General features: G+C 56.3%; 5 protein-coding genes across 13 annotated transcripts in view; 2 read left to right on the top strand and 3 right to left on the bottom strand.

Moving 5' to 3' along the window:
- SORCS2 (sortilin related VPS10 domain containing receptor 2) overlaps window positions 1–7498 on the bottom strand; it is a 293979-nt gene extending 286481 nt beyond the window's left edge. For both annotated transcript variants that reach the window (XM_080660810.1, XM_080660811.1), the window contains exon 1: window positions 6949–7498. In XM_080660810.1, the coding sequence (XP_080516936.1) occupies window positions 6949–7428 (480 nt within the window). In that variant the 5' untranslated portion in view covers window positions 7429–7498. The remainder of the gene's footprint in view (window positions 1–6948) is intronic.
- Window positions 7499–25533: 18035 nt separating this feature from the next.
- Window positions 25534–30976, top strand: GRPEL1 (GrpE like 1, mitochondrial). The gene is made up of 4 exons (XM_080660840.1): window positions 25534–25812; window positions 27943–28105; window positions 29152–29233; window positions 30316–30976. The coding sequence occupies exons 1-4, from the start codon at window positions 25712–25714 to the stop codon at window positions 30660–30662; spliced, it is 693 nt and encodes a 230-aa protein (XP_080516966.1). The 5' UTR covers window positions 25534–25711; the 3' UTR covers window positions 30663–30976.
- An 824-nt stretch (window positions 30977–31800) lies between these two features.
- TADA2B (transcriptional adaptor 2B) lies at window positions 31801–48129 on the bottom strand. The gene is made up of 2 exons (XM_080660835.1): window positions 47654–48129; window positions 31801–36173 (listed from the first exon to the last, which is right to left on the bottom strand). Exons 1-2 carry the CDS (start codon window positions 47921–47923, stop codon window positions 35181–35183), a joined length of 1263 nt encoding a protein of 420 aa, XP_080516961.1. The 5' UTR covers window positions 47924–48129; the 3' UTR covers window positions 31801–35180.
- A 403-nt stretch (window positions 48130–48532) lies between these two features.
- Window positions 48533–50556, top strand: CFAP184 (cilia and flagella associated protein 184; the record flags this gene model as incomplete). The annotated part of the gene is made up of 1 exon (XM_080660826.1): window positions 48533–50556. One exon carries the CDS (start codon window positions 48533–48535, stop codon window positions 50183–50185), a length of 1653 nt encoding a protein of 550 aa, XP_080516952.1. The 3' UTR covers window positions 50186–50556.
- Window positions 50557–54719: 4163 nt separating this feature from the next.
- TBC1D14 (TBC1 domain family member 14) lies at window positions 54720–134574 on the bottom strand. Of its 8 annotated transcripts, XR_013959448.1 has the most exons (15): window positions 134090–134250; window positions 124543–125278; window positions 99726–99846; window positions 76256–76374; window positions 74710–74792; window positions 73119–73236; window positions 71511–71617; window positions 70345–70425; window positions 69220–69314; window positions 66690–66761; window positions 65940–66068; window positions 63172–63281; window positions 60290–60548; window positions 56811–58007; window positions 54720–56707 (listed from the first exon to the last, which is right to left on the bottom strand). XR_013959448.1 is itself a non-coding variant. In XM_080648385.1 (14 exons), exons 2-14 carry the CDS (start codon window positions 125259–125261, stop codon window positions 57942–57944), a joined length of 2079 nt encoding a protein of 692 aa, XP_080504511.1. In that variant the 5' UTR covers window positions 125262–125278; window positions 134547–134574; the 3' UTR covers window positions 54720–57941. The 8 variants fall into 8 exon arrangements, 7 of the variants coding, with proteins under 7 accessions (XP_080504511.1, XP_080504512.1, XP_080504513.1 ...); XM_080648385.1 differs by lacking the exon at window positions 134090–134250 and adding an exon at window positions 134547–134574 and having other exon boundaries at window positions 54720–58007; XM_080648386.1 differs by having other exon boundaries at window positions 54720–58007.
- Window positions 134575–140106: the final 5532 nt, after the last annotated feature.

The following is a 140106-nucleotide window of genomic DNA, read 5'->3' as shown; positions in this document are numbered from 1 at the left end:
GCCCGGCAGTCACAGGCCCGGCAGTCACAGGCCCGGCAGTCACAGGGGCAGTCACAGGCCCGGCAGTCACAGCCCAGCCATCACAGGCCCAGCAGTCACAGGCCCGGCCGTCTGCTCCGGTAAACAGCCCACAGAAGGGAACGCAGAGACCCGACAGGTGTTTGGGCATCGAGGCTCACGCAGCATCGCTCACAACAGCCGAGGGGCGGGGGCAGCCACGTGTCCGCGGATGGGGGGATGGATGAACAACAAATACCTGGTCCCCGGGAAGGACATCTGGCACACGCCTCAACTGGAACGGCCCTGAGGACATTCTGCTCGGTGAGATAAGCCGGCACGGCGGGACTGGCCCTGGAGGATGCCACTGGCGTGCGGGCCCTAGAGTCACCTTCGTAAAGACAGAAAGTGGACGGTGGGTGCGGGGGGCTGGCGGAGGGGATGAGAGTGAGTGTGAGATGGGGACAGGGTGTCAGTTTGGGATGATGGAAAGTTCTGGAGATGGTGGTGGTGACGGCTGCGCGACGGTGTGAATGTGGCTAATGCCCCTGACCGGGGCACTTAACTGTGGACACCTATGCTATTTGTGTTTTCCCACAATTAATAACAATAAAGAAAAAAGGCAGAAAGCCCGGCCGGCATGGCTCAGGGGTTGAGCGTCCACCTATGAACCAGGAGGTCCTGGTTCGAGTCCCCGTCAGGGCACAGGTCCCGGTTGCAGGCTCGATCCCCAGTGTGGGGCGTGCAGGAGGCAGCCGATCCATGATTCTCTCTCATCACTGATGTTTCTCCCTCTCCCTTCCTCTCTGAAATCAATAAAAATATATTCTAAAAAAAACCCCTACGCTACAAAAAAACCCGCGCTGGGCTCAGAGTGCAGGATCCCGCACCCGACGCGGAGCCTCGGCCGGCGGCTCTGGGGGCCCGGGGCGCGGGAACGGGCTCCCCCCGTCTGGGAAGACAGGAGCGCCTCTGCTTTGCAGGGCTGTTTCCAGAACCGACTGCGGTCACGCGTGACGTGCTTGATCAGCGGCGGGCGCGGGAATGGCCCTGTGGCTACGGCCGGGGTCAGGGGCTCCACACGTGGAAATGCCGAGAACCGTTATTGCGAGAGGAGGCGGCGTCAGAGGCAGGAGCCCCAGGGGTCCCTGACAAATGCCACCTCGGCTGAGGCCTGGGAGACGGTATCGCTGCGACCGACACTTCAGAAACACACAGGTGCCGCGCCCCATCAACACCCTCTGAATTGGCCGGACCGAGCCGGGCCGCCCCGCCGGCCTCCTCCTCGCTTCCACTTGAACTCAGCTTACGTCTGAGCTGCCACGGGAGCGGGGCCCTGCGGGAGCCCGGCAAGCGCCGCGCTGCGAGAAATTCTCTGCTTTTGCAGGAAAATGACAGGAGCAGAGTGCTGTTATTCTGAGCTCTTCAAGCTGGTGTGAGAAGAAACTAATTAAATGATTGTCACTCTCTGTGCAAACACAGCAGCTGACTGCCACGGAAATGCACAATAGAGGGAGCTTCTCTAACCTCAAAAGAACATCGCGGCTCCCATTTCCCCAGCTCGCCGCTGAGAGCTCCCGTGCAAGGGCCCCATGAAATGTTGAGACGGCAAACGGGGCTCAGTCGGGGCACGGATGGCGAGCACGCCCTGTGTTCTGGGAGGCGCCCCGATCGTGGCTTAACCAGAGACGCTCCTGCTGCCCTGGGCCGGCTACCTGCTGGCCACAGCCACCAGGCGGCCCGGAGCATGTGTGAGTCTGTGGTTTACAAGCCCAGCCGTCCGGCAGGTCAGGCGCTGCCTGTGGGAACCTGCCATGGGGAGGCGCCGCCCCACCGGCCACCCCTGGCCGTCTCGGCATCCACGGGTCCTGGCTGTCTCAGCATGCAGGGTTAGGGCTAGGGTTGGGGTTGGGGTTGGGGTTAGGCAGTCTCATGTGGGGGAGACGGGAGGAGACATGCCTGCCCTGGGGCAGTTCACGTTCACGCCGGAAGCCAAGTTCACACCCATGAGGAGGCTTTCAAAGGGCTCCCGCAGCCAAAGCAGGCCGGGGAGACCCCCACCCGGGCCCTCACCTCCCGAATGTGCGGACGGAGGCCCTGCTGTCCGCAGGGCAGAGCCAGGGTGCCCTGCTCCCCGTGCTTCCAGACCCTCCGCACTCCATGAAGCTCCGGTGCGGCCCGGGGACTGGGAGGGGGAGGGCGAAGCGGGCGCTTGTCGGATCTATAAATAACCGGCTCTCCGGAGGCTGAGAAAGGAGACAGCTATGCTGGAGCAGGCACAGGGATGCTCGGCCCTGCCCAGCTCACTCCCCAGTCGCTCCCCCTCTTCACGCCCTGACGTCAGCCTCGGGAGGCGCAGCTGCCTCTGACAAATTATAATAAAGTAAAATTTAAATAACGGCCGAGCTTTCAAAGGCCTGCACGCCGGCTGCACTCCACCCCGAAGGGGCGCACGGGAGAACGGTGCTAATTCATGGCCTCTTTAAAACACTCCCAGGAGCCCTCACGCAGCCACAAATTAAACAGGCGCTTTATTAAAGTAAAAGGAGATTTGTGCAATGGGGGAGGAACTTTATTAACGGGGCTGTCTGCACGTCTCCGAGCCAGGCTTCCTGATGGATGGCCGTGTCCTTCCTCCGCCCAGAGTGCTGCAGCTTCTCCCTCTCCCTCAGCCTTCATCCTCTCACCACCCCACCTCCTGCTCAGCCGACTCTGCTTGTCCTTCAGAGCCATGGCTGGTCACCTCCTCCATGCAGTCCTCCCTGACTTCCCTGGTGCAGATTCACAGGGCGCCCAGCGTCTCACCAGGACAGGGACTTTGCTCCCACTGTATCCCCAGCACCTAACGCCCTCGAGAAAGCAGCTGGTTCGAGGGCGAGCTGGAGGCCTCTTCTCACCTGTCCCGTCCTCACTGCAGACTCGGGGCCCTCTCTCCTCTCCCTCCGCAACCCCTGGGCCCGGCCCGGGCATCACACCCCCTCTCTGAGCATCCACAGGTCTCGCTCCACGCCCCGCCCTTGCCAGCCGGGGTCCTGGGCAGATGCCTCCTCACCTCTCTGGGCCTCGGCGCCCACACCCAGGCCAGCAGCCCTGGAGCTTCATTAAGCGCCAATCACCACCACCCGCGCCTCCACCCTCACTCCCAGCCGCGGGTTTCGGCCCAGGAGGAGCTGCCTTCAACTCGAGGGTCCTGGCTGTCCGTGGCCACCCTGCTCCCCACCGGGCCCCTCGGAGCTCCGCGTGTTAAGCTCAGGGGATGCAAAGGTACCTGTGCCGCCTCCCCTGCTCCCCCGCTGCTATGGGCGCACTGTGTCTCCCATGATAACCACATGCTCAAGCCCGGACCCCCAGGCCTCAGAATGGGGCTGTTGAGAGAGAGAACTGAGGCAAAATGAGGTCATAGCAACGGGCCCTGATCCAGCAGGACCGGCGTCCTTATAAGTAAAGGCGATTAGGACACAGACACACACACAGGGACGACCCTGTGGGGACACAGGGAGGAGACGGCCGTCTGCACGCCAAGCAGAGGCCTCGGAGGAGCCGCCCTGCCACACCTGGTCCTGGATCCCAGCCTCTGGGACGGGGCGGGGGGGGGAGGGGTGGACTTCTGTTGTAAAGCCCGCGGTCTATGGTCACCCGGCAGGCGTCATGGCCCCTGCTCACCTTCAGGGGCTCCGTGCTTCCTCGGCACGCTGGCTGTCTGGGCTCCCCAGACCCCGGAGAAGAGACCTCGGATAATCAGCTCGGAATGGCCCCTGCTCACAACGCCCTGTGGACGCAGCGCATGCGGGCCGTGGGCGGGAGAGGGGGGAGGCTGATCTCCTGATGAGCAGCCATAAAGCCCCGCCACTGGGCCTGGCTGCGGGCTGCAAGCTCACGTTCAAGTCCATCGAAGTCCACGTGCCCTCAGGGGGTGCGCGCAGGGGAGCTGTCATTTAAAACAAGAATAGCCCGGGCCGGTGTGGCTCAGTGGATAGAGAGAGTGTCGGCCAGCAGACTGAAGGGTCCCGGGTTCCTTTCCTGGTCAGGGCACGCGCATGGGTTGTGGGCTCAACCCCCAGTGGGGAGCGTGCAGGAGGCAGCCGATCAGTGACTCTCCCTCCCTCTCCCTTCCTCTCTGACGTCCATGAAAAGTGTGTAAAAGTAAATAAGTAAATAAATAAGTAAATAAACAGTAAAGCTAGCATAGTAAGCTCGTGATTTCCCAGGCACAGTTACATTGGGGCGGGCCCAGCACCGTCTCCCCGGGGTAGCTTGAGGCCACGGCCCCAGCGGCAGAGACCAGCGCTCTGTCCACCTCCCAGTCACCTCTCTGCCCGAGGGCAGCTCAGGACCCAGCCCCGGAGCCTCTGCGCCAGCCCCTCGGCATCCACCAAAGGCCACGCTGGTGGCGTCCATGAAACATCCGCTTCACACGTGACACCCTGTTCCTACAGGTAAACGTGGGCACAAAGGCAGCGTCCGCTTCCCAGCGAGTCCCCTTCCACGCCTCCCGGAGGGGGCGCCGCCTTGGAGGGAAACGCACCGGTGTTCGCACTGCAGCCAGCCACGCCGGCCTTCCTGGGGTCCCCTTTCCGGCCTTTCTGGGGTCCCCTTCCCAGGTGCTCCAAATACCATCTTAGAAAGTCTATCCCTCGCACCAAATGCTTTTTTAACATTTTGAAAAAGGCCGGATGTGCTAAAGCAAACCTTCCTGGCTCCCGGGAGCCGTCTGCGGAGCGAGCTTCCCCGGCACAGGACCGGGGCCAGAGGGGGAATAACGTTTAGAAGATCCTGCGGCAAACGGGCCTCGAGTTCGTTTCCTGCGGGTTGTAGCTTTGGGAGCCGGTGCTGTCAAGCGGGGTGACACCAAGCGCGGGGCCCAGGTCTTGGGCCGGAGGCCGCAGCTGAGAGGGGGCGGAGGGCACCCGGGGCCGGGGAAGCAGCGCGGAGAACAGTGAGGGAATGGCTGCACCCGCTGGTCCAGCTCGTTTCCCCGCTGAGACTCAGCATCACTTCTCCCCGAGCCACAGATGGCCTGCTCTTCAGGGGAACTCCTGGGTCCCCTGGACGCCCCTTCCCGGTACCCCTGTACCCCAGCCCCCCTGTACCCCAGCCCCCCTGGGCGCAGCGCCCCCCTCACTCTCTCCAAGGAAGCCACCCGGTCCTCAGGCTCCCTGCTCAGAATGGGCGGGGCGGGGGGCGCTAGGTGCCAGGGAGTCCTGAGGCCCTGGGCCCACCTCGGCGTTGCGTCTGCACCCCTTGGTGTGGTGTCCCTCTCCCCCCTCTTTCACCCCCCTTCCCTCCATGAAGCTCAAGTGGCGAAGGGACTGCAGGCCCACACCCTGGGGGCGGGGGAGGGGGGGGGGCTTGGCTGGGCTGTCTGGCCCCACAGCACAGCCTCCAGTTTATTTGTCCTTTTGAGTCCTGGTCTGGTTACCGCTCACTCGGGACATTGCAGCCCGGCATGCACGCGGCTTGTCCTCCAGCCCTGGGGGAGCGGAGGGCTGGGCCCCGCTGCACGGCCAGCCCGGTGACCCCGCTCAAGATGCAGGTGGGGAGGGGGTGCCTGCTCCCCTCCGTGAAGCACCCCCTCAGCACCCGGCTGCCCCTGCTGCCCAGTGGACCCGGGAAGTCAGCTCCCCCCCCTCCCCAGGGGTTCTAGTCTGGCTGGAAATGTCAGAATGGCCAAACAGCAGAGACTGGGAGTCCGCGCAGGCAGCCCCCGCAGGCGGCGGGGGGGGGGGGGGGGGGGAGGGCAGGAGGGGGGAGACAGCAGAGCCCGGCCCTCAAGCAGTCAGCCCATCCGGTGCCCCCAGCAGAGCCCTCACCAAGGGGGAGCCCAGCGGGCGGGCCGGGGTTGGGGGGTGAAGGGCCACCTAGCTGGGGGTATAGCCCTTTCCTGGAGAAGGAAGCACCCAGGCGGGTGCCCCCCCACCCCCTCCCAAAGCACACAGGGTCCCACCCTGGGCAGCCTCCTCAGAACTTCGGGGAGCAGTGGTCAAGGATGAGAGCTGGGAGTCAGCCACTGGGGAGACCCCGTGAACAGCAGCGAGCAGAGATTGCCACGTCCCCTTCCCATACAACCAGCCATGCACACACACACACATGCACGCACGCACACGCACATGCACACACACACACAGCTGCCACCTCCCGGCACCACCCTCCTCTCCAAACTGTACTGACCCCCAGGGCTGCCTGGAGGGGACTCCAGAGTGACCATCAGGGGGGAGGGAAGGCAGCCCCCAGGGAAGAATACAAGGGTATCCCCAAGTCCTGAGACGCAACTCCAAACAGGATGGGGCAGGACCGGAGGCGTAGGAACCTCGGGCTGGTGGAAGGAACACGGGGACCCCCACAGGAGTGGCCTTGGGAAAGGGGTGCAGGCGTGTCTGCTGAACTTCCAGTGCAGAAGGCCAACGTGGCAGGGCCCACAGCGGGGGCGGGTGGAGGGGAGTTTGCCGACGCAGGTACAGAGCAAGGGGCGCCACCAACTCAGTGGGTCCCCAGGTCCCTGGGCATCCAAGTGCGTCCCATGGCAGGACCCAAGGTAGGTAATCGGGCAGAGGGGTGGCCCCAGAATCGGATACCAAGCTGCCCAGGTGAGTCCTGGAGCCCGCAGGGGTGCCATGAGCAGGTCCCAGGCTGACCAGGGTGGAGAAGGTCCTGGAGCCAAAATCCCAGAACGCACCGCTTAGCGGAAAGGTGGAGGCTGACGGCGATGGAGACGCAGCACCGAGTTGGGGGATAACCCTACGGGGCCTGGGGACGCCCCGAGGTGGCCCAGGATCCCAGAAATCTGCGGAAATGTGCCCCCCTCCCCAAGTAACCGGTGGCCAGAGGCCAGTAGAGGAGCCTATGATCGCGTCCCCAAGTAGCTGCGAACACCCAGGTGACCGCCGTGCGGCCCGGAAGTGGGGGGCTCCAAGGTGTCGGCGCGGGGACCCCGGGCGCGCAGAGGTCACTTACGCTGCTGTTCTCGCCCGTCCAGTGCACCATCGCCTGGTTGTGCGTCGCGTCTCCCTTGAGCACGAACGACGAGCTGGTGAGCGAGACTTGCGCCCGCGAAGTCGCTCCGGTTCCCGGCGCCGCCCGCACCCAGCGCCCCTGGCCCGCGGCGGGGGCTCCGTCCTCGCCGGGACCTGGAGCGGGACGCGGGTCGCCGGGCTCCGCGCCGCGCTCCTGCCCGTCCTCGCCGCCACCGGGCAGCGCTCGCCCCGCGAGAGGGCTCGGCGGGGACCGGGTCAGCTGGACGGGGGGACCCCGGCGCCCGGGCTCGGGGGAGCGCCCCGCCGCCCCGCAGGCGGCCGGCAGCAGCAGCAGCAGCAGCAGCAGCAGGAGCGGCCGTGAGCGCGGGGAGCGCGGCAGAGGCGGCGGCGCCTCGGGTCTTGGAGCTCGGGCGGCCGGGCCGGGGCCCCTCGGGGTGCGCGGGGGCCCCCGGGGCGCCATGGTCGCAGAGGGGTGGCGGCTGGGCGGCTCGGACGAGGGAGACGGCTGCCGCGAGAGCCGAGGGCGCGGGGGAGCGCGAGCGAGAAAGCAGAGAAAGGAGCGGCGAGGGGAGGGAGCGGGAGGAGGGACTCGCCGCTCCCCGCCGCCTGCGCGCAGCCGAGGGCGCACCGCCACCTGCCGGCCGGCCCCGCGCCCGCGGAGCGAACGCCTGAAGCTCAGGCCGCCCGAGGTCCCGGCGCCGCCCCCAGCCGCAAGGCCACCGAGCCCGGCCTCCTCCCCTCCGGCCCTCCCCTTCCTCCCCCCTCTCCTCCCGCAGGTACCGGGCGCCCGCGGGGCCAGCTGAGGGCCAGGCGCTGGGTACAGGCGGGAAGCCAGCCATTGCCAGACCCCGGAGCTGACAGATGAGGGAGACAGACCACACCCAGATGGACAGGTTTATGGATAAAGTAACCTCCGAGGCCCGGCCTAGGGCAGAGTGTGGGGCGGTGGAGGGGGGTTCTGCGGCCTCGGGAGCTGAGGGTGGAGACAGAACTTGGCGCAGGGGAGGTCCGGGAGGAGCCTTCCGGGCGGTGGGAGGGCGCGCCTGTGGCTCGGGCTTCGGGACTGGCAGTGGCTTTAAGTCCCAACTCCAGGGGCCAAGGGGCAGCCCCTGGGCATAAGGACAGACACTGGGTAGAGGGAGTGTCCAGAGGGAGAGGGTGGGGAGCGGGGTCTCACCCAGGGCAGAGCGCCCCCCCCCCCCATGGTCACTCGGCCTTTAGACAGAGTCCGGTGTGATCTCCCAGTCTCCCAGGCACCCACCCTGGGCCCCTGTTGGCCTCAGAGGAAAATACAGGAGCCAGAGCTCAGCGTCCTCTGCCTGGCCAGGGGCCCCCCTGCCCCCCATCCCCCACCCCCAGCCTTCGAGCTTTAAGAACCCTCAGGGTCAGCGTCCCTGTCACACCAGCCTCGGAGCTGGGTCCCTGCTCCAGAGAGAGCGAGAGCCTAAAGGGGGGGGGGGGGGGGGCGCGGAGAGCTTAGCCTGGAACATTGGGAAAGAGAGTGGGGTTCCCTCAGGCCCGCCAACACCTGAAGACCCGGGCCCTCTCTCCTGTTTGTTTGCCCCCCAACCCCCCTCTGCAGAAGTCACATCCAAGAACAGTGGCCAGGGCTCCCCCTGCACCCAGTGCTGTGGGCGGGCGGGGCTGGGCCAGGTGTCTGAGGGCGGCCTCCTTTGCAATGCACCCTCCACAGTGTCCGGTGTAAGTTCCCGGCCCACAGGTTCTTTTTTTTTTTTTTTTTAAATATATTTTATTGAGTTTTTACAGAGAGGAAGGGAGAGGGATAGAGAGTTAGAAACATCGATGAGAGAGAAACATCGATCAGCTGCCTCCTGCACGCCCCCCACTGGGGATGTGCCCGCAACCAAGGTACATGCCCTTGACCGGAATAGAACCTGGGACCCTTCATTCCACAGGCTGATGCTCTATCCACTGAGCCAAACCGGTTTCGGCCCGCAGGTTCTAAATCTGCGGCTCAGGAGAGGGCAGGAGCGGCAGCTGTGGGGACACCTGGCCCGCCGGGAGCAGAGGTCAGAAAGGGGTCAGTGCAGGGCTGAGGGAGCGGGGCAGGCAGGGAGGGGAGCTAGAGAGGGGCTCCCTGCAGACAAGCAGACATCGGGCTGGGCCGGCAGCTGGGCTGGGGGGACAGACTGTCCCAGTGCAGACAAATCCGCCACAGGCCGCGCCCTCTCCCCAGCTGTGAAGCCACTAAGGCAGGGGTGGGCAAACTTTTTGACTCGAGGGCCACCATGGGTTCTTAAACTGGACCGGAGGGCCGGAACAAAAGCATGGATGGAGTGTTTGTGTGAACTAATATAAATTCAAAGTAAAGGAGCGGAGGGGAGAGCAAGAGAACCGGATAGAACAGCCGGATCCGGCCCGCGGGCCATAGTTTGCCCACGGCTCTCCTCCGGCCATTGTGATGAAGGGAAGCTTGGAAGTACCGTTCTCAGGAAAACTTGACAGTGACAAGTTATTAAGCACCTACTATGCACTGGGCACGTCCCTAGGGGCTGGGTGCGTCCTGGAAAAGAAGACGGGCCTCTGCTCTTGAGGGGCTGAGGGTACAGGTTGTCTAGTTAATTCCCACCCCAGGCTGCGGGGTAGGTGCGACTGTCCCCATTTTACAGACGAGGAAACGGATTCAGGCAGGTGAGTGCCCAAAGTCATCTGCCAGGCATGTCCCCGGCCAGATTCCAGCCCTTTTTTCTGGCCCCCAGGTGGCACTCTCTCCTCCCACCTCCCCCTACCCCGCTCCCCCGCACACCCCACCCCCCAGTGCTTGTCATCTGAGGGTAAGGCCAGCCCTGCAGGACACGCACATCACCACCGCCCCAGGCTCAGACTGAGGCCACAGCATCCGTAACCGGGTTGAGGTCCCTGACAAACGGGGGGAGGGGGGGGGGCCAGACCTGGGGTGCAGGTGGTTACACCTCACAGGTGCTCTCTCCTAACGAGGGTGCCAGGCTCTCAGGGGGCGGGACTGCTTGTCCTTCTCTGAAGGACAGGCTCAGAGACCTGTGACCCCCCAGACCACTCAGCTCACACGCCGCCGGGCACGGGACAGAGTGACGAAGGAGACGGACGGGTTCCCTGCGCGGTGGACGGCAGCTCCTGACACTCACTCACCTCACAGGGCGGTGAGTCCCCGGGAGAAGCCCAGCCCGGGGCCTGCGGGCAGAACTGGGAGAACAAGGACTGGCGCTAAGGGGGCTCCCAGCCTGTGGCTGGTCACGGGTTTAGACCCGACTTCCCTCCCTGGGGTCCCATCCAGGCCTCAGCCGCATTTCAGCGCCAGGCCCCGGAAAGCAGCAAACCCGACGAGTGACCACAGCTGCCTCTGCATCGACTAATGACCCCCTGCCCTGGCGCCGCCCATCAGTGGAGACCCGGCCCTGAAAGAGCACCTGGAGGGCTGATGGGAGTCTACTGAGACCCTCCCCTGGGACCTCCCCTCAGATTCCCACCTGCAACAGAGCAATGAACACCCTCAGCACAGAGGACCCAGCTTCCCAGCCTCGCCCTTCCCTTCCCCCTCCTTCCCCACAGGCACGCCCCTCCTAAACTCCAAGGGACCCCCGAGACCTGCGGCCAGGGGAGCACTGGGCAGTGCTGAGGCCCCAGGCTGAGCTGTGAGTCCCACAGATGCTGGGTGGGGTGAGGTGGCCCTGCCGGGAGGTGCCCCCCAGCACGTCACCCACCCCAGCAAGCACACTGCATTCCCACAGTCCTGCGTTTCCAGCGCTGTCACCTGGCCGCTCGCCTGCTGTGTACTCAGGCGTCAGTTTCCCGTCTGTAAAACGAGCAGGAGTCCCTGGGGCTCCCTCCGGAAAGGTGTCATGTGGAAGCACCACCGAGGCTGCCGTCCTTTCCCAGGGACCGTGGGAGTTGCATGTCAAGGACTGCGAAGTTCTGCAGTTTAAAAGCCAGGTTGCCTTTCGTTCATTCCATGTCCCCAGCTGTCTGACCCAGTGGTTCCTCCTGCTGCTAACAGCGGTAACGCCTGGTGGGCACGGCGATTGTGGAGAGGTGCTGAGTGGGTGGCAGAGACCGTTCCGCCCATGCTGGCAGCAGCGGCAGAGACTCACACAGGGAGGTGGCAGGGAGTGGCAAATGGCCAGGACATGCAGGATGGTCAGTGGCTCTGAGGCCCACAGGCTACAGGTGTGTCCCTTCTGAGGTCGGGTTTCCAAGAAAAGGAGCAATGTGGTCAGAGTGGAGTTTCAGAAAGTGGATCTAGCAGCATCTGTTTGGGTTTGCGACTATGTATTAGATCAGCGGTCGACACCTGCTGGTCCGAGGACCACTGGTGGTCCGTGAGTTCCGAAAGGCTGGTGACCACTGTATTAGATGGATCCTCTCAGTCTCTAGTGCAGGACAGTGTTAAAGGCTGTTTCTGACTAATTGGATCAGGCAAAGACTCAAAGCCTCCAGAGACCGCCTCTGCCTACAGACTGATAGGATTCCAACTTGAATTACCCCCCAGGCAATCGTCCTCAGGTGTGGCGAGAGTTTTTTCAACAGGGTGGGGCAGTTGCTTCTGCCTGGAGGCTAATTGTTACTTTTAACCTCTTAAGTGGTCTCAGGGCAAGGTGTTTTCCAATAGGGTGTGTCCACTGTCTTCCCCCAGGCAAGGCAGATGTCTCTGTGGGAAAGATGTCCTCCACTGTGTGAGTGAATGACTCAGCCCAGGAAACTTGGGGTGTCTGCCTTCTGAGCTCTATCCCCCGAGTCCCCAGTCCTGCATTCTGCTCTCACAGCTCCAGTCCACTTCACCCTCGATCTGCCAGGGCACCAGGTGGGTGGCTCCACAGGGAATTTTTGTGTGTTGGCCCTTTAAGAGGGTGCCCCAACTTTCAGCTGCCACTCCGTGGCAGACAGCACCCCACTGCTTTTCACAGCCAGATGTTATGTGGGTACCCTCTTCAGTTTGGTGCTCTCTGCTGGGGAGCCCAGCTTGAGGATTAGATCCCAGAGTTCTCAGTGGCACCCCCACACCTGAGATAGCTCTCCGGGACTTCAGTTGCCGTCTGTGGGCGCCCGGCCAGACCTTTCGCGCCCGGCTCCTCCTACCAGTCTCTATGCGGTCTCCACCTTCGGTCCTTGGGTACCAGGGCTCTCTCCTGTGAGTTTTCCGTTGGTTGTTGAGGAAGCCTTTCCGCATTTCAGTTTAATTCCGGCTCGTTCCTGGGAGCATGCCCGTGCAGCACCCTCCTAGTCTGCGGCCATTTTTAATCTCTCTCCAGCAGCGTCTGAAATCCGGGTTTGGGAGAGAGACAAGGAGACCAGCAAGCGGGGGAGGGGGCCGTGTCCACGTGAGCGATGCCAGGCCTGGACAACACCAGTGGGGAGGGGTGCGGAGGAGGAGCACAGGGAGGGTCCCCAGTCTGACTGGGCAGGGGAGAGAGGGATGGAATTATCTGGGGACAATGAGGCCCACCCTGGGAGGGGATGCCTGGGACAGAGCAGGTGTTCAGCTCAGGTGTTGCCTGCAGGTGTCAGGGCCTCCTGGACGCAGTACCAGGCTAGGCTGGGCACCCCAACCTGGGAATCCTGTGTCCACGCAGCCACGGAGTCGTTGCGTCGCAGCAGGTCAGGTGCCCTCTCTGCTGGCAGCTCTGCGTGGGGCAGGCATGGCCTCCAAGGTCACATGGCAGGAGAGAGGGAGAACCACACAGAATGTGCTGCAGGGGTCGGGCCCGGGGTCACTCCACTGCCCACATCCCATTGGCCAGAGCCCCAGTCACGGCCTCCACCTCCCTGCACAGGAGGCTGGCAAGTGCAGGGCACAAGGACACGTGGCCAGCCCGCCCGTCACCGGCACGTGGGCAGGGAGGCTCCTCGGCCTTTGGGACTGGTGAGCGGGAGAGTGCCAGGGCCTGGGACGGAGACTGTGAGTGTGATCACGCAGGGGGAATGCAGAGGAAGAGAGAAAACGGTAACACCGCACATTCCTCTGAGGAGGTGTTTCGGAATTCCCGGAGGATGGCTCGAGATTGAGTCCAAATCTCTTGTTTTCAAATATCCGATTACTTGTTGTCATGCAGACAAGGCAGGCAGACTCTTTCCTGATTTCTCGGCTTCCATATGGCTCCTCGAGTGGCACAGGCAGCCAAAAGCAGTTGGCAAGGGCTTGGGACCGCTGCCCCGCCCGCGGGCGCTCTGCAAGGCCAGGCCTCTCGATGAGATGATGGAGCTGTCGGCGAGGCACAAAGCCTTCCATTCTAATAAACACTTTAAAAGAGAACTCACAGGCTGCTTGCCTCTAAGATTCATCTCAGAAACCACATTGTTTTGGCTACCAAACTACTGAATCTGAAAAGGATTTTTTTAATGTAAATGCTCTGCACACTTACTTTTTTCCACAAATAAAAACTGGGTGGAAAATCACGGCTTTAGGGATTTCAGCTCGGAGGGTAATTAAAGCTTACTGCTTTCCCCCGGAAGGGCCACGCTAACAGAGAGCTCAGGATGGGTCCGCAAGGCCCTTTCCTGAGGCGCGTGTCCCCTGAGACTACAAGGGTCATGACTCTGGGGCTAGGTCCCTTTTTGTCCTCCACTTATTCCCAGGGCCCAGCACAGTTCTGGGCACATAGTGGGCACTTAACAAGTATTGGGGGGGGGGTTGGATGGATGGATGGGTGGGTGGATGGATGGATGGATGGATGGGTGGATGGATGGGTGGGTGGATGGATGGGTTGGATGGATGGATGGGTGGGTGGATGAATAGATATATACATGGATGAATGATGATAAATGAAGGGATGGGTAGATAGATGAATGAGTGATGGATGGGTAAGAGGGTAGATGGATGGTGGATGGATGGGTGTGTGGGTGGATGGATCGATGGTGGATAAATGGGTAAATGGATGGATGGATGAATTGATGGATGATGGATGGATGGGTGGGTGGATGGGTGGAAGGGTGGGTGGGTGGATGGGTGGAAGGGTGTGTGGGTGGATGGGTGGAAGGGTGTGTGGGTGGATGGGTGGGTGGATAGGTGGGTGGATGGATGGATGGATGGATGGGTGGATGGATGGGTGGGTGGATGGATGGGTGGGTGGGTGGGTGAGTGGATGGATGGGTGGGTGGATGGATGGATGGGTGGATGGATGGGTGGATGGGTGGATGGATGGGTGGGTGGAAGGGTGGATGGGTGGATGGATGGATGGGTGGGTGGATGGGTGGGTGGATGGATGGATGGGTGGGTGGGTGGGTGGATGGGTGGATGGATGGGTGGGTGGGTGGGTGAGTGGATGTATGGGTGGGTGGGTGGGTGGATGGGTGGATGGATGGGTGGGTGGGTGGGTGAGTGGATGTATGGGTGGGTGGATGGGTGGATGGATGGGTGGGTGGAAGGGTGGATGGGTGGATGGATGGGTGGGTGGGTGGATGGGTGGGTGGGTGGGTGGATGGGTGGGTGGATGGGTGGTGGATGGATGGGTGGGTGGATGGGTGGATGGATGGGTGGGTGGCTGGGTGGGTGGCTGGGCGGGTGCGTGGGCGGGTGGGTGGATGGATGGGTGGGTGGATGGATGGGTGGGTGGGTGGGTAGGTGGGTAGAAGGGTGGATGGGTGGGTGGGTGGATGAGTGGATGGATGGGTGGGTGGGTGGGTGGATGGGTGGGTGAATGGATGGGTGGGTGAGTGGATGGATGGGTGGGTGGGCGGGTGAGTGGATGGATGGGTGGATGAGTGGATGGATGGGTGGGTGGGTGAGTGGATGGGTGGGTGGATGGATGGGTGGGTGAGTGGATGGATGGGTGGGTGGGTGGATGAGTGGATGGATGGGTGGGTGGGTGAGTGGATGGATGGGTGGGTGGGTGGGTGGGTGAGTGGATGGATGGGTGGGTGGGTGAGTGGATGGATGGGTGGGTGGGCGGGTGGGTGGGCGGGTGAGTGGATGGATGGGTGGATGAGTGGATGGATGGGTGGGTGGGTGAGTGGATGGGTGGGTGGATGGATGGGTGGGTGAGTGGATGGATGGGTGGGTGGGCGGGTGAGTGGATGGATGGGTGGGTGAGTGGATGGATGGGTGGATGGGTGGGTGGGTGAGTGGATGGATGGGTGGGTGAGTGGATGGGTGGGTGGCTGGATGGGTGGCTGGGCGGGTGGCTGGGCGGGTGGCTGGATGGGTGGCTGGGCGGGTGGCTGGGTGGGTGGCTGGGCGGGTGGGTGGAAATCTAGAAATCAGAGTGCCAAATGATAACTGCCGAAGTGCAGAGCAACTCAGAGGCAGGGGAAGCGCACTTGACTGAGCGGGAGAGCCTGGTTGGCGTCCACGCTCCCCTGACAGAGCCTGGAGAACCTGGGGAAATCCCCTCCCACGGGAGCTGCTGTGCTCCCCCCCCCCCCCGCGGGGGTCTCTGCCCCAACCGTCACAGCTTCACATCCACGTCCCGCTCCGTCCTCCCGAGGAGCCCGAACTCGCCCGCAGCAGTGCCAGGTGCCGTGCACGAGGCCGACTTGCAGGACAGCCGGTGAGAGGCTGGCGAACCTTCTCTCCAAAACCAACCAGGAACCGGCACAAATGGGCAAACACCACCACTTCCACAAGCGGAAACCGCGCACGCGCACGCAGCAACCTGAGAGGGGTCTATGCTTGAACCCCGCTGAGCTGCCGCAGCTCCCGTGGGCGCCCCGCATCCAGCCGGCAGCCCACCCCGTGCCGCGGGGCGCCTGGGGCCTGGACCCGCCGTGAGGACCGCAGCTGCACTGCCCCGCGAAGGGCGATCACAATCAGGAGGGGGGGCCGCGCCTCGCAGCACTGTCGGTGGAAATGGTCGCCCTGGGGGCCGTGTGGCAGGGCCGTGTGCGTCCGGGGATGCCAGAGCCGCAGGCGCCCCGCTGCCCCCAAGGCCACGTGCGTGCACGCGGGACAGGGACGGCCAGGCAGACCTGAAAATGCCCGGTGCTGGCGTGCCCCCCCCACCTCGCAGGCTTCGCCCCGGGACGGTCGGACGGAGGGACGGCTTGCTGGCCGGGGAGTGAAGAGCGGCCGAGGGGCTGACCTGGGTGGGGGGGCGCACACACCTGTGAACGGGCCGAAGAGCGTTAAAACGGGGGTGGGGGGTCAGTTGTGCCTCAAAGCTGGTTTTCAGCGGGAAAGCGGTGGCCTCTGGCTCCCCGTCAGCCCTGCAGCCCCTGCGTGTGCCTGCGCGGCCCCTGCTGGCCGTGTGCGCAGCTGGCGGTGAGATGAGCGGAAGGTCGCCCTGTCCCCCTGTGAGGTGGGTGGGCACCTCCAGGCGCCCCGTTACAGCTGGGAGAGGCTCGGGCGGGCGTGCATTCAGGGGGCGGGGTGGCTGGTGGAGGGGTGGCTGGTGGAGGGGTGGCTGGTGGAGCCGGCAGCGCCTCCGCCCCGCAGAGCAGCCTGGATGCCTCCCGGGGTGCCCCTCCCGCCCCACAGGGCACACCTTCGCCCCTTGGCCTGATTCCCGGGTGCCGTGGCCCCCACCCCACCGGACCCTGAGGCCGGTCTAGGGGGCTGAGGGCGATAGTGAGTGGGCCTGTGTCCCCCAGAAAGATGTCCAAGCCCCGGCCCGGAGCCTGTGAACAGGACCTCCTTTGGAAACAGCGTCCCCAAAAGGCAAGTGTCGTGTGGGTCCCCTGGCGTGAGGTCCCAGAGTCGCTGAAACTCAGAGGCGGAAACTGCAGGGGCGGGGAGGGGGGGTGCCAGGGGCGGGGCGGGAGAACGGGGTGTTTAAGGGGACGGGTCTCCTTTGCCAGAGGAGGAGTTCTGGCGCAGACCCGCACACGTCGGTGTGGATTGGTGACCTGTGGCCCCTTAATGCTCGTGAACCGGGCTCTTCAACACGCTTCCGGCCCACCACAGCGTGAGTCCCAGTCCCACGCAGGGTGGGGTCAGCCACGGAACCTCCGGCACCCGGTGGGACAGACCCCCGGCACCCGGTGGGACAGACCCCCGGCACCCGGTGGGACAGACCCCCGGCACCCGGTGGGACAGACCCCCGGCACCCGGTGGGACAGACCCCCGGCACCCGGTGGGACAGACCCCCGGCACCCGGTGGGACAGACCCGCGGGACAGACCCCCGGCACCCGGTGGGACAGACCCCCGGCACCCGGTGGGACAGACCCGCGGGACAGACCCCCAGAACCCGCGGGGACAGACGCCCGGCACCCGGAGGGACAGACCCGCGGGACAGACCCCCGGCCCGCAGGACGGCTGCTCCCCCGCGCCACCCGCTCAAGTCCCCGCAGGTCAGAGAGAAGCGGTGGCGGGGCGGGTCCGTCTCGGCCGTGGCGCTGCGCTGCCTGGGTCAGCTGCTGAGTGACACGCCCTGGAAACGCGGGCCCCCATCTGCACCCAGAGCCACCCGTCCCGAAGGGGAAGGCTTCAGCTCAGGCGGCAGCCGGCCACCTCCCCGAGGAGCTCGCGCTCCCCCTGTAACAGCGCGAAGGGGGGAAGGGGGCGCACTGCGCGCTCTGTCGTCGCCAACGCCGCCCCCGGGGAGCTGAGAGCGGGGGGCGGGGGGCGAGGGCAAATCGCACACGTGAGACGCAGGAGGAAGCCAGGTCTCCCCTCCCCGTGGACGAGGTCCCCCGGATTCACACACGGAAGCCCGCGCGGGCAGTGGGGTGGCATTTGGGGCGGGGCCTTGGGGAGCACCAGGGCCCTGAGGGGCGGGGAGCAGCCCCGCCGATGTGCCCTGCGCAGCGCGGAAGGCGGTGGAAGGCGGTGGAAGGCGGTGGAAGGCGCCGCCTCCAAGGCCGGGAAGAGGCTCCCGGACCGAGTCCGCCGCCCGGCCCTGGGCTCGGCGCCCGGAACTGAGAGCAGCGCAGCCGGTGGGGGAGCGGCCCACGCGAAGACCCCCTTTTCCCTGCAGGTCGAGCTTGGCCCTCGTTCGGCCTGGCGCGGCTTCCGGTCTGCAGCCGGGACGACCTGGGGGCCTCGGGACACCCCCGGAATGAAGCGCTTTCCCAGCAGCCCGTGCGGCAGAGGCGGCGCCTCCTGCAGGCTCAGTGCCGGGGAGCCCGGGCCCCCCAGGCCTCCGCGGGCTCTCGCCTCTCCCCGCCGGGAGCCGGTCTGGGGACTCCTCCGTGCGCCCGGCACCCGCACCCGCTGCCTCCCCTGCGGGACGGGGCACATCCCGAGGCAGGAGACAGCGGGGCCCCAGCGCCTCCCCCTCCCTCGCTGGCCCGTGGGGAGGATGCACACCCGCGTTCAGCCCAAATCCCCCAGCTCAGGGGGCTGGGCCAGTGGTCATACCTCGCACATGCATTCACTCACCTGACCCTCAAACATCCCTGTGAGGCGGGTGTTCTTATCCCCATGTACAGAGGAGGAAACTGAGGCAGAGAGAGCTAAGAAGCTTGCCCAAGGCCACTGGTCCAGACCTTGGACCCGGTGGGGAGGCCGCCCCGCAGCTGCACTGCTCTGTGGGGGCCGCAGCGAGGGGACGCCAGGGAAGCTCTGGGCAGGGGCGGTGGTGAGCAGCCTGCAGAAACCGGGGACAGTGATGGGGAAGCACAGCTGCTCCCTGCGAAGGCCAGGCTCTCGGGGGGTAGCTGTTGCTCGATTCTCTGTCACCCCCTAAGTAAGCACTGCCCTCGCCCCCCGAGTGAGGCCTGGAGTGCGGGGGGGACTTGCTCAGGCCCTCACAGCTGGCGGGGCCTGGACTTGAGTCCTGGGCTGTGTAAGTCCAATCCACTGCCTTCCCCTCACCAAGTGAGAACGGAGAGCAGGGAACGGCTGACTGACCAGGAAGGCTTCATGGAGGCGGCGGCATCTTCACTGAGCACTGAAGGGGGTTTTCCAGAAAGAGGAGAGAACATGCTAACAGCAGAGTGAGGAGCCAGAGGGCAAAGCCTCAGGGCAAATGGGGTCCCTTCAAGCCTGGACAGACCCATGGACGGACGTGAAGAGATCAGCCGAGGAAAAGCTGCAAACAGCATAACTTGGAAACATTCCCAACTGTGTACGTGCCAAAGAAGTACATTCTGCAAACAGATGTGCTCCCTCTTGCCTGCAAACAGGAGGGGTGGGTTTGGCCACAAGGGAATGACCTTTAAAGCTGTTCTTTAAAGGTATGGGTCCCCTACCCACACAGTTTTCCCAGGCTTGTTTGGACGGCGGTTATCAGTAGAATGAGAGCAACCTTTCAGAGCTTACCAAGAAGTCTGTAACTATTTACTGAGATTTGCTGTGCTGAGAATTTGTCCTTCTGCTCTGTCTCTCCCTTAGAGATTAAGAGGAACAAAGAATACATCCCTCTTGACAGACCTCCTATGCAGTGTTTTGTGTATAAAAGGCATTACGCAGTTAATAAACTTGCTGCAGTCTTCACCGAGCTCGGCGTCTGTCTTGTCTGTGTGTATGTTGTCTGTCATTTCGTCATCCCTCATTTTATTGAAACAGGTTGCAACACGGACGGACGGACGGACTGACGAGTCTCCTGACTCCTCTCCAAAGGGCAGCAGGAGAGGAGCTGCGGGGAGGAAGGGCTGGCATCAGGCTCCTCGGCAAAGCCCTTCGGCCAGGACTGAAGACGCTCTTTCCTCTTGAAAACCGTTCGGTTCCAGCCTGCCTTTGGGACGCACTCGCTCTGGAAGGCAGGCCGGCGGCTCTGCGGTTCCCGTCTCACGCTCCGGTGTTTCCCTGGCAGCGGCTCCGGCGGCAGTGGGTCTCCACCTGCACCCATGCCTCGCCTGTTAAGGGGGTGAGCTGTGCGCAGTGAGAACCACCCCAGTAAAGCCGCGCGTGTTTAAGAGGTCACGGTCCTGCTTTTCCCAGAGAGAAGGCAGAAGCCACGAGTGGTCCAGCCTCCTGCCGCCTTCGCTCTCACCGCCTGTCCTCCCTGGAGTCCTCCCCCCACCGTGGCCCAGGCCCCCCCTCCTGGGCTGGGCTCTGAGGCGCCCACCCACAGCCTCGGGCCCCCCTCCCCCCCCTGCACACCCCTGCAGCTCCTAGAACCACCCAACCTGCTCACACTCAGAGCCTTTGTGGCATCCTCCCCGCCCCCACCGTCTCTCCCCCCTCCCCCGCCCCCACCGTCTCTCCCCACCTCCCCCGTCCCCACCATCTCTTCCCCCCTCCCCCGCCCCCACCGTCTCTCCCCACCTCTCCCGTCCCCACCATCTCTTCCCCCCTCCCCCGCCCCCACCGTCTCTCCCCGCCTCCCCCATCCCCACCATCTCTTCTCCCCGCACCCACCATCTCCCCCCCTCCCGCATCCCCACCGTCCCAGCCCCTGGGGCAGGGCAGGGGGACCTGGGCGGAGCTTGAACCTGTTTGGGAAAGGAAGAAGACGGGGGGTTGGGGGAACAGAAGTGAGGTTCCTGCACCCCCAAAGCAGCAGGGCCGTGGCTGGGAATGTGTGGCGGCCCAGGATGAACGGAGGGCTTGGCCTGTGCGGGTCCGACATGGGCTCTGTCCCCTCCCCGGCACCTGTCTCAGCAAAGGGCCCCCACCCACCAGGCTGTGCCTCATGCCCCACCGACCCATCGCAGCCTCCCCGCCCACTGCCCCATCGCTGAGCCGCTGAGCGCCAAGCGGGCCGGCGTGTGCGGGAGCCCAAGGCTCCTTGAAGTGGGAGCTGGCTCCACGTTCAGAGGTCTCAGCCAGCCTGGCGGTGCGCGGACCGCCCCGGGCTCAGCGGGCCCCTCGGAGAGCGGGCAGGGGTGCTGGTGGGATTGGGGTCCCTGTCCAGCTAGAAGGCAACGACTGTGGCCAGCCTGGGCTCCAAGCCCACCCGCAGCGGCGCCCCGGGCCCCATCAGGTACTGAGCTGGAAAGGAAATGGGGCTGCTATGGGCGAAATGTCTGTCCCCCCAAATTCACACGTGGAAGCCCCAACCCCGGGGGGGGGGCATGTGGAGGAGGGGCCTCTGGGGGTGATTAGGCCTGGATGAGGGCACGAGGGTGGGGCCCCATGCTGCCATGAGCGTCCTTATAAGAAAGGAGGAGACCCCACAGCAAAACGGCGCCCTCCTCACCCCAGGAGAGAACCCCACCAGCACCCGGCCAGGCCGGCCCCCTCAGCTGGGACCCCCGCCCCCTGAACTGCCAGGAGGTGCCCTGTGCTGTCCGGGCCCCACTCCGGGGTGTCTGGTCACGGCGGCCAAGCTGACAGACAGTCATGCCTGGCCCGGGAGGCGGGGGGTGGGGGGCCCTCCGGTCCCTGCTCCCCTTCTCATTGGGAGGTGCACAACCCTGCCAGCCCTGCCCGTTCACAGATGAGAAACGGGGGCTCGGGAAAGGTGGCTGCCCGGTGACTGAGGGGAGAGACACCCCGAGGAGATTTCAGTCACACAACAGGAGAGGCGTTCAAATCCCATTATCGCCCTCCAACCGTGTCGCCCCGGGAAACTTAGCCATAAGGGGGGGGGGGGTACCACAAAGAGCTGCTCCAACAGGAAGTGCTGCTGTGAGCCGCCAGCGGGTCCCCCAGGAGCAAGGCTTTCCTGTCGGCACCGCCCTCTGCACCGAAGGGCCCCTGGCCCCTCCAAAGCCCCCTCCACCCCCTCAGGGAGGGCCATGGCACCCCGGGCGCAGAGCTCAGACCTGCCAGCGGGCGGGCGGGTGACAGCACCCGCGGGCTCTGTGCAAAGTGACTTCAGGTGGCGTCCGCGGCCCCTCGGTGGCGTCCTCTTCCCAAGCGCACCCTCCTCGCCCGGAGCCCTGCCTGGGAGGCGGGGCCTGACGCTGCTGCTGGCTGCCAGGTCCCTCTTCCAGGGAGGCCCCCCCTCCCCGCCCCGCACCTCGGTTTCCTGCGGGGTGGGGGGGTCCCCTGTACCCAGAAACAAAGTGGGCCAAGAATGAGACGCGGTGACGGGAATGGACACCAGGGAGCGCTAACCCTTCTGGGTCTGAGATCCACAGGGGCGCCGCCCTCACTGGGATCACAGGGCCGAGGCGCTCCGGGCGGGGGTCTTACCTGGGGCTCCTGGGTGCTGGTGGAGTCCTGGTTTCCCTGCTGGGGGCCGCTCTGCTCCTAGCGGGGCCCCCCCGGGCCCCTCCACCTGCCCCCGGCCGTCACAGCCGAGTCCTCCTCGTGCTCGCAGCGCCGACTTCACCTGCGGGAGGAAAGGCGCTGCTTTCAGCTCCCGGTCAGCCCACCCGGTGACCCCCACCAAGGTCAAGCGGCAAGGGACCCTCCCTGCATCTGCAAGGCCCTCGCAGCCGCACCCAGCTTCGTGTTGGAGAGGGTGGGCCTCGGGGCCGGCTTAGGGTTCTGTCTACCACGCCCATCGTTTCAATTTGCTTGTTTTGGAGTTTGAGGAAGGATGAAAATGATGCCCCACTGAGGGCCGGTGATGATGATGATGGTGCAGCCTGCAGCCGTGGGTGGACACGGATTCTAGCTTCGGCCCCGACAGTCACCTGGGAGCTAAGATTAGCCGGGGAAACCACACAAAAGCTCTCCCTTTCTCCACCTGCATGACCTCGAGCAAGTGGCCTGACCTGGTGACTGACCAGCCAGCCGCTCTGCGGGCCGGTGGCGGGAGGGCATCGAGCCTGGTCCCCGCGGCTCGGCTGGGGTGAGCCTCACAGCCACGGCCCACGTGCTGTCGAGCCATCTGCACGGCCTTCTCCTGAGCACGCTCTGCCGCCTAAACGCTGCCCGTCCTTGTTGGGGCACCGCATGCCGTCTAGCTTGGTCTCCACGGGCCCCCTCGGCCAGGCCTCCCGCCCCCTTTGCTGGAAGGGCGTTCCGCTGGCTGGCCCACGTAAGGAGCCAGGTATGGGTCCATGTAGGGGACACTCCCAGACCAGCAGCTTCACTTCCACGTGGACACGACCTGCACTGAGGGGATCACGTTCTAGACCTCGGGACTCCCTGGGCAGCTCCCAAAAGCAGTGGCAAAATGACACCTCTTCAGCCCGCCCCCGCGCCCTTTGGAGCAGTTCCCAGTGTGGCCACGAGATGGCAGCACAGGCAGGCCTCTGGGGCAGGGTGCCCAGTGCTGGTCTGTCTGGGGACACAGAGGCTGTCAATTCCCCACCTTCCACCTGGAGCTACTTAGGGCAGGATGCCCATCGGATTTCCTCCGAGCCCCAAGAGGAGTTGGGAAACGAATATTTGTATCTCTTTGCAACCTCACAATAAGGAAAACGATCCCCGTCTTACAGGTCGGCATAGTAAGGCTAAGAGCAAGTAAGTGACTTGCCCAAGGTCACAGCCAATGAAAATCATGACATATTGCTTTAAATTTTAATACAGAAAATTTCACATATACAAACCTCCACAGTATCCATCATCCAGCTGAGCCACTATCAACATTATCCCACGTGTGTTTCTCCGATACTCATTTCTGTTTTTTACTAGAATATTTAAACTCCAGACACTGTGGAAATTCACTGTAAATACTTTCAATTTTACCTCTAAACGATTAGGACATTTTTTCCTAATAGCTATCTCTTCCTAACAAAAGTAGCAATAACTCGTTACTGTCTAATACTGTTTATATTCACATTTCCCCACGGGCTCACAAATATCTTTAGTTGGTCATGATCCAAATAAGGTCCACACATCCCATTCGATTATGTCTTTAAGCTCTTTTATCCCCAAACAGTCCTAATTCCTCTTTTATCTCCATCCCTTAATTAACAACCAGGTGTTTTCCCATAGAACATCCTAAATTCTGGATTTGGCTGTTTGCCTTCTCCTACAGGTGGCACAGGGCCTGTCTGGCACACAGTAGGTGTTCATTGTGAATACTTAGGGGGAGCAAAGTGAAGGAACAGAGGTCTGGTCCTCAAAAATGTGACAAGCAGCAGCACTCTACTTGGGAGGAACCACAGGCTCCAGCCCTGGGACCTTGGAGGAGACCATAGGCTCCAGCCCCCGGATCTTGGGGAGACCACAGGCTCCAGCCCCCGGATCTTGGGGAGACCATGGCTCCAGCCCTCGGATCTTGGGGAGACCACAGGCTCCAGCCCCCGGATCTTGGGGAGACCACGGCTCCAGCCCTCGGATCTTGGGGAGACCACAGGCTCCAGCCCTCGGATCTTGGGGAGACCACAGGCTCCAGCCCTCGGATCTTGGGGAGACCACGGCTCCAGCCCTCGGATCTTGGGGAGACCACGGCTCCAGCCCTCGGATCTTGGGGAGACCACGGCTCCAGCCCTCGGATCTCGCAGAGAGGACTGCAGGCCAGGCAGTACTGAAGCAGGAGCCAGGCAAGAGCTCCTGGGGCCTCCCTGGAGGGGCACCTTCTCTTCCAGCACTCCGGATTCTTCGAGGCACGTGGACGGGGGCACTGACCTTGGTCACCTTGATGACAGCTTGGATTGTGAGTTTTAGCTGTGTCTCCAGTTTTCCTAGGTGCTGTTCTTATTTCATTCTGTTTTGTTTTATTCCGAGAAAATTGAAGGTGATAGAAAAGTGCAAAGAAAACCAACATATACCCATCACCCAACATCCACACTGCTCACGTTCTGTCACATTTGCTTCCTGGGTTTCTGTTATTTGTTGTTGATTTTTTGTTGTTGTTGCGGTAATTTTTAATTGTGGACGAAAGGAGCCACATGCTGACCTGACAAGCTCAGGGGAGGCCTGCGTGGCAGTCTTGCAAACTCAGAGACCTAAAGTCACCACAAAGGATGGACTGAAAATTAAATATTTAACTACAAACGGGTTATAGTGGGTAGTCATGTCCTAGGCCGATATTTTCCCTAAGATCAACTTAGATCTTTACTGAGCCATTTGCCTTTTTGCCTCTGAGATAACATATCTGTGAGATGTCTGGGTAACTTGTAACTTCCTTTTTACCCCGGACCCCTCAGGGCACAATAAATGGCACCGGGACATTCCCTCATTGTGATTGTTATCAAGTTAATTGTCAACTGCTAATTACGTTACAGTATCCTGTATCCATCTCTGTACAAGAAGCACCTGTCCATCATTTCACTTTTCACCTATCCCAGAGGTTTCCCCGCTTTGCTTTCTCCCACCTCCCTAATCTACCACCAATGGATTTCATGTAACTCCCCTACGTCCCTTTCCTTTGATGGCAATGTATAAATACAGATGTAACCCTCCATTCTCCGGAGCATTGTCTCAATTCATTGAGGTGCTGCTTCCCGGCATATGTCGACAGTTTGACTCAAATAAACTCACAAAAATTCTTTACAGGTTTCAATGGTTTTTGTTTTTTTTTCGTTAACATAATAAAACACAGATGGCGGTGGCGTGCTCTAACCACGACTCGCTCCTTCTCCTTCACCACCACAGAGCAACAGCGTAGGGGGGTGGAACCTCCTAAACCGCTCTTTCTAACGTACCTGCAGGTGCATTTGGGGCGCTTTTGCCCGCCCCCCCGCCCCGTCACACACACACATTCCCGGCACCGCGTCAGGACCTGGGCTGTAGGAAAAGAGGCCAAATGCCCGCCCCGCCCCCAAACTGTCTCCAAGAGCAAAGACCGAAATGGGGTGTTAGAAAGGAAAACGGGCCCAAGACTCGCGAGCGCCCAAACGTGCGCACTTCCGGCGCCCCTTTCCCGCCCCCCTCCCCAAGCCTCCTCCTCATTGGCGTTTCCCTTGACCACGCCCCGCCCACGGAGGGTCTCCTCCCACTGTTTCCTTCAACTTTCCCCTCCTCTTGTCCTGGGGCTTGGGAAGACCTCCGACCCCGCCCACCCACCGTGACCCACGACTATTGGTGACTCTTGTCCGTTCATCAGAAGAAATACGGTCGCGAATTGGCTGAAAGAAAGTAGCAGGCACAGAGTCTGCGCGAGTTGCTTGGCCCCAGAGGGGGGCGGGTCAGCGGCCCCCGCGCATGCCCGGTGCGTGCGCAGTGCCGGCGCGGGTGGCAGTCATGGCGGCTCGGTGCGTGAGGTTGGTGCGGCGCAGCCTCCCGGCTTTGGCGTTATCTCTTAGGTAAGGGGCGCCCGGCTGCCCTGGGCTGAAGGGCGCGGCCTTCAGTGCCGTCCTGCCCGAGTCTGGTCCGGGAACGGGCCGTCGTGGGCTGCGGACGCCCGCGCGGGCCTCGAGTGTGGAAGGGACGGTGCGCCCCGTGTGCCCGAGGCCCGCGCTGACCCCCGCACGCGTCTCCGGGCCAGTGTACAGCCCCCACGTGCGCGCGCTCGGGCACAGGCAGCCTCAGCCTCGGAACCGCGGGCCGGGCCGCCAGCAGAACCGGGCGCGTGCGCCCTGGCAGCGCAGGGCTGGGTCCCCGTGGGCGGAAAGTTTTATGGAACCAGGGTTCGGGTCAGCGGTTCACGGGCATTTTCCACGCGGCCCGTGTTCCTGCTCCACCTCCGCCTTTCCGGAATCTGAGGTCAGAAGTGCAACGGAGCCCGACCCGCCGTGACGAGAGTTTAGACAGCCGTGACTTCACAGTGCGGGTCCCCAGAGCTGGGCCCGCAAACCTGGCCCCTTGCCTCGCGGAGCTCACGCCCCTGCACGGGGACCCCGGCGAGGATTACGTATGATAAAGGGGTTCAAGGCGTGATTGCTACCCCGACAAATTATATAAACAAAATACGGGAACAAAAGAGCAGTGACCCACCTGGAGCACCCGAGTGGAAGGTTTTTTGCTCAAGTTGTTTGTGGCTTTGTTTCTGGAATTAGTTGCCCGGAAAGGCATGACCAGTCGGCATTAATTTCTGTGAAGAGAGGCTCAAACCGGGGAGTCAGGAGAGCTGAATTGCACTCAGATCTCTTGGGGCAGCTGAACTCTCAGAGACTCAGTTTCCCTCTCAGCATCTCCTGCTACCCAGCCCCCTGCTGGCAGCACCACGGGGCAGGGAAGCAGAGGGCTGTGACCCTCACGCCCAGAGGGCAGAACAACTAGAAATAAAACAGGTTTCACAACAGCACACTCCATTTTAGGACTATTGTGTTTTTTTTAAGTCACAGAAATAAACACACAATAAGGTATTGCTCTCCACCCCGGAGCAGACTAATGGCCCTTCATTTCTCCGCCTAGGACCACACAGGGTTTCGAGTCTGGTGTTGCACAAGTCGGTTGTTTGGGCGGCATTTCTTGCACTATTGCAGACTGGAAGCAGCTGCACATCCCTGTACACGCTGTACTGATAGCTTTCCTGTTCATAGAGGCAGTTTCCTTTGTTCTGGGAAGAAAATGGAATGTAGCTCCTTCTCACATGGGACCCTCGGGTCCTGGTGAAGGAATCTGGGTTTTAAGACTGTTCTGTCATTTAGTCATGGCTTTGTGACCTTGGGCTTAATTGCTTAACCTTTGGACGTGGGGACCAGACTGGATCATGTTAAGTCACTTCTACCTCCAGGATTCGTCTGAGAGTTGTTTTTCCCCTGTGCATCCCCCATGTCTTGGCCAAGCAGTTCCCTCTTCCTGAAGTGGGTCTGCGGTCCACTCCTACACTACGTGTAACTTTTAATTTAATTTTAGAGAGGCAGGGAGAGAGAGAGAGAGAAACATCAATTGGTTGCCTCCCATATGTGCCCCACCAGGCTGGGAATCTGGGGATCAAACCTGCCACCTCTCCGTGTATGGAACGATGCTCCAACCAACTGAGCCACCGGCCAGGGCCTTACCTGTAACTCTTACCTGTCCTTCAAAGCCCCTCTGCATGAAGCCTTTCATTTTTCCGTTCTCCAAAGCTAAGAAATATTCTATGCTCACCTTCCAGAGCCTCCCCTTTATCACTTTTAAGCCCAAAGTTACAGTTCTTTGCGTATAGATACCTGTTTTGCATGACATGAAGTGCCCTGTGGCAGGATCTCTGCCCCGTTCACCTTTGTGGTCAGCATCAGCTCTGGGCCTCACGTCTGCTGATAGCTGCTCACCAGTACTCGGTGGGGCCTGGAGGACATAGCTCAGGAGGGACAGGAGAGGAGGCTGGCAGGTAGCCTGGGGACACGTTCGTACTAGTTGCAGAGGGTTGTTTACAAATAGTTTCTATACATCATGTGCAAGGTAAATCCTTTCTCCCCCAGCAAGTCAATAGCAAATAGTCTTAAGTTACCTCAGATTGAAAGGTCATACCTCTGCGTCATACCTCTGCCTTGCATGCACTTCCCCAGGCCCACTCCTCGGCTGCTGTGCACAGCTGCAAAGCAGAAGAACAGTGGCCAGAACTTGGAAGAGGACGTGGGTCAGACTGACCAGAAGACGGACACTCCCTGTGCAGAGAAGACGCTCATGGAGGAGAAGGCCAAGTTAGAGGAGCAGCTGAAGGACACTATGGTAAGGCCGCAGGCTCTTGGGGAAGATGGTCGGTTGAGCGCCAGGCGAGTTTGTAGTTTGTCCCAGGACTACGGCTGGGGCCTGCAGCATGCTCCTGCTAAACCCAAGTCCTGCACGGCTCTGGCTCTGCCATGAGATTCATCGTTACGGGCTACGTAGATTGCACTGAGCTGAGATTTCAATTGGTCTTTACGTACAAGGAATACCAGCATGGCTGTTTAAGCGGGGTCTGCGGGGAGGCAGCGGTTTATGAACTCGGCAGTAAGGTGGATGCATAGTCAGTTCCTTCAGGATTTCAGAATGGCAATACCAGACACGTAGGTGCTGACACTGTTCCAGCGCCTTTATGTATATTGACCCTCACAGGCCCCGGTAAGTTCATTGCTAATATCCCTGTTTATAGACGAGGAAACGGAGGCACAGGAAAGTTAGGTAAACTTCCTAAGGTCGCCTAGCTGCTGAGTGCAGACCAGGGTTCGAGCCTTGGAGACCTTGCTCTTGACTATTGCACTGGAATTGCCTGAATAAAGACTGGAAATGGGGGTTTCCCCAGAGTCATCTAGTCCACTTTAAAAATTGAATTGATCGGGGCAAAATGTGAGATTAGTCAAGTGGTGAGACATGAGGACGATCCCATAATTCAGATGCTTACACCGTAAGTGTCCGCCAGGCTTATGGGAACCAGTGGGTCAGCCCCTCGTGAGGCTGCTGGGCTCCCCTTAAGTTGGAAACTTGGTTAAGGAAGTGAATGGGCCTTCCTTGGGTGATGAGGCCGTCAGGGCCCCGAGAAAGTCGTTTTTCTTTCTCTTCGCACAGCTGTCCACTGAGTAAGAATGGCCGTGGGGCCACATAAGTATCTGTCACCTTGACATTGGACTCCCGCTCGCTGGAAGGTGACACGGGTGTAACTCATTTCTAAGTTAAGCTGCACTGTCTGTAGTCCAAAGTCTAAGACATGATGATAGATGTCATTTGTATTTTAGATTTGCTTTCCTATGGATTTGTTCTATGTTTTATTCATGTAAGTTTCCGTTTTCATGTTTTAGGAAAAATATAAGCGAGCTTTGGCAGATACTGAGAACTTGCGGCAGAGGACCCAAAAGTTGGTGGAGGAGGCAAAATTATATGGTAACTTTTGTCATCGTATGATACTGATCTGGAAAAACGGGAACGGGGGGCAGGGTGGGTGCATACGTATGCATCACACAGCAAGGCCAGCCAGGGTGGGAGCCTGCTGGTTGTCATCGCCCCCTGCCCCCTTTTAAGGAGAAATTTGGAGTTGTGACTGGCACTTCGAGCCGTAAGCCGGAGGCTTCCTCACTCCACATGGAGCCTCGGTGTGGACCTGCGGGTAATCCTGGCAGGTCAGCCTCTCTGGTGTCGTTTCCTTGGCATCACCAGCAGCCACGTTGGTACCACTTAAGATCTCCTCAGATGCTGACTGTTGTCACCTTTGAGTATCTGTCCCTGTCCTTCCCACTTTACACTTGAGATCATTGAGGCTTCGTGACCTGCCACTCAACACAAAGCTAGTGGTGGCCCCTGCGCTCCCACTCGGAGGCGGCCGTTGGTTCCTGCGGGGTGGGGCCTTGGTGGAAGCCGGCGCCAGTTTGGGTGCTCTCGCCATGCCTTCCAGTCGGCATCTGAACCTTTTCTTTGAAACCACAAAAATTATGTAATACACTGACTTGAATTTTGAGTGACCTTTCTAACGTTCCGTCTTCTGTTAGATGAAGGCGAAGTCTTGGTAACTCTTACCCCACAGTGCCCAATAGTGCTAACATTGAATACACGTAGTGTCCCAGGCACTCGAAGCATACATGACTCTGTCGGTCCTCCTACCGTCACTGGAGGCACGATCATCCCGCTTTACAACTAAAGGGGCTGAGACCCAGCCAGGCTGACCAGGACCACACAGATGTGCTAAGTCGCTGCCAGATGTGCCCCAGGCCTAGTGTCTGCTGCTGGGTGGGGGCGGGGTGCCTTGCGGGAGCAGGCTGTTTCTCCGGGCTGGGCTGGAGCAGGGCTGAGGGCGGTGGTTCTGCACATTTTCAGCTGCCAGTCTTCACACCTAATTAGCTCTTGTCCAAACCCAGAAAAGGCTTTGGGGGTTTGTATTTCTTTGTCAGTCAAGCCATTGAAGTTAGTTTCGAGTTGCCCACTCAGTTGACATGGGTGGAATGCAAATGTTCTTCTTGGACTTTGTTCAGGCATCCAGGGCTTCTGCAAGGACTTGGTAGAGGTCGCAGACATCCTGGAGAAGGCCACACAGAGTGTTCCCAAAGAGGAGGTTACAGAGGACAACCCGCACCTGAAGCACCTCTACGAGGGGCTGGTAATGACCGAGGTCCAGATCCAGAAGGTGTTCACGAAGCACGGCTTGCTCAGGCTGGACCCCGTGGGTGCCAAGTTCGACCCCTACGAGCACGAGGCCTTGTTCCATACGCCGGTGGAGGGGAAGGAGCCGGGCACGGTGGCGCTGGTGAACAAAGTGGGCTACAAGCTGCACGGGCGCACCCTGCGGCCCGCCCTGGTGGGGGTGGTGAAGGAGGCGTAGCTTCTCTCGGGCGCAGTGGGTTGTGGGTAATCACTGGCTGTAACTCTTAAAGGGCTGGTTCGTCTGTGAATACTCCAAACCTTGTTGGAAAGCTTTAGTAACCAGCGGCTAAACAGGAAATTGGCCCATTGCTCAGCTGTCACTGGACTCTAATTTGGGAGCCTGTTTATTGATTTTCAATACACGTTTAATAGTTCACATGCTTACCGAGCAGGACACCACTGGGCCCTCGGGTATCGTGAATAATGCTACATCTGCTCAAAGTCTGATGGATGACACCAAAGTATTTAAAATGAATAAAAGGTCTCCGGGAATCGTGTTGTTTGGCTAGCGGGCCACGCTACCTGCCCTGTGCGCCTTCTGCTTCTCCCTGTCCGTGTGAGCTCGGCAGTCCTCAGCCCTCTGCACCTCATTCGGGGGAGGAAAGGCAGTTTAACTTGGTTCTTGCTCAGAAAACTTGTATGTGCTTGGTGGAGGACATAGTGAGTCCACCTGTAATCACATCTAGCTGCTAAGTGACCGACTTGTGGCTTTTCTTTGGAGGTACCTTAACAGTTCTCCCCACCTAGAATAAGACGGATTTGACGAAATCAGTTACTGTCCTGTTTTGTTCAAGTACGTGTAGAAATGTTTATCTCTTATATTCCGCTAGGTACTAGTGACCTGAAGGTATGTCCCTAGTAAGATGGTCTTTCTCAAAACCCGAGGGCTGCATGCTTGGTAAATTTTAAATGTTGTTTAGTTTTTAAATTTTATTTGAGGATTAAAGCCCCAATGTTTATTTTCTTACTTTCTGGTAAGTCTTTTGTGTACCTTGGTGGCGATCCTTACTAAGGAGAGCGTGACGTGGCTGTGTACCTGACATATACACGCAGGCACGTGTTTGCTTCCACCAGTGCCCTGCAGGCTGGCGTGGGACTGGCCTGCTCCGGGCGGACGTGTCTGCCTGAGGACCATGACGGGCCCACACACTCAGACCCACAGCAGGACAGTCTGCGGAAGCTGGCCTGGGACTCGCCACAGGACCAGCCGTATCGGTTAGGAACAAAAAACAGCCGCCACTGCCTTGGCCTAAGGGGTGCGGAGAAAATATGGGGCAATTTTACTTGGCTGGTAATTTTGAAGATGTACTATTCCCATAATTAAAATTTCAATATATACAATTTCAAACACCTTTCTCCTTCAATTGTAAGACACATCCCAGAACTAAAGGCCGCCCGCCTCATGCTGATGAACCGGGACGGAGCCGCAGCTCCGCCTGTACTCGAGCTGTGAGCGCCTCCCTCCCCCCTGCACTCGCTGGGAAAGGGGCTGCGCAGGAGTCACTTCAGATCACTCCTGTGAGTGTGCAGCCCGCCCGCCCGCCCTCCCGGTACAGAGCTACGACTGCTCACGAGCCCCAGCCATCGGTTCCCATTCACGGGAGGACGCCGCCACCCACTCCGCACAGCGCGTCCTCAGTGAGTCCGGGTTCTGAGACCTGGGGGGAACCACATACAATGAAGCCAATTTTACCTTAGGCCAGTGGTCGGCAAACAGCGCGAGCCGTTTGCCGCTCCGTTGACTAATGAGTTTGCCGACCGCTGTCATATACCACCCTTTACCTCTTTGCACACAATTGCCTAATCCTCACAGCTTCCAACTACACGGTAACATTTAGTCCAGTCCTGTGGTCGGCAAACACATTAGTCAACAGAGCGGCAAACCGCGGCTCGTGAGCTGCTGCGGTTTGCCAACCACTGCCTTAGGCCAATGGGTACAAATGAGTGTGAGAGGTAAAATGTACAGCGTCTCAACATTGTAACAAAACATCTGAGGACCTGCCATCCGATTTACACTAGAAATTAGCGTGGTTGGCCACCCACACATCCGGGTTTGGCCTAAGTGCAGGCTGGGGACACGTCCAGTGTAGACAATCCAGGCAGCGCTCCGTCTGACAGCCCTTCGCAACCCGGCCTGCTCCGTGGACACACCTTTCCTGGTGCCTTTCAGGGAGCGAGGGCTGGCATGAGGGTTTCCTGCTTAACAGAAGCAAGTCTGAGTCTGAAGAAGCTGGTTTCACAGAAGAGCCAGCTAATGCGTGTCCGTGCTGTCCCCCCACCCTGCGTCTGAAAGCTGGCTGCCCCGAAAGGCTGCCTCAGGCTTTGGAGCAGGTGCTAAGAAGCAGTCAGGCACACGCTTTTGTTCTCAACTCGTTTAATGGTCACGTCGGCTTTAACACATTCTTGGAACGCTGCATCCGGAGAGGATTCCGAATAGCCGAGTTACAGAACTGGACTCAGAGGTTGGAGTTTAAATTTTGAAGACCTAATTCTTGGGACTGTGGTAACTAACTTATGAAAATTAAATACGGAAGTGTAAAGGCTCTGCGCTAACAGCAGGGGTGGACGGGATAAAGGCAACCAATCCGAAATCACTTTCCCCTTGTAACCAAGGTAACACTTTAACATAAATTATACATTCATTATGGTGTTTTAAAACAGCTACGCCTAAGTAAGTTCTTCACGCCATCAAAAGATAAACACCCCCAAACCTCCAGCACCACGTGTTCACTTGGCAGCTCTCGACTGGCCACAGCTACTGGGGCGCCTGCTTCTCCAGCTTAATGAAGCCTGGCCACCCCCGTATAGAAAAATAGGACTACGTTTAGAAAAAACCTCACCACACGAGGCATCTGACATAGGAAGCCCAGGAATGATGACACCAGGTCAGCTAAAGCCAGCGGTTCTCGGAGGTTAGCTTGCACCCAGGCCGCCTGGAGGCTGGTACAAAGGCCTCCGGGGGCCCCAGGACTGGGGGCTGATGCTGCTGGGTCCCGGAACCCTGGGTGAGGGCGTCCGGCTCAGAAGCTGTAAGGCAGCACTGCCTCCCTCGTTGCCAGTGGTGGCAACACCAGCTCCACGGAGGGCAGTTACCAGCAGGGGCAGGGGGGGTGGCCCTCACCCGGAACACCACCGCTCACACGTGTCAGCGAGAAGTCGGCAAGGAGCGCCTCTGCCCGCAGGCCTTGCACTTGACTACAGCCATACACAACAAAGAGATGTTTCAGTTAATGCTGAGAAACTTTACCCTAGGGCAGTGGTCGGCAAACTCACTAGTCAACAGAGCCAAATATCAACAGGACAACGATTGAAATTTCTTTGGAAAGCCAAATTTTTTAAACTTAAACTTCTTCTAACGCCACTTCTTCAATATAGACTCGCCCAGGCCGTGGTATTTTGTGGAAGAGCCACACTCAAGGGGCCAAAGAGCCGCGTGTGGCTTGCGAGCCGCGGTTTGCCGACCACTGCCCTCGGGGACAGAAAGATGTAAAAAGAAAGGAAAAGGCACCATAATTAGGTCATCCTTGGAAACGATAAGGGACTTCTTCTCTTTCAAACTTCACTTTAATGTAACGTCAAGCCCAAACATTCTGAGAGGTCACGTCTCCATAACTGTGCGGGCCAGAAGCAGGCCAGGTGCCGGAAGGCGGCTGGGTCTGCGGTCACCACTGACCCTAAGGGGGGCCTCGGACGTGAGAACCCTGAGCAGCCTGGAAGACAAATGGCCACCCAAGTGCCAAAGGAAGGTACCGTGTAAGAGGCCCCTGAAAAAACCTCTAAAGCGGGCTGGGCAGGGCCATGTTGAGTCTGGTTCAAGACAGTGACTCAGCAGCAACACAAGGGCCTGGCTCGTCTCCAGGGTGCAAGGCCACCTGAAGGTCAGATGCTTAGCCAGGCGAGTCTGGTCAGGGTTTCAGTGAAAAAGGTACTCGCAACTGTGACGAAAACCTTTGAGGACACTAACACCAGAACACAACTTAGCCATGAACTTTCTAAAACAAGGTTTTGCAAGTAAAATGCACACAAGTCCAAAGAGCAGCCAGCAGTTGCCCCCGGGGAAGGGGCTCGGTTCTGGCCATTGCACTGGTCTTGGCTGCCATGCTGCCACAGCCACCCCCTACACTAGGGGGCGCTGCCCAGAGTGCGCAAAAGGGGCAGTTTCGGGGCCTGGGAACTGCCAAGCCAAACTGCCAGTAGCTCAGGGGAAGCTCATTGGGCCTCTGTTCACTACCAGCCTCTCCCTCACGTCCAAGGAAGCCTGACCCTGCCTTCTGGCCTCACTGCCCACCTGCCCGGCGCCATCTAAAGTGCCCGTGCCGCAGCCGGTGTCACCAGGCAAGGCTGGCAGCTGGCGGCCAGCACAGGTGTGCCCCCAGGGAAGGGGCTCACGGGGAAGGCTCCCATCTCATCACATTCTCCACACCGAACACAAAGGCGCATCGCCATCTTAACGCCCTGCTTTTAGGACCAAGGTACACTCTACCTGCATCGGTTTCCCTCACGACCTGGTCTAAGATGGTTGCTATTGCTTCCTTCAGAGGACCATGAGAGAACTTACATCCTAAAAAAGGAACTCAATTTGCTGAAAAAACAACAACAACGGGGAAAAAAGCGGTTGCTGTCCCCCTCCCCCCTCACCCCAGTCATTTTGGCTCACAAGCGACTTCAGCTTCATTCCAGCTTCAGCGGATCCGCTTCAGGAGGCATCCCTGGATATCCAGCCGCTCTCCGTGAGGAAGTTTAAAATCCTTTTCTTCAGGACTTTGTCCAGGTAGCTGGGCAGGCGGCTTTTGGAGGGGATGCCCTGGCGCTTCTGCAGGTGGTCCTTGATGATGATGGTCTTGGCAGTCACGTAGCGCGCGGGGCTCAGGTTCAGGGAGCTGCAGAGCGCCTTCTCGCGGTCGGACAGGAGCTCGAAGCCGGGCAGGTTCTCGATGGCGGCGAACTCGCCGTCCTTGGCGTCCTCCCGCCCGCGCTTGGCGCCCGCCGAGTTCCGGTTCTCCTTCCGCTTCTCCCGCTTGTGCCGCGCCGCCTCGTACTCGGCCGACTCCTCCATCTTGGTGATCCCGTTGCGCCGGTACCGCTGCAGCTCCCGGATCTTGGCGCGCAGCATCTTCTCCTTGTGCATGTTCTCGAACAGGTCGTCGAACTCCTTGCAGGACATGAACTGGTAGAGCGGCCGCAGCTTCAGCCGCAGCTCCCGCTCCTCCTTGGTGATCTTGCGCTTGGCCGCCTTCTCGCGCTCCTTCTTGTCCTTCCCCAGGAAGGCCGGCACCAGGTTGTAGTCGCGGGCGATGTTCTTGCGCCGCTGCCTCTCCCTGAGCTTCCGCACGTACATGTCCACGTGCGCGCGCTTGAGCTCGATTTCCACGTCGTCGTCGTCGTAGTTGACCGAGAGCCCGCTGATGAGCGTCTCGGCGTCCTGGTCGTACTCGATCTCGTAGTCGTCGCGCAGCGGCATGTAGCCCAGCTGCTGCTGCTCGGCCACCGAGATGTCTAGGGGAGGCAAGGGGGTGGTGAGGCTGGGAGAGAGGGGGCCTCCACTGGGGCAGGTGTGGTCGGTCACCCGGTTGGGGATGGTGTCAGGGATGCAGGCCTTCCCCAGGTTGCCGTGGATGTACATGCTTACGTAATGCTCCATCACTTCCTGGGGAGTCCGGGAAGCTCCTACGTGAGCAGCCATGTCTTCCTACAATGACAAAGGTCAGAGTCATTTCCAAAGCCAGAGGGTCAGACTCAGGGTTCCCACAAATCCCCTCGGCATTTTCCCAAAGGCGACCTGGACGACTCCTATCCCATCACCACCCCTCCCAAAACAGTCCACCGCCTTCTCCTGGACAGTGAATCCAGAGATGCGGGCACTCGCCAGGGCTCAGCGGGAAGCGGCGGCAGAGCTGAGACCTGAGCCCTCCTCTGAGATCCAAACGGGCCTCCTGCTTCCTGAAAGAGGACTAGCAGGGCCCCCCTGGTGCTGGCATTTTGCCCCGTTAACCCTGCATCTGGGGGTGGGAGGCTGTCTGTCTGTGAATGAACACAGGCGGGCAAGGCCACAGAGCACCTGGGTGACCTGCCTCCCAGTCTAACCTCTTCATTCCCAGACTAGAGAACAGAGTGGTCCAGAGTTCATGGGCCAGGTCCCCTGACTACAAGAGGGACCCCATTCTATCGTGCTATCTGTCTCTGGGCACAGAAAGGGCCCAGCCTCTGTGGCTGACACGCCCCTGGCTGGGAAGGGCCACCCTGTCCCTTCCTAGGTAGTGGGGTAGGTGACTAGGTAAGCGCCTCCTAAAGGGGCGGGGTTTCAGTGAGGGCAGCTCCATACTTAGTAGCTCTCGGAAAGTCTGCCGGGGCTGCAGGCACTCTGCGAGGTAACCATGCACATCAGGGTTATTAATGGGAGGAAATTGTACAACTCCCTCAATCTTTTCCTTCTGCCAAGAGACCTCTTCCTTAAACTCAACCGCTAAAGCCACTTCAGAAAGCAACTGCCCAACATGCGCACTCATCCCCCAGCAGCCACTCAGCGCCCGCCGCAGCCTCCACTCACCCTCCACCTGCTCTTGTGACACACGCTGCCTTCCGCCCAGCACACTCACCCCCGCAGCATCAGGGTGGTTTCTGTACCCCCAAAGGCCAAACTGGAACCCAAGAAACCAGCCAGTCCATGTGGCTGGGCCGATGACAAGGTGGGCATGGCCAAGAGGGAAGTGTTTGTGGTGCGGGGACCAGACCCTACATCTGAGGCCCAAGGCAGGGCCACCAACACTGCAGGCTCTCCTCCCCTCCCACCGGCGCTGTGGGGCTGAGGGCGGGGCTCACCACAGGAACAAAGCAGGCAATGCTGGGACCTACCGGGAGAAAGGGAACATCAGAGCTAGAACTCGGTCCTGGTCTTACGGGGATGAGTAGTTTGCAAGCTTTCTTCTTTAAGAAGTCACCGTGAGCCTCAAATCTGTTCGTTATATTTTCCCAGGAAGCATTTGGTCCAAAAAGAAAAACCAAAACCAACCACAAGCGGGATATCCCCAGCACCTACCACCACTCTGGGACCCAGGCTGGCCACGTCCCACCTCTGACTGCCCAGCATGGGCGGTGGCTACAGGCATGGTCCAGCCTAGCCCATCAGCTTCTCCTAGGCCGCAGCCACTACAGATTAAGGATATAGTTTCCAGGGGCCTCCCGGGCCAGGAAGCTGGGTGCCCGCGTATGGGAAGCTCGGAGGGGCTAGGCTGCGAACCCACATCGCATGTCAGGAGTTCAGGCCTGGGCCTCGCCCCCTCACAGGTCCAGTGAGACCTGCAATGCAGCGCCAAGCTGACCCCCCAACGAGTCTGCTGCTCACCCTGAACTTCAGCATCAGTAATCTGCCTCCGAGAGTTGTCAGCAGCTCAGAGCACCACATTTGGGTAAAACTTAAATCCGGAAAGAACAAAAGGCTTCTGACTAATCAAGGGGTACCTGACCAAACTGAGATCATCTGTTCGTGTTTTCCTTTATTTCCTCAACTTCAACACTCTGGGAGCAGAGCGCAGGCAGCAAGGCAGCCTCTGGGCAGGGGATGTGGGCTGCGCGGGGCACCCCGTCCCCTCCAAGTGCTCACCAGTGCGTCTCCCGGGCCGGGCAGGCAGGGGGGCCAGCCGTGGGCACTGCGCTGACTCTCGGCTGTCTTTAGGTTACAGAGGGGACCTTGCTCTCGGGGGCTCCATATGAAGCCACAAATCAGAGGGACAGGAGCCAGGCGCTCCCATCAGTACAGCCTCAGCCACTGCCCAGGACAGGAGCCAGGGCTCAGCGACTTCTGAATGACAAACAACCCTCCAGCACCACGCCACTGAGCAACCAGTCGGGAAAACACACAAGACCCTAACCTTCAAGACCTGTGACCTGGAGAGTGAGGGTCCTAACGGGCCAGTCCAACAGCTCAGCCCCGGTCCTAAGGAGCGCCCAGGGCAGTGAAGCTCCTCCTGAGGAAGGGCGGTGTCTAACATGACTAAGTGAGCACCGGCTTCCGCACGCCACCGCGAGCTGGCATCTGCGGCGCAGTCCCAATGCTTCCCCATCTTCTCCGCGTGTCAGTGGTCACACGGCACTGCCTGCCTCCTGCGAGTGAGGGACGCGTCCTGTCACCACGTTACGGCAACACTCAGGACAGCAGCAGACCCCTGGGGGGCGGTTCTCTCCCTCACGTGTGCCAAGGCCAAAGTGTTTGTCTGATCTGGATGGATGGACGGACGGATGGATGGACGGACGGACGGACGGACGGATGGGGAGGCAGGAGCAACAGAACTCTACTTGGGGAAATGAGATTTGGTGAGAAAGTTCAACTCAAGTACAACTGAAACAGGGACACACTGTCCTGAAGTGGGGTCCCCCCCGCACATGCAGTGACAGTGGTATACAGCCCACAGCCTATGGAAACGGGGTTCCAGGTGTGTGTCCTTCCTGTTCTCTTAAAAGAAAAAGACTCCCACCTCCGGAAAGAGAGACAGGTGTGCTACGGCTTTCAGGCCCTTTGAGAAAGGGTGAGGTGTCTCTAAGACACGCGAGGCCCAAGTCTCCTGTCCAAGATCCCTGGACTCTGGCCAGGACGCTGCCTCCAGGAGAGGAAGTGAGAAGTGCTCCGGGGCCCGGCCTCCTCATGGCTCCCTCATGCTGGCCCCCAGCACCTGACCAGGAGAAGGATGAGAACAGTCCAGAGAAATCGTCGTCAATGTGGTCGGCGGCTCCTACCAGTGGGGCGGCTCAAAGTTCCTTCCCTCCTCCGGGTTCCGGCCAGGGCCATCGCCACCGCCACCGTTCTGACCTGGACACTCCCACATAGGGACTCAACAGGCCAAACCTCTGAGGCTCCATCAGCAACCATGGCCTCTCACACGGGGCTGGCGAAATGTAAAAACACAGGGAAGGCTGACGCAGACTTTCCTGAAAGCTAAACTTTGCCATTTAAAGGATGGCCCCTCCTCCTTACTATCTGGGGTGTATTTAAGATCATTCTTCTTCTTGTGAAATGGTGATAGTTGGCCTTTAAATTTTTTTAATATCCTTACTTGGCGAACCTAACATCAGCAGTTTTCTTTCAATATGAATGGTCCACACGCTCCTCCTGCCGTCCAGGGGCCTTGCAGACCCGGCTCCGACCCTCCCCTGCTGAAATGCCTTCTCTGGGTGCAAAGGCTCTGGGGCCAGCCTTTGGGGTTCCAGTCCTGGCCCCACCCCTCAGGAGCTGACAACTGAACACAGTACCTAACCTCTGTGTGCCTCAGCCTCCTCCTCTGAATTACGAAGGCAGTGCACGACCTCCTTCACAGGACAGTGAGGAGGTTAAATGTGGTCATGCCTGTGCAGCTGGCCAGTGCCCGCGAGCGTCTGTGTTCCCTCCATGGTGGCGCCTGTCAGCTTCCTCCACAGTTCACAGTCACCTCCTCCAGGAAGCCGTCAACGGGCCGAGCTGGGTTCGGATCTGGCTCAGTGACGTACTGGCTGAGAGCCGCCTCCTGTCAGCTTCCCCCACAGTTCACAGTCACCTCCTCCAGGAAGCCGTCAGCGGGCCCAGAGCTGGGTTCGGATCTGGCTCGGTGACGTACTGGCTGAGCCGCCTCCTGTCAGCTCCTGCTCCTCCATGGGTAAGCCCTCCTCTCAAAGGGCTGTCCGACAGAATAAAAGCCACATGACAGGAACAGTTCCCGTGGGAGTGCGTGCCAATGTCACCTCACCTCATCCTCCTAGCACTTCCCACCGGCAGGAGCAGCACAGCCACACGCTTTGTAGGACAGGAGACTAAATTTAGGCTGAGCGGCCCCGAGGGCACCAGGCCGGTAGCTGCTGCCCCGTCCTCATGCAGGCAGCCGCTCAGAGCACGCCCGTCCCCCATCAGTGCTGCAATGCTGATGACACAAGAGGAGGTCTGACCAAATGCGTCCTGGTGCTTGAAACCAGCAGAGCGAGGCCGACGGGCTGCTTCTGCCCAGACCAACGCGCCCACGCCTCTCCACTCCAGGCTCAGTCCGGTGAGGGCACTGTGGCACCTACTTCTGCCCTGGACAGGGGATGCAGTTCAGTGTCCGCAAACGCAAAGCGGCTGCTATCTTCAGCTCCACAGCCGTCCTGCCTGTGCAGGCGGCGGTTCTGCCCGGAGCACTCTGAATGCGCAGCAACGCCCCCCCCCCCCCCCCGCACAATCCTTCTCCCAGCGGGTCTGGACTGGGAAGCACAGGTGGCTTTACCCCTCCTCCACCCCTGCTCTGCAGCCAGGCCTGGGGGGGCAGGGGGAGCAGCAGGGGTTTCCTTTAAGTGGAGATGCATCCACGGGTGGAAGCAACCACAGGCCCACCGCATGGAGCTGTGGCTCCCGGGGCCCAGGGCACCAGCACTGAGGTGCGGAGGGGGAGCGGAGGCCTGCACAGGGCCAGGAGCGAACAGTCTCCAAGGGATGTGGCGTGTCCTAAAGGCTGGGGAGGGACCAGTCCAGCTCCAAGGGCGGAGTGAGGCAGGCACTACCGCTCAGGACGTCCATGGTCCTGGGTAGCTGCGAGGCCATCGGACTGGGAGCCCTGGCGGGGGCACTGCCAAGATGACCCTCACCCCTTGGCTCATGTCCAGAGTGCTTGGGCATGTGTCTGCTCTCTCACAAGCTGGCGACACAGGCCAGTGGGGCTCAGTCTTGTCTGACCTGTCACTGGCCCTGACACCTCGCAGGCCCGCTGTGTGAGCAGGAGACCCGGAGGGCCCTTCCAGGGCGGTGCTGTGACAGACGCCACATCTCTGTCACGCCTCCACTGTCTCCTTTCCAGCTGACCGAGTATGGGCCAGGACACGGTGCCTGCCCTGTGAGGGAGCTCTGAAAGGGGGCACACCTCGCTGTGCAAAACAGCACATGGTCCTCGACAAACCCAACAGAACTGCCACAGGACCCGCAACCCCTCCAGGTGTTCCCCCAAAAGAACTGAAAGCAGGACTCGACAGATAACTGTCCGCCAGGGGTGGGGAACCTTTCTCCTGCCAAGGGCCGTTTGGATATTTATGACATCATTCGCAGGGCCTACACAATTATCAACTTAAAAATTAGCCTGCTGTATTTGGTCAAACATTTAATTAACTCACCCCTAATGCCTTGGCAGGGCCAGACCACGATTTCGAGGGCCTTCTTTACACAGCCCGCGGGCCGGACGTTCCCCACCCCTGCTGCGCGCCTACGTTCACGGAGCATTATTCACAACAGCCCGAGTGGAAGCAGCCCAAGTGTCCGTCAACGCGGGAATGGATCAGCGAAAGGGGTCCATCCACACGGTCAATCCACCTTAGCAAGGAAGGAGGTTCTGGACCGCACCGCACGCGGATGAGCCTGGAGGATGCGAGATGAGCCAGACACAACAAGACAACGCTGAGTGATGCCACGGAGTGAGGCCCCGAGAACCAGACTCACAGAGACAGAAAGCAGACGCCGTGCCAGGGCTGGGGCGGGAGGAGGAGCTGAACGGGGCGGAGTCCCAGTCTGGGAAGACGGCAAGTTCAGGAGACGGTGGTGGGGACGGCCGCCTAACAACGTGAATGCACCTAACGCCGCTGACCTGCGCACCTAACAAGGGTTCCAATGGTGAATTCCATGTTTTGTATATTTTAGCACAATAAAAACAAACTTTTAAAAATAGAACAGAACTGGAGATGGAAGAGGGCACTGAAGGGATAACTGGTGATGAAGAAAAGAGATAATTTTTTAAAAAACATAGAAGTAAAAAGTAACTAAAATGTTTAAGCGGCAGGCTGTCTCCCACATCAGCGGTCCCTGCAGTGGGTCCCTAAGCCAGCAGCGGCGGCAGCGTCCCCTGGGGCTGTGAGCGTGCACATGCCCAGGCCCTGCCCAGACCGCTGCCCAGACGACAAGCCCTCCAGGGTGTTGTGCATCCTGCCCAGGCGCGGAGCCACTGCTCTGCACAGCCCTGCATTCCAACGGCTGCTTTCTCCATCCAGGCTCTTCCCGCCGCCCTCCGTCCCAACAGCAAGTCCTAAACGCCCAGTCAGTGCTCGTGGAATGGGCCAGCGCACAGAGCGCACTTCTCCCACAGGGAAATGTGGGTCCAGGGCCAACGGTGTCAGAGCTCCCCGGGAATCTTCTACAATGACCATTTCCAGACCTCCCCATAGAGATGCGATTCAGGAGGGCTGGGGTGTCCCTGGGAATCGGGGATCCTCAGGTGACTGTGCTGTGCACAGAGTCAGACTGGCTCCAATTCTTTCATGCTACAGCTGCTTCCTCATTTGTAAACAAGCGACTAGGGGGCCGTGGCTGGGAGTGAGCCGACGTCAAAGGCCCGGCTTAGAGCTGGTTTCAGCTCACACGTGCACTTGGGGTAGCTCAGTGTGAATCAGCTTCTAAACCTGTTCCGCCCGGTAGGCTGGTGCTCAGGATTTTCAAAATGTGACCCCACACTCCCTTACCTACCTGTCCTGGCCCCTGAACACACCACCCAGACCCCGGGGCAGGGGAAGCCCCTTGTCCACACTCTCCTTCCCACCAAGGAGGCCCCGAGTTCACGTGACCACACAGCCGTACAAGGGACACAGCTGCCTCACTTCTGTCCTGTTTCCGCCACCAAGCACAGGCCCAAGTGAGGGCTGCATGCGTGAGGGGGACCAAGTGCACAGAGCCGCACTATCTGCGCATCTGCTCTGGCCCAGCCTCTGAATATCCACTGTCGTCTGCCGAAGTGAAAGGCTCTATTCAGGCCACGCGCGGCCTCCGACAGCCAGCCTGACTGCACGGGCGCAGGTGCAAGCCCTGCCCAGTCTGCCGAGAACGTCACATACTTAAAACATTTCCTTTTGACCGTTTTGAAATTAAGCTGCAACATCACCTTCAAATGATTTTGTCTGGCTTTCTTACCAACAAGGCCATGCTCCTGCATAACCACAATATCACGAGCAAAATTAGGAACCTTAAAAGATGCACCGAAACCTCTGTCCCAGTGAAGTTTCACCCATCGCCCTAACAATCTCCTTCCCGGCGCAGGGCCCGGGCAGGACCAGTCATTCTGCCCAGTGCTCGGCCTGCGACTGTCCTCACCAGCGTGGGCTCCGCCTCCCACACACACATGCCCTCCTTCCCCTTCCCCTTCCCCTCGGCCTGACACCCTGCCCCGGCCATCCTCCCAGCCACGCCTTCTCACTCACTCACACGCTGACATCCATGCTGGGAAGCCCTCATCTCATGTCCTGGGTGATGAAACCTCCCACAGCCCCAGGAGGGCTGACTTCCCAGGGGGCTGCTCCCAGCCTCGCACCGCTGTGTGGACGCCCCTCCCTGCTCAGGCTAGTGCACACCACACCTGCCTACCACGGGCTGCGCCGTCTACAGAAAACTCCGCTCTTTTTAAATTCAAAATCTAGCTTCGAAGCTGGCTTAACCACCCCCCTGCAGTCGCCCTGACCACCACCTGCAGAGGACCCAGGCCACGCCCAACCCTTCCATTCTCCCCCACACTCATCTCCCAGCCACACTGGGGTTCACATCTATGCTCGTGTGCACCAGGACCTGGGTTTCCGGGAATCCGCACAGCATCCAGCCCTGAACAGCTGCACGAGGTTCTCAAAACCCTCACTGTCCTCCTGCCAACCCTCCCCTGGTCTCAATTCACAGGCCTCCTTCCCCTGCTCCCGGTCCTCTGGGCGGCTAGTCATCAAATGCATAGGCACAGTCAGAGCCTGGCCTCGCTGCTCCCCAAACCCTCCTGGCCTCAGGGCATCCCTCAGCCTCGCCTGTTCCTGGGACAGTGTGAGCAAGTGGGGCCAGACTTCAGCCACAGCCCTCCCCCACGGTCTCCTGAAATGGCCCTCCCATGAACTCCACATAAAGCAGCATAACCCCAAGGTCACAGGCCACATGCCATCTGAGAAACTGGAATGAAGAGCCTCACCTTTCTCTACATCACTGTCCCCGATCGGCACGTGGCCTTTCTCCATACTCATCAGCCCGAGCCTGGCTCCTGCACCCCAGACCTCCCCTGTCCCACACAGGACCCGCCCGCTGAGCCAGGGCAACCTCACTCCTCTGCAAAGTCCTTCCAGGCCAGCCACACCTTCAGTTACACCAACGAGCTCCAGCCTGTGTGGCCCACATTAGTGAATGCTCTTACACCGAGAAGTCAGGTCCAGGCCTGCATCTACACCCTGGCTTTACCACGTGAAAAGCCAGGACATCCTGGACAAATGTTAAAAACTAGTGACCCGGTGCACGGATTCATGCACATTGAAAGGAAGTTAATTAGAAGGTGGCCGGCAGGGCAGGACTGGGCGAAATGGGAGGGACACACCCTGGAGCCAACCTCCTGCCGTGGAGTCTGCGGTTCCTCCAGCAGGTGGGGTCCCTTGGCCTGGCCTGTGGGGATCGGGCTGAAACCAGCTCTCCGACATCCCCCAAGGGGTCCCAGAGTGCGAGAGGGCACTCTGCAAAGTTGCTGTCGTACAGGGTGTGGAACAAAATGCAAGTGTGCAGTAAACCAGATTCGGGCCGACAGTGCCCCAGCAACAACATAACCCACGGCCGAAGGTGGAATCGCGTGGCCCCGCAAGGAATCAGGCTCCCTCCTCTCTGGTTTCGGGGTGCGTCACCCAAGAACCGCTGCTGCCAAGTCACTGCAGCTCAGCAAGGTCATAGCGACAGGTCGGACAGTAGGAGGGACACTTAGTCCATTAGCCTTTTATATGTACAGATGAGTCGCTGTTCAACTACACACCAACAAGCCTCTCCAGGCTGCTGTGCAGAGCGGTGATGTGCATGGGGGAGCCGGGCCCAGAACCGCACGTGCTGCGCATGGCACCCCTGGAATACAGCACGTGCGTATCTACAAATGTCCTCGGAAGGGAGCCATACATCTAAGAGCTGCACAGCAAGTGTCAAGGGTAGAGCAGAGCGCACAGCCAGAGCCCCGTGCTCCTGGGGCCTGTGCAGGCAAGGTTGGCATGCAGAGCTCCAGCCTCCTCCTAAGCCCGCCAGGGAGGAGGCCCCTGGCCCCCAGGCCCCAGCACCCTCCTGCAGCTGTGTCTCTTCTACGAGCTGACAGGGCTCTTAGAGGGAATCTGCATTTTAACCCGCTCCCCAGGTGACTTGTATGCACATTAAAGTTTGAAAAGTACTGCTTTAGACGATGCCCCCCTTTCAGCCCCATGCTCCCTCCAAAACACTATAAATGTTTTAGGCCCTGGGCTTGTTTTTCGTGTATTTCCCACAATGCTGCACGGGAGGCAGTGCACACAGTGCAGCTGGGAGCACAGACTCTGAAGTCAAACTATCCCGTTCAAACCGGCTGCACGGGCTGCGGGAAGATCCCAGGAGGCACGCACAGCGCCTGGCACTCAGCAAGGCCCCTGGCCAGCCAGCTACTTCAGCGGCTACTATGGAGCTGTGTGCTGGGAGGATGACGTGGGGAGGGAATGTCTCTGAGGCACTGACATATAAGGAAGACCAGTCACGAACCATAATTTGGGAGAAGAGACCTCTAAGCAGAAGAAGTGAAAAATGATCAAGGGGGTAGCAGCTCGGACCCCACAGCCTCAGGGGCTGCGGAGTGTAATCTAAGTAGGTCTAGAAGCCACTGGAGGGACGTGATGTGACATGTCTTCAAAGAGCACTCTGGGCTTGGTGTGAAACGGGCCGCAGGCTCGAGGTCGAAGCAGGGGGACCATATGGGAAGCTCCAGAAATGGTCAAGGCAAGAGAGAAGCATCAGCCTGGACTACCCGGCTGTGAGAAGCGGCCGGATGGCGGACTATTTTGGACCTGGCGGAGGAGCCGAGGATGGCTCCAGGTCTGCAGCCTGAGTCGCTAAATGAGGTGAGGAGAGATTTGTCCCAGGCGTCCAGGACAGAGCAGGTGAGGACGGTGGCCGGGTGGCGTCTGACACTGAGGCTGTGAAGGCTGGAATGTGGGGAAGAGCTCCCGTCTTGGACGTGATTACAAGCCTTGAGGACAAGGACAGAGCCTCCCTTTCCCCATCTCTCACTATCCCAATGTGCTCACGGGCATCCACTAACAGCATTTCAGGACAAGGTGACCGTGGTTTCTGGAGAGCGGAGACCCGATGCTGGGCTTAGGGGGGAATTTGTAGAGCGGCGTCTCAGCAGTTGGGAGAAGAGTAAAGAATCCGGGGTGCAGAATGGGTACTGGTCCCCAAAGACCGGCTCACTTTACAGAAAAGAAATAGAAGCAGGACAGGTTTGGGGACGGGGAGAGGTGTGTGGGAAGCCCAGCAGGAGAGAGGCGCGATGATTCAGGGAAGAAGGGGCCCATCCTGTGGAAGGATCTGGAAAGATTAAGGGCTGGGGGCGCCCTTACTTCTCATAATGCCTGGAGGCACCACTTACCCTTGGCAGTTCTGGGCCGGGATACAGCCAGAGCTTTCCTAACACAGAAGAAAGCGTCCTCCTGCAGGGTGGACAGGGCTCCGGAGAGACCCTCAGCAAGAGCGCCTCTCTCGCCGGTAGCCTTGCACACCAGCCTGCTGGCGCCACGGATCCAGGCCAGCCCTCACCTTTTCCTGTCACCTAAGTCCTTAACGAAACCTGAGAGAGAACAAACCCTGGGACAAATGCCTCCTAAGCCCGCGCTCCTTTGTTCAGCTCCTCCTGACCGCTCCCCGCACACCGGCCTGCGTGTTGTGGGACCCAGGAGAACCAGGCCCCTGGCCAGGCGGGGGGCACAGGGCACAGGCATGCACAGAGCGGCACAAAGCCAGCAGGGCCATGAGGGCAACCTCAGCGCATCATACATGGTGAACGAGGCCCCAGGGCGCGTGGGAAGCTGGTCTGGCCTTCACCACCACCGCCTCCAGGCAAAGCCAGGTCCTTCCCCGGCTCCTACTGCTCCCTCAGGCTGGCGCCGCCTGTGCCCACCAGCTCCTCCTCAAGTCCGCGCCGGTCCGGCCCAAAGTCTGCACTCAGCAACCACCTATGAAGTTCCTAAAGGTCAGGAAAATGGCTCTGTTGCCAGAAAGCCACAGTCCAAACCCCCGTTCTGCTACTTCCTGGCTGTGTGACCTTGGGCAGGTTGCTTAACCTCTCTGCGCGTCGGTTTCCCGTGAGAACTTTGCCTGAGCGAGCAGGTGCACCTCACGTCGGCCTTCCCCGAGGAGGGGACGACCCCGGTCTCCCGCCCGGCGCGCGCGGGCCCGCCGCTCACCCAGTTTCCGAAGCCGAACTGCTCGATGGCATCCAACAGCAGCTGCTCTTCGCGGCTGGTCCAGCCGCCCTCGGCCTCGGGGCCCCACAGCGTGAAGCGCCCGCCGTCCACCAGCTGGTAGCCGTGGTAGCGGCGGTGGTGGCCGATCTCGGCGCCGGCCGAGAAGCACTCGGGGCACAGCTCGATGTCCTGGCACTCGGTGCAGCGGAAGCGCAGCGGGCTCACCTCGGCCAGGCAGTACACGCAGTACTTCTTACCGAGCTCCGCCATCTTCCCCCGCCCGCCGCCCGCCGCCGCCGCAGCCGCCGCCGCCGCCGCGCCCGCCGCCCTCGGCACCGCCCGGGCCGCCGCCGCGCTCCAGCAACTGCCGCCCGCCGCCGCCGCGCCGCCCCGCCCAGGCGCCGCCGGAGCCGGCCAGCCGGGCCGCGTCCCGCCTCAGTACGCAGGCGCCCTCGGGCCCGGCCCGGCCGCCACCGCCGCCGTCGCCCCGCCGCATCGCGCAGGCGCCCCGCGCGCGCCACCGCGCGGGGACTCGGCCCGCCGCTCTGCGCCTGCGCGCCCCTCGCGCGGGCCGCCCGCCCCGCCCAGCGCCTCCCGACGCCACGCCCCTGCCCGGACGCTGGGAAATAGGCGGAAAGCAAGCCCGGCAGGCGCGCCACGCCCTTCTCGGCGCGAGCCTACGCCCTCTCCCAATCAACGCCGCCGGTCGCCCGACAGCGGCCTCCCATTGGTTTTAATCTGCTGGAAGGCGGGGAGATGGGGCAGGGCGTCGATCGGACGCCTGGCCAATCGCCGGGCCCACCGCGAGCGCCCCTGGTTGCCCCTGGAAACCTAACAGCCGGGAGCTAGGCACAGCTGCGCAGGCCGAGTCGGGGAAAGATGGAAGGCCACTCGGAACACACTGGGGACAACGAGCAGGAGGAATACGAAGATGTGGCGAGCTTGGCCCCGCGGCCGTCCGGGGTCAAGGGCACCTCTGGCCCCCAGTCCCCAGCCGAGTCCGCGGAGCCGGCCGCCGTAGAGACTTCGGAGAGAGGTTCCGCCGCGACCGAGCTCGCCGAGCCCCCTGAGCCGGCCGAGTCGGACGAGCCTGCCGAGCTCGCCGAGCCCGGGGAAGGGCCGTTGGCCACCGAAGCTGAGGGCGAGGAGGGGCCCGGAGAGCGGGAGGGGCCGACCGAGGCCGAGGCCGAGCCTGAGGAGCCGATCGAGGAGCCAGCCGAGCCGGTGTCTGAAGGCGGGCCCGAGGAACCCGAGGAGGAGAGAGGAGAGGCGCCCGAGGAGGAAGAGGCAGAGAGCCCGGAGGAGGCGAGGAAGAAGAAAGCCTCGTCGCTGGCTTCTCTGCCGCGGTCCGCGACCAGCCTGGGGGAGGCCGCGCCCATCCCGGAGGATGAGCGCGAGGGGTCGGAGGAGGAGATAGAGAGCGAGGGGAGCGCGAGGAAGAGTGTGGGAGGAGGTGAGAAAGGGCTGGACCAGGACCTCAAGGATGAGGACTTGGAGTGGACCGAAGAGGTGCAGCGGCAGCAGGAGCAGCAGCTGCGCTCCGAGCTCCTGGAGCAGTACCGCACCCTGACGGTGGAGCGCAGCCACTACCAGCGCTACAACATCTACCTGCAGCACAAGATCTACGAGGCGCTGCGCAAGAAGAAGGGCCTGGATGCGGCCGAGGTGCCCGAGAAGGGCGCCGAGCCCGAGGCCCCCGAGAAAGAGGAAGCCTACCTGCGCTACCTGGCGCTGCTGGAGGAGCTAAGGAAGCAGGAGACCGACGACCTGGACTGGTACCACCAGGAGCTGGGCCAGCTGAAGCAGCAGTGCAAGGAGAAGGTCTCCAGGGTGGAGAAGGAATGGCGGAGGTTCCAGGCGCTCAAGAAGCAGGTGGTGCTGCAGGCCATGGGCAGCTGCCGGCTGCGGGGCGGGCGCCAGGCTGCTCTGCGGGAGGTGGAGCAGATCCAGGCGCTGGAGGATAAGAAGGAGAAGGAGATGAGCGCCGTGAGGCTGGAGAACGTGCAGCTGAAGCAGAGCCTCGTGCACTTTGAAACCAGGATGCGGGCCCAGGAGGACACGACCGACGGCCTGCTCCTCATCGACTTTGAGCAGCTCAAGATTGAGAACCAGACCTTCAACGAGAAAGTGGAGGAGCGAAACGAGGAGCTTTTGAAACTGCACGGCAAGGTGAACCACAACGTGCAGATCATCACCCACGTGAAAGAAAAGCTACACTTCGTGGACATTGAAAATGCAAGCAAAAAGGCACAGCTTCTGGAAGTTGAGGCCCAGGTGGCCCTAAGGAGGGACATCCTGACCAAGACAAAGCAAGCTCGGGACAGCCTGCGGATTGACAACATCAAGCTGAACCAGAAGTGTGGGCTTCTGGGCAAGGAGCCACTCCTCCGGGACCTGGAGGAGAAGGTGGGCAAGACGGAGATGCTCAAGGAGCACTTGGAAAGCCTGAAGCGCCACCACGCTGGGCTGGCTCTGTCCTGCCGGGGGGTGAGGCAGAAGATCCGGGAAGCCAGGGCCTTCCTCCCCTCCTGACCTGCTGACCCCGGCAAACGCTGTTCTTGTTAACTTTCATTCTCCGTGTCTTGCCATTCTTTAAAAGGCGTGTGATATTTAGGATGGAGCTACATTTTTGTATTTATCTCATAATTTTTCAGCTTCCAAATGAGTGCTGAGCACAAAATTGGGTCAGCAGTCGGTTTTATGTGGGGTTAAGTAAAGCAGGTCCAGAGAAACAACAGGTAACGTGCCTGCCTTCTCATGCAACACTGTCCGAAGTCTTTATATCTGAGCGACTCCGTAATTTCAGCGACCGGATGCTAAGAACTGCTCCTCTCCCCTATGTCGGAGGGTCGGCCAATGGGCAGGATGTCCCCAGTTCCCGTGCTGATTATTAAACCTCTGAATTTACTAAACTGTGCACTCCCAAGTCCATTTCAATTCACACCTCGTAACTCCCTTAGATTAACCTCGCTTCCGGGTTAATAAAAACATCCGGGAAATATCCGGGAAATGACAAATAGGAAAGGGCTGGTGTTCACCGTCCCTCTGCTCAGTGAAAGGGGGCTGTCTGCTGTGCCATTGAAGTTTGTTTCTGGCTCAATGGCAGTCTTCAAGTCCAATGAACCGTTTTCTTGGGCGCTCTAAAGGAAAGCATTGATCTCCACCAATAAATGGAGTTTTGTTTTCTAGTGAAGACAGCGGTGGCTGTGTTTTGCCAGGTGCAATATATATGGAGTGGGGAGTGCCAACTGCCCGTAAGCCTTTTGTTCCCAGCGAGGCAGCAGGACCCCACTCTGCATGTGACCTATTCCTCATGTTAATGCAAGAAATAGCTGATCGGCCTGGCTCCTTCATTCAGAATTGGTGATTAACATTTTCAGGGGTGGGGGTAATGCTTTTGGAGCTAGGGGCTTGGTTTTATTTATTCTTTTAAAAAAATATATGGTTTTATTGATTTCAGAGAGAGGAAGGGAGAAGGCGATAGAAACATTGACGAGAGAGAAACATCCATGGGCTGCCTCCTGCACGCCCCTCACCGGGATCAAGCCTGTAACACGACAGGTGCCCTGGCCGCGAATTGAACCGTGAACTCTAGACTCATGGGACGACACTCAACCAACTGAACCACACCAGTTGTGCGGTTTTATTTCTTCTTAATCTTAGGTTACATTTTGAGCTGTGCGGATCTGGGCTTAAAAGTATTCCCTTATCCCTAACCTTGAGTGCCTCACAGGGTGACCTATTTTTTGGTGCTAAATACCTTTTAAGAATGGCAGGAGCCCGCTCCAGGCAGATGACTCCGCTGGCCGGGGGATGTCACAATCACTTTCCTTCAATGCACTTCGTTTTAAAGTGTTTTTCCTTTGATGGCAATAAAGGTTGATTGAGACTCCTTTTTAATCCCACATCTTGAACACACGTGTTACATACTTACCCTACCGCACAGACGTAACCCCGAGGGGACGGAAGAGCTTCACCTCCTCCTTCCACGCTCCTCATCCTCTACCAGTTCTGTTTTCTCTACCTGTTCACCGAAGCCAGCGTGAAGGAGTAAATGCTGGCAAACAGAACATTCTTTTCTTTGAGCCTCATACGAAAAGCCCCACTGGGTGGTTCTGCGGTTGGGAGAATCCGAGTGCAACTACCACTATGCCTGGTGCCTTCACCAAGCAAAGGGCCTTGGTCAGCGCCCATCCCTTTGGCTCACAAGAGGGGGAAGCGTTGTCTTCAGCTGATTTTGCCACCTTAGCTATTACCCTGGTCGAACCGAACACCCTCATCGGCCTTGGCCTCAGCAGCAGGCAGGTCTGAGAGTGCTAAGATATGTTGTCAGTCCTCACCTGAGGGTATTTTTCCATTGGTTTTCGGATAGAGTTTGGTCTGAGGGCTGACACTGTATAGCCGCTGTGCACACCAGCAGGACAAGGCTGGCCTCGTTAGGGGCAAGGTTACCAGTGCCCCTCAGCTTCCATCACCGCATGGGGGGCTACAATGTTGCTGTTACTTAGCTCATGCTGTTGGTTACTTAATAAGGTTGTTTCTAAATAGGTTATAGAAGAGCTTTTAATCACAATGGAACACTACTCAGCCATAAAAAAAAATGAAATTTTACCCTTTGCAACAGCCTGCAAAGTGTTTGAGAACACTATGCTAAGTAGAATAAGCCAGACAGAGAAAGACAAGTACCATTTTATTCCACTCATGGAGAATCTAAAGAACAAACTGAACTAACAAAATAGAGATAGACTCATAGCAGGCAGGCAGCCCTCAGGGGTTGGGGGGCAAGGGGTGTGGAAGGATTGAGCAAAAAAAAAAAAAAGTTATAAAACCTACTTTTACGTAACAAAAGATGTTGGGTACCCTTTTTAACCTTGGTTGCAGAAAAGGAAAAAGATGCTTAGAGATTACAATTCTGTTCCTAACCTTCGGCTAACTGTAGGGAGCCGTTACAGGGTTAAGCCTCGGACTGACCTGCTGGCAAAGCCACAAACAAGTCCCAGTTTGGAGGGCACAGCCCCCTTAGCATAATTAAGCTTGATCTCGTGACTGCTCCCTAGATCCTTCCTGGGTAGCTAATGGGCGGTGGGAGGGGCAGCAAGTGCTGCCAAAACCAGTGAAACAAGAACATTGTCAATTACCTTATTTACCTCTGACTATAAAATAAAGGCTCAGCTGGCAGTCTGGATCTGTTCTGTGGTCTCAGTCACGCACAGAAGATCCACCTAGACCCAGCTTATTCTCTTTGTCTGTCTTTCCTTCATCCTTCACCGGCCCTCCCTCAGGCTCGCCGAACCGCGACGCAGCCAACTGCTCCTTAAACAGGTTTATTTTTGATTGAGCTGTTTAAGAAGAGCTGTTGAGACTGGAGCAGAGGCCACTGCCCCTCCATCCACAGGGAGCCTCCAGGGCTCGGGCATCGGGACGCTGGGCCTTGGCATGGCTGTGCCGGAGTAGCCGTCCTAGAGCAAGTGGGCTGCAGGGAGGAGCCGGAGCAGCAGCTCCGAAATCCCTGGGACCTGAGGGCATGCCGAGTTCCCGGGTGGGCGGGGAGTGGGCCGGAGCTTCCCGCTGCCCATCAAGGCTTCCTCGGCCAGTCCACCCGGAGATACCCGTCCTGTGGTCCAGCTGGTGATGAGCAGCTCATCTCTAGGTCCACCTTGGTGTCACCTTGCCTCTCCGCCCCCTGGAGCAGTGTCTTCCATCTCGCCTCATGGCAGGCTCCCACACTTCAAGCTCCTCCCCCCAGTTTCAATTCGGAAAACATTCACCAGCTTCTACCCACTGCTCCTGCAAGCCCCTAAGGCCCACGCCCAGGAGCTGGCCTGGGGCAAGCCTGGCCTGCTTCTCCCTGTGGTGCCTCCCACACAGGAGGGGCTCTGGGGAGCAAGTGACTCCAGGCCTCACCCCAAACCCTGCCCGTGGAGCGGAGGTCGGCTGGAGGAGGCAGGCTGCCCAGGCCTGGGGGCAAGCGGGCTCTCTGCGGAGGGTGTGTCTGCACAGGGGCTCGGAGCCACAGACCAGTGGGAACCCAGCCCTGCCACGCACTGGCTGCGGGAGCCCCAGCACCCCACTGGAGTCACTCCTTTGAAACGGGCACGATGACAGCAGCTGTGCAGACAAAACGAGGTCACAGAGCACTTAACACGGGGCCAGCCAGCGACGCGACCACAACCGTGACCGCCCGTCCATCGCTCACCTGGCAGCCCGTGGAGAAGAGATCAGCGGCCAGGGGGCGAAGCAGTTCACTGGTGAGAGAGGTGGGGCTGTCTGGGCACCATGTGGGGCCAAAGACGTCGGAGTGGGTGCCCCAGAGCTGCTGGTCTCCGTCTCTACTGGTCCCAGTCTCCGTGAGGATGGGTGGGGAGGCGGGCCCAGGGGGCGTATTCCCAGGACAGGCGTGGAGGCTGAGGGTGATGCAAGGGATGGGGGGGGGGGTGGCAGCATCTGGGACAGTCACGGGACAAACACAGGAGAGAGCAGCCCTCAGGGCTCCCTCCCGGGCCTCCTGTCCTCGGCCTGAGTAGCTAGCCTGACAGGTACCACCACAGGCACCACCGTGTGACCCACGGGACTGTTCCCACTGCCTGGTGACCCCGAGGATCGCTTCAGCCACCCCCTTAAAGGGGCAGTATTAATGAAGTCCGCTCCACAGACGGGAACCGGGGCCCACGCTAGCCCAGGGCGCCCGCTGATGGGGGGAGGAAGTGAGGGGGGCTGGACGTCAGCCTGGCTGACAGGCTCCAAGCAGTTTCTGAGGAAGCGGGACCGGATGGGCAGGGCACAGGCTCGGGAGTGGGGGCAGGTGAGTGGCAGACTCGTGGGACATGCTACAGCTGGGGGCAGAGTCAAGTTTGAGGGGGCAGCCAGTCCATGGCTCCCTTTCAGCTTGGAAGGGGCGCACTAAACTCTCGAACCCCTTAACCAAATTACCCCAACTGTACCATCCTTTTGATCTCAGCGATCCTATTAAGTGGTATTTAAAATACTGGAATAGTATAACGCTCCAAGTCAAATATTTGCCATACTTTACGGTGAGAACTTCCATTTTAAACCAGACTACAGGGAATGCAAGTAACAATTTTACATGACTTTTATTTAATAAAACCATATATTTACAATTCAAAAAGTCCTAATTTGATACACTTTACTACATAAGATTAAAAGGTAACTGTACAAGCAATTAAAACAGGGTCTGTAGCAAGTGTTAGCAGACGTTTTCGATCAGCGAACTATTGACAATAGTCACACTGAGTAGTTAAGAAGGCTCTTCTACAGGGAAACCTGTCTCTAGCGGAGTCCAGGCCGGGAGCCGGAGGGGCGGGCTCCGAGGCTGGGCCTCCAGGTTTGTTCCGGTTTCTTAGTGGACAGTCAAGCGGAGCAGCCCTCTGTGGAAGGAGCCACGTGCTCTGGCGTGGATGAGGACTTCCTGGCTTCTGAAGGGGACAGAGCCAGCCAGCCAGACCTCATGGGGTCCCTGAGCAGGTCACAAAAACCTCTTCTGAACTAGAGACTTGTAAGTATTCCGATGACATGGAATCTTGTTTAAAAATGTAATGCAGCCCTGGCTGGGGCGCTCAGTGGTTAGAGCGTTGGCCTGTGGACTGAAGGGTTGCAGGTTCGATTCTCGGTCAAGGGCATGTACCTCGGTTGCAGGTTCCCCAGCCCCTGTCGGGCACCTGGGGCGGTGGGGCAATCAATCAATCAATGTGTCTCACGTGGGTGCTTCTCTCTCTCTCTCTCTCTCTCTCCCCCTTCCACTCTTTCTAGACATCAATGGAAAAAATATCCTCAGGTGAGGATTAAAACAACCCAAAAACTTAATGCAAAATGCTATCCAAAGAGGTCTCAAGCCGACCAAACCCGTTCAGGGCTGGGTCTGAATGCACAGATGCACTCTGAGGCCCCACTTCCTGTCACGACTGAAGGAGCATCCTCTGGGCGGTAAAAGATGCAGGTCTCAGGAACAGGAAGCGCGCCATGGAAGGAAACGGTGCACCTGCGCGCGCGGCTCAGCCGGCTACATTCAGCATCGGGGTGTCAGGACCAGCTGCCCTGTCTGGAAGGCGCAGAGACCCAGAACGCAGGGAAGATCTCCCCCCAGAGGTCGGCGAGTCGGCACTTAAAGGCCGAGGCAGAAAGCGGTTCCCGTGCTGCTCAGCAGCCTCCATGGGGAATGCGTGGGAGACCGGGAACAAGGCAATTCCAGGGAAAGGCCGCACAGAGCGGAGCCAGGACGGAGGCACGAGGGCGGCCCCGGCTCGCAGCCCACTAGTGCACTGCAGGCGTCAGCAGTGGACATGGCAGACAGAAAACCTATCAAGCAATGCACGGCCAGCTTGACCCTCCCCCAGGGCTCCTAGCTACACACTGGAAGCGGAGGGCTCTCCCAACGTCAGACCCAGGACCAGCAGGGATGCTCCCTGGGCTGGGCGGTCCAGCCGAGAAAGGCCAGAGCCCAGCGCGCACCGCGCAGGTGCCGGTGCCCTGCAGCCGGGTCGCCCACACGCCCAGAGGTCAACACGCCAACGGATGATCCCGCGGGAACCTGTTTCCATAGAGAGGTGCCGGTCCTTTGGACTACTCTGTGCAAAAACTATTCATTTATTTGAAGTCGGATAACCAAAGTCCTTAATACAAAGTTCTTAAAATTCATCAAGGAAAACCTTGAACAAAAAAGGTGCTAATGAACTTGGGGAAACGAGCTAGAATGGAAAGGTTGACAGGAAGGACACTGAAAACATGACAGGACTCTCGGGGCCACTGCATACGTGTGGCTCGCTTCTCGGTCCTCATGAGAGTCCATCTTCAGGCCAGATGTGCGGGGAGGAAACACAGGCACTCAGGGCTGACGCTGCTGTCCAGGTGACGAAGGACGGAGGAGCATTCTGTCAGAGCAAGGGAGCAGGCCCCCCCCCCCACACACTCACACACATACACTCACACACATTCACACACTCACATTCACACACACACACTCATTCACACACACACTCACACACATACACTCAAACACATTCACACACTCACATTCACACACACACATTCACACACACACTCACACACACACACACTCACACACATACACACACATTCACACACACACATTCATACACACTCACACACACACACACTCATTCACACACACACACACACACACACACTCACACACATACACTCACACACATTCACACACACACATTCATACACACACACACACACTCATTCACACACACACACTCTCACACACACTCACACACACACACACACACACACTCACACACACACTCACATACACACACACATTCACACACACACACACACACACTCATACACACACACTCACATTCACACACACACACACACTCAGACACACACACACACTCATATTCATACACACTCACACACACACATTCACACACACACACACACTCACACTCACTCACACACACACACACTCACACATACTCACACTCACTCACACACACACACACACTCACACATACTCACACTCACTGTGCTGTCCGCACCCGCACACGGATGAGCAGGGCAGTCTAACACCGTGGCTTAGAGGGAGCCTGGGTCCCCGCTGTTCCCATTGGCTTCAGGGTTGTCTCTGGGGCCTTCGGGGTGCAGAGCTCCTCCTGCTCCCACTGCCCGCCGTTGCCCGACAGGCCGGAGCAGCCTCTGGGAGCGCAGGGCTCCTGCTGGGCCCACACGTGCGTGTCAGCCCTCGCGCTGTGACCGTCAAGGCAACATGGTAAGACGTCACCCCGAGGGCAGGCGAGTCCCAGGGCGTCCACGAGAGCTCGTGTGCCTTGATGCATCTTTGGTAGTGGGCTTTAAACACGGGGCCTTTCCCGGAGCGATGACCTCAGTGCTCAATCAGCAATCCCTTTCTTATCAAAAGAGGTGACCACGTCCAGCAACACCTCTGAGGCCCCCCAAACACCTCCTCACGCACCTCGGCTAAGAAAGACTACGCCCTGGCGGTAGTGACAGAGAAGCAGCGCAATTTAATCACGTTTGCTGGAACAGGAGAGCCACCGCCCTGTTTTTAAACCGTGCAGGGTGCCGTGGTTGCCATGTCAATACCAGGTCATCATTCCACTGAGCTGCTTAAGGCTAAGCCTTGGTTTAACCCTTTAAAAGTTTGGTTTGTTTTAAGGCCAACTGCAGTACCAGGAACCAAGCAGGAAAACAGGCCCTGCTCCCGGCTGCCAGTGTCCGCCCCAACCAGCACGGTGCGACGGCAGCTCTGCTCCGGTGCCGCGCGAGTCCCCCTGCCACCTCAGTGTCTGAGCGACGGGCTTCCTTTCTCCATCTCCCGGCTGTCCCTCTGCAGCGCCGTCAGCACCTGCAATCACAGGCAGACACTGACCACAGGTCCCGGGGCTGCCCGCTGACCGCCTCCCCCGCTGCTCCACACCTGCCCCCCCCGCCCCCAGCCCGCGCCTCTCTGCCGTGGAGACCCGCCAGGCCATCTCTGCACCATGCCCTCCCCCGGTCCCACCAGCCACAGACAGGGCTGCAGGGCTCCCTCCCCCGCCCCCCTCCCCCCCCCCTTCCTGACCTTCCCAAGGGGCGGGGCTCCCTCTGTGCTCTCAGCTCTCAGTTAACACCTTTACTTTGTAAATATCACATCCCGCTGTGCGCTGTGCGGTGACAATGACAACAGCTGTAGTCCCTGAACCCCTCTATGCCAAGCAGAGCCCTCAGGCCACAGGCACGCGCTCACAGCTGTTTACTCCGCACAAGCAGCGCAGGAAGGCAACCCCCATCCATCGTGAGGCATCTGAGCGACGGCGCCCACAGATGTGACTTACTCCCCAACCGCTCACGGGCTCAAACCCACAGCCGTCTGACTTCTAAACCCAGGGGTCAGGGAGCTGACCCACCAGAGGCCAGGCACCTGCCATTTTACTTACAGCCACAGGGAAAGCAGGAATACTGAGGTCTCAAGCGGGGGCCCAGAGGACTAATGGCGGATACACGCCGCCCCACCTCTGAGCAAGCAGCAAGGCCACCCAAACATCAATATGCACTTGTTTGTAAAGCTCTCCAGGTCTTCCCTCAGCACAGCCCGCAGCACCGTGCCCGAACCACAATCCCCCCGGGCCGGCTGTATGGAACCCCATGTGCTCACCCCACCCCCAGCAGGCTAACCCATCACTAGCCCACCGTGGTGTCCAATAAACTCTGACCTCGTTTTAACCAGTAATTTTTACTTAGTTCCTAAAGTATAGGAAGCAAAACGTCAGATCTGGGTTTAATCCTTCCCTCTTTGTGTGTGTGTGTGTGTGTATGTGGGGGGGGAGTGTGTGTAGCTGTGTGTAGGATATGATTAGCTGTGGGTAGGTGTGTGTGGGTTGTGTTTGTGTATGGGTGTGTGTGGAGGGGATTGTGTGTGTATGGGGGGTGTATGGGTGTGTGGGGGGTTGTGTGTGTATGTATGGGTGTGTAGGGGTTGTGTATATATGTGGAGGGTTGTGTGTGTGTGTATGGGTGTGTGGAGGCTGTGTGTATGTATGGGGTGTGTGTGGGGTTGTGTGTGTATGGGTGTGTGTGGAGTTGTGTGTATGGGTGTGTGTGGGGTTGTGTGTTTATATGAGTGTGTGTGTGGTTCTTTGTGTGTGTGTATGGGTGTGTGGAGGCTGTGTGTATGTATGAGGTGTGTGTATGGTTGTATGTGTGGGTTGTGTGTGTGTATGGATGTGTGTATGGGTGTGTGGGGATTGTGTGTGTGTATGGATGTGTATGGGTGTGTGGGTATTGTGTGTGTGTGTGTATGGGTGTGTGGGTATTGTATGTGTGTGTATGGGTGTGTGGAGGCTGTGTGTATGTGTGGGATGTGTGTATGGTTGTATGTGTGGGGTTGTGTGTGTGTATGGATGTGTGTATGGGCGTGTGGGTATTGTGTGTGTGTATGGATGTGTATGGGTGCGTGGGTATTGTGTGTGTGTGTATGGGTGTGTATGGGTGTGTGTGGGGTTGTGTGTGTGTGTATGGGTGTGTGGGTATTGTGTGTGTGTGTGTGTATGGGTGTGTGGGTATTGTATGTGTGTGTATGGGTGTGTGGAGGCTATGTGTATGTGTGGGATGTGTGTGTGTATGGATGTGTGTATGGGTGTGTGGGGATTGTGTGTGTGTGTGGGTGTGTGTGGGCTCTGTGTGTGTGGGGGGGGTTGGGGGTGGCCACAGGGAAGCCCCTGGGACTTGGAAGGAAGATCAGCAGCCGTGACTGCACGTGTGGGAAAGGGAAGGTAGTAACACAACCCAGGGACGCGGGGGCAGGACCTCGTCCCGAGAACACCTCCCCGGGAGGAGGGGCAGGTGAGTGCTAGTTCCCTTGGCTTCTGCCGCAGGCATTTTTAAAGCGGGGCGGGGGGGGGGGGGGTTACAAATGCCGTCTACCATGCAGGGCGCCCCGTGCTGACCAACCAGTTCTGGCCTCCCAGGGCCCTGCAGAAAGGGTGGAGGCTGAGGTGCCACAGCCCCTGCACCTGACAGGCCCCTGGGCAGAGCCGAGCCGAGCCTCAGAGCCAGGTCTCCAGCGCAGGGGCCACCGCCAGAGGGCTGCTTCCTCAGAGGCTCTGCACGTGGGGCTCCAAGGAAGACAGGACCCGAAGACCCGCTTACCTGAGCCCACTTCTTGTTGCGACTTTGCATCTGAACTGCAGCTATGGAGGCAAAAACCTCGTCTGCGGGCAGGTCCTCGGGCAGCCTGGTGAGGAACTGGGCGACGTGGATGAAGTCCATCCGGGTCAGGATGTCCTCGAACAGCCTCAGGATGCCCAGGGCCGTGCGGAACAGGAACTCCTCCCCGTCGCGGCAGAACACGTCCCAGATGCGGCAGGCCAGGTCGAGGGGCAGAGACTTACTGTACAAGGTGAAGATCCTGCGGAGGAGCGCGCGCTTCAGGGAGGCTGGCAGAGAAGGAACCCTGGATCGGCCGAGCTCCGTTCCAGGCTCCCCAGTCTGACTGCCGTCCTTAGACACAAACATGGCGCCGGGGTGCGGGGCACGAGGCCGGGGCTCATTCCGAAGGCCGGTGTGAAAATGGTAGGACACAGCAGGACCGGCTTGCACACGCAATCTCAAACACGGTACAATCTCATCACGGCTACTGTTACTTCCACATGTAACCAGTATTTACCCAGCACTACTGTGAGCTACTCTGCTGGCAGGCGCTGGACATGAGGTTACTAAGGCAGAGAGAGCAGAGTCTGGTGAGGGGTGAGGACAGCACACAGAAACGCACCTTTCCGTGTCCACATGCATGTGAAGAGGACTGTATGCTTTCCTCCCAGTAGGGGTCAGCAAAGGAACAAAGGAACTTTTTCCAAATAAATTTGACCGCAGATCACAAATTCTGATCTTAGCGATGCCAACCCCAGTGAAGAAATGAAATACGAGTATGCCTTCCCTTAAAGAACCGTGATCACCACGCCTGGCCAGGCGGCTCGGCGGGCTGGGCCTCAGCCTGCGTACCGAAGGCCGCTGAGAGGGCCCGGCGGCCGTTTCCCGTCTATCTGGGGAGCGTTCCCAACTCCCCCCGGAGCACGTGCTTGTTTTTCCGAAAATGAAACAGAACTGACCCAACCCACAGTCCCGCCTCTTCCTGCCCGTCCCCTCACGGAGACCAAGCCCTCATGTCTTGAAGGCAGTCTGAGTGAAAAGTGATCAGAACATAGAGTAGCGATAGGAAGAGGGCGAGAGTGACAACAGAAGAAATTTCTTCGACAGAACATTCCTGAGTTCAGATGCGTGTGGCGTGGCCTCCATTAACGGCTTAGACATTCTGAACTTCACAGAACGAAGCCAACAGCGAACGATCGAGAAAGCCGTGGGCAGAGCCTGCGTCCTCCTTCGTCCTCACCCAGGCGGTGCCGTTGTCCGCGAGCTAACGCCTGAGCTCTGAGCCCTCCCGCTGCCAGGCTGGCTGAAGACGGCTCCTGCCAGTCACTGTGCTTCGGTGGTGAGCGTGCACGTGGCATGGAGCAAACACCGTCCCCGCCCCGCTGGAGGCTGGGTGGGTTTGACTGCAAGCAGCGGGGAGGCAGGGACGGCCAGTCCGATGTGTATGTGTGTGAGAGCGTGCACATACACACACCTGTTAACAGGATGGTCAGGGAAGAACGCATCGCTGACAAGTGATGTTTGCATAAAGCCCGAAAGAGGAAGCCAGGAGCCAAGAGGAGGGTCTGGAAAGCATCCAGGTTCCCGAGCTCCGAGGCAGGAGCAGACCTGGCAAACCCCAGGAAGAGCCAGGAAGCCCCAGGCAGAAGCCGCAGGCAGCAAAGGGGAGAGCACGCGGAGAAGCCGAGACCGGGCTGGTGCGGGCGGGCGGCCGGGCTTCACTCTCCAGGACAGGGAACCAGCGGAGGTCTGTCCAGAGGAGGCCAGCCGCGGTGCGGGGAGGCGCGTTGTCGGGGACGCAGGTCCCAGGCGCCACTGAGAGCAGGCCTGGTCAGAGCAGCTGGCAGCAGCGGGTGGCCAGAAGTCAAGAGAACCTGGACAGACCCTTCAGTGGACTTCCCTCACAGAAAATGCAGCAGGACCCGGGGGCGCTGAGCCTCCATTTCTCATCTGTGAAGCAAACCTGCCCGGCCCTCGGTGCTTCTGACCTCAGCTGGTGGCACTGCGAGCCCCTCACCGCTGGGCCGGGGCAGCAGGCGACAGTTCTTGGCCATCTCTTGCATTCCCGCAAAACACTCGGGCACCGCCGCTTCCCCTCCCCACTCCCCACTCCCCACCCACTTCGCAGCCTCGGCTCAAGCCTGGTCTTTTCCCTTCATCTGCCTCTGCCTCCAGGCTTCCCTATCTCCCACGTAACCTAACGCTCACTTCTGGAGATAACCCACCTTCGTCTTCGCCCCAATCCAAAGCCTTCCACACTCCCTTGGCCCCTGCAATGCTGCCCAAGTGCCTCCACGTGGCTCCCACACACACTGGGACCTGGCTTCCTGACCTCTCCCCTGCCACCCTCCCCCTTCCCTAGGCCCCAGCGTCGCCAGGCACCTCCGGAGCCCTGCTAGTCCTGGACCACCAGGCTCCTCTCAGGCCTCGGCTGGGGCTCATGTTTGCTGCCCCTGTGCACTCTGACCCTTACGCCCGGGTCCAGGATCGCTGTCCTCCCCCCGCTTCAGAGACACAGCCATCCACCGGCATGTGTCCCTCTAGGCAAGGCTGACAGGCCCCACCTGCCCTGCTCAGCACCGCTGTCTGGTCCCAGCAGAGCCCGGCACAGCCAGACCTGGCGCTCAGCGGCGTCGCGCTTGATGACGGGTAAGTGGCGCTGTGAAAGCAAACGGGTCCAAGACACCACTTCTCCCTGAAGGAGCTCCGAGGGGCCGGGTGGGGTCACAGACAGAAACAAGAAAGAGCGATGGTGCCAGCGGATGCCTGCGGGCTGGAGCTGGGGAACAGGCAGCGGCGTGGGCAGCTGAGCCTCAGGGGAGCTGGCCGTGAGGACAGTGGACCATGGGGCGGGAGGGGTGAAAAAGAAAATGCAGACTCACCAATCAATTAGGTAGATGTCTGGAGTTAAGCTGTTTTTCTTGAAATGAGTAAATAATTTCGGCAAATTTTCTTCAAAGAATACCTCAAATGCAGCAAAATAAGTCAACATCTGGGGAGATAATGTGAAATACACCAGTAAGCTAATTATCAGCACACACTTCCAACCTACAAACAAGCCAACATGCTTACACCATTAGAACCCAACAGTCACCGCCTCGTGTTAACTGCCAGGGACACGTTCTGATGGTGAAGGCGAGGAGCACACAGGCCATTCTATCAGTGCATCCCGTCCCACCGCGCCCGTCCCACCGGGCCCACCTCACCGCGCCCGTCCCACCGCGCCCGTCCCACCGCGCCCGTCCCACCGCGCCACAGGCACTGTTGCGTCCCCTGCGTCCAGCAAATCTACCCAATGGGCTCCGAAGCTGGCGAGCGACTTTCGGCACTAACGCAGCCTTTAAAGAAGGTGTGCCTACTGTCTCCGACACGGCGCTCTGCACAGAACCGACTGCAGAGCAGTGTGAACTGTGCGTGCACGGAAAGCAGAAACCCAGGCCTGCTTCGCGGAGAGGCCGCTTTGCTGTGGCGTCGGGAACTGAACCAAGATCTCGAGTTTGCCTGAGAGCACTCCACGCATCTTCACATAACACCACGAGCTACACCTTATTCCTCCTCCAATGTGCAGAGGAGAAACAGGCACATGAGTGTGGCCGGGACCTGACCGTGTCTGTCTAGACGAGTTAGTGCTCACTCCTCTAGAACCAGAAGGAATTCGTGGCTGAATGGTCTGACACATGCACACCATGCTCCCAGCACCGCCAGGGAAGGCGACAGAGATGCCAGGCCCGGGCAGCACCGCTCCGGCTCCGGCAAGCAATGAGGGAGGAAACGCGGGAGGAGCAACGGGCACAGCCTGCCCTTCACCAGCACAGGCTTTCGCCTGCCCGCAGGGCCTGTGGGATGCTGTGTGGAACGGCAGCTGCTGCTGGATGGGGAGCGGCACCAGCGGAGAGGCGGGCAGGCTGCTCCGTGTGCTACGGGGAGGCACGTGGGCAGGTGGCTTTCGGATGCTGCCTGCTCGCCTTCATGAGTGACTGCTGTAAACCAGAGTTCCCCATGGGGTCCTCTCCCCCCGGGGACATCTGGCTATGTCTGAGGACGTTTCTGGTTGTTACAGCTAGGGGGAGGTGCTGCTGGCACTCAGCGGGTAGAGGCCAGAGATGCCGTTCAACGCCCAGGACCGCCCCACCACAGCGTCCGGCCCCAAGGCCAACAGCGCTGCTACTGAGAGGCCCTGCTGCAAATGAAGTTCGTCAGCATTACGCTTCTCCGGTTCTTCCTTAGTCATTAGGCTAAAATTCTTCAGTACAGTTTTTATCATATGTTGCCAAAGAGAAAACTGGGGTCTTATCTTCAAAATTAGGAGCTGTTGCGATGTAAATCATTTTACTCTACAGAAGCAGCTCTTCCTGACTCAAAGCAGGACCTCAGTGCCGCTGGAGGAAACATCGGAGCAGAACCATCAAGACCCCCATCGTCTCTATGAACTGTGGTCCGTCCAGTTACACGTGGGAGGGAGCCATTAAGGCAGCTGTTCCACTCCAAATGCTTGTGAAAAAAGTATCCCTGCACCCCAAACGCTTCTTCAGAGCACGATTCTGCGCAAACACTGCCACTGCACTGGGCCTCTCACCGGAGTGCAACGGACCCTCCTGTATCCCCCTCCACCCCATTTGTAAAGGTCTTCCACTTTCACACCGAAATGTAATTTTAAATTATTTTTAAATAATGATAAGTACTCGTGTGACAACCATCTTTGTGCTTAATGCTTGGTCCCCGCTTGGACTTCCTTAGATTCTTACAGGCAGAATTACACACCAACACCATTTACCGCTATTGATACTTAATACCAAGTTTCTTCCAGAAGAATTCTGCCAAGTTACACTTCCCCTAACAGCCACCCACTTAGCGTCAGTTTTTAAATACTTTTTCTTCAATGCATGTACTGCTTGAACAAGAACTGCTCAGGAGGCTTTAAGATGTAAAGAGGGACTATCCGTGGCTGACCTAAACTCTCAGATCGGTGGTCTGGCAGTACTGGTGGTAACTATCAGCAGCCACCAGCACGTCAATGCCACACTAACGTAAACGCTGGTGGCCTCCAGAAAGAACAGGGCTGAGCAGGCAGGATGGGGCACCGGGCTCCTCCCTCCCCAGCTGTGCGCCCTGAATGGGAGCCTCCCCGCCCCATCGGGCCACGCAGAGGACCCACATCCGGGAGCCTGTGAGGGGCCTCGGAGGCCCCCGCAGCCGTCTGTGTGCATAATGCGTGGCCCGGATTCAGCTCGGTCAATGAAACCTGCACCGCCAGCCGCGCCCTGAATGCACGGCTGCCTCCGTCCACGCAGGAGCGCCCTGACGTCACGGAGCAGCAAGACGGCTCGGCTCCGCCACGTCCGTGCGCAGACCACACGAGGAGACGGTGCCACACGAAGCGGGCATGCTTGTGCAGGGGCTGCCCTTCCCTGGTGTGGAGAACGTATTTTCAGAAACGCTTTCTGAAACGCTGTCTTGAGCAAGTCGTACATACGGCTATTAGCTACGTGTTTTTAAAATCCAACACGATGCCCCAAGTACCTCCCACTTCTACACTGCTTTCTCCGACTCCTTCTTCGGGGCGGGGGGGGGGGCGAGGAGGGATGTGTTCTTTTCCACTGAAAGGACGGCTGACTGGGCGGTTCCTGCCGGGCACACGGGGAATACTCACAAGGCCATGGTCCACGCGGAAAAACGCCATTTGACAGGGTTTATTCAAAAGATTGGAAAACGCGATGAAGGCATCTGCAGTGTCCAAGTTCAGGATCAGCACTGCGGCTATGAAGGACATGCCCTGCACCTGCGGGAAGGAGGGGGTTAAATGCACCGCGGCCTGCACAGCAGGACGGCTCTCCCACCCATGGGCTCCCCCAAAGCTGAGCGGGCTCCCCCAAAGCTGAGCGACAGCCTCCATCGGATCTGCTCTCACCAGGAAGCCCTGCGCGGCCACATCAGCCGCCTGTCTGCTCTCTCACCCGCCCCACGGCCCCGTGGGACACCTCCCTCCGCATCTGCCACCTGGGACACCGCCCCTAGACTCAGCTGCCTCGTGCGTAGAGATGTGTGTCTATCGTAACACGCTAACCTGGCACCATGCACAGGCCTCGGCTAAGCCGCATACACAGCAGCACAGTTTTAAAATGGTTACTGCTAAAGGCTTTTCTTCGTCTAATGCTGAAAAACCACATGCAAAAAACGAAAAGCAAATCGAAGTACAATGTGACGAAGCCACAGGGCAGCTGTGTCTGCCCGATTCCTTTAGGAGAAGCAGGCAGCTCGTTGCCGTGAGACTTTTCACGCCCAACAGAAACGAGGGCATTCGCCTCGTCCTCCGCAGCTAAGATGTCCCGGCACTACTGGCGTTATTCTGACTTTCTCTTTAAAATGTAAGACATGAGAAGATATCGAAAAGTTCACTTACATAGCCCACATCCGGTCGGTAACAAGTATAAGCGCCCAAAACACTGTGCAACATGTCATGATACGGGCCGCCCTGAAAGGATCAACACAGCAAAGGACACATGCAGTCTGGTTAGTGCCCGGGGCAGCCTCGGGCGCCGCCCCGCCCCTGCGGAGTGCGGAGGGGAGCCGTGGCCAAGCACGGCCAGCAGCTCTGCGTGTATCACGTAACTTCACAAATGAGCTACCAGCCCAGTTAGAAGCGAGTCTGCAGCCAATTCATCTACCAAGCTGCTCGGAGAAAGCTGGTGGGTCAGCCTGAGCACCGTGCCAGAAAAATGCCCCACTTGGCTCCCGCTGTATTGTCATATCCCCTTCCGAGTTCAAGGGCAACCAGGTGCCGGGTTCAACCAGGCAGGGCAGTCCCAGCCGTGCCGCTCATCCTGACCCCTCCCTGCCCACCACGGCCTTTGTTTCTTCCACGCTTCCTGATACGGTAGGTTTAGAAAATACCCTCCCAATCTTAAGTCCTAACAGCCTCCATTTTAACCCGAACACCCTCCCAGCTCTCCATGCGCGTCTGTGACTCCTTCTCAGCACTTAGGTGTGCGGTTTATCTTCTCCTGTTGAGCACAGAAGGAACAGGGGCCTCACACTGCTGTCCCCGTGTCTGAGCTGTGAAGGGGCTGGCTCGGTCCACGTCACACACTTACTGTCCACACCTTCCACGTGCCTCGTCAACATGAGGAATGGAAAGTGGACATGGGCCCTGGCCAGTGTGGCTCAGAGGTTAGAGCATCGGCCTATGCACCAAAGGGTCCCAGATTAGCTCCCCAGCCCTGGTCAAGGTGCGTGCGGGAGGCAACCAATCCATGTGTCTCTCTCACACTGATGTTTCTCTCTCTCTCTCACACTGATGTTTCTCTCTCTCTCTCTCTCTCTCTCTCTCTCTCTCTCCCTCTCTCTCTCTTTCTCCCTCCCACTCTTTTTCAATGGAAAGAACATGCTCAGATGAAGAGGTGTACATGGTGCATGACTAGGAAGTCACTCCATAGATGACTACCTGTCGCTTACAAAAGCAGCCATGGCCCAAATCATCACGTTCTGGCATAAATAGAAGAGACACTTCCAGAACACAGAGGGGCAGAGAGGGGAACACAGCAACGTGAGGGAGAAGACGCCATCCAGGACGAGGGCGGGAGAAGGGGCACGGGGAGGGGCCTCAGCGGCAGCACCGAATGCCCACCTGCGGACCAGCGACCTCATCGGCTTCAGGTCCCCCGTGGCCCAAGGCCAAATGCGGAGCACACGAGTGCTGCACTGAATCTTCTCAGAGCTGCGTGTTTTCAACTCCACAGATTCCCACCAGCGTGATTATGTCCTTCTCACGGGGCGCTAACGTCCCCGCTTCGCTGGCAAGGTGGTGTAGTCTCTGACGGGTCCCTATTTTAAACGCCCCAACTAGTTCTGGATGCCTTGCTGGTGCCCCACTCTCCACCCTCCCTTGGTTGCTTTCATACTGCCCGTGTGTGAAATCTAGAACTTCGGAAACCACAGACTGAGGGAGACACACCCCCGGGAGCCCAGAGGGAAGGAGAAAGCCATCTGGCCCCAATCCCTCCCCAAAGAGACTCCTAAGCTGCCCCCCCCCCCCCCCCCCCCGCTTTCTGCACCAAGACAACCCCCCGCGACTCCCAAAGCACACGGAGCTCGATGCTCCGCGTAGCACGTCTGGGGCCCGGGTGCGGGGAAGGCGGGCCTCAGCTGCCCAGGCGTCAGCCCCTCAGGACCGGGTCCGCGTGCCTGGCCGCCCTGCAGCCGCAGCGCTGCCCGCGCACTCTCCTCAGAGCAGGGACAGGTCAGCCGGCTCCAGCGCCGAGAGCAGCCAGGCAGTAAGGGGGGCCCACGGCCTGAAATGCACTGCCTGTCTGCCCTCAGCGGGGTTCTCTCTCCCGGAGGAGCCGGCGTCCGTGGCCCGTCAGCGTCCGATGCTTCCATTCCAGCCCTTCTGCCGAGTGTCTCTCCGTTCTCTGGCCGGCTGTCATTCGCACCTAGTCCAGCACAGTCTAAGAGCCGCTCCCCAGGGACCCTGACCCTCATCCCTGACCCTCCCCATGCTGCACCGCCAGGGGAGTGACCCTCGCTCCTCTGCACTGTCAGAGTGCCTGGGACACCCGCATGTTTGCAGAGCCCAAGTGTCAAACGTCCACAGCTCCTGCAGCATGCTAGGTGGCCAGTCCCTGAACTGACTTGTTCTCACTGAAACCTTTCCTGGCGTCCTGGTGCTGTGAGGCCTGTGCTAGAAGCATGGGCATGAGAGAGTCAGACGGCATGGCAGGGTTAGTCTGGAGGCCAAGGTGACTGGCCAGAGGTGGAGGGGTCAGGAGAGAAGCCTGTATTAACATGAGACCCACCCTCCCCCTGCTATCCCTCTCTGGCGGCCCCTCCACCCCAAAACCCAAGCACTTTTCAGCTTGATTACAACATATGCAGATGGGCATCTGTGAATTTCAGACAAATATGCTTGAAAGCAACAAATCACCACCACCTACCTGCTGGAAAATGCAGAGGTTAGGGAATGTTCTAGAAATGTCCAGTTTAATCAGCTCCAGACTGGCTTCTCTGTCGGCTGCTGAGAACCCGGCATCTACAGAAAGACCAAGAGTCACGACCCCTCAGGGGCAGCGTGCGGGACCTCAGAGGCTCGGAGTCTTACAGGAGTGACAGGGGAACATGCTTCAGACGTCCCGGGACCTGGTTACAGCTCGGCTGCCAGGGTGTAGAGCAAATATCCACAGCACCGGCTAACGCCAGACCGTCATCTGTATCTTCCGGAGTCTGAAATAAGCCCCATGTGACACCACCTTCCATCAGCAATCGGGGGAAGCGACGGGAACGAATTCATCCAGGCACAGAAAGCACTGGGAATCGCGGTCTGACCTGGCACGGCCCTGGCATAATGCAGGATCCACAGGGGTGTGGCAGTGCGACACTCGTGTGCCATTTCTAACGAACATTCAGGAGTAACTCGGTTTCTGTTTTTTTATTTTAATATCACCTAGATGGCAGAACTCTAAGAGGTCAGTAAAAGAGATACCACGGAACCGACAGACGTCACTGTGTGCGGGGAGACGCTAAGTGTGACCCAGCGAACGCGCAGTGCTCCGTCTTCAAGCGGCTCGCGTGCTGCCCGGGCTCCAGGCTGCCGCCGCCTCGGGAATGGGAACGAGGGAAGCGCGGGGAGTATCGCGGCCCGCCAGCACGTCTATGTCTGGACACCAACCTCTCCGGACCGGGAGCGTTTTCCTTCTTATGAGAATCTCTTTACCTTGTTTGCTCTGAAAAATCCCTTTCCCAGCCCCGGCCCTGGGGCTCGGGTGGTTGGAGCGTTATCCACACCCCAAAAAGATTCGGGTTCAATCCCCCGTTGGGCGTGTATGGGAAGCAACCAAAATCTCTCTCTCTCTCTCTCCCTCTCCCTCTCTCTCTCTCTCTCTCTCTCTCTCTCTAAAAATCAGGAAAACGTATCCTCGGGTGAGGATTTAAAAACAACACCGCCCTCTTCCAGGCAGCTGTTTGTAAGCTCGCACCACGCACCCCCTTGGAGAAGGGACCTCTCGTTGTTGGGTGGAGCAGGGCCCCCCTGACCGAGCCGCCGCCAGCCTGCGCCCACGTACCTTCACTGTCCACGTCGGGGCCGCCCGCGCTGAAGCACCGCCACCTCTCCTTGGCTCGGGCGAGGCAGATGTGGAAGAGCTCTGCGAGAGAGGCCTCGGGTGAGCGTGGGCACACACGCACGGCTCCTCAGAAACGCCAGGGACACACCACTGCCTCAGGGTCAACTACACACTGAAGGTCTTCTACTGTTAAAGACACCAGCCACCGTTTACAAAGACAGACCCACACACGCCGCAGGGCGGGTGTTCACCTCCGCTGTACGGCCACCCAGGCACGGCTGTCTGGTTCGTGGGTCCATCACTTGCACCATCTGTGAGCTCTTTGGCGTGAGATGGTCAGCTTGTGGCAGGCACGGATTAGCCGAAGGGGGAACTTGGAGGAGGTCACCTCCAACCGACGCCAGCGACCGCCCCCCCATTCCACCCCCCACCTCTGGCGTGACTCAGGCTGCAACCGCGGGCGGATGACGTCTCCCAAGGTAAGAAAAATAGTGACAGGACCCCAGGTGCACAGAGCAGACACCCACCAATCCGCCCTGCACTCAAAGGCCTTCCATCGCTACCAGCGACTCCACGGGCCTTTGCTGGGTACATATAACATGGAGGAGATGAGGGGGCAGGGAGGAAACAGGAACAAGTACCAGTTATTAGGCGCTGAACTGCGAGTCCGCGAGTCCCTGGCCTGTCTCGCCGGGCACAGTGCTGGGCACGCAGTGGAGTGAGCGCAGGGAGTGCAGGTGGAGGAGAGGCGCACGCACACTGAACGAACGCACATGGCAAGACAGCCCGCCAGCCCCGGGAAAGGCGAGTCCGGTCTCCCCTCCCCTCTACTCTGATGCCACCAGAACCTCAAGCTCCCCGTTGGGTGCAGCGTGTTGTCCCTCTAGAGGCGCTTACATCTCAGCTGCCTGGGGAAAATGCCACCAAAGCAGCAGAGACAACCGCCCCTCACAGGGCAAACCACGTCCCCGCCGCACGCTGCGAGCAGGCTGGCTCTCGGAGGTGGTGAAGCCTCCTGGAGGACAGTCACCTGGCCTCTCACGGCTCCCCGGCAATGGTGTCCTTTCTCCTGACAGCAGGGCAGAGGGACAGGAGAAGCCACAGGACCTGGCGGCGGTGGGGGGGGGGGGGGTCGGGTCAGGGGGGCAATTCCTGCAAGCACTCACCGTGGGTGATGTTTAACTCGTTGCCAATGGCTAAGCTCCAGACTTTGCCTCTCACGCTGGGAGGGATGCCCTGCCACCATAGGTCCCGGACTTTTCTGGAGCACCACCTGGACAGAGAGGAAGGCGTTTATGTGGCTGTTCTCCGTGAAGAAACACCTGCCACCGGTGTGCCTCCCCCAAACCACAGGATGTCACAGCCCTGCCTCAGGGCGTAGGGCCGGTGTCCACAGAGACCAGGGGTCAGTGCCGCTCTCCACCGGGCAACGCTGTGGCAGGCATGCCCAGGGCACTGCACGGGAGAGCGGCAGCACCAACCAGAGGGCTCGGCACTACCCTGAGCTGAGCCTGCAGTGACCACCTCGCTCTGCAGGAACGGCCAATAGCTGGGGGGGGGGGGGGGGGGCAGGACTGCTGCGGAGCTGCAGGTGCAGGGCAGGTGGCACACGGGGGCCGCTGCCAAGCTCCAATGGCAGAGCACTCTGCTAACTCAGCACGCTCTCCACTGCTCAGGCACCGAGGCCCTCTGCTCAGTGGCTCCCAGCCCGCTCACTGGGACAAAGTGCCAAGGCTCCCCTGGTGCTCCTCAACGCAGCCCAGCGGGAGAGCACGGGCCGCGGCTGCAGAGCAGGTCTGCACCCCAACTCCATGCTTCCCTGCGCAGCCCCGAGCAGATGGCTCCTCTCCAGCACCGAATGAGGAAAGCCCCGTGAAGGGCTGCCGTGGAGATTAGCGGGACGATGCACGGTGCGTCCCAGGCAGTGCCGAGTGCGGGCCTCTGGACCACATCACACACCGTCAGTGCGGGATGGACCAGGGAGGGTCCTCAGCCACTGAGGGAGACAGCCCCAGGGTCCTGAGGACCTCACTCTTGTCACTGGGTCCCATTTGAGAAAGAAGTGTTTCCTGACTGTCCAGCCTTGTAAAGGCACCGCCTAGGAAACGCTTGTTTTCCTAGGGGACATCCGCACCGGGGCCGTCTGACCCCTAGTGAGACAGCGTGACACTCAGGTAAGTGCCAGGAGTGAGTCCCCCACATCCCGACATAGGGCGCAGGCTGAAAGCGACAAGAGAAGAGAAACTGGCACCCAAGCTGCCTGGCAACTCCTAGTGATGAGGGGAGGCCCAAAAAGGGCCACTCACGGCCCCGCCCCGCCCTGGACCACAGCTGTCCCACAGACGTCAAGACCAGCCCCTGGCCAGGAAGGGCTTCCCCACGGAAGACGGAGCTGCACACAACAGCGGGCTGGAGGGAGTTACAGGGCAAGAGCATGCCAGGCAGAGGGGATGGACCCGCAAAGGCCCCAGGGCTCCTGATGAGCGAGCTCCATCCAAGTGCAGGAGAGGTCAGAGGTGGGCCACCAAGAAAGGGAGGAGCTCAACGTCACTGAATCTCAAGCGGGGAATGACCCAGACCTGGGCTTTGGAGGCCCCTCTGGAAGGAGGACAGGGGAACTGTCACCAGATCAGATGAGGGACAACAGGCCTGAGCTCGCGGGGAAGGGAGACGCTGCGTCCTCCCACCAGAGGCAGTGCTCTGACCCACAGGAGCGCCGCCCTCCCTAGACCCCAGACGAAATGTTACAGCTCGCGGCGCCCGTCCCAGCTTACATGGTTTCCCAGTTGGGCAAAATCTCATTATTCCACGTCAGGACAGCATTCCCAATGCTTTCCTCCTGCCGGCATCGCTCCTCCAGCTGCTTCTTCCTCCGCTGGGCTTCCTTCAGCTCTGGGAATCACAACGGAGAGGAGGGAACGCTCCGCTAACTGCTGACAGCCACCACGTCGAGCGGTGACTTTTCTCCGTCGCGCAGCAAAGACACCAGAACGGCACTGACGGAGGCCGTGCAACCCACCCCCGTCCCACCGTGGGCAGCTCAGAAGGCACGGTGTCTCTCTCTTGTAGTACGTGTTTAAGGTATAACACACATACAGGAAAGCACACAAGTAAAACGCAATCAATTATGACAAAGTAGGCCAACTCATGAGACTTCCACCTCCATCAAAGGACAGCGTGCTGCAGAGCCCAGAGGCGCCTCGGGAGCTCCCGCCCAGGCCCTTCCCACCACAGCCTGGAGCCCGAGCAGGACTCTCAGGGAACAAAGCAGCTCTGGGAAGCAGCGTGCATTTAACCCACATGTTCCTTTCTGTGTTTTTATTGTAGTAAAATACACAGAACGTAACAGTTACTGTGCTAACCATTTTAAGTATACCGTTAGCGGCATTAAGCACATTCACATCGTTACCCAACCATCACCAACATCATCTCCAGAATGTTCTCAGCTTCCCAAACTGAAACTCGGCACCAATTAAACTCTAACTCCTCCGCACTGCCCCACCACGCCCAGTCCCTGGCAATCCCCATTCTGCCGTCTCCGATTCTGCCTCCTCTGAGGGTCTCACAGAAGTGGAATCAGTGTGGTCTTCTTGACTGGCTTATTCCACTAAGCATGAATCCTCAGGTTCACCCGTGTTGAGGCATGTTCCAGAAGTTCCTTACTTTTTAAGGCTGAGTAATATGCCGTTGTGTGCATAGACCTCATTATGTTCATCACATATATTTTTTTAAACATCCTAGAGTCGTAGGATGTTGCAAGGCATTTTACCAAATCCTATCCCATCTTGTGAAAAAGGAAACTCGCCCGGCCAGCATGGCTCCGTGGTTGAGCCAGGAGGTCAGGGTTCGATTCCCGGTCAGGGCACATGCCCGGGTGGTGGGCTCGATCCACACTGGGGGGCGTGCAAGAGGCAGCCTGTCGATGATTCTCTCTCTTCACTGATGTTTCTCTCTCTCTCTCCCGCTTCCTTCCTCCCTGAAATCAATAAAAATATATTTAAAATAAATAAAAAAGGAAACTGAGTCCAGAGAGCTTTGGCCCTCACTGCTGGCGAGGCTTTCCCCAGTCCATACTCTCACCCTAGACCAGTGGTCGGCAAACTCATTAGTCAACAGAGCCGCAGTTTGCCGACCACTGCCCTAGACAGTCTCTCTCCTGGTGTAAACTCAAAGTGCTAACCCCTGGAGTAAAGCTAGCAGGAATGACATGAGTAGAAGCACACACTTTTGTGGAAAATTATAAATTTCCAAATACTAAAGCCTTCACCACAGTTCAGGTTCAAGGGCCCCGGACAGGAAGAGGAAATATGCAGACAGACAGAGTCCTGTGCTGCCTTACGCACCTGAACGTGTGGGGCTCCTTACCTCGCTTTTTGGCCTGGACCACCATTTCTTCATACTGCTGCCTGTGCTTCTGAGCTTCTTCGGCTGGCTTCGCCGGGAGATTTCTTGATAGAAAGTAAAGGATTTTCCACCATTATGAATCCTATATGATAAAGAGCTAATATGCTAATTAGATCGGACGGCGGAACGACCTTCTGGAATGACCTTCCAGAAAGATCTTCCGGAAAGACCAGTGGGCGGGGCCGTGAGGCAACCAGGGCCACAAGGGCCAAGCCCCTTGCACGAATTTCGAATTTCGTGCATCAGGCCTCTAGTATTAAACAAAATTCTTGGAGAAACAAAACTTGAAGCATTACTAGTAAAAAATAAATTTTAAAAAAAGCTCAAAAAACAAAACTAAACACATTAAGATGACAAAGACACAGCTCTTTCATAAAGTAAAAATATTTTCTTACACAAGTAAAATGAGCTCATGGTAAAAAATCTGAAGTATAAAGAAAGAAGAAGGTAACAATTACCCATCATTCCAAGAGATAAACACTTAACCTTTTGGTGTTTTTCACTTTAGTTCAAAGAAACTTGGATCTGACCACAATACACTAATAACCGTCGACACTCGTCCGTGAAGGAGGGACCCTAACAACACACTGTGTGTACATGTGTGAACACATTTTCTGGCCGGTTCGTAAGTGTGCAAGTTTCACACTGGCTATGTGGCTAATCGGCGTGTATACAAATGTATACCACAGTTCTGAGCAACTACGAATCCTGTTTGAAAAAATAAAATGCACATTCTCCTTCAGAAATGGACAGTCCATCAAACAGATGGCCACCAGAGGAGGGGTGATGGGGCCAGCAGCTCCCGCGGGTCCCGAACAACCCAGCACTGGTCCAGGCAACGCTCCGCAGGACCGGCTGCCCCCAAACACCACTGCCAGGGCACTGCCGGTGTCCTCGTGTGGTTACAGCCAGCCTACAATTTCCAGTCGCTACCTACGTGTTTGAAAATGCTGAGTTAAAGGAAAACACCGCCTGAAAGGAAAACCCCAGGCACGCTTGTAGGTTAGAGGACAGCTTTCCAAACTGGCCACTGACTCTCCCTAGGACACACGTTAATAACACAGAAATGAAGAGGAGCTCGGCATTTTTGTTGTTGCTCATCCTCACCTGAGGATATTTTTTCCACTGCCTTTTTTTAGAACGAATGGAAGGGAAGGTAGGAGGGGGGGAGGAAGACGGGGGGGAGGGAAAGAGAGAGAGAGAGAAACATCAATGTGAGAGACACATCGATTGGTTGCCTCCCACACATGCTCTACACGGCCGGGGATGGAACCTGCAACCCTGGTATGTGCCCTCGAGCAGGAACCGAACCTGTGACACCCTTTGGAACCTCCGACACTCTAACCACTGAGCCATGCTGGCCAGGATGGAAGTGGGCATTTTTAATGAGTGCTATGGCTCACTCTTCTTCCCTCTGTGTCCCTACTTCCCTTCTACGGAAAGGTGACTGATGGGCGAGGTGTCCCTTTCCACTAAAGCCAACACCCAGACTCTGGTTGGGACTCACGCTGGTCTGTCCTCCAGGATGAGTGCGGTGGTGGAGAGGGGCTCGAAGTCAAGGTTCTTCCTCACATTCTGCTTTGGGGAGGGTGGCCTGCTAGCTCGTCCAGCCTGGTCTTCATATTCCTGCGACAAAGAAACCAGGGTTACTGCGGGCCTGCCAGCTCTGACAGGACGCCGCCGTGGGAAAGCAGAGCGTGGTGGTCTGCCGTCCTGAGGCTGCCTCTGAGGATGGTGCTGAACACACCGCTTGCTGAGCGGAAGGAAGGCCGCCAAGGCAAGGGGCCTGCGGCTCTGCAGCTCCTGCGCGCTGAGTGACACGAGGACAGTGGATGCCCTCGCTGGTGAGAAAGTCCCCAGGACCTCACCCAGCTGCCCCTTCCCGAGGGCCCAGGAGCATCGTGTCCGGTCTCCTCGGCGTCTCCTGTGCATTTTAACTGGTTATTGCAGTGGCCACTGGAAATCTCAGAGCCAGACCCATGGCCAGTTCCAGCACTCGCCTGACCCCGGCCCCCTCTCATACCCTAAATTCCTAACTGCTTCCTTCCACCCATGGCATTTGATGCATACTTATTAGCTGTTTAAATATTTCCTGAAATGAGGAACAGGTTAAAATCTTTTGCATAAATAAAGCTCTTTCATTTTCTAAACCAGAAACATCAAAAAGCGAAATCTTTAACATCGTACGAGGCCGTCACTGCGAGCTACGTAAAGAACTGCCACGCCCTGTGAATCTGAGCGCAGCCCCCACGCTGCCGGGTCACGAAGGCTCAGTCGCACCTGGTGACCCACATTCCACACACCCAACCAGAGGAGCTCGGGGGCGCCAGCTTCTGAACCTGCGTGCGTGCGTGCGTGTGTGTGTGTGTGTGTGTGTGTGTGTACCCTTAGCCCTCTGCAAAAACAAACAAACAAACAAAAACCGAAACACAAAAGCCCACACTATTCTCCTGCTGCCTGTTCTGGACGAGGCTCTAGGGACCCTCCCTTCGGAGAGGACAACCTGGCTGGGAAAGCAGGACACCCAAACGTGCACTTAGCCTGACCCGGAAACCACCATTGCGACAACTGAAGCAGTGTCCTGAGTGGAAAGTGATTAACTGCTAAACGAGTTTTACTGACACCAGCTGCCAAGAGGGGTGCTTCTGGAAAAATTATTCGGCAAGCAATTACTCTCAGCCAGAAAAGCCTACAGAGACTCCGAAGTGCAAAGGGAGAGTGATCTCCCCCAAATGCGCAGGCTACGCGAGGGTGTCACCCCGAAGCAGGTGGGTGGGAGTTTCTGTACATCTGGATGTACAAGTCTGGATGCCTTAACACTTCTCACCCTGACTTGAAGTGGTCCCATTAAAATGGGACCACAATGACCGCCACTTGCCAAAATCGGAGACAACCGACGCCCTTGGCCACCAAGCCTAACATCCCAGCACCTACGTGTGCCAGGCGCTCCACGGCAACCGAACAGCGCCAGCTTCGGGAAGCTGCAAACCTGGGTCTTATAGGAAGCGCACCCAGAGCTGTGTGTGGAGAATGAGTCGGAGGCATGCCGCCTTTCAACAAGGGTTAGTAACGGATGCCCACAAGGTGCTACTGATCGGCTGCCCTGGTCTGGTGAACTCCACGCCAGGCCCAAAGGCGTTAGCCCGGAAGTGGGATGTCCCAGAACCTGGACACCCGTTCCCATTCGCTCTTGTGTGCGTCACACGTCGTCTCACTTTATGTCCGTAACAAGCTCCCTGGCAAGTGTGAGCCCATTTTACAGACAGGGCAGCTGACCTGCCCTCGAGGACACAGCCAGCGGGGGGCGCGGCCTGCAGGACTGAGGACCGGGGGAGGCTCCTGAGGCCGTGAGCACAGCCCCTGGCACAGAGAAGTGCTGCCCTGGTCACTGGGTGCCACGACCCTTCTTCCCCTCGGACCTGACAGCCATATGCAGCAGAGAAGATGCTCCGGGGCCAGACCCCAATCACGGAGCCCTGCGAACAGCACGCAGGGAGGAGGAGTAAGTGAATTAAAGGCCTTGCCTCCTGCCCAACACAACCAGGTCTCTCAGGTTAGAGCTCTGAGGCTCTATTACTAAGCAGCAGCAATGGCAGCTGAGGTTAAGGAGCTCGTCACGGGCTCACAGGCACTGAGTTAGCTCAACTTCCCCTTCACGTGAGCCCTCTGAGGAGGAGCTGCATGGTCCCAGGTCACACATCGGGAGGTGGGGGCCGGGAGCAGCCATGACTCCTGCTGGGGAGCTGGGACCAGCCGCCGAGCCTCTGGCTCTGCAGCCACGTTTCTCAGCGACGGCCACGCTCCGGAATTCCGGCAGCCACTCACAGGCAGGGTCCAGGTGATGTAGTCCTTCACACTCAGTCTGAAAAAGCTTTGCAACTCCGACAGACACCTGTGCTACTGTGCTACTGCACATGCAGGGCAAAGCTCACGCCGTAATCACAGAGCATGACATGGTGAGAAAGCAAACAAAGCAGAGCGGCCTGGCCCCCTGCCCACGTCTGAAATGCCAGGGACAGCCTTTCCAGAAGTGGAAGCACCCTTCACAACAGGAATGGCACTGCAAGTTGCTGCGGGTCCTGCTCCAAACCCAGTTCTCCCACAGCGACCTAGAGGTCCACAGGGAGCGCCTGCTCCAAACCACACCACCCACCTCGGCGACGACAAAGCGGGTTCCACGGATGCTTGTGTGTATGCTGGGGGCGGCAAAGGGGTGCGATGGCAAATAAGAAGTCTCTGGAAAAACACCTTCCAGTTGTGGGTTATGATGTTGGGGTGAGCACGGGATGTGGCAAGAGCGAGGGCTTTGGAAGCAAAAGGACTTAGCTCTGGCCCTGGCTCTGACCTTAGGCCAATCACCTTGCTTTGCTTCTGGCTCAGCGTCGGTTTCCTCACATAAAACGACAGCAGCCACGAGGACGCCTGTGATGATGACATGACACACGCCACACGCGCCCTTTCTGTGTGTGGGCAAGTGTCAGGGCAGTCCCAGCCTCAGCCCAGCTTCTCATTCCCAAGTTCCTTCTCTTCTTGGGACCCTTCTGGGGTCCTGTTTTGAAGTCTCTGGGTTTAAACCAGTGACAATGCCCGTCCTTGTTGTGCTCATCAGCAGCCCTGCAGCTCATCAGTACAAATGGCCCATTCAAGCGAGGGCAAGGCGTTCCCACGCCCGGCTCAGAAGGAATTTAGAGCAGGGCTCTTCAAAGTCTCGTGGCAAATCAGCTGAAGTGGTCCCGCCAGCATTTGTAAATCTAACAATAAAAAGCACCGGAGTGCACACAGTAAGGCCAGTTTGCTTCCGTTCTAAACCCCGTCTTACCCGTGTGCTGAGTCTAATTGCCTAACAGGGTTGGGGGTGGAGGGTGTCACATCGGAAAGGTTTGCAGGCCACTAATTTAGAAGCACAGTAGGTCAAGTCCCTGCTCTGAGTGGTTCACCAAGTACCCTGCTGGGAACCCAAGACCCACACCACTGAGACAGCAGCCAACAAAAGGTGCTGCATCTAACAAGGGGCCAGGTGAGGGGGAGCAGTTGGCAGAGGCAAATGAGCAGGGCCTCACTCCACACGGGGCCAGGAGCGGAAGAGACTTAGCCATCAGGGGAAGACGGAAAGGGCCTCATTTGTGAGGGGGCCACAGGGCCCAGCCTGCAATGGTTCACTCTCGTAGGGGCAAGTGAGACGCCAGCAGAGGCTAGGCATCCGGGGCAGACAATGGAAAAACTGCCGGGAGAGTAAGTCTCGTGCTGCTGCGGGAGCCCCGAGGGCAGGGTGTCCATGGCTGGGGGACAGAGGAGAGCAGCTCATAAAGGGGGCCATCTGAGTGGACAAAGGACAGGGAGGTCCAGGGCACGAAGGACAGGAATCCCAACAGCACAAGCAGCAGCCTAGAGCTGCACGCGAGTGGGCTCACCCACGGGGAGCGTGAGCACTGAAACGGAGCACGGAGCGGAGTCAAAGCTGTTTTGCTCTGAATGTTAAGGGCTCCACGAGCAGCCACCTAGAGCTGGTGAACAAGGAGAGCAGGAGAGTGGGGCATGGTGGGCCTGTCACTGCACCCACGGTGGGGTCCACAGGGCGTGCCTACAGCATGTGTGTGAGCCGAGCAGTGTGAAAGCCAGGACAAGGACACGGGGCTCCTGTATGAAGTGCCTACTTTGCCAGTTAAAAAAGAAAAGAAATAAAGCCTACCTCAGCGAACATTTGCTTTAAGAGAACAAAGGATCAAGATTCTCAAACGATGAACGGAACGTGTTCCTGGCAGGATGACTAGAGGCGTCGTCAATGCGACTCACTGAGCCGTGGAGTGCTTAAAGACGGCCAATTATGCTACCCCCTGGCCAGTCGCGCTCTGGCTTCTGGGAAAGCTACCTCAGCTAGAAGCAGAAAGGCTCATCAGTCAAAACCTGTGTTTAAGTCTGACTCAACTGTATCCAGTATCAAGATTCGCCTTTTAAAATAATTATGAGGGTTCTGGAGGTATGTCTGGAATAAAGCATGGCGGGTCGCCACCTCGGTACCCATTAAAAGACTGACATGACCCGACCCCAGTGACAGCACAGCAGCACCTCTGCACAGGCCCAGGGCCCAGGCAGCCTGCAGGGGGAGCTTGGGTGGGTGGGTGGATGGAGGAGCAGCAGGCCTGGGTCTGAACCATCACCTCCCAGTGGGATCAGCGCCACCAGCAGCCTGACCTTGAGCACATCCCTTCACCCTGTTTCCTCAATTATTAAATGAGAAGATTAAATGAGAATGAATTACACAGACACATAGCCACAGCAGGTGTCCAGACAATGACAGGAGTACTGCTGTCACTGCATTACTACAAAATTACTTTAACACATATACATTTTTATTGATTTCAGAGAGGAAAGGAGTGGGAGAGACAAACATCAATGATTCCTGCATGCAACCTGGGCATGTACCCTGACGGGGAATCGAACTGTGACCTCCTGGTTCACAGGTTGACGCCCAAACACTGAGCCACACCCACTGGCCCAAAATTACTTTTCACAGTATTTCCCATTCAGGATACTTAACAGATTGTGGTGAAGTCCCGGAACACTACAGCTGATCTCACTCTGCCATTTGTAACAAGCAATTGGGGGCGGGGGGGGGGCATTGTTTAGAGTCTGACATGAGACCTGTTTTGTTTGCCATTTTGGGTGGGAAGAGTGGCCTGTGCAGTCTTACAAATGCTCAGCTTTCCCAGACGATCCTGGTGACCACCGAGGCTTGATCTCCCACTAACAAGGAACCCAAGGGGGGTTCCTCATACTTTAATTCTTTTATCTACTCACCACGCAGTATTTTCCCAGAAAGCATTCTCTAAGTTACTGGGAGTGTCAGCATTCGGGAACCCACAGGGACCTTTTAAACGGTCATATTCCTTATTAGACATCTAGAACACAAAGTTACCATGTGGACTGGGGGAGTGCCTGTTCTCAAACTGACCTGTGCGCTTTCACAAGTCTGGCTGCTGTTGCCATCTGACCTCCTTACTCGGACCCAGAGCAAACAGGGTGCAGGCTGATGTCCATACAAAGGCCTCCCCAGGATCACAGGCAAGGCCATCCTGGCCTCTAAGAGATGCCTGGCCGTGACTGACCTGAATCTGAAAACAGGATGCCATCCATTTGGGGTGGTAAGAACTAGGACACATCACTGGTTCTCTTGGAGTCTCTCTACACCCATGGAAACGGAGCCCTGCTAGAATATCAGATGGAAGCACAGACACAAAGCATGGAGGGAGGAGGGAGGCGCAGCGCCGGCCCATGCAGGCTTCATGGGTGGAACAGATGAATGTGACACATGCACACGGGCGCACCCACGTCGGAGCCTCAGGCCGAGGACAGGCGGGCAGGCCTCGGAGGGGCGCGGGCGCCCGGCCCCACTCACCATGAACGCCGCGGGGCTCAGAGGCGCGCGGCCGGCGGCTCCATGCCCGAGAGCAAGCGGGGCTCCGGCGGGACCTCGGGCGGCGGCTCCGGCGCAGCGGGCGGGGGCGGCAGGCCGATCAATCGCGCGCAGATGCGGCGCAGCTGATCCGCGCGCTCCGTTTCGGCGCGTCAGGCCTGGTTGGTGGGGACCCTGGGCGCTGGGGGGGGGCGCGAAGGCGGGTAGACCCCGGGCTCCCCCAGGTCCCGCCAGCTGGGGAAGGTGGCCCTCAGGGCACCTGACATGCGGATGCAGGGGGACGCTCAGCCCGTCCAACCCCGGCCTAGCTGCTCACATCCCAGCCTTCAGCTGCACCCTCAGCAGACATCGCAGGAGAATGTACGCTCTCAAGGGGAAGCAGCCAGCACCCAACCCCCCACCCCCACCCCAGCGAAGCTCTGCTTCGTAGGACTTTTTAAATGAGGACTGTGCATTGCCAGGAGGAACTGCCAGAAAATGTAAACACTGGAACCACTGCGCAGTGCGGCGGTTCTGAGCAACGTTTATTCCGTGGCTCATGTTGTCCACAGCAAGATGAGTTCAACCCAAACGCCAGGGACAAAACACAGAAACACATACTGATAGAAACACCGCCGTGACTGCTCCTCAACACTAATTGAACAGTACACTTCAGACCAGAGCTTCCCACAGTTGGTAAATTACACCTCCATGAAGAAAACTGTTGCCCTAGCCGGCTTGGCTCAGTGGATAGAGCGTTGGCCTGCGGACCGAAGGGTCCCTGGTTTGATTCTGATCAAGGGCATATGCCTGGGTTGCGGGCTAGATCCCCAGTAGGGGCGTGCAGGCGGCAGCTGATCAATGATTCTCTCTCATCATTGATGTTTCTCTCTCTCCCTCTCCCTTCCTCTCTGAAATCAATTATATATATATATATATATATATATATATATATATATATATATATATATATTTTAAACTGTTTAAAATCTGCGTAGGCTCAAAGTTATTTCTGGTCCACCTGTGGATCCACTGTCCCAGAACTGGACACACTGGGTCCGAGAGACACAAGACCCTCCTCCTGTGACGGAAACCACCAGTCCCGGGACTGTGGTGCCAGGCCACCCCAGCTGGTTGCTGGATAAGTGGCATCACAAACCACCACCAGACACCTCTTCAGCCAGATGAAGCCTGGGATGTGCACCAGGCTCTGATAGACAGACAATGACCGGTGGTGGCACGTATGTGGAGAAACTGGAATTGTCCCACGTCACTGGCAGTTGGAGCCATTGTGAAAAAGTGGCATTTCCTTGTATAGTTCAGTGTGAACCTGCCACACTCCCTCCTACCCAAGAGAAGTAAGATACACACCCACAGACAGACTAGCGTGCAAGTAACCGTAGAAGCACTGTCCATAACAGGCCACCGCCAAAACCACCCAGTGCCCGGGAGAGTGGGTAAACGGCACTGACGTGGGAGGACGGAACGCTAGCCTCACACCGCTGGCTGGGGGGCCGCAGACACGCTCAGCAGAGATGCCAGGCAGACAGCGGAATTTCTTAAAAAGGCAGGTCTCTAGCGAGACAGCTCATAGGTGTTCGCAGGTGGGAGTGGAGAGCCACTGCAGACAGGCATGAGGGAGCACTTTCCAGATGCGAGTACTCTAAGACGGGCCTGCAGACGTTGGCGTCACTGCATGAACGCATGAAAAATCACTGAACGCGTACAATGAGTGATTCTCTGGTATAGTAATCCTCCAAGAAAGCCCTTTTCATAAAGCAACGGGATGCAAGTGGAGAGGCCGATTCTGGCTGGGAAGTTTAAAGAACACCTCGTGAAGAAAAATTATTCACAATGTGGAGATAAGACGAAAGGAGAGTGGGCGGGCTGGTGACCTTTCAGCTCACACCTGGGCATGCTGGGCATCCTGCCTGCAGCTCGCTTAATTCTTGAGAATATGCGCCTAGGGACTGTGAGGTGGCATGTTACTTGTGGGTTTATGTCCCATGGAAAACTCCAAAGATCATGTTTTCTTATCCCCACTGGTATGTTTGTTGATTTAAAGCTAGCCTAGCAATCTTATTCCAATTCTTCTTTGTTTTTATGCCTATAAACACCTAGTTTCTCAAATAGCTTTGTTATTACTGTTACCATCTTACTCATCTCCTGGATGTGTTACATGAATCCTTGACCCATGGTAATTTTTCAAAAAAGGTAAATGTCGGTTTAAAAATGGTAAAAGAACTGTTTTCCATTAAGAGACTGAAGGGGCAAGTAACTAAAGGCAAAAGGGGAAGTGGTCAACACGCCGCGGTCAGAGGCTACTGCGGACTCCGGAGCCCTTTCTCAGTGTGTAACAGCGTCACGGCTATGCGGGGAAAGGCTGGACTCTGAAGAGCTGTGTGCTGACATATTTAGGGGTAAGATGCCATGAAAGGTTCCTTTTTTTTTTTTTTAAGTAGAAAGAGGCACAATAAAATGAATAAGGCAAAATGCCAACAATCTGATGAGGGGCACATATGTGGTGTTCAATAAGGCATCTTTGAACCCTTCTGTAGATCTGAGGTTTTCCTTCACAAGGAGCAGAAGCTAGAAGGCAGCTAGCCTTTGGATCTCGTCTCCAATGCCAACCCCACAGAAACCCCCGCCCGGCTGAGCGGGGCCCTGTGCTTCGGACCAGGCATTAGCGGTGCTCTCACAGCACTCACTCACCGCTCGTCATTACACAGCTCCCTGATTAACAGTTCTTTCCCGCCAGAGACCCCAAAACTCTGAGAGCGGGACTTCAGTGGCCTTTTCACAACTGGGGGCTTTGTTAGGAACACGGCACACGGCAGCCACTCAGGACTTGTGGATTCAATAAGGTTCCCTCCCTCTCTCCCTTCCTCCCACCCTCCATCCTTCCTTCCTGCACTTATGGTGCTTGGCCCTAGGAATAAAGATGAACTCGGTCCCTGCCCTGAGGCACTCACAGGCCAGCACTCAAATTACTGCCCTGCACAGGTGCGCCATTCTAGGACCGAGGGAAACCTCTGTCCCAGGAAGCAGCTGACCCAGGCTGGGGTCACTGTGACTTTCAGGAGACAGTTTCTGCAGGTGGAAGGGGGCTGACATTGTGAAGCTCACAGAGAGGCGCGGGGTCTCCACCTTCCATACCTCCTCCCACCACCTAGTGCCACACACACTTTACACCTCACCTACCTGAGCCCACAGGCTCACTCAACCTAAATGTGAGATGCGTCCAGCACGTGCTAAAGGTGCATTAAGGCACACGTGCCCAAGCACACTGCTCATCTCCTCCGGCAGGCCGTCACCTGCAAGCTAACACCATGTATTTCAGAACTGAGCACATTTACCAAGCTTTACCTCTACGTTATACCCTGTGATGACAGCGTAACTTTCACTACAAGGGAACGATGGACCCCAAATGTGCCATGTAGTAATCTCCGGGCCTGTGACTGTCACCGCACGTGGCAGAAAGGACTTCACAGATGTGATGAACATAATGGACCCTGAGCCAGGGAGAGTATCCTGGACAATCTGGGTCGGCGGAAAATGCCACAACTGTCCTTAAAAGATAGAAGCAGGCAGAGATGTAACTACAGAGAGGGAAGGCAATGTGTCGATGGAAACAGAGGCATGATGCAGCCACAAGCCAAGGAATGCCAGCAGCCTCTAAAGCAGCGGTTCTCAACCTTTCTAATGCCGCGACCCTTTAATACAGTTCCTCATGTGGTGGTAACCCCAACCATAAAATTATTTTCGTTGCTGCTTCATAACTGTCATTTTGCTACTGTTATGAATTGTAATGTAAGTATCTGTGTTTTCCGATGGTCGCGACCCACAGGTTGAGAGCCGCTGCTGTAGAGCCTAAGACCACCGGAAAACACAGATATGTACATTACGATTCATAACAGTAGCAAAATTAGTTGTGAAGCAGCAACGAAAATAACTTTATGGTTGGGGGTCACCACCACATGAGGAACTGTATTAAAGGGTCGGGGCATTAGGAAGGTTGAGAACCACTGCTCTAAAGGCTGGAGAAAGACAGCTTCTCTCCTGGAGCTTCTGGGAAGACCAGCCCAGCCCACACCTTCATCTTCACCTGGAAGACCCATTTTGGACTCCTGACCTTGAGAACTACAGGAGAATGAATCTGTATTGTTTTAAGCCACCACCAAGTTCATGGTAATTTGTTAGAGCAGCAACAGGAAACTAATACAAGTATCATCAGCATCATATCCCATGCTCCCCCTTTCCTCCCCAGATACTGGGGTCCCAGTGACTTCCCCTAGTTAACAGCTGGTGTGTGGCAGGGAGGGACGTAAACCCCAGCAGTCTGACTCAGAGCCTCTCACTGTCAAGTTCCTTGATTCAAAGCTGCTGAGCTAAGACTTCAATTTCCTAAACCAGCTTTCCCTTCACGGCCTCAAGGCCACGTTCACTACCCGATACAGGCGTAAGCCCAAGGAACCACCGAAACCCTCGCCTGTTAATTCGGGGCGTACCACGGAGCTTCCAGGCACTGAGAAGACTCCCTCCCAAGTGCTTCCACAGGCTGACATGGTGCTTTTTTAAGTCATAGTCTCAGTTCAACTTCGACAAGTAACTTAAAGGAAAATTTAGAAATAGCCTCATCCGTCCTATGCAGTCCTTGTGAAGGGGAACGGAATACGCCCCCCCACTCTGGCATACTGAGCACTTTGGATTACAGTTACTGAGAGACGGCTGGTACCACAAGAAGGACACTCTAACCCGCCTTTGTCCCCTGGGAGCAGGTCGGTCATGTCCCATGTGGAGCAGGACGGTCATGTCCCGTGTGGAGGTGCCCTCCCTGTACCAGGAGGTGGAAGGCGTCCTTATCACCTGAGACCGGGAACTCAGGGCCCAGGAGGCTGAATAAGCAAACCTGTTGCTCCATCATTTACCACCCCACGCTCACACCTCGGTCTTGTCCACTCTCCACAAATTTACCGTTTCCTTGTCTAAACGCTACAAAAGCCTCCCGCTGTGGTCACTTGAGTCTCCTATTTGTATGGGGCTCCAATAAGCACGAAATTAAATGAGTTTTCCTCCTGCTGATCTGTGTCATGTCAACGTAACCGTTAGGCCAGCAAAGAACCTGGAAGGGAAGGAGGGGATGCGTTTCGGCCCCTGCGCTTGCCGATCGGGGCTCCTCGGGAGCGCCTACAGCGCCGGGCCCTGAGCTCTGCGCCCACAAGACAAGCCGCCATGCTTGTGCGGACTGAGCCCTGGGGAAGGCCCAAGGAAGTGGCGCCCTGGGGCTCCCGCGGTGCGGAAGAGGGTCTGCAAGACTCAAATCGCAGCCTCCCGCTGGGAACGAGATGGACGGAAATTCCGGCAGTTTCCTCCGGCTGGTGCTGTTTCCTTGAGAACACACAGACTGCCCAGGGGAGGGCAGAAGCGTTTGAAAGCTCCCAAGGGCCACCTCTCTGGGTCTGCCCAGGAAGCTGCCTTGATTCAGCGAGTTCCATGAAATACACCTTTCTGGTTCAGGTTACACACAGGCCACAGACTGTGGACACTGTCACCAAGGTCAGTCAGAAACGGGGTCAGAACACAGTCCTCTCGGAATAAGCACAGGGTATCCAGTCTTCGAGTTGGGTCCACAAGCTTCCCGAGTGCCTCGCATGTCCACGCTCAGGAGGCGGCGCACAGCACCCACAGCCTGGGACCCGTCGCAGCAGTGCATTCACGGGGGGAGGGAATGTGTGTGCGTGAGAAAGGCCTGGGACCTGTCGCAGCAGTGCATTCACGGGGGGAGGGAATGTGTGTGCGTGAGAAAGGCCTGGGACCCGTGGCAGAAGTGCATTCACGGGGAAGGGAATGTGTGTGCGTGAGAAAGGCCTGGGACCCATGGCAGAAGTGCATTCACGGGGGGAGGGAATGTGTGTGCGTGAGAAAGGCCTGGGACCCGTCACAGAAGTGCATTCACGGGGGGGGGGGGGGGGGGATGTGTGTGCGTGAGAAAGGCCTGGGACCCGTGGCAGAAGTGCATTCACGGGGAAGGGAATGTGTGTGCGTGAGAAAGGCCTGGGAGGCTGGCATGGAGCTGTCGGAGACTCCAGCCAGGAAGGGCTGTGCGGTCTCCCTGTGACGAGGGCTTTCCTGTTACCCTGCTTGCCTCTATCATTTGGGTATGTTACAGGTATCTGTTCATGCACTGTTTGTAATTTGAAAAAAACACCACCACAATTTTTAAGCCATTTCAGATAGAAGCCAAGACTGATTTTGCCAACTGCCATTCCAAACCACTCTGACCATGCCGGCGGCAGGTTCTTGTTTTTTAAACTTCATCCGCCCCTGAGAAGGAAGGTGTAGCCATGAAGGGGGCAGAACCAGAGAAACCACTGACCCTCATGAGCTCCCCCTGGACACCACCCGCTGCCCCCACACTTTTCTTACTCAGACCTCACAAGCAGGGCAAGGTGGGCATTACCTTTGCAGAAGAGACCACCGACGTTAAGAGAAGCAAAGTCGCTGGCCTCAGGCCACACAACCGACTGCGAATGACAGAACCAGACACGGACTCAAGGCCTCGGATCCCAAAGTCAGAGTCCTTCCAGAAACGTGCATCTAAGACGCCCGTGGTGAGCAACAGCAGCGGGGCCGATTCAGAGCCCAGTCCCCACAGCCAGAATGAAGGGTGCCCACTGGCTCATCCACATATTATAATGTTTATTTAACGATAGAGGTTACTTTGTTTGCTCCTTATACGGGTTCTTTTTAAAAATATATATATATATTTTTTTATTTCAGAGAGGAGGGGAGAGGAAGAGAGAGACAGAAACATCAATGGTGAGAGGGAATCACTGATTGGCTGCCTTTGCACGTTGGACCTAGCCCGCAACCCAGCCATGTGCCCTTGACTGGAATCGAACCTGGGATCCTGTGGTCTGCAGGCCAACACTAGCCACTGAGCCAAACCAGCGAGGGCCCTCCTAGTTTCTGAGGCTAGAAAATGCGATTGATTTGAGAACTTTTTTACTATAAATGTCCCTCTCAGCACCGCATCCCACCAATTTTGATAGCTTGTATTTTCATTCCGGTCCAAACATTTTCTAGCTTTCCTGTGGCTTCCACACAGCCCCATGACTTATTCAGCAGGGGGTTACTTGTTTGATGCCCACGTCTGGGGAGATGCCCTGTCCTCTCCTGTGGTTAGAGAAGCTGCTTTGTGTCATTTTAACCTTTCAGATCCCTAGTTCTGCCGCAGTGCAGGCTACCTGAGTGCCCCGTGCATGCTCGGGAAGCATGGGCTGTGCGCTTGCTGGAGGGTGGCGTGCTCTCCAGGCGGCAGCCCATCCCGCGGGCTGACAGTCAGCCTCTGTCCTGGCTGGTTCTGTCCCCAGTCCTACCAGTTGCTATCCAGACAGGAGAGCTGGCCCTCCGGCTCTAGCTGGACCTGCCCGCTTGTCTCACACCTGTCAGTGTGCCCGCGTGCTCCACAGCTGGTACCAGTGCAAACACACTGAGAACCAGGCTGTCTCCAGGAGCAAGAGTCCCACCTTCTCCTGTGGTCTCCACTGCTCTGAAGTCCTTTCATATGTTCATATCTCTGCTCCCTCTTCCTCTTGCTCAGTGTTTTCAGGGTAAATCTTACCCATCCTCTCATTTTAGCCCACACATTTTATATTTAGAGTACGTTTCTTTTAGAAAGCATAGAACTGGGCCATTTTTTAACCCATTCTGTGGGGTATCCAGACACACTGTTGGTATGTTCAAACCATCGACATTATTATAATTGCTGATACGTTTCCATTTAGACCTACCATCGTATTTGTTTTCTGTTTTTCCTCCCTCTATTTCTTCTTTCCTGCCTTGGTTTTGTTTTTTAAACTTACCTTAGAATTCCATTTTAATTTATTGGGTTTTTGGCTCTCTTTAGTAGGTGATCTAGGGATTAAAATACATTTAATGTTTCACAATCTATTTAGAATCAATATTTTACCACTTCAGGTGGAATGTACAAACTTTATCACCATCTCACCTCCCCCTGTGTTTTTTTGACTTTAACTTTCCAATTCCCCGCCATCACAAATGATGCAGTCGAGTCTCTCGCCGGGGAAAACCACCTTCATGAGCATGGCCGCCGCCCTGCCAGGGGAGCATGCCCCCTTTACATTTTCTTTGTCTTATGTGTTACATCTACACACGCTGAAAACCCAGGCATGGCTTTTTCCTTCCAACCACATATGTTTTAAAGAAATCATCAAGAGAACAAGGGTCCACTGTATCTATCCGGCACGTGTCACTTCTCTTCCTCTTCCTGCCTAAGCTTCAGGTTTCCTTCTGACACAGTGTCCCTACTGTCCGCACAGCTTCCTTTGGAACTGCTGGCCACAGATCTCTTCATCTTCCTTTATCTGAGAATACCTGCATTTCTAGGCATTTTTGCTAGAGACAGAATTTTGGGTTCTTTCAGCACTTTCAAAACGTGTTTCACTTCCTTCTGGCCTCCATGTTTTCTGAGGACAAAAATCAGTCATTCACATTGCTGTTCCCCAATAAGTAATGCGTGTTCTCCGGCTGCTTGTAAAATTGTTGTCTTTATTTTCAGCAATATGGTTATGATGTGTCTGGGCAGGGACTTCTTGGTTTTTATCCTGTTTGGATTCATGGAGGCCCCTCTCCCAAGTCTGTAGGTTTATGTCTTTTGCCAGACTTAAAACACATTCATTTCTTCCAACATGGTTTTCTGCATCACATTTTTCTCCTCTCCTTCTGAAACTCCAGTAACAAAAGTGTTAGACTTTTTAATGTTGTCCCACATGTCCCCAAGGCTCTGCTCATTTCCCCCAATCTTTTCTTCTCTGTATTCAGACTGGCTAACTCCTATTGATCTAAAAGTCCACTCACTCTTTCCTCTGTCATCTCCATTCTGCACTGAGCCCGACCAGTTAGTTTTTATTTCAGTTACTGTATTTCCCAGTTATAAAATTACTGTGTAGTTCTTCCTTGTATTTTCTGTATCTGTACTGACACATTCTATCTTCCATTTCAAGAGTGTTTGCCCTTACTTGCTGGAACATTTTTGTAACGGCTGCTTTTCTGGTTAATGCTGACACCTGTGTTATCTTGGCGCTGGTGTCTGTTGCCTTTCCCTCGTGAGTTGAGATTCTCCTAGTTTTTCACATGCCAAGTAATTTTTAATTGCATTCTAGGTGTTTTGAATATTGTTACGAGACTCTGGGTCTTATCAAAACCCCCTGGAGACTGTTGATACTTCTGTTTCAGCAGGCAGTTGACCTGGCTGGACCCCAGACCCAAGTTCTAATCAGCCTTCTGTGAGTTGTGGTTCCAAAATCAGTTGAGATTTCAAAGCCTTTGCAGTACTTGGTGAATCTATCCCCAACGTCAGTTCTCAAAGTCTATGTAAGCTATTTGGGTCGGATCCATGTACCCACAACCTGGGAGTAAGCCCTGCAGTTCATAACAACCTTCAACAGTCCCTTTCCTGAGCTCCTCCTCCCCACACTGCCCCCAGTACTTGCTGGTTCCCTCGGGCTCCCTGTTTCTGGTTCTCCAGCCACTCTTCCCACAACTATGTCTGTCTTGGGGCCAAATGGTGGGAAGAGAGAATACAGCAGCAGGGGTTTGTCCCACCTTGGGAACGAAGCTCCTGTGGTCAGTTTCCTTCCTGGGAGTTTCAGGCTCCTGCCAGCCCTTGCTCTGCTGCCAGGAGACTGCTCGGGGGCTGGGTGAGTGAGAACAGAAAAAAGGCAACAATCGATTGCGGGGCCTCTGCGTCCTCTCTGAGTGCTAGGAGACCCCTTTCTCACCCAGAACCAGAGAGTGTCTCTGAGCATTCTCTGTCCGTGTTAACACCCCCGCATGGGTTGGGCTACCCTGAATTCAGGCTGTGAAATACCAGAGGGGGAAATGATAGACTCAGTCAATTCAATGGTACTTCAAATTCTGGCTTTTCTCCCCAGCTGTTCCTTTCCGGACGCCCTACCAGCTATTCCATGCGCAACGTGCGAGCTGACAGCTGCAGCCACTGGGAGGGATGGAGCCGAGCGCCCTGCTCCTCCTTCCCCAGAACGGGCTGCTCTTCTCGTGAACTGGGTCACACCCACTTTCCAAGGTTACGTGGGATGATGGCGATGAAGGACGTTTTCTATTTTAGAATCTACCTACAGGCCGGCCCCCGTTACCTGCACTGACCACCAAGCTTATCCCTCCTGCAATTTGTGATGATGTATGATTTTCTGAGCACCCAGACTTCTCAGAACCCAGAGGTGAGGAGAACGACTGTTACTTTGAGAGGTCCTGGCTTTGCCCTCTTCGGGATTCTCTCTTTAACATCTAACCGCTGACAGAGAAACCAAGATGGCAACATAGGTAAACACCTAAACTGCTGCCTCGCACAACAATTTCAAAACTACAACTAAAAGACAGAACGGACATCATCCAGAACCACAGGAAGGCTGGCTGAGTGGGAATTCTACAACTAGAAGGAAAGAGAAAAGCACACTGAGACTCACAGGAGCTGCGGAAGGCAGAGGTACAGAGGCGCGTGGAGAGGGCTGGCGACTGAGTACACGGTGGCTTTCTTAATAGGGAGGGAGACACAAGCTCCCGACTGCTCTGAACTCCAGTTCTGGCCGAGACTCTGGGGACCCAGACTCATACGAGGAGAAACTGGACTGTCTGGCAGTGGGCGAAACTCGAGAGTGGCTTTCTCTCAGAGGTGCTTGCAGCAATTACCGTGGGACACTGAGACCCAGGGGCCTCTTAGGGCAGGGCTGACGGGAAGCCATCGCTGTTTGCCCCGCCATAAGACTCCGCCCCATCCAAGCTGAGCGCAGAGGCTTTTGCATAAGAATGGCCTGGTCCTTTGAATTTTAAACTTACCTGCAGCTGAGTCAGTGAGACCCAGAACATCCAAAAGAAGGCCCAAGGCTCTGCAGCAGCTTGCATTGCCTCACAGCTGGGCCTCATCTGGGCACCTCCAAAACCCAAACAAAGAAAAGGAATCTGCAGATCTTTCCGTAGCTCCTGCTGGGTGGCCTCAGGCAGAGGCTAAATTAGCACCTCCTTGGAGATCCAAGAGCCAGTGTACCCAGGGGTCAGAGTAGGACCATCCAGATTACAACTCCTCAGATCCACAAGGGACACACTCAGGGGGCAGACTCAGTGAGCACCAAAGCCCCACTGAAGCAAGTCTTGTCTCATAAGGATGTCTCCAGCACAGAAGTTCTCCCATCGTAGACACAGCTGACCCTCACAGCCAATTGGCGTGGAGGTCAATTCCTCCCAGTGATACCAACAACAATCAAGGCTTAACTACAACAAGACTGTGCACATAGCCCACAAAGGGGTGCACCAAGAGTGTCCACCTCAGGTAACTGGGGAGGCTGAGCCACTGGGCCCTATAGGGCACCTAATACACAAAGTCACTCTATCAACACAGGGAAGCAGCCAAAATGCGGAGACAAAGAAACAGGTCACAAATGAAAGAAATGGAGGAAAGCAAACTATTGGATATAGAGTTCAAAACCACAGTTATAAGGTTTTTCAAGAATTTTCTAAAAAAAAGGTTGATAAAGGTCTCACTAAGAGACCCTCGAGGATATGAAAAAGGACCAACTAGAAATTAAGCATACACTGACTGAAATAAAAAATAATATACAGAGACCCAACAGCAGACTAGAGGATTGCAAGAATCAAGTCAAAGATTTGAAATACAAAGAAGCAAAAATCACACAACCGGAAAAGCAAAAAGAAAAAAGAATCCAAAAATATGAAGACAGTGTAAGGAGCCTCTGGGACAACTTCAAGTGTACCAACATCCGAATTATGGGGGTGCCAGAAGAAGAGAGAGAGCAAGATACTGAAAACCTATTTGAAGAAATAATGACAGAAAACTTCCCCCACCTGGTGAAAGAAATAGACTTACAAGTCCAGGAAGTACAGAGAACCCCAAACAAGAGGAATCCAAAGAGGACCACACCAAGACACATCATAATTAAAATGCCAAGGGCAAAAGACAAAGAGAGAATATTAAAAGCGGCAAGAGAAAAACAGTTAGTTACCTACAAGGGAGCACCCATACGATTGTCAGCTGATTTCTCAACAGAAACTATGCAGGCAGATGGGAGTGGCAAGAAATATTCAAAGTGATGAATAGCAAGAACCTACAACCAAGATTACTCTACCCAGCAAAGCTGTCATTCAAAATGGAAGGTCAGATAAAGAGCTTCACATATAAGAAAAAGCTAAAGGAGTTCATCACCGCCAAACCAGTATTGTATGAAATGCTGAAAGGTATCCTTTAAGAAGAGGAAGAAGAAGAAAAAGGTAAAGATAAAAATTATGAACAACAAATACATATCTATCAACAAGTGAATCTAAAAATCTAGTGAATAAAAAATCTGATGAACAGAATAAACTGGTGAATATAATAGAATCAGGGGCATAGAAAGGGAGTGGACTGACAATTCTCGGGGGGAAAGGGGTGTGGGGGGTGCGGGAAGAGACTGGACAAAAATCGTACACCTATGGATGAGGACAGTGGGGGGGTAAGGGCATGGGGTGGGGTGGGAACCGGGTGGAGGGGAGCTCTGGGAAGAAAAAGGAGGAACAACTGTAATAATCTGAACAATAAAGATTAAAAAATAATAATAAAATAAAAACAAAAACATCTAACGGCTGACTTGAGATTCCAGAAGGGCATCCACGACACTCCAGGTGACAAAAACCCAAACACCGGCGCTCACCTTTGCTCACCAGCAGCGCTTTTTCTAGGACACTGCCCTCCACAAGCCTGTCCTTCCCTGCAGCTCTGCTGGCCACCCTCAGCCGCTGCCTCCGAGCCCAACCAGGACCCAAACTTTCTGCTCACCCTCATTTCCTGACAGTCGTGGCAATTTCTCAAGTCTGTGTACACAGTGTTATGTTTAAAAGACTCACAAACTCTGTCCTTGCCCCAGCTGGTGTAGCAAGATGGTTAGAACGTTGGCCCGAGCACCAAAGGGTCAAGGGTTAGATTCCCAGTCAAGGGCACAAGTTCGATCCCCAGCCCGGGTTGGGGCACGTGCTGGAGACAACCAATCAATGTCTATCTGTCTGTCTGTCTGTCTCTGTCTCTCTCTCCTTCCCCCCCTCCCTTCCACTCTCTAAAAATCAATGGGAAAAATATCCTCGGGTGAGGATTAACAAAAACACAACACAAACCAACACCAACAAAAACCTCTCCCCTAAATGTTCGCAGCCATGCGCCCTTCTGACACTCACCCAAATTACAAAGACCCACTTTTACCTTTCAGTGGTCTTTTCTTTTAAAACATTAAAAGAACATGCATGAAAAAATTACACAAAGGAAAAGTACTAAAATGCAAACAGTAGTTATTTGGGGCAGCAAGACTCCAAATTTCTTAATCTGCTAGCATCTTATACATCTTCCACAAGTTAATATAATGAGGGAGTGTGTGTTGCTAATGTATCTTTAAAAAATCCATTCCCCATATCCCAAACCTCAAGCAACTGGGGGGCCATGAAGCCGTGGCCTTCTCATGCCAGGCCACAGCAGCAGGACCGGTAACGGCTTCACCTGCACAACTCCACTGGGAAGTCCCATTTCCCAGCCACTGCTTCTCAGACAAGACCGGCATCGGTCCCCCTGCAGAGCTTAAGCATAAACCAAACACCTGTGCGCTGGAAGGGCCTGTGAGAAGAGAAGGCGAGAACAATCCTAAAGTTTTAGACCTGAGAGCCTGGCACAGAGTGCGGAATCTCGGAGGGAAGACAGGGAGGGCGGGTGGGTGGGAGGTAATCAACCAAAGACCTTGTAGGCACACATGCGTGACCCATGGACACAGACAGTGGGTGGTGAGAGCCTGGGGGGGCTGGAGGGGGTCGATGGGGGAAAGAGAGGACATATGTAATACTTTCAACAATAAAGATTTTTTTTTTTAATATATTTTATTGATATTTTACAGAGAGGAAGGGAGAGGGATAGAGAGCTAGAAACATCGATGAGAGAGAAACATCGATCAGCTGCCTCCTGCACACCTCCCACTGGGGATGTGCCCGCAACCAAGGTACATGCCCTTGACCGGAATCGAACCCGGAACCCTTCAGTCCGCAGGCCGACGCTCTATCCACTGAGCCAAACCGGTTTCGGCTCAACAATAAAGATTTTAAAGATAAAATAAAGTCATGCATACTGAACTAAACAAGAAAATACAATAAAAATATTTCAATTCAATACATTAAAAAAAAAAAAAAGTTTTAGCCCTAACTGGTTTGGCTCAGTGGATAGAGCCTCGGCCTGCGGACTGAAAGGTCCCAGGTTCGATTCCGGTCAAGGGCATGTACCTTGGTTGCGGGCACATTCCCAGTAGGGGGTGTGCAGGAGGCGGATGATCGATGTTCCTCTTTCATCGATGTTTCTAACTCTCTATCCCTCTCCTTTCCTCTCTGTAAAATATCAATAAAATATATTTTTTTTAAAAAAGTTTTAGACCTGAAAAAAAGGGTCAAGTCTGTCATTTACCAAAATGAGGAAAGATGCAAGGGAACAGGTTCAGGAGGGTGGAAAGTAAGTAAATACAGTTTAGGCCTGTTAAACAGGAAATGCCTACAGACACCCACATGGAGCTGTCCAGTAAGCAGCTGCAGGCCCACATCTGGATCAGAGATGCAGTCCCAGCTGGAGACATACGTGGGGGCTGTCAGCGGAGGTGGGACACGCGAAGCCTCGAGTCCAGCTGAGATCTCCCAGGGGGTGCACAGAGACGGAGAAGCACTCTGAGCCAGCATGACCCGGCCCAACACGGCATTGTGTGTTGAACCAGCAAATGAAGGGATAAGCAGGGCCAGGTTCATTCTCGCACGCAGTTTCACTTCCCATTGTCCACGGCAGACTTGTCAGAGGACAGAAACCAGGACAGCAAACACCCTCGGCACTGGAGACATTCAGCGCTGCTCGGAGCACATGGTGAATATTCACTCTTAACCCGCACCTCAGGGCAGGGACTCCTGTTCTCCAAATTCCAGAGAGGAGGAAAATGGGGCTCAGCAAGGGGAAGTAACGTGTCCAAAGCCACGCAGCCAGGCTGTGGCAGGGCTGGGACACAGCGCTGGTGCCTTGGCTCCCCCACCCGCGTTAAGTCACCATGTGTCGCTCTAAGTCAGGGGTCCTCAAACTTTTTAAACGGGAGCCAGTTTACTGTCCCTCAGACCGTGGGAGGGCCGGACTATAATTAAAAAAAAAAACTATGAACAAATTCCTATGCGCATTGTGGGCCCGGGACGCGTCGGCTGCTAAGCAGGACAGGCAGCGGCACCCGGCAGGCCGGATCAATGTCCTCGGCGGGCCGCATGTGGCCCGCGGGCCGTAGTTTGAGGACGCCTGCTACAGCACTGTGAAAGAAGGGAAAGGAGTTCGTCTCCCCAACACCTGACTGGTCTTTCGCTCTGACGGAGCTGCCATCACCACCTGGGACCACATCTAACACTCAGGCCCAGCACGGGGCTCTCTGCAGTGAGTGAGCTGACCTCTGTGACAGCAGCCAGCTAGAGCCGGGTGCCCAGGCGCCTCCCCACGGTGGCAGGTCCCTGGCTCTGGATCCCTCCCAGGCCTTGCAGCTTGGGGGTGGGGCGGGAGGGATGAGAGATGAGAGGGCTAGAGACACAAAGCACAAGCTAACAACACGGCAGGATCGCATGACTCACGCAGGTACAATTACCCGCTTCATTATTGATGGCCGAAGCCAGACGTGCTGTGTTACCACACAATTAGCTGACCTGCTCGTTTCAGTTCACGAAAACCCTGAAGGCGAAGACCATGCCCATGCTTACCTTCGGGAAGTGTAAATTTAAGCACGATGCAAGTGATAGTAAGAATAAATCTATTTAGTACGATAGCTACTTTTTTGAAAGTGGATTTCTTTTAAAATATTTTAACTGCTTGGCTACTTACTTTTCTAAGAAGTATTTTGCTGAGTTTCACAAACAAACTCATCATCGTGTTTTAATTTTATGTATTTTAATAAGCCTACACAAGAAGCGATCCAAATTTAAAATACAAACTCCAACACTGATTTATTTGGGCTCCAGACACCAGCTCTGAGGAATGCTAGGCCACATTCAGAACAAACTAATTTGATAAGGCATAAAGCAGGTGCAAACCCACCTGTTGCCCAGGCCAGACCCCAACGTGTGCATGCTGTCTCCTCTCCCTCACACACCGCACACCTGTATCCACCATGTTTCATGCTCAGCGGGGCCAACCTCGGCCACCACTGCTGCCACAGCTCTGAGCCAGACACCCCTTTCTCTCACCTGGACTAGCCCAAGAGCCACACTCTCGCCAGGGTGACCACAACACTCTGAGCCTGCGGGCCAGAGCCAGGAACCAGGGTCATCACGCCACATTACATCACCATCACGTCACATCACAGAGGCCTGGACAGCGCCCCCACCCCCTGCTCACGCTACCCCCTTCCCGACAGTCAGCCCCGCTGCTCCTCTGCCTGTGTCTAGACGATTCTCTGGTACAATGGGGACAATAATAGTATCTTCTTCATAAGGTTGCTGCGAGCTTTAAATGAACTAGAAACCTAAGTGCTGACCCACGTAATGTTAGCAGAAATAACGACTCAGTGGATGATCCATCCCCATTATTATGACTTCTCCCTCACACCTTTACACTCAGCCTCCTGGATGGCCTTGCCCGCAGGCCCTGCCGCCTTCCCCACGCACCTGTGCTGCTCTTCCAACCCCTGGGCTGGACGCACTTCCTCCCCAGAGGCCTCTCCTGGGCACAGGTGCTGTGCCATTTCCCCACCCCGGTGCAGGGCGAGGGCCTGCATCAGTAGACCCTCAAGCGTTCACAACAATTATCAGTGAGCACAAAACAGGTTGGAGGGTGCGGCTGCTGGGGGCAGTGTCACAGCTCTGGGCAAACAGCGACTGCTAGGATGCCTGGGCACACAGCCTAGAAGATGCAGCTGGTAAAAGTCAGCCCCCGGCCTGCTGTGTGCCTGCATGGGCCCCTCCGTGAAAAGATGAGCACGTGCCTCCAGCTGCTGGCATCTGCCCCCGACGGGGAACCTGGCAGTGATGAGATGCCACAGGCCTGGCCCCGAAGCCTAGGCCCCCCCTGGCAGACAGGTGGGCAGCTCCAGGGCCAGCAAGGGGAGTGTCACTGCAGCCGGGTGAACAAGGGCCCGGCCTTCCTGGCCAAAGCCACCGGAAGGATTCAGTCCCAGGAAACCCAGGGGATCAGAGAGGGGGCGTGCTTTGCTATCAAACACCGTCAATACAATCAACCACATACACATTTGCAACTATTAGCAGGAAAAAGTGACTACGTTAAATCAAGTTATAAATATCTAAGGCCCAGCTCTCTCACCTGACACTCTGATGTGCCTGTTACGAACTGTCAGAAATGATAAAGGTTAAAGTCACTGACATGCTGAAGACAGGCCTGGGTGTTAGGAACTTGGCATGCAAATTAATACAGTTTCCCCGCTTCAAAACCTCCAAAATAGTCACTTTTGCAAGGTTCATAAGCATATGCTGCACAGCACACGTCTGTATATATCTTGTATACCTTTTGCACTTTCTTTGACTCTTTCTGAGCATTCTCTCGGAGTGGTATTTTTCCAAATAACTTCCATCCCAAGTCATTTTGTTTGTCAAGTCTTGCATTTTGTTTTCTAGTAAGCAAATTCCTATAGGAAGAAAATAAGAGGTTAGGGAATTCCTCGGTGGTTAGAAACATCAGGACAGCCAGTCACTCTAATGCAAACAAGCGGACTTCCTGTGACAGGACAATGTGGTGAACCACACACTCCCGTTTCTCAGACCTGACTCCATATAGACATAAAATTACGCAGTAGGTGAAAGACTTCAAGTAAGACTTTTGTTATTCATTGTTACGTGTACAAATTCTGTAATTTAGCGTAAGGGCATGTATTACATCATGTCAAAGTATATCAGGAAAAATGAACTTTGAAGTCAGACCAAAGTGAACTGAAACTCTGGCTCAGCCATTCACTAGCTGTATGGCTCTCTGACCAGTACACCAACCTGTCTGAGCCCAGTTTCCTTGTTTAATAAGGGTCTTTGTAGGAATTAAAATTATAGCTATAGCTCAGCTGGTGTGGCTCCGTGGTTGAGGGTCAACCTATGATCCAGGAGGTTCAATTCCCAGTCGAATACCATGCCCGGGTTGCAGGCTCGATCCCCAGTGGGTAGTGTGCAGGAGGCAGCTGATCAATGATTCTCTCTCATCATTGATGTTTCTCTCTCTCTTCCCCTCTCCCTTCCTTTCTGAAATCAATAAAAATATATCTTTTTAAAAAGTTACAGCTACTGCCCTAGCCGGTTTGGCTCAGTGGATAGAGCGTCGGCCTGGGGACTGAAGGGTCCCGGGTTCAATTCCGGTCAAGGGCATGTACCTTGGTTGCGGGCACATCCCCAGTAGGGAGTGTGCGGGAGGCAGCTGATTGATGCTTCTCACTCATCGATGTTTCCATCTCTCTATCCCTCTCCCTTCCTCTCTGTAAAAAATCAATAAAATATATTTAAAAAAATAAAAATAAAAAGTTACAGCTACACAATCAGTGCTCAAAGAACAGCTGCTTTAGCCCTGGCCGGTGTTGGTCAGTGGTTAGAGCATCAACCCTTGGACTGAAGGGTCGAAGGTTCAATTTCTGGTCAAGGGCACATACGTGGATTGCCAGTTCGAACCCTGGCCTGGGTTGGAGTGTGAACAGGAAACAACCAATCAATGTGTCACTTTCACATGAATGTTTCTCTCTTTATCTCCCTCCCTCTCTCTCTCTCTCACTCTCTCTCTTCCCCCCCACACTCCCTTCCACTTTCTCTTAAAAAAAAAAATCAATGGAAAAATTCTCAGGTAAGGATTTAAAAAAAGAACAGCTGCTTTAGTACTTAACCTTTAGTTTAGTTTAAATTATCTACAAGGTAAATCTATATACCTATTCAGTCTCCACAGAAAGAAAGCCACCCAGGGGCCTGTCACGAGGTCTCCTCTCCCAACAACACATAAACACAAGACCCAAATAAATAACACAAACCATCCCAAATGGTGGTGCGAAGTAAGCTATGTTTGGAATGCACTGTTTGGTGTACTCATGAGAAACAAGTGCTTCCAGGGCCCACTGGAAAGTATAAGATGCGCAGCCAGAAAGGAGGAAAGTGCTCCAAGGAAGAGGGGACGGATCTAACGGAAACAGCTGCCAGGTGGAGAGGGTTCCCACTGGCTAACAATTTAGTCATCGAAATAAATAATGAGAAAGGGATTATAATCCACTGAGTAAGACAGAGATGCACAAGCCCACAAGGGTACAAATAAATAACCACTAGTGCACGGAGGAGGAAGGAGAGCTACAGGACGCCACCCAGCAAGTATAGAAAGGTGGGTGGAGTTAGGGACGGGCACTGGGTGCTAACGCTTGCCGGTGAAAGCTGGATGAGGAACAGGGTCTTTACACCAGGGTGATCACAAAGGCAAAAGCAGTTCTCTCTCCAGTGGAGACACTTCCTTGAGGAAGTGATCACAGCTGGCATTGCTGATGCAGGAGCCACAGCACACACCGCATGTTGTGGGCAGCTACCCAATGCACCAAGGACCCTTCGGCCACTGGACAGCAGCAGCCATCTCCCTCGGGGCATTTCTCCACTAGGGAGCGGAGAGCACAGGAGGAGCAGGGGCGTCTGCCCTCCAGCTCGAGCCTCCAGCTGGGCCAGCACTCTGCTCCGCAGGAGGGAGGGCAGTGACCGAGAGATCTGAGGGACAGGCTGGGTTTACAAGAAAGGCGGGCTGAAGGCGGGCGGCCCCACGGGTGCTGACCCCACCGGGATCTGTTGGCAATGCCTATGCTGATTCCCTGGATAACAATGCTGAAGAGGCCTCGGGAAATACACTGTGCGCCCCCGACAACTGTGCGCTGCCAACTAACAGACTGAGGGAGGCAGAGAACTTGGGCAGGAGAAAGGAGTGAGGGTTTCACCCCTGCGTTATCCCGGAGCTTGCAAAGTAGTTACTTTCATCTCAATAGGTCACAACTCAGAGGAAAAGATAGGAGATGCCCTTGGTTCTGTGCCTCTAGGTTAAGACCTGTGAAATGCCTTTTTCAGATTCCCTGGCGGCATGACCACCCCCGGGGAGCAGAGCACAACCCCTTAACTGCCCCGCTTGGTTTCTCCCACCTCTAAGTAATCTGCCTTACATTCCTTCCTTAATCCCAAAAGTACAAAAAAGCTGCGAAACTGTCATTCTACAGGGCATCTGAGCTCTTGCTCCCCAGCACTGTAGTCAGTTTGGTTCAAGTAAACTCGTAAAAATTCCCTACAGGTCTGAACGTTCTTATGTTGACACCAATGACAAAGCCATGTAAACACAGTGCTGGTTTCTGCCTGCCGGCGCCCGGGAAGCCAGCAGCTCACGGGCACCCTGTCAAGCGCCATGTCACAAGGAAGCAGTGTCATCATGGTTAGGAGCAAGATGGGTCAGTGACCATCTCACGGGGACAAAATGGACCATTAGATCCTGCCCCACTGAAGCTTTCCTCTTCTCAGCCTAGATTTATCTGCTTGTTTTTCTGTTTTCATCACCAGAATCTAAGTCCTTGAGGGTGGATATACCAGGTCCTCGAATCATGACGTCAGTTTGTTATACCGTTGACGAGCTGCTGTAGAAACTTAACTCTTGCAGATGTTATAAAATTGGTTTTTGCCCAGCCGGGGTGACTCAGTGGTTGAGCACTGACCCATGAACCAAGAGGTCACCAGTTTGATTCCTGGTCAGGACACAGGCCTGGGTTGTAGGCTGGATCTCCATTAGGGGGTGTGCAGGAGGCAGCTGATCAATGTTTCTCTCTCATTGGTGTTTCTATCTCTCTATCCTTCTCCCTTCCCCTCTCTCTAAAATCAGTAAAAACCTATTAAAAATAATAATCCTATATAATAAAGAGGTAATATGCAAATTGACCAGCACGCCCTCACAAGATAGCTGCCTACAACCAGGCCGGCAGGGGGGGTTAGTGAGGGACGACCAAACGACTGAACAAGCAGGCTGCGTGGGGCAACCAGGCCTGCAGGGGGGTTAGTGAAGGACGACCAAACGACTGAACAGCAGGCTGCGTGGGACTACCAGGCCAGCGGGGGGGCTGTGAGGGGCAACCAGGCCGGTGGGGGGGACAGTTGGGTGCAACCAGGCGCGGGTGGGGGAGCAGTTAGGGGCGACCAGGCCAGCAGAGGGGGCTGTGAGGGGCGACCAGACTGGGAGGGGGGGCAGTTAGTGACAACCAGGCAGGCAAGGGGGGGCAGTTGGGGGAGATTAGGCTGGCAGGGGGGGAAGTAAGAGCTGACTAAGCTGGCAGAGGGTGCAGTTGGGGAGGACCAGGCCAGCAAGGGGGGGCAGTTAGGGGTAATCAGATCAGGCTGGCAGGCAGAGGCAGTGAGGGGAGATCAGGCTGGCAGGAAGGGGCAGTTAGGGGTGACCAGGCAGGCAGGCAGGTGAGTGATTAGGAGCCAGCAATCCAGGATTGTGAGAAGGATGTCCCGGATTGGAGAGGGTGCAGGCTGGGCTGAGGGGACCCCCCCTCTCCATGCATGAATTTCGTGCACTGGGCCTCTAGTAATAAATAAAATAAAATTGTTTTTGTTATGCGTCGTTTCACTGAAAGTCATAGAACCTATCGACACGTTAAGTGAGGACTTACTATATACTGCCTCCTATTCACTATGGTGACTCTAGTCTAAAACAATTCCTGGCATGTAGGAAAGCATTCAAAATTATTCCATGCATGCTTTTCGGGGCATCTTCACAAATATTACACAAGAATTACTCCTGCCCATGTAAAGTAGAGGAAGCTAGGGTCTGAACAGCTCGGGTAGTCCTGCCAGAGAGACACAGCTAATGGGCACAGGAAGAGGGATGTGTCCGAGCTGCTACCTGGAAGTCTGGAGTCAGAGCCGTCCCAGGAGGCGGAGGACAAGGCTGCATGAAGCAATTCCCCCGACCCTGCGGAGCAGGTTCCACAAGCCACCAACTCTCAGCAGGGATTTCTCAAAACCTCTCAGTCTTGAGAAATAAAACTCCAAAGACCTCCTCCTTCAACACTGTGCAAGCGAACTCTGCTGTAACTCAGTGACTGCCTGGGCCTCGTGCTCTCTCCCTCCCTCAGCTCACTCACAGGAGCTGCAGCAAGTTAGCCAGGAGTAACCAGGACACCCAGCATTCCGTCCCACGCGGGACGATGGGTATCTCCTCCACCATTTCCTGAAGGCAGCTACCTTTACAGAGCACCTGTCAGGGGCCTCATGTGTGAAACAGCCCCCCCAGGAAGGCAGAGTGGCCATGGTACAGACAGGAAACGGGCTCGGGGAGGTTAAGAACTTTACTCCTGATGGGATATACACCCCCTGGTACCCCCTGGGGTAGAGAAGACAGAAATCTTAAATGATGCTTCCAAAGCCCTTGCATAGTTTGTTTTTCCCGATCTCCACCCCGCAGCAGCCAGCAGGCTTCACTGCCACATACCCTACACTGGCCCGGACTCTGATCTGGACAGGCAAGAGGGAAAGGCGAGCCACTTCAGCCATCACAGATGAAAAACAAAACACATTCTGCAAAGCAAGCCTCCTGTGCGACAGAATTCTACCTGCCCGGGGGAAGACCGTAGTCAATCACTGTGCCCCAACTCCTAGTTCCACAACTAAAAGCACTCAGAGCTAGAACTACGTGGAGCCTCTCCTCCCTTAGAAAATGTCACCCAAGTAGTATCTGAGGCTAAAAAGTGGGTCCCTAAAAACAGATAGCAGTCAACTCAAGGGGGGGTAGTGAGCACCCGCCGAGAGCTCCTGGCACACAGCAGACCCTGCTGGAGATACAGGACACTCCCACTTCATCTAAGAAACACGCAAGGAAGCAACTCTGCCCAAGGGGGAGCGGGGGGCCTAAACTCCACACAGGGTAAAAAAAACCCAGCTCCAGTTACGTCTCCAATTTCAAAGCAAGAAAGGCAAGACTGGGACCACAAACCTGTCCATGAGCAGGAGCGCAGAGGAGACCGACATCGCGTCTACTGTGGCCACACGGCTCTGCAAGGCCAGCTGCAGGCGGGTGGACTCTCCCCTCGCCACATTCCTGGCAGCCGGAGCCAGAGTCCCGGGGAAGCACCATGGACGCCGTCGGAGCCCAGCTCTGGTCTGGAAGGTTAAGGCAGTTCAGAGCGGGCCAGCTGGAAAGGCGGGGCGGGGCAGGCAGGGCTCTGACGCCTAACTAGTCACAGGGAGGGAGGAGGGCGGGCAGTCTGGGAAGCAAAGCGTGAGTGACTGGTTCCAGGGACTCAGCACAGCTCCACTCCGCATCTTGGCGCCATGCAGAGACCCAGAGCCACACACAGCGCCCAGAGGCCAATGAGCCACAAAACCCAGAGCACTCCTTTCTGGGAAGCAAGATGAAGTCACATTTGCAACGACTTAGAGCCTCTCCTGAGTGTCAGACACTGAGCTTTGTGAAAAAGAGAACAGGTATGCAGGTGAGTCACAGACAGGGTCATGGGAAGACCTGATCCAATCCCTGCGTCAGAACCATCACCAAGGGATTCTCCCTGTTCCTGATTTGAAACACCATTAAAAACTTTTAAAGGACCAGACCTAACTAACCACTTCAAGGTCAACAAACCTGAACCATTCTAGACCCACAAGAAGTTAGTCTAGCCCTGGCCGGTTTGGCTCACTGGATAGAGCGTCGGCCTGCGGACTGAAGGATTCCGGGTTCGATTCCGGTCAAGGGCATGTACCTTGGTTGCAGGCACATCCCCAGTAGGGGGTGTGCAGGAGGCAGCTGATCGATGCTTCTCTCTCATCGATGTTTCTAACTCTCTATCCCTCTCCCTTCCTCTCTGTAAAAAAAAAATCAATAAAATATATTTTTTAAAAAAAGAAGTTAGTCTAGGTTGGCTCGCCGCCCTTCTGACAGGCGATGCTCACTCTTGGGTCAGCAATGAGCCATGGGGAGGCGACGCTGCACACCCAGCCAGGGTCCTCTAATATCAGCTCCACGCCCCTTAACATAAAGGAGCCCACCTGCCGGTGTGGATGTCTGCACCTGCACAAAGAGGTCCCACTGGAGACAGTCAGTAGGTGGCCATCTCTGCAAGAGGCAGTGGTAAGGGATGGAGATGGAAATTTTAATTTTACTTTACAAATTTCCATATTGCTAAAAAACACAAATCAAATCAGCATGTATTCCTTCCGCAATTAGAAAAATAAGACAATCAAGGGTGGGAGACAACATGGCACAGGAGTGGTACTGAGCACCTGGTCTGTGCCAGGCCCTGAGACTAAAGAACAGCACTCACAGCTCTAGCCGGTTTGCTCAGTGGATAGAGCAGCCTTGGGCAAACTACGGCCCGCGGGCCGGATCCGGCTGTTCTATCCGGTTCTCTTGCTCTTCCCTCCGCTCCTTTACTTTGAATTTATATTAGTTCACACAAACACTCCATCCATGCTTTTGTTCCGGCCCTCCGGTCCAGTTTAAGAACCCATTGTGGCCCTCGAGTCAAAAAGTTTGCCCACCCCTGGGATAGAGTGTCAGTCTGCAGACTGAAAGGTCCCAGGTTCGATTCTGGTCAAGGGCACATGCCCAGGTTACAGGCTCGATCCCCAGTAGGGGGCGTGCAGGAGGCAGCCATTCAATGATTCTCTCTCATTGATGTTCTCTCTCTCTCTGTCTCCCTTCCTTTCTGAAATCAATAAAAATGTATTTTAAAAAAAGAACAACACCCTCAAAATCCCAGTCCCAGTGCAGCTGAATTGGGGGGGAAGGGGGTGACTAGCGAGTATACTAATTCCTTGCATTCCAAAGTTTGGTGTCTGGACTGGAAGCAGCCCACCTGGAAACTAGCTGGAAACACAAATTCCTGCGCCCCCACCCCCCCACCACCCCCCCTTCGCTGCCCAGACCTCCCTAATCAGAACCTCTGCGGGGAGGGGGGCAGCAATCTGTTTGTATGAACCTCCCTCTAGCTGAGAAGCTCTGATGCTCGCTCGCTCCAGTTTAAAGAGCACTGTTCTGACTATTGACACGCTTACAAACCTGCGATCTCACTTAAACTTGTCAAACCCCTCACCCCCAGAAGTCAAATCCACACCTGGTCTGGCACGGGCATCACTCATGAAGAGCCACACCCTCAGCCTCTCTCAGGACCCTGTGTCCTCCCTACACTACAAATCTACACCTCCATGTTCCCACACCTCCCAAATTCTCCCTCAACCTGCAATATCCATGTGTCATAATTATGCCTCAGCAAAACAACCTCCAAAAATATCTACAACAAGAAACTCACAAAGAAAACAGGTCCAGGTGGCCTCACTGGTGAACTCCTCCAAGCACTTAAGGAAGAAATACACAAAGCCTTTTAGAGGCCAAAGCTTTCACTCCTCCCCTCACTCCACCCCAGAGGGAATTCATTAGGTCTTTCAATGAGCACATTTATGGGCATTATTCCCCAAGAAAAAACTTACTCAGCCAGGACTTTCTGGTGCCCTTTCGAGAATCATTTGACATGGAGTGAGTGAGTGTGTGTGTGTGTGTGTGTGTGTGTGTGTGAAGGCTTTTTTTAAATTCATATACAATAAAACTGACTTTCTCTAAGTTTTAATACATGATAGGTTCATTTAACCACCAGAGAAAAATCTCACTGAGAATACACGAAGCAGAATACTCCTAAGCCCATTCTGTAAGGCCAGCATAACCTTGACACCAAAACCTGTCAGGGACAGTGTAAGAAAGGACAAATTACAGACAGAAAAGTCATAACCAAAATATTAGCAAATCCAATCCAATCATGGGACATAAAGGAGGTGTATGGTGAATAATTTGGGATTATCCTGAGAAAACAAATGCAGTTAGCTTACCTAACATTAGAACACGCAATGTTATTTACCACATAAGGGAGAAAACACATATAACCAAGAAATGCAGAAAAAGGCATTTGACAAAATGCAGCACACGTGTGATCTTTTAAAATTATAAAACTAGGAATAAAAGAGAACTTCCTGAATCGGATAAAAGGTATTTAACAAGCCAAAACCGGTTTGGCTCAGTGGATAGAGCGTCAGCCTGCGGACTGAAAGGTCCCAGGTTCGATTCCGGTCAAGGGCACGTACCTTGGTTGCGGGCACAACCCCAGTGGGGGGTGTGCAGGAGGCAGCTGATCGATGTTTCTCTCTCATCGATGTTTCTAACTCTCTATCCCTTTCCCTTCCTCTCTGTATAAAATCAATAAAATATATTTAAAAAAAAATAAAAAGGTATTTAACAAAACGTGGGTACCTGGTGAAAAGACACCCGCCAGCAAGCGCCCACTGAGCGGGCAAGTGGGGAAGCTTTCTCGGAGGCCAGGCCACTGCAAGCCTGCCCGCAGTTCCAGCCTTCCGCGAGGCAAGAGCACTGCGGGGGCGGGCGAGGGCCGGGCAACCATTCAGACAGCGGGCTGTCCACCCAGAAGACACAAAGGAATCCACCGATCAACTGCGGGAACAACCGCACTTAACAAGACCACAGGACACAAGGTCTACACTCAGAAATTAACAGCGTTTCCCATACACATTTATAAAATGCCAGCTGTAAAACCATCCCAAAACAACAAATATCCTGGAGTAAATTTAATGAAAGAAACACAAGGACTTTACATTTAAAAAAAACAAGAAACACCTATAAAATACTGTGGAAAACTTAAAGAAAAACTAAATAAATAGAAAGACACACCATACTCAGACACCAAAAGTCTTCATATAGTAAAAAATGATCAATAAAGATCAATAAACTCAATGCAATCCCAAACAAAACCACAGATTTATTGTGGTAATTGCCAAACTGGTTTTAAAATTTATATGGAAATGAAAAAGAACCTAGAATAGTCAAAATAATCTTAAAGGAGAACAAAGCAGGAGGGTTTACGCTATCAAATATCAAGACCCATAATACAGTAGCTACAGTAATTTAGAAAGTATTGAAATTAGTGATATTAGTAAAAGGACAAATAGATGACAGAAGCTATATGGTCACCTGATGTATTTCATGGTTCACGGGAAGGATGATCTTTATAGCTAACGAACATTAACACTCCCTCACATCATACAGGAAGTTAATTCCGATGGATCGTGGATCTAGCAGGTAATGTCAAAACAAAGCTTCTAGAAGGTAACAGAATTTCTTAAATAGAACAAAAAAGGCACTAACCATAAAGAAGGAGATTCTATAAAGTAGAATTCATTACCGTTAAGAAGTTCTGTTCATTAAGAAAACAAAACAGCCGCAGAGAATGGGAAGGTAAGCCACCGCGCAGAGGAGATCTGCAACCCACACATCGCACACAGGCTCTTCCCCTGAACCTACAGCGTGTGCCTGCGGATCCGTGGGGCAGGCCCACACAGGCACTCAGAACAGAGGCCGATAAAACGTGGCAAGGCACGCCAAGTAAACCCAAATGCCCTCACCCGTCACCAGGATGGCAGAGAAGAACAAACACCAAGGCCAACAAGTGACAGCGCCACATTCCGAGAGGACGCAGAGCGCCCGAGTGCCCCACGCTGCTGGCAGCAGGATGGACAAGCACCTGGGAAAAGCGCTTAGCATGTCCACCGAGCACACTCGGCAGGGCCGCCCCGGCACGCACGCACCTGAAGACATGCGTGAGACGATGACGATGAGCACCCCCTACGTGTCACGGACTTAAGAACCAAGCGTCCATCCATGCACGGGCAACACACAGAGGTATGTTTGTGCGATTGAAACTACAGAGCAAGAGGAAACGAACATGGCCGCCATACAGCAACACCCTGGGTGAACCTCAGGCAAAGCTGAGCAAAGAAAGCCAGACGCCGAAGTAAATGCTGTACGCATCCATTTACCTAAACATCCAAAAGCAAGCAAAGCTGATCTGTGGTGACAGCAGTCAGAACCGCAGCTGTCCTGGGGGAGCAAGGGCCTGACAGGGAAGGGCCACCCCAAGGGCCCGCGTGTGGGGCTCACTGTGCACATGACAGTACATGCCCCACTTCAGGGAGTGCTAGCTAGCTCAGCTCCCACGGCTCCCTGGAAGTTTTCCCGGCTGAAGGCCCCTCTGCACCCAGTGGCTCTGCTGTCCTCCCAGAGCACCTTACACGCACCATTGACAAAGAGCTGGGACGTGTATTTTAGCTATTTCCGCATCTCCTCCCACTACTTGGGGGGTGGGGGTGCCCTTCTTGGTCTCTGGATCCCCGAGGCCTGGCAGGAAAGCTGCCCCCACACACACACATCGGCACTAACGGGTCACTCATTAACTAACCCTGAAACCCACTCAGGCCTGTGTATCTCAACTGATAAGTCAGAGTCCACATCAAGCCCCGGTGTGCTGGGTCACAGCCTCCTTGAAGTCCCCTTCGGCCCCTCCCGACATGTAAACACAGGAAGGAGAAGCTGAACAGGGAGGGTTCTCCAACCAGCTGAGGTTTCACAGGAGAAAGGAGGAGGGCGGAAGCGCCCATGTGATTTACTACCGAACGTTACTTTACTGAGGGAAACACACAGAGTTACTCTTCATCTTCAGCTGAGTCCTAAGAAGAGGGAAAGAGGAGTCGCCAGCTCATAGGCTATAAGCATCACGAATGGTGAGAGGTCTGGGCTCCCGACCGACCGCCGAGAGGAGGGATGCAGGACCAGCTGCAGCCTCGGCCCTGAAGGAATGCGATCTGGCTGTGGTGCAAAGACTACGCGTGGGACTCGGCGTCGGGCAGGTCTGGGCTCCTATCCCGCTGCAGAACCAGCTGCCTGACTCCGCGTAAGAAACGGACCTCTCAGCTTTCTCCTCTGCCACAGAGGCACCAGCACGCGCCACCAGATGAGTGACTGCCACCTGTGCTCACCATACACTGAGCCATTTATGTATCACAGGGCCAAGCATCTCACCTCAGTTCACCCTGACGCTCTTCACCGCTACTGCTTTCATTCAGCAAGCTGAATGCTGAGCTCCGACGGCCAACAGGCCGACCAGAGACACGGGCCCCCATCCTCCAGGTGTTTACGTATGATTTCCCCTCTGACAGATGAGGAAACTCAGAGATATAACCTTGCCCAAGACACACGGTCACGTGAAGGGATTTAAGTCCATACCTTCCACGGGAGGTTCTCAATCCTGGCTGCAGGAGAACCACCTAGAGAACTTTTTTAAAAATCCTAACGCCGTGGCCTCACCCCAAACCAATGAAAACTGATCGCTGAGGGTGGGGCCTAGACACCAACTGCTTTTTTTAGTTTTCCAGAGAATTCTGTGCAGCTAGAGCTGAGAACTTTGTCCTTAAGTAATAAATGCTTCCCTTCACGTGTTCTCTCGTTTCTTTGACCGATGCTTTAATCTATATGAACTGAAGATTAGCTCTGTGCCAGCAGTTGCCATGAACAGTGAATTACAATCTTTTAGATTTTGCTTTAAACTACTCTAAAAATCCTACTAACTAAAGCAAAATAACACCGGGAACAACTGCCTGGTAATGTAAACTTTTCTAGTACCCTCCAATCTCTGGTTTCCATTGATCCAGGTGGTGTGCCGCTTCCTAACCCAGGTGGCTTCTAGAGCTCATCGTGTGCCCTCTCCCTCCACTGGGCTGCACCCCCGGAATCCAGCAGGTCCCTGTCTTCTCTGGTACGGAAAACGCCCAGCCCAGAGCGTGGCTCAAAGCGGCCTGCCCTGTGCATGAAAACAAACCACTCTTGCATGCGGCTCCAAGAGCAAGGGTCTACACTGTGCAATGGGCAGAACCAAGCCACGTTCTGGAAATGTCCCGGGGCCAACCAAGAGCATTAGCCGGGCATTCTTTGGGGATCAGGGATGACTACGACCCAGGCTCTGACGTGAGGGCCTCATGGTAAGAACAAGACATACCATACAAAACAAAACCACCCAGAACTGGACTAACGTGAGAGCAGGACAGAGCAGCATGCTGGGAGGAGGCCGCCTCTGCCCTGGGCTGCGTCCCAGAAGAGCTGAGCTGGGCCGTAAAGATGTGCGGGCATCGGCAGAGGCACGCAGGCAGAGAGAAGGGAGCATCTCCAGCAAAGGCCGGAGAGCGTGACTCGGCCCTGTGAGCCGAAGCCAGGGCCCAGGAGAGGGAGGGAAGACAGCCACAGGCCTCTCTGCATTCTGGGGACCGCAGGCGCTGGGAGGACCAGTCCTGCCAGACCTCAACCTACAGTCGCGTGGGCCAGAGCTGTGACAAATTTCCACAGTCCACCAGCCCCCGGGGAGTGTCCTCATTCATAAGGCAGAGATTGGACTTTCACTGCCAGTAAACTTGCACCAAGGACAATGGGCTCCTGGGGGCTCACAGTCACCCTCTCGAGAGAGGGCAGGTCAGCTGACCAGCGTCAGGGCTGTGGTCACAAAGCAGGCAGCCCTTCTGGGATTCGGCCCCAGGAAATCCTGAAATGTACACCACGCACCAGTGACATGCGCCCACAGGTCATCTTATCATCAAAAAGCAGAAGGAAAACCACTTCCTTATTGTTAGACAAGTCAATGATTCACAGGACGGAATACCACAAAGACATTAATAAGTGTATACAACATTTTTAATTTTGTGGGGAAATGTTTTCTATAAGTAAAATAGCAGGATACCGAACTGCAGGAACATTATGCAATTTTATGTTTAAAATTTAAAGAAAGTGTAAGAAAATACAGTAAAAAGGAAGAATCGGCAGTAGGTGTAAAAGTGGAAAGGGCAAAAATAGGATGATGAACATAAAAAGCCAAAATTTTCCTGCATATATTTAAACAAAAAGAACCCTTAACATGTAAAAAAGGTTCCTTAAAAAAACAAGTCATAGACACCACAGGTGTGGACGCCACCCGTGCAATCAGACAACACCGGCACAGCGGTGTGACCCAGGAAAGGAGGCCGTTCGCTAGGGCAGTCTCCTCCCGATACACAGAGCAACATCATCGAAAAGGGGACTATGTACATTTTACCAGCTAAGGTACCAGATCTCCTTGTTACTTCTCCAGATTTACAGTCTATCCCTCATGCATGTAAGACTGCTTACTGAACACCTACTAAGGGCCTGCATTGGCAGGAAAACAAATACTGAATTAAGGTGTAGCCCCTGCCCCAGGAAGCTCACGGTCCACAGGGGTGGGGAGGTGTCAGCGCTGTGTGAAAAGTAGTCTAGGAATGTGGATCCAAACAAAGACCCCAGGAGCTTGCCAGGCATGGGAGCAGGACGGGCAAAGTGTCTATGTGAGACAGCTGGTTCAGAGAACCCTAAGTGACGAGCTTGGTTTTTGTGGCCGCAGCGCAGAACGGGAGCCGGAGGCCTGAGTGGGCAGGTGGATCCAGAACGCTCCTGACACCACGCCCGGTAGTTTGGAGAGTATCCTGCAGGTGATGAGAACTACCATTTAGGCAACAGAATGACAAAGCATTCAACTCATCCATCCACTCTAGGCATTTAACTCTCATGAAGCTGAGAAGGGAAGGGGGATGGAGAAAAATGACCCCCCAATATTGCCCATGCTCCCAACTATTCTCCAAACCAGGGGTGGGCAAACTTTTTGACTCGAGGGCCACAATGGGTTCTTAAACTGGACCGGAGGGCCGGAACAAAAGCACGGATGGAGTGTTTGTGTGAACTAATATAAATTCAAAGTAAAGGAGCGGAGGGGAGAGCAAGAGAACCAGATAGAACAGCCAGATCCGGCCCGCGGGCCGTAGTTTGCCCAAGGCTGCTCCAAACCCATCCCCTCACTGGCCGGGCACTGGTCCAGGTTCCCAGCCTGCCTTCCAGGCGGGCGAGGCCACGTGACTAAGTTCCAGCGGGTGAAGTGAAGATGCACTGGTTACCCTTCCCCTTCTTGGCCTGACACAGAGCCGCCCAGAGACCTCGTGTTGGAATCGCCTGAGCCAGGAGGTGGGGAGAACTTGGGAGAGCGTGAGCTGGAAATACCAGTAAACGTCCTTTGTGTCTTAGCCGTTAACCAATTCAAGTTTGGTACAGCAGCTAGCGTTCACCTAAGGAAATACATACTCCTGTGTTTTCCCCGCAAACTGACCACCACAGGTGTGGATACCACACGTGCAATCAGACTAAAACCCGCACCGCTGTGTGACCCAAGATTTCTTCTGCTTTAAAAATAACTGCTCTCAAAGGAATGCTAAAGGAATGAAATCTGCTCATTCCAGGGCAAACGCTTGAAGTAAATGAGCAGTCAGGTGCTACGGCCAGGGCTGATCCAGGAATGTTTTTCCCCGTCGAACTGGCCCCTCGCCCTTTTCTTCTTCCTCCTGTGGCGCTCCCTCCCACCTCTGCAGGACGTGGACTGGGGGACTGAGCCCACGCCCTCTTACCCGCTTTCCCTGTAACCCCTCTTCTGGTAGGAAATGTGTCTAACACCCAAACCTGAAACCTGGAGGCTATTAGGACTTCAATCCTGATTACTCTTTCCTGAAATACCCCGCACATGGAGCCTGGAACTGAAACCCTCTGGCTGGAAGCAAAGGGGAATTAACAGGGGAACTGACTCTTCTGAGCCCCAAACGGTGACTGGCCAGACCTGGATGACTCATCCCTCTTCCACATACAGAACCTGACAGAAATCCTGTAACAAACCACAACTATTCACAACAAAGCATCAGCACGACTGGAACTGAGACACTCTCGGTTACACACCCAGCTCACTGAACATCAACAGGAACTAGCTGTGTGGCAATCCAGTCGGATGTGTGTGCACATGAGCAATACAGGCGGCATGAAGAATTTAACGTCAGCTACATCAGATCCAGTGTTCTACAAACAGAATAGGTAAACGTTTTAGAACAGGCACTACTCAAGGCAGAAAACGGGGTAAGACAGTTTAAACTGTGTTATTCCACTCACATTTTTTTCAGAACAGATTTTATACCCACTTGAGCCAAGTTAATTTACTGATAGAAAGTAGCTGGTGGCTCGAGAGCTGCTGGCAGGAATGGGGTTGCCTGGGGGTTTCTCTAGACCCCACCAACTCCTGTGCGCCCACAAAGCACCTGCATGTCACCCCGAACCACCCTCCCACGCTGCCATAACCTCACCAAGGGCAGAACAAGGCAGGCTGGCAAGGCACCTGAGCACAGAAGCCTGGGAGTTCCCATAAAGTCAGTGTGTGATGTCCCGACAGAGCCAGCACACCGGGGTGCTCCAAAACTCAGGAGGCCAAGTGAATCCTACAAAGAGCACCCATTCTCCCTCTCCCTGCCTCCCCAAAACGACCTTTTCTAAAGCTGTGACATTTCTAAGGACAGGGACAGAGGCCGGCAGAGAACTCAGTGAGGCCTCTGAGGTTTACCGGAGCACGGTCTGGCTGGTGAGCAGGACATAGGCTACATAGTACGTGGACACGCAGTTCTTTCTCGGTTCAGTTCCCGCCACTCCTGCACGCTCCTGACTCCACAGTGAGAGTCTCCGCCCCCCACCCGAGGTGAACAGGGATCTCAATGTCAGCCCCCAACCGGCAGGGCAGGGCGGCTGAACTTAAAAGGTTTCTTTGCTCAGATCAAAGAACTTTCCTAACCCACCCAAGGGAAGGAAACAGATCAAGCCCAGCTGGGAGACAGAACTATTCCTGTTCCCTTAAGTTCAGCTCCTGCTGGCGAACTGGCTGGACCACAGGAAAACCCAGCGGGGCCTGCTTTTAATCAAGCGCTTAGTAACACAAAGGAACCGCTGCTGCTCGCCCTCAGGACCCCTTAAATCCCTTGTTTCTGTTTGCCCTTTTCTGCTGCTCATCTCCATGAGCTGGCATTCACTAGCATTCATTCACTCATTCACTCATTCACTCACTCACTCACTCATTCATTCGCTCACTCACTCACTCATTCACTCACTCATTCATTCACTCATTCACTCACTCACTCAATCACTCACTCACTCATTCACTCACTCACTCACTCACTCACTCATTCATTCACTCATTCACTCAATCACTCACTCAATCACTCACTCACTCACTCACTCATTCACTCACTCACTCCCTCACTCACTCACTCATTCACTCACTCACTCACTCACTCTTTCAAGCAGCAAGCAGGGAAGCGATCCTCATAGATTCCAGTGAGCACGCAGCACCAGCCTCTGTGCTGGGCACGTTACATGCATCGCCCTGTTATCGCCGTTTCGGAGATAAGGAGACCAAGGTTCAGGAAGATGAAGCCGCTTAAGCAGCTTGCACAGCCGTCCTGCCAGAAGGGCGGAGCAGTCACCTCCTGGCGCTGCAGGCGCACGCTCTGAATGCCCACCAAGTCCTTGTCCCCACGCTGGGGGCACAACAGACGCCTCCAGAACCCAGCTCTGAGAGGTGCAGGCCCCTCTGCCTCCACCACATTAAACCTCCAGGACATTTAAATACGCGCTGGAGTGCACAGGCAGTGTCACACCGGACTCATGTGACGGCCTCAGCACCCTGCAAGGCAGCCACTGCCCCAGCTCCAGGAGGATGCGGGTCGGCCTGTCCACCACACCGGCCTTACTAAAGGCCACCTTGCCTCCTCCGCCCCCTCCCCCAGGCCTGTGGACAGTTCCCTCTGCAGCTTCCCCTGGCTTCACGCGCCTCCTTCTGATTTATTTGCTTCTCAACCACCGTGTGCAGCTTTGTTACATCAACGAGAACAAAGGTTAAAAATAAAGTCACAGCCGAAACCGGTTTGGCTCAGTGGATAGAGCGTCAGCCTGCGGACTGAAGGGTCCCGGGTTTGATTCCAGTCAAGGGCATGTACCTTGGTTGCGGGCACATCCCCAGTGGGAGGTGTGCAGGAGGCAGCTGATCGATGTTTCTCTCTCATCGATGTTTCTAGCTCTCTATCCCTCTCCTTTCCTCTCTGTAAAATATCAATAAAATATCTTTTTTAAAAAAATAAAAAATAAATAAAGTCACAGACTGTCACCTAAACTAAGTAGATGAGCGCTGAGCAGCAGAACTCCCCTCCGCGATGGGAAAGTACAAATCCATGCTGTGCAACGAGGCAGCCAGTGGCCTCGTGTGGCTGCTGAGCAGTGGGATGTGGCTAGTGTGACTGAGGAACCGGATTTTCCATTGACATGAAATGTGAACAGCTACATGTGCCTCGTGGCTGACACACTGGACAGCACAGTGGACTCCAGCGTAAGCACCAACTGTGCCCCAACCTAAGACCCGAGATGACCAAACGGGGTGGCTGCTGTGGGACCAGGGACATGGGTACAGGAGGGTCGCGGCCACGGGACAGGCATGTGAAACGCAAGGCAAGCCCCTGCCAGCCCCACAGCCTCCGTTCCCGCGGCTCCTTCGACCGGAACACTCTTCTCCCTCATCTCGTTCACATCTCTGCTCACGTGTCACTTGCCCAGTGCCACCCTCCCTGACCATCCTACTTAAAATGCACCTCCCACCTTCACTCTTCCCGCCCGACACCCTGCTTTCTACTTCCCAGCACGCAGAGCCTGACGGGCCGCTCCCGCCGCTGGGTGCCTGCGGCAGCGTCCAGTGCCGTCGGTACTTGTATGTGGGCGAAGGGGCTTGCTGGCTGCTGCACCGGGTCCTGGGTGCGTATCACCAAGGAAATGAACAGCATCTGAGTTCACTATTTGAGAAGCATTACTGAGTTCTCGCTGGGTGCCAGCATGGGAAGAGTGAGACGCGGTCCCGCAAGGGGCACCAGGCTGGGGGACCCACAGATGGCACTCACAAGGGCACGGGCTGGGAGCCAGGGAACCACAGGAGGAGAGCCCTCCCCGCGCCCTGGCATCTTCGGTGGGTTCTCCTCATTTAAAGCGTGCGCGGCAGTGAGGGGCAGAAATGGAGCCTATTCCAGGAAGGGGTCACCCAGGCCGCGGGAGGAAAGGTGAGCCTCTCCTGCCCACCGCTGCTGAGGACCCCTCAGCTCCGACACTGGCCTGCAGACCTGCCCTGGGCCGGCTGCAGCTCCGCCCCCCCTACCCCCCGAGGCTGCTCCTGGCACAACTTCCAGGAGGCGGTGGAGAGGCTTCTAGAAAGGGCAGGGATGTGCAGCGGGACAAGGGCATGTTCCAGGCGCCGCTCGGCATCTGGGGCCCCTGCAGTTAGCCTCTCCGCCATGTCCAGGGCAGAGACAATCTCTACGGAACCGGAACCGCTGCGAGTGCTCCGGGGGGAGAAGGTGCAGGGCCGGCTGGGACAGGGGGCTGCTGCCTCCTCCGGGGCAGCTGCTCAGAGGCAGCTCCGAGCCCCTGCAGCGGCTAGGGTTAAGCCCCCTCTCCTCAAGCCAGTTCCTCAGCTCCTGTGCAGACCTTCATCTTATGCACTTAGAGCTCACTCTCCTTCCATTTTCACAGCTCTGTAAGGGGGTATCCTCAGCTCATTCTGCAGACGGGGACACAGCCCCAGAGAGCTGAGTGCCTGCCTCACCCAAGACCACACGCCAGGAAACGCTAGGTCAAGAGAACAGCAGCCAGTGCTCCTTCCCAGGTGCACAGTGGTGCATACACACGTGCACACACACCAGCCAGCAGCTCAGCTACTCAGCAGGTTTTCTGTATATCCCTAATACCAGGGCAAAGTCACCAAGAACATCAGCAAGCAGATTTTGTAGAAAAGTCACAGTTACAATGTTACACTTCAATTCACTGATGACAATTCTAAAATGGTCAAAGTAGCAGAAAACTGCCCTGACCGGTTTGGCTCAGTGGATAGAGCGTCGGCCTGCGGACTGAAGGGTCCCAGGTTCGATTCCGGTCAAGGGCATGTACCTTGGTTGCGGGCACATCCCCAGTGGGAGGTGTGCAGAAGGCAGCTGATCGATGTTTCTAACTCTCTATTCCTCTCCCTTCCTCTATAAAAAATCAATAAAATATATTTTAAAAACAAACAAACAAAAAACAACAACAACAAAGTAGCAGAAAACTAGTTGGTCAGGCAGAAAAATAATGATAGAAAAGATATTCAATGCCTGTCATATGCTCAGTGCTTTACATCCATGTATATTTCCTCCCTGTTTAATTCCAACAACACTTTGAAAATGAACTTATTTCTATTTTCCAGATAAGAAACAAGCTCAAGACCCAAACCCTGTATCATTTTTGTATCCTTGCAAGCTACTTGGCCACCCCTGCCTCCGTTTCCTCACCTAAACGAGAATTATCTGCAGTGCCTACCTGAACCCACCAGCTCTCAGTGCGGACACAGGAGCCACTCCGGGAACTTCAAGCAGGAAGCGACTGAACTCAAGGAGTTAGATGATTTGGAAATCACTGCAAGGGCTGAAGTCATCAGCTCTAAACTGGGCGCCCCGGGATGGCCCCCTGGATACAGAACTCACGCAGCGGGGAGCTGCCGCATCTGAGCTGCCCCTGGACAAAGGAGCTCCAGGGTGCAGCAGGCCAGGAAGCCACCACAGCTTGCAGCCACTCATCCACCCCAGCGTCACCACAGGGTGCTGCTGCAGGAGAGCCTCACGCCTCCGTGGCATCACTAGATGGCAGACACCAGCCAGAGGGGAAGAAAAGTGGTCTCCACCGAACTTCAAATCCCTCGCACACGGCCCCCAAGTCACGCCCAGAATCCCACGGCAAGAGACTTTGGGAAATGCACGTGTTTAAGGCTCCGGCTTGCAGAGTGCAGGAGGTGCCCCGGAGGAAAGCGGTCCGGAGCATGAACAAGGCGGCCCGCAGATTGGCCACACCACGCTCTCTCACAGGCTGCTGGCAGTGAACAAGGCGACCACATGGAAATCTGAGAATGGCACCTGGCGAGCACCAGGTGGCTCTGGCTGCCGCACACCTCTGAGGGCACCCACCTGCTCATAAGCTAACTCACCCCCTCAAAAGAAGGCAAAGAGCACATTTCTCCCTTAGCCCCGCTCATGTCACCTCCCGAATGATCACATCCCCAAAGCCCGCGGCAGTACAGGAACTAAAATTTTGCTTGAATGCTTTCACAGCAAGTGCTCTACAAGCCGGCGACTCATTTTCTAAGCCAGTGGTTTCGAACCTGTTCATACAGCAGGGCCTTTCAAAAAGTGACTCTGTGTGAAACCCCAACCTACAGAGGCAGAACCAGGCCGGAAATCCAACCTGCATTCCTGGTCTGTGCCCCAAGCTTTACGGTATGATCTCGTTTGACCCTCACACCAACTCTTTACAAGAGGTACATTTAACCCATGTCATCCTGTACCCCTGGGGATCACAGAGGTTAAGTGAATTTCTTGATGTCACAGGTCAAAAATAGCAGAACTGGGGTTCAAACCTGGGTCTGAGCAGCTCGGCTCTCGACCTCACACTCCTCGTCTCTATCTCTGGATTACAACTCGATGCCAGGGTGAACCAGACGTAGACCGTGCCCCCGAGGGGCCCTCAGCCAGCCAGAAGCAGACCGGGAAAACGCATCATTACAGTTCTTTAAGCACAGCCGGGTGCGTCACCCTGGGCCTTCCGCGAGCTGTTCCCTCTGCCTGTGTCTTCCCCTGGCGAGCCCCTTCTTTGCACCTAGCACCTCTCGTCAGCAAAGGGTACTTGGAGCACCTTCGGAGAGCTTAAACGGTTACACAAAAGAAGACGTGAGGGGTCAGAGCTAATCACTACCCTCCAGGCCAGTGCCGGGTAGCAGCCCGAACCCTGGGCTTCTCAGAAACAGCCGCCTCCTGTGCAATGCAAGCCTGCCGCTGCGTTCCTCTCATAGCTGCCATGGGCTTCCCCAGACACACGGATAACGACGCCGGGCTCACAGGATCCCTCTACACAAGGTGAGGGTCCTGCTCAAACTGCATTACAGTCACAAATTTCCTTCAAGGAAGCAATTAAATCCCAGCATTTTACAACCTACTAGCTCAGTGGTTCTTAAAGGCTGGGTGATTCTAACTCCCCCCGCCCCCGCTCCGCCCCCCGCCTCCTGGGACATTAGCAATGTCTAAGGTCATTTTTCACTGTCAAAACTGGGGCTGTGACGGGCATCTAGTGGGTAGAGGCCAGGGAGGCTGCCAAACAGCCTTTAGTGCACAAAAATTCATCCATCCCAAAATGTCAACAATGCCAACGTGGAGAAATCTGGAGGCAACTTTTCCACTGGTGGACTGACTGGAGTAAGCACAATGTCAGGACAAGAACTAGAAAAGGCTTTAGAAAACGTTTTTTAGTAATGATAATTATTTCTACTGGAATCATAGGTGGCTACTACTTAGGTATTGTCAAGAAGTGTGCTGGATGCTTTACCTATTTGATCTCTAACCTTGCACAGTAGTTTTATGCTCCATTTAAGGCTCAGAGAGGTGAAGTAACTTGCCGAAGGTCACACAGCTATTAAGTAAGAGCGCTCACATTGAACCCAGCCAGCCTGACTCCTGAACCAGTGCTCTGGACCGCTGGACCTCGCCCTGCCCCAGTGTCTGGTCTGTCTCCCCACCAGCAGTAAGCTCCGTGAGGGCAGGGACTACCTCTAAGGCCAGAGTGGAGTCTGCCACAGGGATGCTTATCGTCACCTGAATGAAAGGAAAAAATGAGAGCTGGGCCTGCAGCTTCCACTTGGCAGTGGCCAGGCCCAAGCCAGCCTTCCTGCTACTTGCCTGCTCCCTCTCCTCCAGGCCACCCTCCTCCAGCCGCCCGAGTCACCACCCGGCCTGCTTCTCAGGCCACAGGTTCCCGACCATCTCCACCCCTTCCTCCCCCCGAGCCCCTTTGTCCTAGACCAGCCTCCCACGATCCTGCCTACGCTTCCTTCTACAACCTCGAACTTGCCTCAGTGAGGAAAAGGAGAACAGACAGGCACTAGGGTAAAGAGAGTCGCTTGGGCTCAGGGGATAAAGTGAAGAAACAGGATGACTCAGAAGCCTGGGCTGGGAACCCCAAAAGACCTGCCCTCAACAGAAACTCACACAGCCGGCAGTCCTCTGAGTACCTACTGTGTGCCAGGCCCTCTCTGTAACTCCCCTGTAAGTTTACTCACCTGAAAAATGTTTAGTAGGTTCCACACATTTTTGGCCCAGAGCCCTTTCCCCTTCAAAGGAAATCTAGATTGACACTCTTCTCTTAATACTTGAAGATTCTAGGACAAAACTCACTAGACATGCCCATGATTTCATATTCGATTCATTTGTCATTAATATTCCACTAGCTTCCCACAGGTACTTAATGATGGCTCACAATAACGTCTCAGCCATCAGAACAAGGATAAGGAGACAAGAACCAAGGAATAAAGCAAAGAGGCGACATCTGATTTCGGAGGCAAACAGCTGGCTGAAAAGGATTTTCAAGAACCAGCAGCTTTAGAAATGATCGCACAGAGGAGGCTCCGAAACAGACAGAGACAAGGCAGTCAGGAGAATCACAACAAGCGACTGAGACTTCAAGGCTTGCTCCGTTGGCACTGCTTCACACTTGTCTGGGTCTGTACTGTTCACACTTGTCTGGGTCTGTACTGTTCACACTTGTCTGGGTCTGTACTGTTCACACTTGTCTGGGTCTGTACTGTTCACAATTGTCTGGGTCTGTACTGTTCACAATTGTCTGGGTCTGTACTGTTCACACTTGTCTGGGTCTGTACTGTTCACACTTGTCTGGGTCTGTACTGTAGCACATGTGTGACCCACTTCTGCCCCATGACTACCAGAGGTAAGTCTCATAACCCCCATGTTGCAGATGCCGAAGCTGCGACAGAAAGCACAAGGGTGTCAAGGACGACAAAGGTAAGAGCGCACCCTACGTGAACACAGCAGCAGCAGCACGTGCTAGGCACCTACCAATGTTATTTTAAGACGAGAAAACTAGTTGAGAGGTGAAGTAACTGTTGCAAGCTCACACGGCTAGGATATGGGTACAGGGCTCTTGAATTCCAAAGCTAAGCTCTCTCCTCTGTGTAGCTCCCAGCCACCCGCATTGTGAGCAAGGTTTCCCAAATTTGCCAAGAACCCCAAGAGACTGCGAAAGCCTATCCCCCGGGCCCTCCGCGGAGATCCTGATTCTGGAGTTCAGGGCTGGATCCTGAGGAGCCTGAACAGGCACCCAGGGGGTACATAAACAGGAAACGCTGAAACACTGACCTGAGTAAAGGGGTCAGTGCAGCCACACAAACCTGCACTGCCACTACACCGCCCTAGGACATGGCCTCAGCAGGGAGAGTGACAGTCTCCCCTAAAGTTCCTGGGTCCCTCCCCCCGAGGGCAATGGTGAGTGATGCACTCTGAGACCAGGAACGCTACTCCTGGGAGCCCCATACCTGTTTGTCAGCACACCAGAGAAAAGGTGCCCACAAAACACAGCCCTGGTCAGAGGACAGGTCTTGGACTCATCTGCAAGGGCCCCCACATTCAGCTGATGAAGCAACTGAGGCAGCGGCAGGTTGGCGTGCGTGCCCAGTCACAGACGCCTGAGGCCAGCACATCACACCATCTGGAAGGGACGCCCTGTATGCAGTGCCCAGCATGGGCTTTGCTGGGGGCACACACATGGGGCGGCCAGGGTCCGCCGCAGGAATGCTCCCACCTGCCAAGCCCTGGGCCAGGGCCTCTGAAGAGCAGCTGTGAGCAAATGGCCGCTCTCCACACACCCTCTCCACAGCCGTGCCCTCCTCACAGCACTCCACGGTTTAGGAGCTCCCATTTGCTTGTGAGACTGACTGTTGTGCCTCCTCCCGCCGCCTGTAAGCCCACCGACAGTCATTACGTATCACCATTCCTGCCACTGCATGACTCCCGCGCTACCTGCCAAGAGTAGAGCCTAGGACACAAGCACGCGTTGAATGAAAACACGAAAGCAGAGAGAAGAGGCCAAAGCGGTAGGAGCGGTCCCCACAGGCTTGTAGTGAGACACAGGGACCCCAGCAGCCCTGGTTTGGCTCCTGGGTGACAGGACACCATGGGGAGTAGGGTGCATGGCCTAGTCCCAACACAGGTGACAGCACACATCTCAGCAGCGACAGACACCTGGAAATGCCAGGCCTGGGTTATGCCAATAGGGGCTGGAGTTAGAAATGAGGGTTACTAACTCTGACATCAACCACATCAGCACCCTCTGGTTGGCCCAGGAGACTCAAGGTATTAGCATAAAGGGCCCTCCAGAGAATCAGGCTGACAAAGGCTGCTGATTCGGTAACACGGACCACCTGTGGGTCACCCTCAGCCGAAGCAGGTCAGGGGCGGGAAGTGACAACAGACTGTGCGGGAGAGTCTAGCAGCGAGGAATCAAACAGCAGCATCCCCACAGACCAGTCCGGCAACACCCCACAGGACTCTGGGCTACTGGGGAAAGGCCTGAGCACCTGCCTGACACAGGGCCTGCTCAACAGGGTTTCCTAACACACACACGTTTCAGACAAGAACAGTTCAACTGGTCTGAGTGCCACAACCTCGATCCTCTGGGGAAACAAAGATGGCGTTACCTTGTAAAGAAGTTACTAAATGGTCCCAGTTTCTTCAATTTACTCCCCTCTGCAATTCCATCGACACAGTCCTGCTGGTGTAGGTCACGGGTTTCCTTGATGGCGCTCAAGGTGACGTCAGTAAACTGCGGGTCATCGTCATTCTCCAGGGTCACGATGGCACTGGAGCTGCTCGTGACCATGAGGTCCAAGATGTCCTCATTACTGACGGACAGGGTGGTGGACAGCTCTGTGCCGAGACTGGACACGCTGCAGACGGACACATCATCACTGCGGTTCAGGGCTTTGGAGGTGGGGCTGTAGAGCTTCACCGAGTCATAGCCCGTCCTGGGGAACGTGGAGGACTTCCGCACACTCTGCTCCCGCTCGGCGCTGGTGGGAGCCGGTGGCGCGTAGGACGGCAGCGGGCATGCGCTCTGGCAGGCCCGCTCAGGAACTATCTCCGACTCGGACGGTTTCCTCTTCACATGGACCACGCTGCAGGGGACGGGCTCCGGGTTGCCGATCTCTAGGGTAGGAATGCCCGAGTCCACGGACTGCAGGCTGTGCTGGTCGAGAGCCCCGAGTTTCAGCTTGGACCCACACTCCGGCAACGAGAGGGATCTGGGCGCCTTGAGAGTCAAGTGTTGCAGGTTCTGAATATGGTTTCCTGGCCGACCATCCAGAATGCCCATCAAGGCCACGCCATTTGTAGAGCTGGAAAGGTTTCCATCAGTCATCTTGGTCCAAGGAGAAACTAGAAAAAAACATCAACATGGGAATTTAGGCAGTGGACGTAAAGCCAAAGACGCCACTCCTCTACTACACAGCTCGAAGGTCCTGACACCCCTTTAAAGAAGGAACCCTTGGAAGAAGTCCTACAGACCCAACTTTTCATTCAGGACCAGATGCTAGAGCAGCCGTGGGCAAACTACGGCCCGCGGGCTGGATCCGGCCCGTTCAGCTGTTCTATCCGGCCCACGGAGCCGAAAGAGCGGAGGGTTCTCTTGCTCTCCCCTCCGCTCCTTTACTTTGAATTTATATTAGTTCACACAAACACTCCATCCATGCTTTTGTTCCGGCCCTCCGGTCCAGTTTAAGAACCCATTGTGGCCCTCGAGTCAAAAAGTTTGCCCACCCCTGCACTAGAGGGTTAACATAAACGATCGTGACGTAAAATAACAGGAAGACAACACAAACAAAGGACACACGTAGGGTGAAAATATGTAAAACGTCATCTTTGCCATCTCACCACCACCCACCAGTCACAGCGCCGACCCCCAGGAGAACACGGCGGCAGCGTGACTGTGCCAGCAGAGGCAGGGTTCTGTTTTTTCGTATCTGTGTGTTTTTCTCGATGATAAACAGGCTGCGGCTGTTGGAAGTGTGTGAATTCATAACCCATATAGAGGTCAAGGTTCTACTTGTTCTGAGACAGCATAAAAATCAATTTGCTTTAGAAAACAAGAAGATAAACTGTATGTACCACATGCAGTGAGATGACCCCAACCACGCCCACTTTAGCATGCCCTCCACCAATGTTTCGTCAACTCACTCAGGACTTCGAGGTAAGACACTGAGGCTCAGAGAGGTCAAGAAACAGGCCGAAGATCACACTGTTACTGAGCGGCAGGGCTGGGATCTATGGGACTAGCCCCCAAGTAGGCTATTCCTAGTGGGTGAATGGCTTAGTTTGCAGTTATAAAAACCAGGTCAGAAGGCTGGCTCAGCGAAGATGGACAAACAATAAAGGAGAAATAAATACCATAACCCTACACTAAAGACCTGAGTGGGAAGAGTCAAAGCCGCCAGTGACACACACATCCAGGGCCCTGCCGACAGTTCTCTGCTTCAGACGGGGGTGGGAAGAGGGGGTGAGAGATGCACCAACCTGGACAGCAGAGTCCCCAGAGGACTGAGGACCCTGGCCTGTGTTATGTCACCTTCTACTGTCCTTTAAAATTTCAAAACTAAAGAGACCTAGTGCTGCATTTTAATCTGACCTATGGCCCGGCTGGTGTGGTTGAGCATTGAGCTAGGAACCAGAAGGCCCCAGTTCGATTCCCGGTCAGGGCACAAGCCTGGGTTGTGGGCTTGATCCCCAGTAGGGGGCGTGCAGGAGGCAGCCGATCAATGATTCTCTCATCGTTGATGTTTCTATCTCTCCCTTCCTCTCTGAGGTCAATATATTTTCTTTAATATATTTTTTTTATTGATTTTTTACAGAGAGGAAGGAAGAGGGATAGATAGTCAGAAACATCGATGAGAGAGAAACATCGATCAGCTGCCTCTTGCGCACCTCCTGCTGGGGATGTGCCCGCAACCAACTTACATGCCCTTGACCGGAATGGAACCTGGGACCTTTCAGTCCGCAGGCTGATGCTCTATCCACTGAGCCAAACCGGTTTTGGCCAATATATTTTTAATAAAAATAAATCTGACCCATGGAGCAGAACAACCCAGAGAACGGGACTCTGGACCCAGGCATGCCTGGGTTCTCCTCCCAGCTCTACCTTCCTGCCTTGGGAGAATGAAATAAGGCACCAGGAGAACAGCATTCACTAGACCCCCGGCCCCGGCAGGCACTCTGTTGGCGGCTGCCATCACCAAACAGCAAGTAGCTGAAGCTTCTGGAGCCGGCAGAACAATGATAACCACTCTCTCTCTTCCGGGTGCCGTTGTAGCTTTTACAAAGAGCCTTCCTGCTCCCCTTCCAGAAGCCTGGCCCTCCTCTCAATGTCAACACAGCAAAAGCAAAGTCATTAAGAGCAGAAAAGGGAGGAGAGATTACTCTCCCTCCCAGAGAGGGAAGGAACCAGTCAGGACAGCTCTGGAGCAACGAGTAGAAATATGAAGGAATAAATCGAAATGCAGCATTCAGAAAAGCCTGAACTGTGACCCAGCGAGGAAGGAAGATCTGACCATGATGTTATGCTAACTGGTTATCAACTTCTCTTGGAAGGCAGAACCACGCTGTGCTCCAGACAAAATTAGAGTTTAACACAAAATGAAATTATAAAGATGTTGCATAAAAGAAAGTGTTCTCCAACCTACAGAGCAAAGCCTCAGTGCATCCTGAAAGGGTCTGAGCGCCCGGCCCACCTGTGAGCACATTCTAAATGCGCTGCAGCTCACACACCCCGATTTCCTGGGCTGGAGCCACTCCCGGGCAAGGCCACAGCAAGCCACCTCTGAGACGCTGCTCTGGGGAAACCCTGAAATAAGAAGGGCACTCACACCAGGAAGATGCAAGGAGAGTCCAACGTACACAAACCTCAAAGTTCTCCTTTTTTTTTTTTTTAATTAAAAGGAAAATATGGTAAGGAACGTATTTAGCACATCCTTAAGAGCTAATCTCTGGCGATGTCAAAGGTAATTAGAATTATCAAAACACCATCAACACTCCACAGTCAAGCTGGGGAGCAGAGGCTCTGCCCCTCAGCAGCTGGGGCAACCTCGGGGGAGATGCTCAATCTTTCTGAGCCTCAACTTCCCTCCTCCCCAGCAGGAAAATGGTGCCATCCCACAGAAATCCCAGGCAGACCTGAGGATAAATGACACGAGGTTTGGTGAAAGCGCCAACACACCACACGCTGCATCTGACACACAGTAGGTGCCCAATAAACGTGGCTTTCCTCTACTTTAGCCACACTGAAAGCTCCAGTCCCTGCCAGAACATGAACTGAAATGTTGACACCAGAGCGGCAGGAACGCCTCGTGCTCCGTCTCCCCTCGGCCGCGGGGGCATGGACAGCAGCCCGAGGGCCTCTGCTAAGGGAGCCGCGGAGCCACCTTTGAGGCCTCCGCAGGTTCCAAGTCCAGTTTAAGTTCCTTAAACCTCAGGAACAGGGTGTTAGCCTTCGGGGAAACCTAAAAGGAAAGAAGTACTTCCGCTTGCAACACACTCTAAACCCGAAATCTGCAAGGGCCAAGGCCGCCTGTTCTCACACCCTGCCACCCGGTGCCACCAGTGCCAGAAAGCCGGAGCCGCCCTCCAGAGCACCTGCCTTGTGCTCAGAGTGCGTGCTTCCAAGACAGGCTGCAGGGGGACCTGTGGGAGCCCGCCGGGAGGCCAGCTGCCGATGGCCTGCCTCCAAGTCACACGTTCTCTAAAGACAGAATAAGCCTCAATTCCCTGAGCTGGCACAGGGCCCTCCCGATCCGTCCCTGCCAGCCTCCCCAGCCTCGCACTGCCACTCTCCAGGACCGCTGCGCTGTGCCCAAGGTCCTCTCTGCCTTCAGCGCCCGGGGAGCTGGTAACAGGTGCCATCAGGAGACACACCCGGAACATTCCAAGGCCACCTCCTCTGAGAAGCCTTCCTCCCTCTGCCAGGAAGCCGCAGGCCCTCCTCCTTCCCAGGTCCCTTTTGGCCACACTCCTCCTGAAACAGCTGTATCTACAGCTGACCCCATGTCTCCTCGCACAGGCTTCTAAGCGTCAGGCAGGCACAGAACTCACAGCCTCTGGACACACTGCCTGGCCAAAGGCCTGGCATGGATTAAGGATTCAAAAATCTATTTGCTGAATTAATTAGGACTAACAGCTATGTTCTAAGTAGGCAGGTTTCAGGAACAGTCCATCCAAGAGACATCTGCTGAGAGCTGGGTTATGTCCCAAAAACAAGGTAAGCAGTGGAGGTAACAAGAGGAGGGAGAAAATCCGTCCCCTGGAGCTCCTGGCATGTGCGCGGACAACAGACACAGCAAGGAAGCGGTGACCACCCTGAGCATCACGGCTGCTGCCAGACTGGCCTGCGAGGAACCCTGTCAGCGGGCGATGGTGTTGGAAAGCAAAGCACAATCCCTCCCTCCACAGGTTTGTTTCCCCAAGTCCAAGCCGCTGTGGCCGAGCACACAGGCCCTGCAGCAGTGGCCACCACAGCGGGTGCGCACCCCAGGCCCTCGGTGTCTTTGGGCACAGCTGGCACCAGCCATGGAAGCGCGGGAGACGGTGTAATGACGGGACCTCACCTCCCAGACAAGAGGAGACACACCAGACGCCAAGGGCGAGAGGAGGATTAAACCCAGGCAGCAAGCCCGTCTGAATTTTGTCCGCCTGCCCCAAGCCGAGTTCTGCAGGTGGCAAATAAGACCAGCGCCCTGCACTCCGCGGGCCGAGTCTCAGGTTCAGTACAAGTCAGAAAGCGGGCAGTGGCTCTGCCAGTGATTCCAAGTAAGGCTTTCAAAGACAGTTCCATCTCGAAGCAACAGTTTAATTTTCTCCGCCTTAAAGAGCAATAGGACTAAGTCTTGGCTAGCTCTTCATAAATAAAGGAAGAGCTTATGAAGCTAAAACCAAATGAATTCGTTATGCCCTCGGGAGGGGGTGCCCTCGTGGGTGGCTTTGAGGAGAAGCGGTGCTGCCCATCCACGCAGACTCCTCCGGCTCCTCCCCGTCCACGACGCAGCCCTCCCTGTCCAGGCTCCTGTCTGGGTCCTGCAGGGGAGAGCCACCTGCTCAGCACGGGGACACTGCTGTCCTCCAAGGAGACTGCGCACTCACCTTCGCCGCCACGCCTCCCATCAACCCAGCTCCGCCGCTGGCTCCCTAGTTTAGTCTTCCGATCAAGCGCACCGCTATCTGTGTGGCATCTCCAGCGTGGGAGAGCCTGCTTCACAGAGGGCTGCACCGGCACCAACCCCCATCTCTCTCCTGTTCATTCAAGTCCTGGCTCAGGCAGGAAGGTTACTGGGAAGAAAGGCACAGGGTGTTCTAGGTCTCAGGTGCCTCAGCATTAACAATTAACAAGAGCAGCCGACTCTGCTCACCAAGTGTGCATTACATGCTGGGCCCTCTGTTCCATGTTCACACCCACCACTGGTATGACCCCCACCACAACCCTGTCATTACCACCCACAGACAAGAAGACAGAGGCATGGAAGGTATATGTAACATATAATAAAGTGGCTGTGCTGGGGTCATACATAGAATGGCGAACTTTACAGATGACTTTTTAAATGTGTTACTCTTTAGGATTTTTTTAAAAAATCCTAAAATAAAGAATTTCTTAGAAGCTCAATATATTCCTCTGGAGGGTGAGTGGCAACTTTTAGGAACCTGGCATTTAACACAATGTTTAAATAAGTTTTGGTCCATCAGCAAACCAGGGAGAAACTGGGGTTAAACTGCTGAGGGTCCCAAAGGCTCCTTTACAACCCTAGGGAACAGACATTGCAGATATACTGCCCAACGGTGGTTATGTTTAAAAGGCACAGGGGGGGACATTTTCAATCAAGGACTCTCCATGCATGGGGGGTTCCACACATCCCAAAATGTTTCAGCTACATTTAGTGAAATACCAAAACCAGCCATCATATAAGTACCCATGTGATTAAGAGGCAACTGACAGGTTAGGAAGACATTCAGACCACTGAAGAAAGCCAACATAATGTGTAATCTCAATCCTATCTAATAAAGAGGGAATATGCTAATTGACTGCCACTCCCTCGCAAAGATGGTGGTGCCCACAGCCAATAAGAAGGAAATATGCTAATTGACTGCCACACCCTCAAAGATGGCAGCACCACAGCCACAAGATGGCGGCGCCCAGTACCCTCAGCCCCCCAGTCGCCCAGGGCCAGCTGAGGCTTGCGCTGTCAGCAGTGGCAGCAGCAGAGGTGTGATGGGGGCGTCACCTTCCCGATCACCGATCACCAGGTCGCCTCCCGCCCCTGAGGGCTCCCAGACTGTGAGAGGGGGCAGGCCAGGCTGAGGAACTCCCCCTCCAGTGCATGAATTTTCATGCACCGGGCCTCTAGTTATTTATAAAAGAAATCATTTAGCCCAGCCAGCGTGGCTCAGTGGTTGAGCGTCAACCTATGAACCAGAGGTCACGGTTCAATTCCCAGTCAGGACACATGCCTGGGTTGCAGGCTCGATCCCCAGTGTGAGGCCTGCAGGGGGCAGCTGATCAATAATTCTCTCTCATCATTGATATTTCTAGCTCTCGCTCCCTCTCCCTTCCTCTCTGAAATCAATAAAAATATATTTTTTTTAAAAAGAGAAATCATTTACCAAACATGTACCATGACCAAACATGCCAGCTACTATCACATGCTCCAAGCATCCCACACCTGACAAGTACAGTGAAGAACTGAGATTCAGAGAGGCTAAGGAACTCACCCAAGTTCACACAGCGACAGACACTGGATTCAAACCAGGCCTGACATCAAGGCCACATATATGGCTTGCTGGAGTGCTTAAGAACACAGGCCCTAAATTTTGTGACAATCAGTAAGCTAAGCAGGTAATAATTTTCTATGTATGTTAGCTTCAACAGAAAAGTTTTAAAAATAAAACAAAGGGGATGGAGGGTGGATGCAGCAGGGTCTGAAGATAGACTGGGTTGAAATCCCAGCTCCTCCATTTTGTATGACCTTAAACTAGTTTCTTAATTGTCCTATGCCTCACTTTCTATGTAGTAAAATGGCCCAATAATAGACCCTATCTCCTCCGGCAGCTGATGAGATTAGGGAAGAAACCCACGGTGCCAGGCTCCAGTTAAGCCTCAGGAGAGCTGGCTGTGTTCTTTCCGGCGTCCCCCCTCCCCCCCCCAGAGGGCCAGCCAGCTCCGCCCACTATTTTAGCCACTCATTTGCATCAGCAAGCCATTCCATCTGCACTGCCTCCCTCTGCAGCTTCTTCCTGCCATTCACACCTCTCCTCGCACTTGCTCTGTGGCACCGACCAAGCCTGGGCCTCAACTTGCCCATCTGTAAAATGAGAAGAATGGTCCAGCTGATCCACCTGGGGTCCTTCCAGCTTCACAACCTAGAATTCTACACAGCCCAGGCCCTAGAAAGTTTATGCCCGCCCTAAAACAAACATTAACAACACAATCATTTCCCTAAAACCCTTTCACGTGAGTAAATGTCTGTTTTGATGACCACCGAGGTCTCCAAGGTCCACCAGCAAGCACAGCACGCTGGGCAGGCAACCCCTGGGCTGAGGCGGGGACAGGAAGGTCAGATGTGCTGACCAACAGGGGAGAGACAGACTCCAAAACCAGTCACTCTGATAAGCTGGGTCCTCACCATTAGGCCTTCAGCAGAGCACCCGCAAGAGGAAGTGGGGGCATGAAGGACAGACATCCACCCACTGAACAGAGGGGAGTGGGCAGGGGTGCAGGGGTGGAGACTGGAGGGGGGGGGAGAGGCAGAGGGAGGGTGCCTAATGAGACAACTGCGGGCGATCAGCAGCAAACGCCAGGGAGGCTGGGGCCCACTGGGAACACTGTCCACACACGTGGAGCAAACCCAGCTCAGTGCAGAGCCAAGCGCTGCTGCCGCCACCTCCCACCTGCTCCCACCTGCTGGGCCCGGGAGGACCCGGAGGGGAGCAGAGTCTGGAGCCCCCCTCTGCCTCTCTCCACCAGTTACTGCACCTCCCTAATGTTTCCCGGAGGGGCACTCACTCAACCCCAAGTGCCGCCGGGTTCTCATCAGGGCTGGGGGTCAGGCGGAGCCCAGGGCCTCAAGGGGTCAAACACACAGGACAACTAAGGCAGCTCAGCTCCGGAGGGGAGGTAGGGACAACGCCTGGGCAGGTAAGAAGTTGGGAAGAAGCCCCACCCAGACTTGAGAGCGGGGTTGACCACTGAGGAGCAGGGCAAGAGGAAGTGTCCACTGCTGGGAGGAGGAGAGGCCACGCAGCACCCACCTGCGGCCGCCCCCCGCTGCCCCCCCCCATTCACCGCCACCGCACCCCCCCCCCCATTCACCGCCACCGCACCCCGCCTCCTGCGGCCGCGGTCCTGGCCCCCGGAGCCTCCTGCACAGACACCTTTCCAAAGCAACGCTCCCAATTCCGTTGGTGGAAACGGTGCCCTGGGCATTTTTAGGGCAGAAATGGCTTCCCGTGGCCAGGCAAGGATCCTGCCCCTAAAATGCCAGGTGAGGGTGCGCAGGGCCAGTCCTCCTTCCTGAGGAGCCTTCCTCTCCACGGCCTCGCCCCCGCGGCTGCCAGCCGTCCATTCCTCCCTCCTCGCCGCTCCCTGCCAGGGGGGCCGCCTGGGCAGCGCCCCGGACACACACCGTGGGGCCTCAGCCTGGGCCACCGAGGCGCAGGGGGTCCCCCCGAGGCACAGGCCTCCAGGAGGGCGTCGGGGCCAAGGGGCAGGGATTCCAAGGAGGAAGGGGGGCAGAGGCTCCACAGCGGAGGGTGGGAAGGTGCCGGGGACCGGGGCCCCGAGGAGGAAAGGTCGCGGCGGCCCGGAGGGGCGGGTCCGCGCGCCCAGCCGGGTCCACTCCGGGCCCGCGAGCCCCGCGCATCTGAGGGGGAAACTTTTCGTCAAGTTCCGGAAAAGAAGCGTGTTGGGGCGCGCGTCTCACCGAGCGGCGCTCCAGTGCCGCCGGGCGCCGCAATGTCCCCCGGGCCCCTCGCGCTCCCCGGCGCCGGAGGGGGCGCCCGGGCAGGACGCGGCCCCGCGCTGCCCTCCCGTCCGCCTCAGGCCGCCTCCCGCTCCGGCCCGCGCTGCAGCAGGTGGCAGCGCCCGCGCGCCGGGTCCCTCCCTCCCAGCCCCGCCCCCGCCCCCGCCCCCGCCCCAGCCCTCACCCCAGCCCTCAGTACCCGAATTAGCTCGGCCGCGACGCCATCCCGGGGCCGGGGGGCCGGCACCCCAAGTCCCTCGGGACCCGCAACTTGCGCGGCGAGTACTCCAGGAGTGCGGCCGGCGGCGGCCCGAGAGCAGGTGCGCGCGAGCCGCCCCAGGCCAACAGCGGAGCGCGCCCCGCCCCGCCCCGCGCGCCCTCGCCCCGCCCCCCGCGCGCCCTCGCCCCGCCCCCCGCCGGCCGCGGCCGCTCTTCCGCCCGAGCTGCCGCCGCCCGCCGCGCCTCGCTGCCGCCGCTCCTGGAGCTGGACGCTCGCCCCGCGGCCCTTCCTCAGGCCCGCTCGCCCGTCCGCCGAGGGCCCGACCGGCGTCTCCGGCCCCTGTCTCTCCCGAGGGCCAGGCGGAGCCGCGAGGGGAGTCTGAGAGCATCTTCGTGGCCGCGGGGCCCCCGTGGACACCCGCCTGGGGCCTCCTTACCTGGTCGGCTCCACCCGCGGCCATCTTGGAAGTGGGAAGCGGCCGGGAGGGGGAAGGGGCTCGAGCGGCAGGGACCAGGCGTGGGGAGCCGAGCGGCGGAGCGCATCGATGGGCGCCCCTGCCCCAGGGCAGGTGTGCGGAGAGGGGTCCCCGCCCCCACCTGGCTGGAGGCAGGAGGCCTATGTGGGCGAACCCCGCGCCCGACCTCGGCCCCGGATCGGCGGCCTCGGAACGTCGCTGTAGGGTCCTCCCAGCCCGGCCTCAGTCTCTTAATCTGTAAAACGGGCTTTTCGGGTAGTTGTCCTTTGTTGAGCCCAGTGCCGGCGCCTGGGGGTCTTTGAAAATGCCAAGCCCTAGGCCATTCCCCGGGCCCGTGGGTCTGGAAGTGAGATACAGTTTTGGAAGTTGTGTAAAGTACAGACAAGTTTGGGAACCGCTGGCCCCGAGCCCGTGCAGTATTTCCGGTCAACACTGCAGAAACAAATGGCCAGGGTCTGTGGCCAGAGCCGTGTACCGAATGGGAGAGAAGCCGCTCGCCCCAGGTCCAGGACCCGCCGGTAGCCGGGAGGGGTCAAGCCCGGGGCCCGGCCCAGACCACCTTCCAAAGCTCGTGTTGGGTGGTGCCTGAGCCTCCCTGTCCTAGAACGGGGGCTTCCTGGGGCGAACCTGGCTCGTCGTCTTTACTGTTCTGTTCCCTGCACCTGGCAAAGAGCAGGCACGTAACTATTGGTTAAATTATCATTGTATTCTGGGGGCATCAAGGCTAGAGGAAAACCCAGTGGCTGGGAGCCGGAACGCCTTTGATCGCACCAATCAGGAGCCCTGAGCACTGCCACGGGCACAATTACCAGGGAGGAAACCTCAGAGACCACGCTGACTGCGGCGGGAAGGGGAGGAGAACCCCACCACAGAGACCATCCGGAAGCTGCAGTGAGAGATTACCTGGTCCGGCCACGGTCATGCGGGTTGCGCTGTCATGGCTCTACAAACGCTCGGCACCTATTAAGGTGGCAGGAGGGGTGAGAGCTTTCAAAAGCAAGCGCTTGATAGAATCCATTAACACCCTCACAGGGCTTGGTGCACAATAGAAGCTTTATCAGTGCTTCTATTTCTCAGTGGTTTTAAGTGAAAATAATACCAGGTCTCCTTCAAGCTTATTTTAAGAAAACACGGGAAAGTACAGGCTTGCTTCGGGCCTGACTTCGTTAGCAGTGCAGTACATCAGATCAATAAGGCTGCTTTTACCGTGTTCCTTGTGACTCCACAAATCCCTCCCAGCCCTCATTCCAAGTCTTAGGGTTTTTGTTTTGTTCTTTTAATACATTTTATTGATATTTTACAGAGAGGAAGGGAGAGGGATAGAGAGCTAGAAACATCGATGAGAGAGAAACATCGATCAGCTGCCTCCTGCACACCTCCCACTGGGGATGTGCCCGCAACCAAGGTACATGCCCTTGACCGGAATTGAACCCAGGACCCTTCAGTCCGCAGGCCGACGCTCTATCCACTGAGCCAAACCGGCTATGGCTGAGTCTTAGGGTTTTAAAACCCCACAAGAACAAGGAACCATGGTCCTGAATCCAGAACCAGAAAGAACTTGTGGTCGACAGATTTGCATTTGGCGCCCTCTGCCTGCCCTTTTCTCACCCTCTCCCCATCCTGCTGCCCCACCCGTCCTGTACCCGCTTCACTGGGCCCAGAGTCCTTCCTGGGGCCGTCAGCGTGTGATTTGTCACCAGCACCCAGAAGTGCTCTAGACAAGTCCTTGTCACAAAATTAAAAACACAGCGAACAAAGCTCAGCTGTGTGGTCCTGCACATGGGGGAGAGCCGGCGGCACAGACGGAAAAGCGTCCCAACACCCAGAGCAGCCGCCAGGAGGGAGCCTCGCACTTGGTTGCAAGAAGCAGCACAGACCCTCACACCAGAGCCATCAACCTGTCTCCACTCGGTTTCCACAGGCACAGCTACCTGTCTCCTACCTGCGCTCGTTAAATCAGTGACTTCGGGAGGCGGGACTCCTGAAGTAGCACATTCATGACAGGGAGGAGGCGTGGCCTCAGCAAAGGAGGAAGCAGAAGAGAGAACTACAGCACTCAGAATCCCTGTGGTCCAAAGCGCCCCTACCACCACCCAGATCCCGGCAGACGGCGTGTAAGGGAGGACATTGCCACCGGGTTATTGACAACAGTGAGGGAAGGTTAACGGAATGGAGCCATTTAAAAAAAACTTTAGAGTTTATCGTATAGCGCAGAGGAAGTGCTTAAGCTATAAGAGTGATACTGAATTTTAAATAAAGCCAGAGAGTGTGGAATTCCTCTCCCTGCCCCCCAGCTGTGCTGGGCCTGCAGGGCGGTGGGGAGCTGCCGACAAGGGTCTCTTCTGCGGGACAGGGGTTCGTTAAACTTGCCAAGAGTGAGGCCTACTTCAAGAGACACCAAGTGAAATTTAGAAGAAGACAGGAGGGTAAAACGGATTACTGTCCCCTTAAACGCTTGGAAACGCGGGATAAAAATAAGTACAGCGCACCCAAATATAGGACGACGGTTTGCATAACCAGCTGAGATGTTTGTCAGATTGCTTATGCCCATGTAGAAGGGGATGAGGGCTCCGAGTCCCTGGCCCTTCTCACCAAAGGCCAGAGCTGTTCCCACTTTGTGAATGGGGAAGCTCAAGCTCCAAGAGGTTAGGTAACTAACGCAGGGCCAAACCCCTGCAGAGGCCGAGACTAACAGCGTCTCTGACTGCCCCAGGGACCCCGCCCCCCGCCCCCATGTGCTCCATCGTTGCCCCATTTTACTGGGAATGCTGGAATCCAGGTGGGTCTGGCCCAAAGTCAAGGGCCACTCATTCCCAGAGCATCCCAAGTCACTGACTGGAAGAAGTGAGTTACAAGGAAACAGACAGATCCAAGCCCAGGGCATGGGGAGGGCGGGGACTCCTGTGGCCTGTGGCTCGCTGATGGCTGAGGTGCCCAGTGTTGGAGGCCTTAAGGCTCTAGGTATAAAGGAAACAGAAAGCGCTTGGGAGTGGGGCTCCCGTTAGAGCACACCACAGTGGAATTTTCCAAATAGCCTTTTTTTTTTTTTTTTTAAGGCATCTCTCAGTTGCCTGCTGCTGCCACCATCAGAACAGGAATCAGGTTTCACGTGGAAGTCGTGGGAGGTGGGGGCAGAGGGCGGAGGACAGAGGTGGGTGCGGAGGGTGGAGGTGAGCAGACTGGCTCCAACACCGGATGACCCACTGAACCTGTCCATGCGTGAGGCTGTCACTGGGACTGAGGTGTCTCCAGCCCCACAGAACTCCCTGCTGCGCCCAGAGTACCCTGAACCCCCACATCCCTGTCGCCGCACCTGCTCTGCCTCTACCTGGCTCTCCCTTCCCCCTTTAATGCCTAGTTCCCTCCTGCGGTGGCTCAAACGTTACCCCAGAACATCATCCTAATTCTTACCCCACATCCCCACCCCCCAGGCTGCCATTGGGCTCCAGCCACCTCCGGGCCACCTCCCAGGCACCTTATTGTCCCGTTGGGTCTCTGTGAAGCCCCCGGGGCCCTAGCAGGCAGCCCAGGCCACACAGAGGAGGGAATGGCAGCAGAGCCTCACAGCCCTGCTTGTGTGTGTGCTCCCTACATCCTTGCTCTCGTGGCAGGAGGAAACGGAGGCTGCAATAGGGGAACCTTCCCACCCACAGCCCCACAGCTTCCGAGTCCACAGGCAGGATTTGAGGCGGGCTGCTTTCGTTGTTTTTTATTGATTTCAGAGGGCGAGGAGAGGGAAACATCAATGATGAGAATCATCGGCTGCCTCCTGCACGCCCTCTACTGGGGATCGAGCCTGCAACCCGGGTATGAGCCCTTGACCAGAATCAAATCCGGGACCCTTCAGTCCACATACAGATGCTCTATCCACTGAGCCACACCGGCTAGGGCGAGCCAGCCTGGTTTTACCCCATAGCGTCCCTCCCCTCTCCCGGCCCCCCTGGACATAGCCTCCTTGGGTCTGGGTCAGCGGCCTCTAAGAGGATCTGCCCATGAGGCTGGGAGCTTAACAACGGCACACGGGGTGCTCAGGAATTTGAGGTGCCTCCTCACAGGGCTGGGAGCTGGTGGCCCTGCAAGGGAGGCGGCGGCCTCCCCCTCCGGGAGGCTGTGCCGGGCATCGGTTTCCACCCTCGAGGCCAGTCTGCAGTCAGGTGCGGGTCAGGACCCCATGCCTCTGCCCAGAAAGGGGCCCATTCTGCGGGAGGGCTACCCACTTCGACTGTGTGTAACCCACGACCGCGCCCCCTATGCCCCCTGCCGGACCCAGAGATGCCACGCGGCCCTGGTCAGGGCAGGGCCGCACCCCGAAGGCTTCACCCTGCACCACAGCCTGCCTACCCCCCAGGGTCCCAGAGTGGGGAGGGGCTGAGGGGCTGCCAGGCAGGAACATCTGGGGCAAGAGGGGGAAGAGCCTTCCAATGAAGGGCCTGCAGGGGCCTCACGCCTTCCCTTCTAAGCCCTGGACGGTCGGCACGGTCGCAGCTCCCGCAGGCTCGGCGCGGGGAGCCCCCAGAGCTTAGGTCCGAGGGGACTGTGATGTCTGTCTTACCAGAAAACCAGGGCCGGGAAGGTTTACTGGTTTAGAAAAATAAAGATTTCCAGTACCAGGTTTAGGACCCAGCACACAGTAGGCTCTTGATACATGTTTGCTGAATGAATAAATGAGTGTTTATAAACTCTGTTTGCAACCGAGGCCCCTGTTCCTCCTAACTAGCAGTGGAATGCCAACATGAAGAATCCCGGAGCCTCAACAGCGCCCCCACCTGCCAGGTGCAACACCACCAAGTCTGGGAAAGTCACCCAGAGGCCCAAGTCTCCCACTTCCGCCGCAGCCTGGGAAGGGGGCCCAGGTGGGGCTTGGTCTGGGAAGGAGGAGGCAGGGAAGTGAGGAGCCCAATCGCAAACCACCAAAGGTTTCCTTAACCCAGCGGTCGCCAACCTTCCGGGTGGTCCGCGCACCACTGGCCCAGAGGACCACCGACCACGTGGAGGCCAGCTCACTGGGCATCCCTGGTGCAGCTTTACGGGGGCAGGTGGGTGCGGCCAACAGGCCACACTGCAGGCTCCCAGGGATGGGGCACCGAGACAGCACAGGCTGCTTGTGTGTGCGAGTGACTAGGGCAGGTATGGGGGGCCAGAGCAGCGCAGAGCAGAGCTGGAGCTAAGAGCCAGGGCTTGCCACTATGAGCGGCACCGAGTGGGGTCCCTGACCTCTATAAGCAGTTCCCAAGTCTGTGCACAGGCTCCCCACCCTCACCCCACCGGCAGGAGGCCGGGGCCTGAGCCACCGAGTGGGCAGCTCCGTTATCGCTGGCTCCCAGCTTACAGGGCGCCATGGTCATGTCTGCCACTGTGACCGGCAGGAACTGTCCTGAGCAGAGACACAGCCAGTGCTCAGGCCTGTGCTGGAGGAGAGGAGCTGAGTCAAGCCCCGCTGGATAAAGGGGACCAGGACTTGCTAGAGGCCCCCATAAGCCTGGGGTTCATGGCAAGTGGTTCAGGCTGCTCCCCACACTAC

Source organism: Plecotus auritus (genome assembly GCF_963455305.1).
Source record: "Plecotus auritus genome assembly, chromosome: 1".
NCBI classification, from domain to species: Eukaryota; Metazoa; Chordata; class Mammalia; order Chiroptera; family Vespertilionidae; genus Plecotus; species Plecotus auritus.
The sequence above is the reverse complement of the archived record's forward strand: the minus strand, read 5'-3'. Positions and strand labels throughout refer to the sequence as shown.

Excerpts from the sequence above, each read along its gene's own strand:
- GRPEL1 (XM_080660840.1), top strand. The coding sequence starts at position 25,712 with ATGCCCGGTGCGTGCGCAGTGCCGGCGCGGGTGGCAGTCATGGCGGCT. Across the intron at positions 25,813-27,942 it reads GCTTTGGCGTTATCTCTTAG|GCCCACTCCTCGGCTGCTGT; the intron begins GTAAGGGGCGCC and ends GCACTTCCCCAG. Across the intron at positions 29,234-30,315 it reads GGAGGAGGCAAAATTATATG|GCATCCAGGGCTTCTGCAAG; the intron begins GTAACTTTTGTC and ends GACTTTGTTCAG.
- TADA2B (XM_080660835.1), bottom strand. The coding sequence starts at position 47,923 with ATGGCGGAGCTCGGTAAGAAGTACTGCGTGTACTGCCTGGCCGAGGTG. Across the intron at positions 36,174-47,653 it reads AGTTCGGCTTCGGAAACTGG|GAAGACATGGCTGCTCACGT; the intron begins GTGAGCGGCGGG and ends TTGTCATTGTAG.
- TBC1D14 (XM_080648385.1), bottom strand. The coding sequence starts at position 125,261 with ATGACTGATGGAAACCTTTCCAGCTCTACAAATGGCGTGGCCTTGATG. Across the intron at positions 74,793-76,255 it reads ATCCTGGAGGACAGACCAGC|AAATCTCCCGGCGAAGCCAG; the intron begins GTGAGTCCCAAC and ends CTTTCTATCAAG. Across the intron at positions 58,008-60,289 it reads GCAACAAGAAGTGGGCTCAG|GTGCTGACGGCGCTGCAGAG; the intron begins GTAAGCGGGTCT and ends CTGTGATTGCAG.